A 133,818-nucleotide genomic window follows, 5' to 3' on the forward strand; every position below is an offset into this window, starting at 1 on the left:
GAACCAAGGTGCCAGCACGGCAGGACTGAACGCCTGGGACCTGGGGCAGGGTTGGCACATGCTCAGCAGTGCCACCAAATACATCCACAGAGAATCACATGCTCAGTGCCAATGATTTGCTGGAGGAAGCATGCCTGAATCTTTACAAGTGTCACGGATTCTTTGACTGTGAAGGTTTAACAACTGCTGGAACAACCCTCGTGAAAAGGTTTGGCCTAAGCATCTCCACATTTGTTTTAAAGGAGACCTTCCAAATGTCATGCTGCATGGATTTCACCTTAAATTGGTGTGGATATTACCTACACAAAATCCTCTTCATACCATATCAAAAGCAAGATGTGGTTGGGGTTTTTTTAACAGAACACTATCCAGGTAGGTAGAAGACAAAAAAGTGACATTCTAATTATATACTTCATGGAATTATGACATTTTGAAAGCTAGAAAATTACTTTGTTTCATAAACAAAATTACAGCAAAATCACTCCGACTCGATTTTATAGTTATTATGAACTACCCGATTACTGACTGTGAGAGAAAGAACCATAGTTTAAAGAAACAATGTTTTTAAGCTGTGACATTTTTGCTGAAACATCCTTAAGTTTTTAGATGCAGTGAGAATTCACAGTGTTTCTCTTCTTAACAGCATCCTGTTTCATTGGAAAAGTTTTAGTCTACTCTCAAGTGATCCCATGAAGCAGGGCAGAATTAATGGCTTTGTTAAGTATATTTACTTCAGGCTAAATGGAAGGAGCAATTACATCCCACTTATGCAGGAAAACAGCTGGAACCAGCTGAAGGTACCTCAGGGTGCAACAGAAAATATAAAAAGGCCTGATCAGAAGCTTGACAGGTTTGCTGACTCAAAACACCATGTCTGTCCAGCTGTGTGAGAAAGGGGCACAGGGACCTGGGAGGGAGGTGGTAAAAAGCAGCACGCAGGCAAAATATCTGACAGGTCTGCTTCAAGATATTTAACCTCACAGCTGAATTTTCTTCCAGAGACCTCAAGGAAACAGGATGCTCTACAGCCTTCCTACAGCAAGAGAAGGGCACAGGAGATAACCTGGAGCCAGTCAGCCTCTCTAACACAACAGATGTGCAAGGCTTTGAGTATTGCTTACTGCTTGGCCTGGCAAAAGAGGCAACAACAGAAACAAGGTAAGTTGTGACAACCAAAAGGCACCTTATTTCTGCCTCAAACATTTTTTTTTCAGGCCTGCAATATACCTTCTACCATCTATATACCAGTATATACCATCTATATACCAGTATATACCATCTATATACTGCTTTCTCCTACACGGTAACAGTAACTTTTTAAATTCAAATAAATAGCCTTTCAAACACAATTTCTGCAGCGCACTCTTCCTTATGGGACCTTTCCAATGTGCACCCCACCCAACCATCACCAAAAAAAAAAAAAAAAAAAGAAAAAGAAGAAAAAGAAAGCAGGGCACTTTTTAAAAGTATTATTGTTGGAGGCAGGGAAAGCATCTGTGAAGGAAAAGTCCAGTACTGGGACTCCCAGAGTTTCACACTTCTAAGCCTTGGTGACAAGTTTGGACTTTGTGTAAGCAGGAGAATTGCTAAAGAATTGAAGATGATGGCAAACAGAAGCCCCAGCACATGAGGAGGAATGTGCTTAAGGGTGCCTGGAAACTGTGAATTGAGAACTATTTAATCAGCAAAAAGAAACTAATGTGCATCTGTTAACTACTTAAGCAACAGCTGACTTATCTTTCCTACTTACTACTTTTCCTCTTTTTTTTTTTTTTTTTTTTTTTTGCCTTTCTACTCTGATCATGTCCAGACCAAGGACAGCAGTTTTCCTTGTCCACCATGAGCCCATGTATCTTCCTTGCTGTTACCGGATCTGTAGGTCAGCCAGAGCTTGGCAGTGGAACTGCTCAGAGCCATTTTCCTACCACAAGTATCACAAAAAACACTTATAAAATTCTAAACTCTAAAGCTGTGTTTCATCACAGCCCCAAATGAAACAAGGTGGCTTTAGACACGGAGGAAGTGAGAGTGAGACAGATTATAACTAGAGTATGCTCAGATGTTTCCTCTCCTAACACATATTTACAGAACAAGCTGTAGGTCCTCATTCTTCATGATGAAATTTTTAGTGGCCTTCTGAGAGACAATAAAACCTACACAGTCTCTCCTAAGTCCCAAAACCCAGACTTTCTTTCTGTCCATTTTGACAACATGGCCATTCCTAACCCCGTGCAAGACACTCACTGTCCCTACATTTAATGCTATGAATTCCCAGCTTGCTGTCCCTCAGTTCTCTCCTCTCCCCACTTCACACTGTGGCAGTCTTTTCCCTGGGCTTGCCCATTTGCTCTTGGAACAGATGCTACTGCTCACTCTATCCCACAGGCTCCATCTGGCCTGGAGTGAGAAGAAGGGAAGAAAACACTATAGCAGATCTCATCCTCTCTGTCCAGCTACTGTCCTTTTAAAAATGTTGTGTCAGGAATATCGCAAACAATTAAGACAGCATCCGCTACCACCACCTTGGTTCTTCCAGGGTACCCTGCTCTCTGGAATTAAATATATCACCCTACTGCTTCCATATAGGGAAGGTGGCAACTGCCTCCAGAACTGCTACATCAGTCTGAGGTGATGAGGTAAATAAAATTTGCTCTTGCAGGGGTTCAGGCAAGAGGGTTAAGCAAATCTTTTCAATGTAAGTATGTACTGAGCTTATCTGCATGCCACATAAAGCTCACGTATCTGCTGTAAACTGTTGGTACCAAAAGATTAATAATAAATATGTATGTCTGACGGGAAAATGTGGCAACTGAATCCTTGGTCTTGTCCATCTGTTGCTTGCTGTTTGTATAACTCCATATTATAGTATGCCTGTTTAGGTTTCAGCTGCTTGCCGCACGTATGAGTATATATATAAATACGTGTGCGTGTGTATATATATCCACACGAGGGGCGTGTGCTGGTTTAGTTTGCAGTGTTGCTCCCCTCGGCTCGCTGCGGGGCTGTGTGAGTGTGTGCCCGCAAACACGGACTGCGTGTGCTCAGCGATCCCACCCCGCTCCCGGCCCGGGGCCGGGCGTGCCCGGGGCTGGGGCCGGGCTGAGCGCCCGGGAAGCGCACACGAGCTCACGGGTACCGGCGCTTACAGACACACGGGCTGGGTGGGCTCGGTGGGGCTCTCCATGGGGACACCAGAGCGCCCACACGGAGCCACAGACGTGCTCGGGCTGGGTGGGCTCGGTCCTGCTCTCCGTGGGGACACCAGAGCGCCCACACGGAGCCACAGACGTGCTCGGGCTGGGTGGGCTCGGTCCTGCTCTCCGTGGGGACACCAGAGCGCCCACACGGAGCCACAGACGTGCTCGGGCTGGGTGGGACCTGTGGGGGTCATCCCAGAGGAGGATGACCTGGAGCAGGTGACACAGGCACGCGTCCAGGTGGGTTTGGGATGTCTCCAGAGTGACTCCATGACCACCCTGGGCAGCGTTCCAGGGCTCTGCCACCCTCAGTGTAAAGTTCTTCTGCGTGTTGAGGTGGAACTCCTCGTGTTTTAGTTTGCGTCCGCTGCTCCTCGTCCTGTCGCTGGGCACCACTCAAGGCTGGCACTTTCCTCTTGGCGCCTGCCTTGGAGATATTTACATGTATTGATGAGATCCCCCTTAGCCTTCTCTCTCCTGGACTAGACGGGTCCAGCCCCCGCATCTCCCCTGCTAAGGGATGAGTCCAGCCGGAGCAGGAGCGGGAGCACCGCAGCCCTCCCAGCAGGACAGGGAGCCACACGCCGAGCCGGAGCTGCAGCCACCAGCCTCAGCCCGGCACACGGCGTCGTGTGCGGGCCGGTGTGTGCCTGCATGCTGTGTCCAGCTGCGGGCTCCCCACTCCCAGTGCCCCCGCGTCCGTCCGTCCGTCCCTCCGTCCGTCCCTCCGTCCCCGGCCCGCCCCTCGCCACCGCCCGCAATCCCGCGCGGCCGGCGCTCGGCGCTCGATTGCGGCGGCTGCTCTCGGGCGGGAGCCGGCGCGGCGCGGCTCGGCGGTGGATTGGTCGCGGCTGCGCGGCGGGCGCAAGATGGCGGCGGCGCTGGGCCGGGGGCTGGACATCAGCCTGGCGGCGCTGCGGCAGCACGACCCCTACATCAGCGGCATCGTGGACGTGGCCAGCCAGGTGGCGCTCTACACCTTCGGGCACCGCGCCAGCCAGTGGGTACGTGCGCGCCCCGCCCCGCCCCGCCCCGCCCCGCCCCGCCCCGCCCCGCCCCGCCCCGCCCCGCCCCGCCCCGCCCCGCCCCGCCCCACCGCCGCCGGGGCGGGGCCTCCCTGGGCACGCCCCGCCCCCCGCCGGGGCCGAGGTGTGAGGGTGGGGAGCGGGAGGGGCTCGCCCGTGCTCGCCGGTGTTCCCCGGTGCTCCCCGGTACAGCCGCTCTGGGCCCGCGGCTCTGGGGGCCTGCAGCGTGGCGGAGCTCTGCCGCGTGCAGCAGCGGCTGTGGAGGCTGGGGTTTAACGTGGAGCTGTGGGAGAGAAGGGTTTGACCTCGGGTCACGGACGCCCGGGGTTTAATGTAGGATTATGGAGGCTGGAGTTTAGTGCAAGCCCATGGAGGGTTGTGGAGGCTGGAGTTTAGCCCAGGTCTCGTTTTTAAGCAAGGCCATGGGAGACTGGGGTGCAGCCCCGGGCTGTGGGCCTCAGGCGCTCCTCTGCCCTTCCAACAGCTGTAATGGAACCGAAACGTGCACAGGGCAGTGGTGGAGTCACCAGTGCTAACAGCGCTGTTGTAAGATGCACGAATGGAACTACCATGGGGAAACTTTGGGTAATAGAACGTTCAGGCTCGTTACAGGTGGTTCTTGGCTTGTTGTAATGGTGAGACTCAGGTCCTGTATTTGAAGAACCTGCCCAATCTGCCTTCTGTGTTGTTTTCCCTCATTTCTGTCCCAAACATTCTGTTCCAAAGCGGGTGCCCTTTGGAAAGTCCTCTCTCTCCCTCTTGCCTGTGTGTTGTGCTCATGTGTGGCCTAGAATTAACCCAGTGCAATGGTGATGTGCCTTTAGCCTTTTCATACCTTACCTCAAAACCTGGGTCAACTGCATGGTGACCCGTGCTAGCTCCAGCCTCTCCCCACCAGCCCATGAAGTTGGGTTTAGTTATTTTTTCCTGGCTTGAGTGAGACAGGTGTAACTGATGGTACTGGTAAAACAGAGGAAAGGGGGCTCACTGATGGTGAGCAAAACAATGCCCTGTCTTCAACTTCTTTACTGTTCCATTTCTGCAGGAGAAGACAGATGTGGAGGGAACGCTGTTTGTTTACACGAGGTGAGGAGGCTACATTTTAACATAACGGGTGAAACCTGTGGATATGGAAAAGCTGGCTGGAATGAAGTAAAATGCTCCCCCTTGCTCAAGGGTGAAAAGAAACTGAAACTGGCAGAAGCAAATGTGAGAAAGAAAACACTCTGAAGGAGACATTACCTTGTGTTTTGATAAGACTTCCAAATGTGGTTTAAATCTCGGTATGGGTAAACTGTAGGAATTTTTTTGTGTCAATTTAAATAAGATTTGCAGTTTAAAAGTGTCTGAACAAAAATGAGTGAAATAAATAAAGATATTGCTTAAAGGAAGGGAATGGCAGAGCTTTTGAAATACTGTGTTCCCTACTTGGGGAACTTTCATACTACCTGAGTCTATTCTCTTTTTTTTTTGCATAATACATCCAACATTTTGGGTGATTTTAATGCTTTCTTTTAGCAGCAACTCTGGTTGTGGCTTTCAGAGCATCATTTTTTACGGCATTTGTAAAAATGCACATAATGTTTGTTCTGTTGCGAAGCCTGCCCCGTGCTGGGGTTTCCATGCTGGTGCCCCAGCATTTCTCTGTGACTGTTGTTAAAATCAGAAAGTTACACAGTCAGCAGGTCTTGCAGTAGCTGCTGGGGTGTAAGGCCAAAGCAGAAAGTTACTTTTTCAACTTTTATGTCAAAGAGCATCCGGTAGGAGAGCTGAGAAAGCAAGAGGTGGTTTTGAGACGACGAGAGGGGTGCGTGTGAGGTGACAGAGAGGCCCAAGAGCCTGTCAGCTTTGTGGGAAGTGGGAATGCTGGTTCCAGTCTTTCCAGCTCTCTTGTACCAGCAATGGTACAAGAGCAATGTGGCAATGGTCATCAGTAATTTTTCTAAGCTGCTCTCAGGTGAGGGGAGATCAGATGCTGTTAAAATTACCACCACGAGAGGAAAGAAGCAGCCCTTTGTTGTGGTGGCAGTAGGTGGATGTGGCAACTTGTGTGCTGCAAAGCAGAAGCAGTGTTTCCTGGTGTGTTGGTTTCAAAGCTCCAGAACTGACAACATGAAACCTCCTACTTCTGGTATTTGTTACCTTTCACTGTTCTTTTTGTTGCCTGAGGAAGTTTCCATTTAGGGCAGAAGTTGCTGCCTGGCTGCCCTTTAGGCAGCAGTATGGAACAGGCTGTGAACGGAGAGTAACATCATCATCATCAGCTTTAACTTTAATTTTCTGTGACTTCTGCAGAAAAGACATTGCCAACAGACATTTTGGAGACCACTGGTGTTGCCTTTGTTGCTTCTCATTACCATAGTCATAATGTAAAATGACATTACTTGGGCTGGCTTATTTACTGCCCAGCTCATCTTTGTGAGTTTTGAGGAAGAGTTAAAAAGCCAGACTTCCAACTGGGTTAATACCAGTGGAAGTGGACTGTTTGTTTGTTTGAAGTGAAATATTGACCCTTGCAAACAAGGATTCTTGTCAAAGATTTCCCTTTTGTTCATTTTTTGGTTGACACCAATCCTGTAATACAGGTTCCTGTGTTTTGGTTTCATAGAGAAATCCACACACCAGCAATTAAGCAGAGATGGCTCTTTCCCCAAATATTTAGCCATCTTATTTTCCTGTGTTGCCAAACTTGGTTTGAAAGGAGTATTTCCTGTCAGGGTCATGATAGGTTTCACAGTTCCCTTTTATCTAAGAGACTTGACATGTAATCCCCATGAATGAGCATAATGATTTAGAGTCATTAGAGTGGTTTAGGTTCATCATTTATCAGGGATCATTCATGGCTGGGGGAGGATTCACAGCTGCTCTGGGGCAGCCTGTTTCAGTTCCTCACATGGTCACTTTTGTCCCTATGCTTTAGGTGGTACAGAACATTCTCTCTTTGATGACTGTTAGTATCTGCAGTTGTTAACCTGGGTGCTGAAAAGTTTGCTTGCTCTGACTTGTTTTATTTGCTGCCTTCTAGTCCAGTGAGGAACTATAGGGCAGATGGTGGCTTTGGATCATGTGATGCTGAGGGTCTGTTTATTCCTCATGTATAATGTAGGGCTTTGTCATAATTAAAAGGATTAACGAAACTGCAAGAGTCAATTGTTATTTCCTTGGCAACAAAATTAGATTTTTGTAGCATCTCCTAGAAATAAATAAATAATGAATTTGGAGCACTACACAACAAAGAAACTCTCATTATTTCCTTTTTCCTCGACTCGATGGGATTTCTACTTGTTCCTTTTCAGATCAGCTTCTCCAAGGCATGGTTTCACAATCATGAACAGACTGAGCATGGAAAATCGAACAGAACCTATTACTAAAGACCTCGATTTCCAGCTGCAGGACCCCTTCCTACTCTACAGAAATGCCAGGTGTAAGTATGTGACACGTTGGGTTAAATGCTGCAGTTGGGTTCTCTTCAGTCTGTTCTTGGTTAAGGTAGTCCAAGTGCTTAGACTGCAGCTTCCACGGGTTGAAATTGAAGGGATGCATTTTGCTTTTTTGGTGTGCTGAGAGAGAAGAATTGCTCAGTGCTCCCTAAAATGCCACTCTGCTAAAGAAAGTGTTAGAATGAGCTTAGGAGTAATCTCCTCATTCCACTGACAAATTTGGATCCTTATGGTTGCGTGAATGTGATGGGCTGCGAGAGACAGAGAAAGTCTCTGTGTGTGTGTTTTCTGAATATACCCCAGTCAGTGCTGGGAAGTCTCAGTGTAATATTTGTAGTCTCGATTTTCTGCATAAAAATAGACAAATGCAGCCAATCCAAACCCTGTGTTCTGCTCCAGCTCCAAAATACTGTTCTTGGAGCACGCTGGAAGGCAGGTTGCTTCTCAACTATTAGGCGTAACTCTTGACAACATAATGCTGAGTCTAATTTAAACCCCGCTGAAAGACAAAGTTATTACTTTGGGCTCTCTGTTTATACTGCATGATTATCTTTGCACAAGAATCAGCAAGTGTCAGGCAAGCTCAGAAATGAGTGGAAGATGTGAGGAAGCTCACTTGTGCATGCAGATCTGCACACAGGCTGTTACAATGTGCAGGGAGCAGTTGTAAATCCACAGTTCGTAGCTGTGCTTGAAGCAGAGCTGTAGCACATGATCTGGGCTTTGTCCTTTATGCATAAAATCAGATTGCACAAGTGGCTTATGTGAACTGTGATGCTCAAGTGTTCCCTCTGGGTGAAGGAAAGGCAAAAGCAATCTGTGGCTTGCAAAGCAGCCCAATTTGATAATCTGCTAGACCTTTTTATTTCATAAACTAATTTGGAGTTGGAAAATATTTCAAGAGGGAATCCTGTTGTTCACACACACTGTGTGGTAGAAACAATAGAGAAAGAACATTCTAAATAGCCCAAATGAAACTGCTGTTTTTGAGAGTATTTGCTAGGTTGACAAAGAATTGGAATTCAGAAAGAAACTGAAAAGATTCACAGACATATCCAGGCTAACTTAGACTGGACCAGACATTAGGATTTAAAGTACTATGACACCTCTTTATTCCCTCTGATTTGGAAGGGTTTTTCTTATGTAGGTGTAATCTTGTTTTATCTCATTTTGAAAATCCATAGGAGTTTATTTATGTATATACTAATATCTACCTTTTGAAACCTGATCTCTTAATTTTTTCATTTTTGTTGAGACAAGTGGTATAATGAGTAATTAGAAATTGTCATAATTCTGTAGGGACAGAAAATAAGTGTTTATGTGCAGTAATCAGACTAAACTATAGTATGTTTATTTTTTTTACTAGCAGAAAAATCAGGGGTTGAGGGATGTAAGCTGTCTTTTCACTAAGAGATGTCAAAATTTTAGATTTGTGGGGTCTCAAATATAAGAAGTAGCCTGTGCTTCTGAGCAGGATCCCTGGGTCTGTGGATCTGATTTTTACCAGGGTTAGCTGTTTGATCTAACCATAGATCAGACCTCTTAATTGAATCAAGAATTTGGTTGTTTGAGAGAAGATTCATGTTTGTTTTACTAAAAAACCCTATAAAATCTGTCAGTGTCAGGTGAGTTCTGGTATAAGGATATGTTACCCCTAGCTGTTTATCTTCCTAAAATAATCTTACAAAGGTTTAATTATTATTTCTTCAAGAAAACTGAAGGTTTGATACTTCAAAGGAAAAACTGTTGTTTTCTCAGATTTTCATGAGGACATCTGTTTCCAGAGCAAATTGGAAGACAAGTTATTTACCAACTCATTTGACTTTTCTGGGTTTTCTTTAGGTCCCTACAAATAGTTCATGTGGTGATTTCTTCACTGAGTTGCAGATACCTCTTGCCCTTTCTTCCTTACTTTGTATTTCAAAGCCTTTGCAACATAAAATAAAGGAATCTCCTCAGCCTTAAGGGTGTGTTTTCACAAGGGTCTCATCCAAACACAGTTCTGAATGTCCTCTTGAATTTTCTATAGGAATATTTTCCTGCTGTTGTGCTTTATTGTACATCTTGCCTTTATAGCTTTTTGCAAAACTAAGGCTTATTCCTTGTTAAATGAAGTTCTCATACAAAACTAGGGGGCTCAGGCCCTTGTGTTGTAATATTATTTTTATCTCCTGCTTTCACATACTAGCAAGGAGTACTCAGTAATAGCTGTTTACTTGGCAGAACAGTGGACAGTTTGGCAGTAATACTTAACAGTAACTGGAAACAAATTATCTTTTTCTAACATGTTGTTTGACTTGGTGACTTCTTATGCTGTTTTTCATACGTGTCTCCTCATTAGATCTAACAAAGCTAACCATTTCCTCTGTGTTTCTAATTGCTTTGTTTGTTCCAGTATTCAAAATCCATTTTGTACAGCTGAATTTCTGTGGCTGGTTGTATCACACAGTCTAAAATAAATCCTCTTGGCAGCAAAAGGTGGTACTTGTGTACTGGACAAGTCCAACAACATTTTGTCATGTAATAGCTATCCTTTTGTAAAGCTTGCTTTGTATCCAATATGTTATTCCAACAGACAAAATTTTCCAAAATGATACACAATAAATATACATTTTAGAAATGCTTAAAATAAAAAAGGTATATTTCATCTTTTTACTTGATTATTTTTTCATATTTCTTCTATTGTTTCATATGATCCTGGTCATCTTAAGCTGAAATATTGTCTAAACACCATGTTGGAGACACAGTCTAGTCCCAGGACTTTTCAGGCTGGATTTGGGATCCATGCCAGTTAATGTTTGCACTGATCCACTGTTTCACAGAAAAGTTTTGTTTGGGGAATCTGTTAGGGTAGAGCTGGGCTTATTCATTTCAAATCCAGGAGGGAAGCTCAAATTACAGTTTTCAATGCCAGCAGGAATCTTTGTCCACCAAGGAACAGAAGGTTTATGGATCAAACAGGCAATTTGCAACGAGACCTTTAAACTTACATTGTTAACTGCAATTTTAGATGTTTGCTTTCTGAGAGCAAGACAGTAGTTCTGGTTTTGTGTAGATGATCTAACAGTTCTAAAGATTTTTTAAAATTTCAGGAGTTGTGTATTTGACTAATCTTAACTACATAACTACTACTTTTTTCATTAGTTTTTGGTGATAGTTATTGGGAAAGCCAATATTTAGAGCCTGCTGCTTAAGCCTTGATGTTGATTGATATGAGATAGTTCAGAAGAAATACACAGCAGTAAATTATTGATTAAATTACCTTAGTTTTCTCCCTTTAGCAGCTATATAATAATTACAGCTATTCCCCAGTCTGTGCCAGGTGTTTATGTCTGTGTGCTGGGTCAGTGAATTATTTCTTGATTTCACTCATTTATCTTTTCATGGCTGAACATTGATTTTGATGCTTATAGGAACCAGAATTCGGGGAATATCAAGTTGCTTATCTCAGAGCTGGCTTCACCTTGAGCATTTCAGCTGCCAAGAACACAAGATCCTACCTTAAAATAGTATGCTAATTGTGACAATGATCTGATACAGGTTAATTGGGTGCTTTTCTGCTATATTGAGTGGAGAAAAATTGTGTGACACGTCAACCAATTCTGACAGTTTCTGTACCTATTTGGACACAGAAGTTACTTTTCACTTCTGTGCTACATTGTAGCAAGGGCTTTGCTCAGGTCATCTCCTAAGCTTGCCATGGAATAAAGCCTTCTAGTGAGATGTGTCTGCTGGATTTGGGCTTCTGCAGAGGCTCAGCAAGTGGTACAAAAGCAGAGCAGGCATGCCTGGTTTGGGCAAAGCTGTGCAGACACACGTGGTATGTACATAACCTCACACTTGTTTCAGTTTTTCAGTTTAAGCTGCCACCATATGTCTATCAGAACCCCGAAAATTTGGTATTATTTTCCCAGATTCCTACACTGCAGAGACATCTAGTAAATGGGACAGGAGGGAGAGGGAAGTTTGCCAGGTGTCTAAAGAAATTTTGTGTTTTATCTGTGGTTCATGGGTTGGTTTTTTTTTTCTTCCCCCGTCATTCATAATTATGTATGAAATTTTTTCCAAATATATGCTTGGGGGCAAGTGATTGTAAAATGTTTAGGAAAAGGTAACAGTGTATATTTTCCTCAAACTATTATTTTTCATTCTTAGATTGTGTTACAGCATCCATGAGCCCTCTCAAATAGAACAACTCATCTTCTTTTGAGGCTGATTGGGGCTCATTGTAGTTCACCCTTCTAAGGTGATACATCCTGGTAAAAATACAAATGGATAATAAGTGTCTCACCTCTGCAGTGACCCTGCAAGTAGCATTTCTCTTGTAAAGAGCATCTAAGATTGAAGACTTATAAAGTTTACTTCTGAAGGGAAAGTAGGAGGCAACAAGAAGAGAATCTGAGTGACATGTAAAAAAGAGTATATGATGACAAACAGTCTTCTTTTGGCTACCATGGTGTCTTTCTCCCCTTGAAATGTGTTCATAGTCTATACTACATTATTGTGTAGTACAATATTTTAAACCTATTCTTCCTTCTGATTTTTTTTTTTTCTAATTTGAGAATGAAACCAGTATTTGGTGGTTAAATTTACTTGTGTGTATATTTAGACTTGGCTTTCCGTATATTGACCAATAAACTACTACTTGGTCAATTGAGACAGGCAAAATAGATATTCCAGCCTTTGTCTTTATGATGTAGTAGTTTCTGTTCAATGTTTTTGGTTTGGGTAAAAATGTCAGTTTAGAAAGGAGAACCTTATTTATCAGCCTCCTCCCTGCCAACATACATTATCAGGTCCAGTATCAAAACCCCAACAGGACGAATGCAGAAAACTGAAATGTGTATTCAGTTGATTATTCCCCAAATGCTCATTCGTCTTTCAGAATTTTGAAACAAATACCTGTAAATGGTTTTAACTTTTTCCAATTTGTGTTATTTTTTTTCTCTAAACTCAGTGGCCTACTGATTCAGAAATGGCTTTCTGTTGCTGCATCATTAAGCAAAATGTGGTGTTTTTGTCACAATTGAATGTGACAAAACAGTTAAAACCAGTTTTTTTAAGGTTAAGTTTGTTTGAAGAATTATTATTCCATCCTGCTACAACCTGCATGTTTTGTTGAAGAAAATATTTCTGTAGTTTAAAAGTCTTTGAAAAGTGTTTGTCAGTTTGAAACAAAAGTGTCAACCCATACTGTAGAAATGCAAAGTAGTTTTGGCAGAAGGGCCTTGTCCCTTTTCGGGATGTATTCTTCTCAGCCTGGTTTTTTGCTAAACAGTTTTGGGTAAAGCTCTTTTTAAAAAAGTCAGCCTGGACTGACTACTGCCATTTGTGCAGAATACAAATGATTGTGGTTTACCTGAGGTTCTGTCCTTGGAGACATTTTTGTCTCAGAGATACAAACAAATCTCTCCTCCTTTCCATTCCAGTTTCTCTCCTTTGGTCAGCATTTTAAAAATTCATCGTGTATCCAGCAAGACAGAACAGCAGCAGAGGTCATGATTATCTTCCCTGGATGTTCCTGACCTTAAAGTGAAACCTCAGTTTTACTGAGTGTTGGAATGCTAACACTCTTAAGCATAGGCATTATTTCCCTTTTTTAAATTTCCAAAGAAAACATGCACGCTGAAAATAATTAATGTTTTCGTACGAGTTAATTCTAAACCCAGAAGAGGAAGGATGCAGCATGAGCTTTGTCATGTTGCATGCATTTTTTTGGAAACCTTTTTAAGTTTCTGTCCAATTTAACTGTTTTATAGTTTGTCATCTGCAGATTTTCTTGAGAGAAGCAAGCCAGTTTCTTCCTGCCTCTATTTATTGGATTCATAGTGCTGATAATTGTTTCTTTCATGCGAGGTGGCCTCTAGCACTCAGTTTATTGACTTCCTTGTACCTACACTCAGAAATTATCTGTTCATAAACCAGTTTGTAAAAGCATAGATAAAAGCATTACTAATTTTCTACTACATTTCCCATGTAGTTCCTGCCTTTATGGTCTATACTTCAACTAACCAATGATTTTAATGTGCTTAGAAAATGGTAAAAATTACTTCAGAATGTCAAGAAAAATAATAAACTGCCCCTTGGAAATCGTATAGATACCAATTTACATTTTTATCACTAGAACCATAAAATATGTGCATTTATATATTAGATTTTTGTGCTTTCCTGTCTCATTTTATTTTTCAAGGATACCTGGAAATCTTTAATGCCTGCCTGCTGAGATATAAAAATATTATTATAACTTGATGGTATAACTTAATACTGCACTTGGGGATAGATGGACATGCAGCAGTGCTGGCTCAGGGGAAGTGGGTTTTAACATCAGGAATTAGGATTTTGCAGTCTGGTGGCTATTTGGCTTGCCTGTTCTAGAGTGCACAAACTACAGGTTTTGAAACCTGTAACTAAACTCTGCTAAATCTATGGAAGGGGGAGTAGATTTCTAACACAGGGAAGTGAACAAGAATATTAATTAAAAATAAACTAACTGAAAAAGTGCCATAGGATATAGTTTTTTATGGAACCTTGTAGCTGATCGTGATTTCTTCTTTCCCTAAGTGTCTCTCACGCTGCAGCTGCCACTATTCTGAGCAGAAGGTTGGACTAAGTGAACTGCAGAGGCCCCAGCCAAACTAAATTATTACTGTGATTCTAGGATTAGCAGGTATTAGTTAATTCAGCTTTAGGGTGTTTGGGGGTTTTTTTCTGTGTATTGTGGACAGTAAATGTTCTATGATTTAGGTTTTTACGGTTCATATAAAAAAAAAAAAGGAGGAGGAACTGCAAAACTATTTTTTGTTTGTTGTTTTTAAAGCAAAATAGTTTGTACTAATAAGTGTTTCTAAATTTAGTTTTTCCAGGGCTGCCTTATTATTCATATTTTCCTTTAAACTAAATACAGTTTATGTTTTTCAGTGGCAGCTGTAGACACCACTTCTGAAGGCCTTAAGTTTTAATTTTTGATGCGTAACACCACGTCCCTTGTCACACCACCCATCTCAGCACAGATGTTTCTATTCAGACTTTCTAAAAAGGATGTTTTAGGTGTTTCTTCCTCACCATTCCTACCCTGAGGATTTGGTGCCAATTGTGGAAGCCTTTGACCAAACAAAGCAAGCAGTTAAGAATGGTTTTCATTTGTTGAGTGGCTTTTTGCAGCTGTAAATACGATGGCCGCAGCCATCTTTTTGCTCTAATGATGTGTTCTGTTGCATGTTGGAGGTGCTTTAAAAAAAGTGTAAGGGAAAGAAGTGCAGAAATCCTAGTGTAGGTTTTCAGTTTCAGCCCAATCTGGAAGTCAGAGCAGCTTTATGCCATGCGAGAAGAAACAGGCTACAGAGCTGAGATAAAAATCTCTGTAGTTTTTTGATGGCTGGTAATTATTTTGTGCATGGGGGAGCTGTAGCTCTGCCTGGGCAAACAAACCAGTAGGAACAGGATATGGAATAGAGTTAGAAGCATGTATCAAGCATCCCACCTTTGTGATGAGTTTCTGTATGGAATGGCAGGAGAGTAATACTGCATCTATCTGCTAGACACAGTCTTTGTTTCCCATTTATGGATGTCAGCATATAAGCAACAAATTAGCTTGTCTGGAGGTTTACTGTGGAGAGTGTAGTGCCAGTGCTGGGCATTCCTGACGTCTTTTCAAGATAAGATAGGCATATGATGCAGTAATGCTCAAGAGTTCGGCTTGCAACAGATAATGATTTTTTTCAGAGGGGTTATTTTCATGTGGCTACCTGTACAGCCTCTACTTCACACATCCCTCCTGGTAGAGCATAAAATGGAAAGTGTTTCAGGATCAGGGGGAGTATGTACATGAGTGCCTATGTATTTCCTGCAAACAAGGATATCCCAGAGCTGGCTGCTTTTCACAAATCCCTTGTGTAACCGCCTTTGCAGCTTAATCCCTTCACATACGCACGCATGTATTTAGTACTTCCAGCTTCTGTATGTTTTAAACTTCTTAGCCTCTTTGTCTACAAAAAAACCCCTTTTGTTTCTTTTTCTTATACTTGCATTCCTTTTTTTTAATCATGTCACAGTGGAAGTGGGGAAGCAATGTTCATTAGATGCTCAAAATACAATATATAACCAAGATATAACCATCCATCTATCATGTATAACCATCCATCTACTTCACTCCCCAGATTTGAGAATTACCAGAATTATCTAGATCCTGTGGTGGTGTGATCACACATCCAGGGCTTCACAGTACATTATCACCAAATATTGCTGTGAGGTATTAGTGTAGTCTCCTACATGACACAGATTGCTCTATTTAAACAGGAAGGCAACGCTCACGGCAGCTAGCAGTACAGGTTCTGTGCACACAAGTGGGTGATGTTGTCTTACCTCCAGGTTTGATGTAGAAGCAGTTCAGCTGAGTTTCATGCACCACCTTCCCCTTGTACTTCGTGTCGGGTCCCCCTGGCTGGTGGCTGGGCAGGGGGTGATACGCTTGCCGAACCAAGGCTTGAAACATTTTAAAATTCCAAGGAGCGTTGAAGCAGCTGAACCTAAGTGTATTTTCTAGAGATAGTGAAGGCACATTCCTTTTGCTTAATCTTCTTGCTTCAGAGTTTTTTTATGTAATAGCCTTGTACAGAAGTTAAAGCCTGAATATTGTTTTAAATTGCTGACAACTGGATCTTCTCATCTAGGAGCTATTTTCTAGCTCTTTGAAATGTTTTCAGTATCTTTTGCATTCTCCTTCCTTTTCTTGCTGTTCACTCCTAATCCTTTGCTTGTCCTCTGTGCCTTACACTCAGTTGGAGCCTTCTCCTCCCCCTGTCCGTTTTTCAGGAAAACTTGGATTGAGGAGTGAAGATAATGGGCGCCATCCACCCGTCAGCTCATCACCTCAGCGAGCCATGGCGATCTCTGGTTTCTGTATGTCCACACGGGCTCCTCTGATAATATCCTCTTGTGCTTGAAAAAAATAGGTTTGCTTAGCAGAGGGTGGACTACGCTCCTGACATAGCCAGAAAACTTCTCTTGGAATGTGAGCTTGCTTACTCACACTCTTTTATATGTGTGTGTATGTGTATAAAAATATTTGTAACCTTCTCTCAAAACATGGAAGATAAATATGTGAGCAAGTGTATCCCACAGCACATATACAAGCTGCTCACTTCTGTCTAACTTTGATTTAATACAAGCTCTTGAGTGCCTCATCAGTGCTCTCTTTGTCAAAACAAGCCTTAAATCGGCAGTAAAGAATACTTTTCAATTACAGGGGGGAAAAGGAAAGAAACCCTTCCCAAGTGTAAGATAGCATACCCTTTAAAGGACAAGGAATGTGTTACATACAGAACCACGGTGCAAGTGCTACAGTGGAATTCCACTCGGGCTGCAAATGCAGCGTTGCTTTTTTGTCTTAACTGGCATACAAACCAGTAACAGCACTGGGCTGAATGCCTGCTGCCTGCTCTGCTTTAATCATTGTGGCTGCAACCCAGTTGTTGGGTTTGCAGAGGAGCTTCCTTTAATAAAATACAAAGTCTTCATATTGTAATGCATTGCTTAAAATCAGTCTGAAAAAATACCCTGGTGGATTTTTCCTTCTGGCTTCATTATTTTGGACATACATATGCCTAGGACTTTTGGAGCCTGTTTTAGTAATCCCTTTGCATAACAGAGGTATTATTTACGTGCATTAAAGCAACCAGAGAGATTGTGTAGCCAGGGGGAAAAGAAAAAGTAAGTGATGTAAGACACATGCTTCAGGTCAGAAGTCAACAATAAAGGGACTCAGAAGATTCTTTCTGTGAATCATCTGCTGCTGGCCATTGTCTTAGACAGGGTATGGACTTTCTGTTTGATGAGCTGTACCAATTCTTTTGTCTCTGCCAAACAAACTGCCTTTCTGTAAAATTTCATTATCTTTTCCTAAACAACATACAGTGTTAAATCCTTTATACAGGAACATGTAGCATCTCTCAATTAACAAGTTCATGAAATTTCAGAATAATTAGAAAAAGGAGAGAAATTATATTGGAATTTTTTTTTTGTGAGGTATGGTATGACTTCCTGCAGGGCTTTGCTACTTTTTGTTTATTGTTACCCGTTGTTCTTATTCTGGTTTCTCTCATGTGAATATTTTTCTCTCTCTAACACTCTTTAACAGAAAGAAAAGTAGATGTTCACATTTGCACTGAGACTTAAAAGCTGAAGGAGGGGAGAGACTGAGGAAGGAGATGATGATAACTCTTTAAGTTTTACTCCTAAAGGATTATGCATAAGCTAGTAAAACACTGCTGACTTCTGAAGCAAAATGAAATATGCATTTGTACTTTGTGTGAAAATAATACAGTTGCTGCAGTGAAAATAGTCCAAGGCAAAAATCCCAAATTTTTATTTAAATCTGACTATCTCTATAATCAGGGATTCAAAGTTGCAGGCTACCTCCCAGTGCTGCTATTGTGAAATGTCTAGCTGCTAATATAAAATGAATTTGCTAAATGTGAGGGGTTTCTCTTCTGTTGAATTACAGGTTAACTAAGAAACTGTTTACTATTTAAATTACATTTGCTTGGTGACAAATTTGATCTCAGGGGTGCGTTGTTTCTCTCTTTGTACATACACACAACATTCTGTATTCTTGCACACAGAATGTCTTGGGTGCAAGAATACAGAAGAGTCAGTAAACTTCTGAGTAATCTGAACACTAACTTCAGTAGTTAATATAAAATTTTGAAATATATACAAATTTAAATTAGAATTACAGTAATTAAAAGAAAAAAGCAGCAAGGCACTTCAAAGGGATGGTATTTGTATCTTCATGAAAGAAATTGCTAAATTGCAATTTCACAACGAAAATGCAGGTGTAACATTTATATTAGTACTTTAATGGTCCTTCACATTTCAAGCACGTAAAAATGCAGTGACCATATGTGAATGATAAAGGCTTCAGGGTGAAATTTAGCTTGTGAACACAGTGTGAACCTACCCACAACTGGAGTAAACCCATCACTGTTTGTCTGTCACTCTCTGAGAGCAGTGGAAGTCCTTTCTGTGCCTGGAAGTTGTATTATATTGCTAAAAATTGTACTGAAAAGTTTCTGTCTGCAGCTCTACAGCCAGGCAGATGTTGCTGAAGGCAGTGTAACAGCTGACTGCAAGAGAAGGAATGGCTACAGAACAGCAGAGAACTCTTTAATGTGTTGAGTATAACATGTTAACAGGCTGTGGCAAAGCAATAAAAGGGAATGCATGAGATATGCTGTAAATATGAACTGTGTGAGATCTCAGGAGGAGCAGTTGACTTTTGCCTATTTCTGTGTGAATTTTTTAATTCTTCTTCTAACCATTTTAGAACTAGAGATGGTATAGGAAAAATCAAACAATTGCTTACCTCCAAAATGATAGTGTGTCCAGAGTATCCAAATGGAAAAATACAAAAATGAGGGGGTTGAAATTCTCTTGATCTTAGAGTATTTCTTAATGTTTCTTGTTACAAGTATATACAAGTAACTTAGACTTTTATTGTTGCAGGCTAAGAACTTAGTCCAGATCTGCAAATGTATTTCCATTACTTAGGATCTGAAGGTATGCAGTGAAGAAATATGAGATGAGATCACAACAGTCAGAATTAGAAACATCATCTATAGTTAAGGTTGCTTATTTTCCTCATGAAGGCCTTTTTGAAGTTGTTCATTATTTTGTGGGAGTTAAACCATTTGGAGTGACAGCTCATCATACTGATTATAGTAAAAATTCAGGTTTCAGGAAAAAATGACATGCTATTGAACATCTATTTGAGGTTAAAATCATCTTCTCTTTTTTCCCCTCTCTTCTAATGTACTGGAAAATGGCACTGTCAGAGTTTGGAAAACAATTTGACCTTGAATTTACCTATGTAAATTAGAGGTGGAATTAGAGGTGTACCTTTGGCAGGTACCTCAGAGATGCACTTTAAAAACAATTGGGAACATATTCTTAGATTGCACTAAATTATAAATGAAAACCTTGCTGTGAGAATCCTGGTGAGCCCTCTACCAGCTGTGTGTGTCACACACAGCAGAGCACCTTTTCCCCATGGAACTGGATGCCCAGATACTCCACAAGGAACATACAGAAGCTGCTGCTGTTCTTAACATAGTGGAAGGCAGGTGGACAGAAAAGGGATGGAGATTGAGACACTGAAGGTAGCTCTCCTTTCTGTTCTTTCCAATAAAAGTAGTTCTTCTGTTGTCCCCAGGCTGGAAAAGCTGTGTTGTCCCCTTCTTGATTGAGGAGAGTTCTCTTTGCTCTTTGTCACTATGTAGCAGTGAAGTGCACAGAATGAAGAAAAGGTTTCTAGTTTAACCTCTTCCACTTGTGACAGTGCTCTGTTAGTGTAAGCCTTTCTGCTGATGGAAGGTATGGATTTATATTTAGCCTAGATTTGTGTAAGGCATTTTTGTGCTGTGTTCAGATGAGTTCTGTAGGGCCTGGCTTCGTTTCGGTGTGTTGAAGACACGTTTTATTGTTTGCTTTAGAAAGTTAGCAGAGAATATAGAGCACAGGTAAGCTAAAAAAGAGAATAGTTTCAGATGTTGAGGAGTTGCATTTGTCTTCCAGTAAGCCTTTCTCTGATAGATTTTCATTTCACACAAACCATGCTTGTGTTGGCTGAGGATATGTGGATGTAGTTTTTAGCTTTGCTGCAGACTTTTTCACTTACCTTTCTAAAGTCAGCGTCTATCATTTTTCTCTATCAAAACTAGAACAGGACTTTCACCCACCATTCGTTTCTCTTAGTACCTCTTCACTTACCTTTTACACTCCTTGAGTGAGACTCTTCAGTCATTTCCATTACAAAAGGCAATGGAGCTCTAGTCTGATGGGGACATTTTGGAAGTCTACTGTGAAATAGTAACGAGAACCACTTGTTATTTAAGAGAGCCTATTTATAAGAAAAAAATATTTATTAAGAACAACTTGTTATTTAAGAAATTGATAGCCTGGCATCTACAGCCTTCCTGCCTTAATTTCAGTGTCATGCACCATCATGATTTAAAAATTATTTGGAACTGATGATGCAATGGCAGGAGGTGACTGGAAAACCAGTGGTGTGGGGGGAAAAAAATAAATTCTCTAAGCCAGATGGATCATAACATAGATGCTATTCCTGTGTCATGACTAAAAATTTCTTGTAGCATCAACAGAAGGCATATTTAAGGGAAATCTTGCAAATACAGTTTGCATTTGGGCTCTTTTCCAAAAAAAGTAAAGAACCTGCCGATGGACCCTTAGATTTGCTGAGCTTTATGGAAATAAACGGATCAATGGGTGTTACATTTTCCTGCAGTGCTAACAGAACTTCAGCTTTGAGGCCATTTAGGGGGCTTTCCAGTGACCCCGTTTTGTTTGACTGCTACACAGTTGATTTTTCATCACACAAAAATTCTGATAAATTTGGATTTAAAATCTGCCTGAAGTCAGTCTCTCACAGTAGAGCCACGGATATGATTTATTAAATAATCCACTGTGTCTGTGCTGTCCCTTGTTTTTTTGCCTCATGAAACCAGAAATATTCGCTGGCTCTATCTGGAAGTCTGCAAATTGGTCCCCCAACTTTCATGGACTGATAGATGATGGCAGGAATATTTCAGGGTCCATTCTATTAACAAAAATTTTGTCTTGATTTTTAAGGCATAGTTCCAAGCACAAACAGATGGTAGTGAGGAACTTATTCTTGACTTGAGTAGTGTTGCCAATCATTGCCCACTCTCAAACCGTTTGCTTTTGGGGGAAGGGGTCTGGAGGGGCCTTTTCATTTTGTTGGGGGTTTTGTTGCTTCATATTTTGTGTTTGGTCTTTTTCAATAAAATTGCTTAAACACTTCCTTCTTCACTTGATTTTCACTGGTTAAGCTGAAAAATGGCCATGTGTAATCAATGCTTGGCATTAACATGTCTCTGAGTAGGATTATTTTTCCTTTAATAACTGGTTTGGTTGGGTTTTGAGTTTTCTTCTTGCTTGCTTGTTCATATATAATATTTTAAACATTTGAGATAGTGGAAATAGCAAGTCTTCCTTTTTTCTGTCTTTGTTAACAGTTCTCCAATTAAGTGGGTTAGGAGCTTTATCAACCTTTAAATGAAAGAGCAAGTGTCTGATAATTTAACAGGTAGGGCCTTTTCAGAGCTTTTCAGGAATTTAGTTGAAGCTCATATCAAAATACACATTTTCATTGTTTGAAAAACTCTACCTTGCTTCAATTTATCGAAATTTTTGTGCCTGAGAAACCATAAAAAATTTGACTTCTCTTTAAAAGCTTCCAGAAATAACAGGATATAGCCAGAGAGGAACTTTCACTATTTAGAAACAAATACATTTACCTAATACATATTATGTACTGTGCAGCTTTGCACAATCTCAAGAAGCAAGAAGCCTAAAAATCCCAGTCCTATTGATGAGCCACATTTCTATCAATCTGGTATAATAGGATACAACTGAAGGTTTTTTTTCTAGTGTTGTGGTTTTAAGTATCTAAAGAGAAAAATTTTGCATTTGAAAGAACTTAAAGCCTGTTTAGAGCTAGAAGAACTTTAGGGCTCTTAAACCAGGAAATTCCAGCATTAAGGTTGGTTGTGCAATCTCTCTGTTTATGGAATTTTATATTGTGTGATTGTCTTCTGTTGCAATAAGGACTTTGTTTCAGTTATCAAATCGTTGGGGTGGTGTTCACATCCAGAAGCTACTCAGTATTCTGGTTTTTTCTCCTTACTGATGCATGGGTCACTTTCTTTGTTATGTGCCACTGAAGTTCTGCACTAGAGACAGAATTATTGGGTTTTCTTGTTGTTTTCTCCAATGATCATCACTATAATAAGTGATAACTCGTGAACAAACCAAACTGTTTTACCTTGCTCAGATTAGGAATGTTATTTTTCCCATTTCACAAATTGGGATCCTAGGGCAGAATGGTTACAATTAGAGACCAATTAAATACGGAATGTCTGATTTTAATTACTCAAGCCAATTTTTTCCAGTGTCTTTATTATTCACTGGTTCAAAAACACTTCTTACAGACTTGGATTGGGATGATTGGTGTTTTTGCAGGTCATGCACTCAAGTCTTGCACCCAGGTCTAGGATCTCAACTCAGCCCCTGGGAAATGCAGCACACCCAGCCAGTGCAGCCACTTCAGATGACATTTCACAGCTTGTGTATCATTGCATAACATCTCTGGGATGGAATTCAGCTTTCCAGGATAGTGTGCAGCTGTCTTAGCTGCAGGTTTTTTTATATTTTCTTTCCCTTGTTGCAGTCCTCTTATGCACTATGCTGCAGAGCAGGTTGCAGAGCTTCCACAGGCAGGTCTCCTGTACCACGTGAGCCTGAGCAAAGGAGAAGGAACCTCATTTGCTTGTATTGTGATTGTAAAACATCATGGATGAGAGGAACACACTCATATTGGAGCAGAAGAGCACAAAATTAGCATGGCATGCTTTAGTTCCTTTTTTAAACTACAAACTCATAGATTGAAAACCATTGTTGTGGATATAACCCACTTCGGTTCTTTTTTCAATAGGTCCTGCAATTGGAGGCTGCAGTAGTTTAAAAAATACTGGAGAAAGAAATGCAAGCACTGACAGTTTGCTGAAGGGTCAGATATTGCATGGATGGATGGCAGACAGCAGAGAGAAAAGATGAGCAACATAAAGGTGTCTGCCTGCCTTGCAAGACATGGATACAGGAACTTCTTTTTAACATAGCCAAGCGTGGATTTACATATTCAGGAGCAAGAGCCTAGACTATACATGAAGTAAAATACCTTAAGCATGAAATCAAGAATAAACACAAACATTTAAGAATTTGTTTACTTCTTTTTAATACCAGCAAGTATAAAACAGTTCCTAGGTACAGGGGAATCTCTAGTCAGTAGTTATTTCTGTATTCATCTTTACCAAGCTTAAAGACTTTGTGCAGTCTGTGGAGGAAAAGCTTAAAAATCACATGTTGCAGGTACACTGAAACAAAAGCTTTGATAATAGAAATGTCTATCCAGAAGACAAAAATCTAATCTCTGGCATAATGAAGAGGAAAAAATAATCCTAGAGAATGCCTTTCTTTTTAACAGAATACTTAACACAAATGATTGAAGGTGGTAAGAAATCCCGTATTACCATAATAACCCAACGAATGTTTCAAATATCGAGAGGTTAGAAATTGTTATCTATAATTCTGGGAGATAGCAGCTGTCAGCTTCTGCTTATAAATAGTATCAAGTGTTCTAGTGTCTGTGAGGACAGGAGAAATCCGTAGCCAAAAAATGAAAATTGTAAGGCGGAAGCTTTCGAATTGGCTCTGAAGTCGTGATTTAAAACTTAAATAGTGTCCTTCCTGAAATTCAGTCACTGAGCTATTAAAGGAGCTTCACAGATTTTGTTATAATTTTTCAGTTTCGATTTATGAGTAGCCTGTCTTTTTCAAATTCTAAAAATTCTAAAGACTGATATCCCTTACTAATTAATAATTTCAGTCAGTTTATTTAAGCAATTTATTTAGCTTCCCATTCAATATTAATTGGATCTTCTTGATTTTATAGCTGCATTATGTCACAGTTTTGTGTAATCTTGTTAACAACATTGTAATTTTGGCACTTTTTTTCCTTTAATGTCATCAATTCATTACTCAGGTTTGATTTTATCTTTTTCTGTTTTTTACAATAATCTCTTCTTACATAACTTTATGCTTGAAGCTGGGCCTAAAAGTGACTTAATATTTCCTCTTCTGTGTGGCAGTAGAAAAATTTGCTTTGTGCCTCTGATGTTTCGTGATTCATTTTTAACATGAACATGAAATTACCACTCTACAAATGATACTTAGATCTGGAATTCTATTTTGTCAAACAGTCTGATGGAGTGGGAAGGCAGATAAAAGTAATCTGTTTATGTTTAATCCTGATAAGACCCGCAGTGTTTTCATGCTGGTAGAAAGCTTGCAGTGAAATTGCATTGTGTGTACGAGTGTGCCGGGTTCCATGGCAATTACAGTTTGTTATCATCTTAGGTTTCTGGTTGTGGGGTTTCATGTGTTGTCACACACAGAAGAATTGTCTTTTGCCATTTTGTCTTCATCATTAATCAAGATGGAGGCCATTAATACTTACTCTTACTACTGCTATTTACGCTTTTTTCTCTTAGATAGGGATTACAGCAGAATATACTACTGCAGTGTGAATTTATGCCACGGTTACTCCAGCTATCTCAGATTTCCACAAGTTACTGCGTTCTCACTGGTCCCTCATTCTCACATGCAGGAAAGAGCTGGGGGTACATTGTGCTGCCACAAGCTGAGTGATTGTTTCTCGGTGTGTTTCTGAAGTGTTCATCTGTTCTGGACAGATGGGAGCACTGTGGAAGGAAGAGCAGTAGGACTGTCCACTTCTGAAAGATTTCGCCACTGACTGGGTGACCTCTAAGCTCAGAGGATGTTTGGGCTTTGGTCTTAGCTTGCTTTCAGCTGTGCTTCCTAATCTGGCTTGAAAATACATTTAACCAAGGTGAGAAAGTAAATGTGGGTTGTTTGAAGCTCAGCTGGCATCTAGGCTAAAGGTCTCTGGATCTGCAATACCCTGACTTAAAACTGGAGTCAAGATGGGATATGTTGTTGGGTGGTGGTGTGGATTGGTTTAGTGGCACAGACCCAGTGTCCTTGTTCTGTGACCCAAAATCGGGTTGTATTTGTTGCAATTCCATTTCAAAATATTAGTTGTAGTTGTGGAAAATCCAGAATGGTCTTTTATTCTGGTTATCACTTTATTTGTGTTGGTCTCAGAGTTGAGGTAGACTGGCTTGCTTCTGCTGTTGGTTTGAGTCTTTCAGCTTCTAATGGCCAGAAGCAGTGCAGCATTTCCAAGGGACCGCCAGCTTTCAGATTTATGAGATATTCATAAATAGTCTTATGACAAGTCTGTTCTGTTGGCCAAAGGTGAAGCTGTCCAGCCTGTGTTGCATATTGATGATGCCACCAGCTGTGGTAGACAGAAGAAAACTCGAGAAGATGGAGCAGATGGCCAAAATTGCATCAATTCTCTTCTCCACTGGATATTGTTTTATAAAAAAGAAGAATCTTGATTAAAACAAATTTGATTTGTCTGGGGTTCTCAGTTTTCTTGCTGTGCTGCTGCACTGAAGAATATGGAGTTACTTGTGCTTTGGACAACAAGTTTTCAAATGTGTTTCATCAGAAGGATGGGAAGTTTTGCAAAACAGCTCAGTGTTCTGGAACCTCATGAGTTGTTCACACACTTTTTTACAGGTTCACAGCTTATTATTGGATGCCCATTGGAATATGCTGGAATATTATGTGTATTTGAAATGCATATGTTAATATTTATGTTCAAAAAGCTGAGGTTACTTGTGCAGTTCAGCTCTTACATTGCACATTTGTAGAACCACTGGTGCATGTTATGTTACCTTTTTTAGGTGAATAATAGAAATCATCACACTTTTCAATCATCATAAAAAGGACAGTGCATATTTTAAAAGTTAATTTTTGTATGGCTACAGGATGTCTGGTTTGTGGGATATTTTAGACTTTTTGCCAATGTGCTGTATTAAAGAATTGGAACCATTTTTAGTTCTATAGAAGATAACACACAGCTAAAAATTTGGGGGGGAATGGAGAAAATATTATACTTGTGTCTTGCAAGCAGCTGTACATTCGTTTTCTTTCCAAGCATTAACAAAGCCAAGGTACACTTCACATGCCACGGGTTTGTCTCTGTGGAATTGAAGGAGTTACTGCTTTTGGACTCTCCTAATATTAGGAAATATTACATCATCAGGGTCAGTGTTGCAATTGTTTTTTAACAGGTGCTCAACCCATTTCAAATGAAATCCATTTTCAAATGAAATGTAGCCTCTACTATGTTTGAAGACATGTTAGGAACTGCCAATTCTTAGTTAGGTTAAGACACAACTCTTGCCTGCCGTAGGGTAGGGAGGGAAGGAGGAGGAAAGCCAGCATCTCCCTGTTTGTTACTGGGAACATGGACGTTGCCCCAGGCTGTGGTGATGGAGAGGGAAAGATCTGGATTAAGCCTTTAAGTGCTTCTGTCTCCCCTTCTCACCGCAGACACCTGAGGTTAAAAGTAGGACAGTTGCCCTGCCCAACACGGACAGGTTGTTTGGAGACAGTGTTGAGGGTCAATTCCCAGCTGTCCTCCCCAGGCTATATAGCATGGGTGCAAGTGGAAAAAGCTCCCAGTTCGGAATGACTGTGGAACCTGCACTAACTCCAGTCCCCTTATGGTTCTTACCATCGTGATGTTTTCATCTGGGGGGTGTGTGTGTCTGAGAAACTTGAGCTACCAGGAAATTCAAAGCTCTCATTGCTGCAGGCACTTCGGTGGAGATCTGAACTTAAATACTGATTTCTAATACTGGGGTTGGCTACAGATAATTACTCATTTGCTGTTGAAAATAATGGGCAGAATTATAGCAAATCTACAGGGAGGCAGAGGTATGTTCATACGACTCCACCAACTTCGCTGCTATATAAGATAGACCTGAACATTGTTTAAAACTAAACAGATTCTCCTACTTCCATAGGCATGCAGTGCTCCCTGCTGTGTGCTGGTAGTGGAGTCTAATGGACATGGTATGACAACTGAAATAAAGGACAAAGATTTTAAAGAGGAAAACCCCACTGCTTGAGTGTTCTGAAGAAAAGGATCAAATACCTTTGCCTTAATTGAATATTTAAGAGCTTGTAATTTACATGCTTGGAGATGTGCCTTTGACCTTTTTTGATTTTACAGGATCTGAGGTGTCATTTTGTGTTTCTAGATGGGGAAAATATAATGGGTCTAGATGGGTCACATTTAAATATCTACCAGGTAGAATTGCTGTTTGAGAAGATGCTCATGGTTTGTGTTTGATGTGCATTTACAGTGTCCATATATGGGATTTGGTTTTATGATAAGGAAGAATGCCAAAGAATTGCAGAGCTCATGAAAAAGTAAGTGATGGGTAAACAAGAATTCTGTGCTATTTATGTATGTATTTCTGTACATACATGCATATTTTATGTTTTTGGGATAATCGTACCTTTCTACTTTAAGATTATATGTATTAACTTTGTTGCAAGTGCCAAGCCTGCATTCCATAAAATCAGAAATAAGTCACTGTATTGCAGCAATTTTTTCTAATTTGTAGTGCAGCTCTCCAGCTACATCAGAGTGTAACAGTTGATATGATTTATTTCCTGATGACTCAGAGATCTATTTTAAAGAATTGTATTCTTTGGGGGTTTAATATATTTTTCAATTTGGGGAGATTTTATTTTTTAATATTGTTATCTTTTCTTTTCCTGATATCAAGGTAAGTGCAGGATATCATGAGGACATACTGTACTAATAGAATTTCTATGGGTTTTGTCCTGCTTGTACATCATGGCTGAATTCCTGCTTCCTCATTTATTAGCAATATATACAAAACCCACTTTGTTTTTGGCATTTAAAGCAAGGCTTCAGTTAGCTTTAAAGTCATTGCTTTCATACACATAAAAATGTGGTTTTATACACATGACACAAACTTTAATTTTGCAGTCCAGCCAGAGGTGAAGATTTCACACAGAACTGTGTTCTCAGCTGTATTTTAACCTTAGAATGCCATATGGGTGGTTGTTTTCAGTATCACTCTTTTCTTCACGTGTCCAGGATGGACAGGGCTCATTCTGCACTGTTTGCAGGGAGCCTTTTCTTAGGACTGTGTTCTGCAGGTTTCCATGTGTGCTTGGAGGAGGAAGGAGCTGAGGTCGTACAGATTTTATCAGCATATGCAATGTACATTTTTTTAGAGCTATAATGTGGAGGATGTAGTAAAGGGGCTGGGTAGGAGCAGGCAGTGATTGGATATTCCAGTTGTCTGTGGTGTATAGGGGTAGACACAGCACTGTGTCACAAATCCTGTCATGGACAGGAGGGATGATGTTGATCCGGGTCTTTGGCATCCCAAGGAAACCCACGGGATGCAGTCGAGCATTAGGTACTGACAGAGCACAGTGCAAAGGCCCTGTCAGACCTGTGAATCTCCTTTGCTGCTCATCTGTCTCAGTCTTTAACAGCTTCTGTAGCAAGAAGTTGCTGAGGAGTGACATCAAGTTTGACTGCCAAAGTTGCCAAGGGCCCCAAAGCCCATTTCTGTGCCCTGCAGTAAAAATCCCCACAAGGCTCATCCTCACACATCCCAATTCACAGCAAACTGCTTTCACTCTCCTACCACTATGTTCCAGATAGGATGTGTGATAAAATCCTGGATGGGAAGGTAGTCATCTTTCCTCTATAGATCCTTTTTTTAAAGTAATACCTGCTGCTTTTCATTTTGCAGTGACAAAACAGTGTGAAATGCAGACTGTGACAGCGGTGGGGTTTTGTTCTGTGGGGTTTGTTGGTTTTGCTGTATATCCTACAGCTCTAAAATGAGTCAGTTGTGACCCAAGAAATAATTGATGGGGATGAATTTACAGAAATAAACAATGAACCCTAGGAAACCCAGGTTTTTGACAGCTCATTTTAGTTAACTAGCTCAAGTTTCAGTTGGTGGTGATTAGGTGCTCTCAAACTGGTAATTTACTACAATAAAACCTAGTTTTCAGAGGATTCATGCAAATGTAAACCACGTGTAGTGGTTTATAATAGCAGTATTTCATATAGATAAAAAATACCCTGTTGCTCAGCCAATTGGCTGTGTGTTTTAATTCTCAGCATTCTACAATAATAATAAAACAGCTGGGGCAGGAAATTGGTCATTTGCTAGTAGTTAATGCCCGATTTGTGTGTGTTTGCCATCCTCCACCACAAGCAGAACTGAATAACACTATAAATTCCCTGCTCCTTCTGGGTATAGAAATTGTGACTCAGTTATGGAAATTTTATTCTATGGTCTAGTGTATTCAAGATTGGAGAAAATTAATCTCATGTCAAATTGTGATTTTATAGAGATCTTTCAATAGCGATTTTTTTAATGCGTGTTTTCATGTAGATGGGGGAAGACAAATATTTGAGTTTCCATTAAGTATTGTATAGTAATTGTGGTTAAATGTTTCTATTTTATCCGTACTTTTTGTCTGATATTTGCCCCACCTTTCAGCCTAACTCAGCAGGAGCAGTTCAAAGCACAGCAGGGCACAGGAGCAGGGGCGTCCCCCATGATCATGAATTCTGCTAATAACAAAGAAGTGGATATCTTACGGATGCTTACCAAGGCCAAAGATGAGTATACCAAGGTGAGACATGCTCCCACTTTACATTATGAAACAGAAAAGGTTTGATTCTGGTTTTTGTGGGTTTTGAATAGTTCTGCTCAAAGCGAAAGTGATTTTGGGCAGTGTGCTCTCTCATTTTGTGTGGAAGTGGCTGGTAAAAAAGTTTTGACAGAATTTGCTAAAGATTCAAAAGAAACTAATGCTGTCAATAAAAAGTTCTGGAAGGAGAATGTGTATATGATTGTTTGTTGAATGGTAGAGGGTAAGAGCAAGTATAAATTGCCTTTCATTCTGACCTTTAGAGCTCCTGTGCCTATTGAGTAGCACCTGGAAGCTGTGCCTTCTTTCTGGGTGAGGTTATTTACCTGGTAATAGTTTCTATGGTTTGTACAAAGGACTTGGTTCAAGAGACTTTTGACAGTGAAGTTAGTGCTTTTAATTGTGGTTGTTAGCTACTTTCAGACACTAATGGAAGGAAATGAAAAGGTTGAAATGTAGTATGATTTCAGCCCGTGTGCTGCTTTGGTCTTCTGAGGCTTCTAAATAAAGAAGTAACTAATGGACTAATAATGTTCTCTATTATTGAGCAATCAAAAACGTTTTACTTTGGGGAATAAAAATCTAATAATTTTAACTATCCATATATAAGCTGCAAATTGTTACAGAGCCTGCAGGTTCCTGCTGCTGTTTCCTGTATTGCTTATGTGCTGTCATGCGATAATAGAGCTCCTAAGTGTTCCATAAGAGTCTGGAAATATACATATATCTTAACTTTTTCTCTCCTTACATTTCTTGTGGGGTTTTTTTTCTGAAATGTAGCTACTAATAAAATCCTCAGGAAGATGATAGCACACTATTTGAGCTAGGGTGAAATGCAGCCCTTTTTATTGTGTATAGTTTCTGTTGAAGCTTGGGGCATTTGTATTTTCTGTAGTAGAGATTTAATGCATTATAGTGGACAAACACTTCCAAAACCTGGTATCTTTCCCATATTTTAATACTGAATCTGTATCTAATCTTGGCATCAGAGAATGTGATTTGAGATGCTCTGAAATGTTTAAGAGGTTTTCATTAGATAACCTTAAAAATACTGCAAATGGAAAACTGGAAAAAATATCAGCCTATCTGCAGATTCTGTGAAAAGAGGGTGATAAATCTAAAAGATGTTACCTTCCATTTCTACGTGAGCACACAGAAACCAAGACAAAGGAGAGGAAATTCTGTTGTTTAAATAATAGCTTTTAGGACACTTTTCCCTTTAGAATCTTTTGCAAATTTGCTTCTTAATTTATCTTCAATCTTTCTGCATTTAAGGCATTGCCAAGGAAATAAAAAAATAACATGAAAGCTTCCTCCTCATCTGGGACATGAGTGCTAGGAGTGCCTGACCTCTTAAGAACAGGATATGTGTGATTTCTTGTATTGCTAGTAATATAAATTTCAAAAGAGTGTGATAAATAAAGGCAGTGACAACCATTTTTCTATTTAATGTCAATATGTTTCAGAGCAATCGTGCTTTTTGACTGGTTTATGACATCTGCTTTCTTGTCAGTGTATGTTTTATTACTTACAATCTGATGTGCTGAAATTAGTTATGAAATATGTTGTTCTCTTCTTTGAATTCTGTGTTTATTCAGTGAAGAGTGTTTTAAAGTGTTGGAAGCTGTAGAATAAGGACATCAATTTTCCAAATTTCTAAGGAATTTTGCTCAATTTTTAAGAGTGTAACTAATTTTGAAGAGTATATCTTGTTCCCAGATTATCTTACACATTTAGAGGTCACATGCAAAATAAAATACACAGCTTTCCCCTTCTTTTTTTAATTAATGGAGCTCTAAGATGCTAAACCACTGAGGTTTTTTTTAAAAATGTATTTCTTATACAGTTGCCTTCTCTTGATCTCTGGTAAGAAAAAGCTGGCCTCAGTGATAGCCAGGGAGAAAAACAGCTGAAGAGCTGCAAGGGTACAGAACAAAGCATGACAAAATGGGTTTATTCTTAACCATTGTGCCTTGTCTTGTACTGCAGGACAAGCTCTGGGTTTAGCTCTGTGCTGCACAGTTCTCCCAGCATTCAGCATTTTCAGCTTCATATTGTACAGGTAGACTGTGAATCTCACAACACAGAGAGTTGTTAGCCTCAAATATCTCTGACTATACCAAACTTGCCAAAACCCCCTCAGTGATTTTCATGCTTTTCTTGATCCACATTCACCATGTGTCTCTGTCTGTGGCTCAGTGTCACTGAGCCTTTCTTTGACTTGATCTTCGAACCTTTTGATTACTTAGGCATCTTTTGTAGCAGCAGAACTTTGAATAGGACACCTGAGTTAAGGACAGACCTGTGAAGCAAGATGTAGTAATTGCCAAATGTTGTAGCTGGTGAGGACTCTGGTTCTATCACTAAAGAGCACGGTGACATTTCTTTCATGCTGTTTGTTGGTAATAGCATCTGATATCTTCTTTACCTGTCTACCTGACAGCTGCTTAAAATGTCACACTAGTGCTCCCAACTTACTCATCAGCAAGGCCATGCTCCCCATCTGCCAAGATGGCTTTATATTCTGTGCTCCAATAGTTACAGAGACTTCTGAAATCCTCACAGGCTTCTTTTCTCTTCCATGTGTTTCTGTGTTTGATAGCCGCCTACTAGCCTTGTTATCAAAACACAGCAATGATACCAAGTCAGGTCAATGTCATTCTCTGTAGGCCCTTGTGTGTACTGATGCTCATTTTGCTGAGGAATTTGGTCTAAAAAATGCTCATATAGTGATAACTCTGTTAAACACTACTGCTTCTCACCTCATTTTTATGTTCTTAGTTCTGTGATCATGCAGGGAATGACAGTGGAATCTGAGGTACTTAATGTTTCTGAAGAATTCAGCCTATTAAAATATCCTGAGGAAATAAGGGTATTATTTAAATTTCTGCAGAACTCACTGTGAAATATTCAAGAGGATGTTATCCATCGTGTTAAAGAAAAAGGTTATATGCTTTTTGCCCAAAAAGTTATGCTGAAAAATAGCAATGAGAAGAATAGATGTTGAAGAAAAGGCAGCATCATTAGAAAGAGAACTGTTTGGGAGGAAAAAGAAAGCTATTTAATCTTACTGAAGTGCAGTTTTGGTCCATGTAGAATCTGTCCAATCTGAAAAACAACTGAAAGTATCCAGGTCATATTAGAGCCCCTGAAGTCCCCAGGAGAACTCAAATTCTGCTTTACTGGGCAGCCCTGGAACCAGCATGTCTCTGTTTCTTGTTGCAGCAGGAGTCAGGAATGGGTGAAGTGATCAGTTTTGTATATTTGAGGGTGGGGGTTATTTTCTCACCTGGCACATTTGCATTCTGAGGAGTTTGTCTCAGAAAGTTCTGGAAAGGCCACTGATATTTCACAGTCACACAGCAGTGGCTCTGCCGTGTGTCCACAGAGCAGTCTGCCCACTCTGGAATTCTGGCCCCAGGAAAGCACAAGACTGGACTTTTGGAGTGAAGGAGAAACCAAAATTGGTCGTCCTTCCCCAACCACTTGTCCTGTGGCATAAAATTTTGAGCCCATCAAATTCAGATAATGAACTATAAATAACACTGTTGGATAGAATTAACGTCTTGTTAGATAATTCTTTTAAAAATCCTTCCAGTTTCTTGGTTTCAATTGTATCAAGTGACAATGACTTCAAATATACTGTCTTCTTTTCTGCTGGCAGTAGTATTCCATGTATACCCTATGCTTTTTTAGTTTCATTGACTAAATCCTTATATATAGCATCTTATTCACATTTTCCTTTTCCATTTACTATTTCTCTTTCATGGAGCATTTTATGTGGGTTTTTTTCTGAATTAAATCATGCCCTTTTCTCTCCATATGACATTTTTTGTCCCTGATCACTTTTAGTTTTCTGTCTCTGACCATCTTTTTTATAAATATTGTTAATGATGTCATTTATTTATTTATTATTTCATAAGAAAGTCTACTGATTCTACAAATTGATTAAATCTTTAATTAGTTTTCTGTGCATGTATATGCATCCTGCAAGTTCCCACCATATGAAGATTAATCCAAAGAGTTTGAGTTATAATTCTACTTTTTGACCAAGGCATTTTAAATTATTTTTATGGGCACATTAATCCTTCATGGACCTAAACTACTTCTAGCTGCCTGTTGATGCAGGAAACGCCTGTCTGTTGCTTGGTTTCTAAGGTGCTTTTAAAAAGTATTTTATGTTTTTTAAGTGCAGGAAAAGCAGAAGGCCAAAAGGAGCACTGAGATTTAAATTAGAGGGAAGCCTCATACTAGGGAAATCTTGGAATCAAGTGTTCAGTTTTACATATGTCTTATGGTTTTAGAAAATTAGGTTGCAGTTGCTACAGTTCTTCTAATAGCATAACACTTCACCGTCAGTGCTGCAATTGGTGTTTTTGGTTATTGAATACCCGGTTATGTCTGCATTTCACTGTGGTTGGGAACTGGGGGAGAAGATACTGTCACACATACTAAGAAATCCTTTTTTCCTGTTGCAGTGTAAGACCTGCTCAGAGCCAAAACAAATAACCAGTTCCTCTGCAATCTATAGCAACCCCAACCTGATCAAACCGATTCCAGTGAAGCCGAGTGAGAATCAGCATCAGCGAATCTCCCAGCAGAGCAAGGTAAAGCGTGTGTGTGGTGTTTCCTACTGCTGCTGCTGTCCCCGAGTAACAGGAGCATTGATTTGAGTTGGAAGGTCACTGCAGGGATTTGAGATGGAACCACTGTACGGCATGATTTTAAAGCACAACTAATCTGTGTTGTAAAAGCTCCCCAACCCCCACTGTATGATGTGGAAACACGTAAACTGCAGACATACTATCCTCATGCAACAAAGAAATACTGCTCTTTCAAATTTCAGATGCTGTTTTGATCACAAGCTGAGCTGTTCCATTGCTGGACCACACCTTTTGTGGGTTTTTGTTTGGGTTTTTTTTTCAGGGGAAATCATTTGATCTAAATAAAGAAAAGTCTCTTGGTATATCTTCAAGCCACATCACACTGCAAAATCCTAAAAGCTGAATTCAGCTGTGACCAGCAGATGCACAAGAAGTGGCTCTACTTCATACACAGGCAGATTTCTGTCTCTTACTAATATTGTACTGATGGCTGTATGAGAAGATGCTCTTTCATGTTATTTAAAGCAAAGCCACTGCTATAGCTCAGATTCGCTGATTTTCTCCCACATTAGCAGCTTGACAGCAGTCTCCTTGCCCTTCCTATGTGACAAAACTATTAAAAATCCTCTTGGGGAAAAAAAGAGCATAACAGTTTTCTCAGCTTTTCATTGAATACTGCTGGCTAAATATTGTCGCCACTTCATGTAACTTATGCATGAGGGAACTATGTTTACTCTTTTCCTTTGTCCCCCCACAGAATGCAGATCCTGAACCCCAGCACTTGTCTTTGACAGCGCTGTTTGGCAAGCAGGACAAGCCGGATGTCTCAGAACCCCTTAATAAGCAGCATCAGGAGAACGTCCCCGTCAGGCAGGGTGTGGTTCGCTCGCTGTCCTACGAGGAGCCCAGCCGGCACTCGCCCTGTGCAGAGAAGCAGCTCTGCCCTGCCATCCAGAAGCTCATGGTGCGTGGCACAGACCTTCATCCCCTCGCCGAGTTCCCTGAGAACCGCCTCTGTGAAAATGGCAATATCCCCTCTGTGGGGGAGACTTTCACAGGGCTCTTCCAACCTGTGACTTCCCACGGGATTGCAGCGTCTCACGGGGTTCAGGACACGGCTGGCACTCAGAGCTTACTGCAGAAACTGCAGAGTCAGCCAGGGTCGGTGACCAACATGGACCCCGGTGCCACAGGACCTGTGAACTCGACAGCTCCCGTGTTCAGCAGGACTCCTGCTCCTGTTGGAGCACCAGCAGCACCAGTAAATAACATGAGCCAGCCCCCTCTGGTGTATTTCAATGGGTCCCTACCAGGCCAGACTTTAGAGGCTCAGACACTTGGTAAAGAACAGTCCAAACTTCCCAGGCAGCCGCTTCCTCTCTCTGGCAATCAAGCAGCCAACTCTGGGGTGATTTCACCTCAAGAATTATTGAAAAAGCTGCAGATAGTGCAACAAGAACAGCAGCTCCATGTATCCAGCAGACCAACGTTGGCAGCTAAGTTCCCTGTTGTTGCCCAGAACACCAATGCCCTGAAACCACTGGATTCCTGGATAGAAAAGGCTCCGGGCACGGAAAAACAGAGCGCGCTCTTGCAGGTAAATGGGGAACTTCTTCAGCATAAATAGATACAAATCTAGCAAGCTTTTAAACTTGATGTTTTGTTAGGTTAGTCTTGGCTTCACTGTCCTGCTGCATGTTGCACATCATTCATTTTGCAGGTGATACTTTCCCAACATCGAGTAAGTTCTGATTTACCAAGGTGTGATATTGTAAATCCTGAAGGCCACATCTCTTGCCCATCAATGATGACCAGGTATACTGCAGTGTTGGGTTTTTCCAGAGGCCTTTTGAAAAATCACCTAGTTTTCACTTGCCTTACTTGGGCTGTTATGTGTAATTGCTGGCTACTGAGTGTAATATTTTGAGTTTAATAATTTTTTTTCTGCAAAATTAGTCATAGCTTTCTCTGTGTAGATATGCATTCTTTTGTATGCCAGTTGCTAAAGATACTTAAAAGGTCCCTTGTCTTCTAACAGCAGCTTTTTGAAGTATTTGTATATTGGTCAGTTAGTTATCTTGTACCTCACCTGCTACTTCTAGATATTCATTAGCTGGTTTTCTTTAATGTGCTGTGCATTATTCTGAAAAAAGGTCTTGTGCCTGAATGACATAAAAAATTCTGTTTATTTTGATGCTAGAAGTCAGATTGGTGTCTTAAAAAATTCAGGAGGTGCTAAGAGCCTGTATCTCTCTCCTGAATACATTTTAATGTTCTTTGGAAAAGCAACATGTGCAAGTACAAAATATCCCATCCAAAACAGCTACTGTCTAACAACTTCATTTTCTGTAGGATTTTCTACACTAGACTGTCTGTACGTGTCCTGTTTGGGGATGCACCTAAGCTCCTTTCAGCTTCCTTTATTGTGGATAGGCTGTGCTGTACTGGAGTCTGGAAGTTACTGATCCCAAGCATTCCCCTTTCCAGTGTAAAGTTCAGAAGCTGCTTTCTGTTGCAACTATTCCGTTTTTCTATTTCTGTTTTATTCTGTTTCTCTATTTCTATCAAAACCTGAATGAAAGACTACAAAATATTTCAATGTGCTAGAAAGTTATCCTATACATGAAGAGGCTGAATCAGTCATTTAATAATATAAGAGCCACATCTGTCACCAGGTCTGTGACAGGTCAAGTTTTCTAATTCCATGAGAGAGGTAGGAGGAATATCAATCTGATACAGCAAATAGCCATCATAATTTTTGTTCTTTGAATTAATGCAGTAGGATATGAATCTGTGTGAAAGAGTTTTTTTGGGGATTAGTCATTGAAATTATTCAGGATCAGTTGCTTACAGATGGTAACTTTCACTTTCCAGTGGAGAGCTAAAGAATAAAAGGAGGATCCAGAGTCAAAAAATGTATTTGTTTTCACTGGGAATGGAACTTGCCTGCGATAAATGTAAGAAATTGTGTGATTCACTGGTACTTGTACTGATAGCATGAGGACACAATGAAGGCATTCCTACTTTGGAGGTAAAAGTGAAATGAGGCAAGTCCAGGCTATACATTGTAAGTCAGCGTGCATGAATAAAAAATAAGGAAATATGCTGATACATTTTTCAGATAAAAAATCCCTATAGATGCTGCTATGGCCAATTACTTTTATGTTGTATATATGAAAAAGACAGTTGTGCCAGCTTTAGTTGCAGTATGGAAAGGCAGTTCCTGAGGTGTGGCCTAATGCATTTGCAACAGTTTGACTGCTTGAGTACAGAGAGAACACCAGCTTGTGAGAAAAGTCTTCTCTGGAACAAGGCTCATTCACTGTGATTATTGCTGCAAGTTTGCCTTAAAAAAAAAGAAGCAACTGAGGTTCTCAGTCTCTGTTTGCACGGCTGTGAGCCGACCGAGGGGACTGAGGCTGTCTAGGAGTGGCTTCCCAGGCTGCCACGGCTGCTGTGGCACGGTATTGAGGCACACATTTAGTGCTGCTTTGGAGATGTAATGCATAGACCAAAAATGGTAAGGAAAGTGTCACTAATTGTTGTTTAGGACACCTAAAGCTCCACAGTCTGGGAGGAACAGCCTCTTGCACTTGCAGCAGATTGCCACAAAATAAAAGCAGGGAGGCTAAAAATGAGGGAAGGACTCTGTTCCTCTGGAAGCCATGAATTAGCTGCACAAAACTTCTCTACTTTCAAAAAAAAAACTGGCAGATAAAAACCAACTTTTAAAACCAGCATTCATCTTTTTGTAATATTATCCTTGCAGTAGACTAGAGGCTTCAAGTGCTTCCATGCCTGCAGAGTAGATATTTGAGTGAAATTGAACTGGCACAAATATATCTGCACATGCTCATGCAAAATCGATCAAAGCAGATTCTGACAACAAGTGCAGCAAAAGGTTTGTTCTCTGTAATTATTTGTCTTTTGGTATTGCCTCTTCTACTGTGCTTCAGCATACAGAAAAAGCAAAAGTCTGACAGGAATAGAGAAATATCTGAACAGTGTCTGTCGTTGGAAAAATCATATTAAAGGAACACCCTAAATCCATCAGCAGCACTAAGAAAATGTAAGCAATAGTCCTTTCCACAACTGACACATTACAAGTCCAAGTTTAAATTGGCTTCTGCTGCATCTCCATATGGTATAAGAACTGTGATCTCCCACATGGAAAGGAAGAGACCAGTTACCAAAAAAATGGGGGGAAAAAAAAAAAAGAGAGAAGAAGGAAAAAAGCAAAAGCTGAAGAATAATGCTTGGAAGCATTCAGTCTGGTCTGGTGCCAGCCCTATTTTGTGAAATATTCCTTATGCAGACAGTGAGTAACGTGTGCTTAAGATACAATAAAAAAGCATTAATCTACAGTGGGCTTTTAGGGATATGTTTAGTGTTAGGCATGTGTTATCCTGATTGTAGTTACATGCATGCTTAAGTGTTTATGTTAATCAGAATTATGGTTTTAAGAGTGCTTACAATAACCCAGACACAAATTCATCTTTTCTTCAGAAGGCCACATATCTTGCATCTCATTTTTCACATTTCTTGGAGCATTTTTCCATCAAGAATGTATTTTGTGCATAATGTTACATCTTCTGAGTATGTACATGAAACCCACTGTCTGTGGTGTGAGCATCACAGTACTGCTTTTCTCTTGTCCTGACGGCAGTTTCAGCATGCAACTGTATAATGCAAATAGCTGCATTAAACTTGTTTCCAAAAGTAATTTCAGCTTCTGGAGCTAAACATCAATTAAAATATTCTAAATTAAACTTGAAAGACAAAGCAATGTTAGCATTGTAGCCTTTATTTAACTGTAGGCTTTAATTAACTGCCTTTAAAGTTCCTCAACCATTCTTCGATTAAATGTTCTCAGTTTCAAGTAATGCCACTGAAGACTGTTCAAGGCCCACGGCACCCACTGGGTCCTGATGTTCCAGAGGAGCACTCGACCCACCTGGGATTCTGCTCACACAGGAGGCAACAGAAGGTGCCAGTCTGCATTGCAGTGCACTCCTTGGTTCATGGTGTTAGGTGAAGTTGCCAGCTGTGGTGTCATCCAGCTGCCAACAGCCCCACAGAGCACCAAGGTGCTATCTTAGTGAGCATTAGGGCTTCAGGGAAGGAATGCTATGTACAGCACCAGTTGTTGTGCACATTTTTCATTGCTCTTCCTTCACTGCCGCACAGCTGACAGCAGACTCCTACTCTGTTATTAGTGACTCAGAGGTTGAGTGTTGACCTGACAGAGCCAGAGGTAATGGATGAACAACAGCTCAGGTTCTGTGGGTAAGGAGTCGATCACCAGGATTTTGGAAGGGCTGTTATGACCTGTGAGAAGTTACTCAAAGCTAGAAGATTGGTCCAAAGGCTGTTAGTGTCCCTACAGAGCATTTACAGTGCCTTCTGCAAAAGCATGGTCTTACAGGAACTGCACTGGTAACGCCAAGATCAGCATCCTGTTTTCTGGTGGGTGTTAGTTGTCCCAATGACTCAAGGTGATCTGAGCTGAATGTCAAATGGAAAGTCTCCTTTCTGTTTAAAACAAACCCCAAACAATCCATGGTTTTTTATGTAAAGGTTTGTTAAATGGAAGAAGCTTTGAGCTTGAGCTGCTAGCAAAAGATACATTTTAATGTTGAGTACAGACACAAACGCTATGCCCTGAAAAAAGGTACTTACACTCTCTATTCTTCTTCTGAGAGAGTATCTGAAGTTGTGCAGTCCCCTGTAGCTGTTGGCTGTGTCACCAGTAGATGGCAACATTGCTCATTCCATATAGTTTCCATATGCTAGGCGTGTCCTACCAAACAGACCTTTCTGTCCAGAGAAGACAAATCATTCTTCATATGTCTTTTAAACCACAACATGTGCTTGTCAGGAGGAGCTGTGTGTTATTAAGAACACAGTTTGTCTCGGCTTTAATTTATTTGCCTTGGGCAAATGAGAAAAATGTCTGCTGGTTTCGAGGGCTGTGTTATCTGGGTCTGATAGAGTCTGCAGTAGATTCAGCTGCGTTAGTGGGACACTTTATCTCTTCCAGCTGCTCCCAACCTTCCCTTTGCAGGAGGTTTCTGCCCCTGCAGAGCAGTTTGTATATGCATTCTTGAAATCACATTAGGAAGAATCATCTTGTTTAAGCAAACCCTGCCAATTTCACTGGAGGTAAATTAAAGAGAAGTCACTCCAGCAGCGTGGATGAGTAGAGCAGAAGCGCTGGGGTAAGTGTCTGGGGGTAGCTGGTGTTCCACAGGCAGGAGCAGATCTGTGCAGAGTCTGAAGGTCTCACTCCACAGAGGCATGTCACTTAGGACTCACACTGGTTTTCTTCTAAAATGAATGTTGTTTCCTAGGCATAGGTGTGCAAACCTGCAGTGAGTTAGTAATACCTCTGCGTAGTCAGAGGCTTGGAGCACAGACCTGGTGATTGCTGGTTTGATTACATGCTGTGGGGTTGGAAGAAAGCTGTAGTGAAGAGTTTTGTAGTACTCTGTGTTTGAGAAACAGACACAGTATTTACCTAACGGGGTAAATATTGGGGGGGGGAGGGGAAAGGAGATTTTTGCATTAGGGGTATATTTGGTGCTTTCTTTCCTGAGCCCTAGTCTTTCTGCTTCCTTAAATTTTCCATAAAACAGCATGACATCTCAGTCCTCTTTGTTTCTTTCTATTTCTCTTTGTATCGTGGTCTCACGAACATTGTTCAGAAATGGGTAGGAGAAAGACAAGCTACAAAAATGTGACTCTTCTTTAATGCTAATCTGTGTGATTTTGCATACCTAGGAGATCAACCTCAGTTCTATTTTCTTAAGCTTAATTTTTCTTCAAAATTGAAATGTAATCCAGGACAGAGCGAAGTGATTCAGTAGCCTTTCACCTTAATATGGTAGCAATAAATCATGCTCCAGTCTAAAAGGGAGGAACTTTGGTGAGCTTGTATCAATTCCTTTATACGTTCTTTAAAAAGATTGGATACTTGAATAGCAAGAAGATGGCTGATTAGGATTAAGATTTATTACTGGAATTACCTGGAGAGATCTGATGTCTGCAAGCTGAGTGAATTAACTTTCTGTTATGTTGCATATTACATCTGACAGTATTTGCTAATATTACATCTGATAGTATTTGCTAATATTATATCTGATAGTATTTGCTAATCCTGCATGTTTTACAGTTCCAAGATGCACTGCAAGATTTGGCAGTGAAAGTTATTTGGCAGATATGCAGGTTGGTGTGGCTAGGATGCTGAGGGAACTTGCAGAACTGCTCCAGCATCAAGGTTCTCTTTGAGGGCCATTTTGATTTTGTCAACAGTGTGTTGGTTGTGAGTCTGTTCTGTTTCTGACAGTGCCATGAGCTCACTATGGACCTTTAGCTAAATCACTGAACCTCTGTTTTTGTCTTCTCTCCCCTTAAGTAAAATGAGAAGGTAAAATGCACACATATATGGATGTTTATAAAGTAATTTGCAAAGTACAATTGGAAAATACTTTCTAGTTTTAGGTACAGGGGTTAGTCTACAGTGATATTTGCATGTCTCATGTTCTCAGAGATTGAACTGTCTGACTTACTGTCCCTGTGTAGAAGACTTTACAGCTGCATTCTCTAAGTGCTGATATTTAATAGTAGTCTGATTTCTGTAATAAAATCCTCTTGTCCTAAGATCATTTGCCTATGGCTGCAATCTCAAATTGGATGGAAGAAAGAAATAGATCATAGAGGTGGTGTTGAGCTGGACTTTCAGATCACAGTATTGACCTCCAGCAGTGTCTGTGTGTGCTGCCAATCTCTGTGCCAATCTCTGCCTTCGCTCCCGCAGAACGAAGCGACAGCTTCCACTGATGCCGTCCTTTTATCCCGACAGGTCCTCTCACCTCAGCGCATTCCTGCCACTGGGGCTCCCACCCTGCTGATGTCCCCAATGGTCTTCACCCAGCCCACGCCTGCTCCTCCAAAAGCCGCCGAGAGCGGGCGTTTGGCAGCAGCAAACCCCGAGCCCGCTGCCAGCTCGGCCAGTCTGCTCCTGCCCCTGCCAACCCCAGAGCCAGCCGTGGGCAGCAGCACCTCCATGACCAAGATGCAGCTGCAGGAAACACTGCTACACCTCATCCAGGTAAAGTGCCAAGAATTGTCCCACTTTGCTTAACATCCTGCTGCCCATTTTGATACGAGCACCCTGTAATTGGCTGTATCTGTCTAAAGGCACAATGAATAATTAAATACGTGTTGGAATTGTGCTGCTTGTGGCTGCACGTTAACAGGGCACCATGGCATAGGCTGGGGATGCAATAGGCTCTCCTTGCACACTGCTGGCTTAACTACATTTTGATTAATGCATCTGATTTGGGGGTCAGGAAAGATAATAAATTTCATGGAAAAGAACAAAGACAACTGAAAGCTTTGTAAGGTCAGCCTATGAGCCAGAGCGACATCTCTTATATTTTTAGCTAAGGATAAATAATGGGTGATTATCCTAGCTGCCAAAAATTTCAGAGATGTGTGTAAGCAGTAAGAGGAATTCAGATGGGAAATTAAAATTGCAGGATGAGTGTGAGCAACTTTAAAAATATGGGTTAGATAACATGAATAAATATATTAATTCAGTTTAGCATTTGAACTAGAGAATGACATTGAATAAAATTCCTTTTGCTGCAGTAGTTCAGGTTTCATTGTGACAAAGCATTAACAGTGTTATGTAGGAGATGATTGTTTACCGCTCTGGCATGATGCATAATTATGAATATTTTTTCCTTAACTTGCCATGTGAGTAACAGCTGAAGAGTAGAAGTTGAGGAGAGATTACATAAAGACCTGGCTACAGAACACAAGGAGCAGAGAAACACATCCAGTTTGTAGGTCCAAACTATGTGCCTGTATGGTTTTGGAATAAAATTAAAAGTCATTATTGTAAGTTACTTAAAACATTATTTAAGTTATAAATTCAGAAAAGAAATAGTGTCTCTGACAAGCTAGAGGGTTTTCTCATTTTTCCCTGTATTTTTATTTTGGGATTAAAAAAAAAAATATCCCGTTGTCTTTACATACTTTGAGTGTGTGGATACCATTAAAACCATACATGAAGAGGAAACTAGTCAAGGAAGATTGGGGTTTACCCTTGGTAACTTTGTACTTGTAAAATATATATTTAACCCTGCTATTCTTGGTGGTAGTTAGGATTGACTGAGTTACCTGGAAATTATTCACTGCCAATTTTTTAACTGTTATTTTCCATTATATAAAACTACAATCTCAGATGTGCCTAATTTTCCTTAAATATTATCTTGATTGTAATTATCCTCATATGTCTATGTGAGCTACTTATAACATTCTTTCTTAATGTGGGCTGACTCATTCTTGCAAAACATTCTTCAGAAGGAAAAAGTTAAGCATCAGAGCAAAAGGAGCAGCATCCCTTAGGAGCATTAGGCCTGCACGAGCTAAACAAGATGCAAGGATTTGCCCAGGTAGGATTTTAGTTTAGGATCAAAATCCAGAGTGTTTCATTATTCCATCAGACATGCTTGGAATTATCACTGACCTGATGGAGGACACAACCTAAGGAAGTCCCTAGATAAAGGGGGCAAAGAAGAGAAATTACAGGGTTGTAACTTCAGTATTGTCACTGAGTTATTATGGAACAATACTGGACTCAATTTAAATGCACTGTGAGTTTAGAAAATCTTCTTTCTGTGTACTCGTTGCTCCTTACTGAGGTACAGTCATGGGAAATAAAACAGATCTTGGGTGAAGGAAAGGGCTTTGCTATTGCTCTCCTCTAAAAAAAGAGTAAGGCTGAAAAGTATCTGGTCCATAAAATGGAATTACCTTCTAATCTCTTTACTCCAGCTGCCTGTCCTGCTAACAACTGCCTGGTTTTGTTTTTCAGAATGATGACAACTTCTTAAACATCATTTATGAAGCATATCTCTTCAGTGTGAGGAAGGCAGCAATGAAGAAGTCCATGTGAAAGATGATCTTTTAATCCAATTTCCATGGCTTCCTGAACTCCAGGAAGAAGATCTTGAAGTTTTCAAGTATGATTATGTTTGAAGAAATGAATGGTCTTAGGCATTTTGCATACACTTAGATTTTCCTTGTTGGCAAGTACGTGCTGTACTGAGAAGAAGGTGAGCAGAAATGGATTGTGCCTTTAGCGAGGGGAGCGTCACGATGCTGAAGAATTGCTCACAAAATATCTTAAATTATTTTTCTTACCCCGGTCCATACTTAGAGTCGGTTTCCCGGCATAAGGACTCAGTTCTCAGGATCCAGTTTCCTTTTTCACTTGCAGTGTGGTTGCTCCTTGCCGAGGTATTTGTCCGCTGGTGTTCGCTGAGCCGTCCTGCGCAGCTGTCCCGGAGCGCGCCCGTCCCTGACCACATGGTGGCAATGTTGGACTATTTTTAGGAACACGAAAATCCGCGAGAGCCCTTGGAACGGGAAGTTTCGGGAAGACTGGTCATCCTACTTAGTTGTCTGCAAAGCAATTTAGAAGAAGTGTCATGACTTCCCCCAAAATTTTTGTAGGAAAATCTTTTTCTATTTTGACAAGAATATTTTTAGCTAGCTGTAGAAATGGGACTCTGCAGGTGTTTGAGGAGTTGGGGGGGTGGGTTTGTGAATGTACTTGCTGTCACATAGCTCTGGGGTGACACTGGATTCATGTTTCTGTTATTCCAGCTCCAATCTGCATTATCATAAGCAATGTGAAAATTTTTTAGGGGAAGGCTACCTGGTGTATTAATTTTTTTTTAAGCGTGTTCCTGGAGCACAGTGATTTCATTGATCCATTTCTAAAGGAAATAAAATGGATAATCCCTACTATGTGCTGGTTTCGTTTTATTGTGCCATGGGCTATATATTTAGTTTGTATGACTCTAAAGTGTTTTTATGCTTGGCAGAAGATACATGAGGTTTTAAATCAATTAGAATAAATGATTGAAGGAATTTTTCTGTATATTTTTATCAGCATCTGCTGCTGAAGTGCCAGTTTACTACAGTTTAGGAATACACAGTTGTTGCTGAGGAGGCATTTCTTCTGTGGGTGCAGAGAGCCCAAACTGCAATCCATAAATGATTATTCAGCCTTCTTTACTGTGGGCACTGATGTAGGCACAACTCAGTAGCCTCATCTCTGAAAGTTCTTCAGTGGAAATTTGGCTGCAGGTTTCCATTGGTAGAGTTGTAATGAGTCAAACAGTTGCTCCTACCCCCTGCAAGGGCAGGGGGAAGTTGTTCACATTTCTTGGGAAAGGCTACAAATCAATAGGAAAAAATCCAAACTCAAGAGCTACTTTCTTTATTCACATAAGCAAATAACCCCAGGAAACTGCTGGAGTTTCCCTCCACTAGACAGCAAGTCATACCCTAGTTCCATTTGGTTACTGTGTGATTCTTGCAGATTCAGGGAAATGAATGTGTTGAGCAGAGACCAGGAGAAGCAGACTTTAAAGACAGCAAATTCTAATCCTGTAGCTTCATAATTTATGTAGCCCTTATAATTTATGGGATTCTACTGAGTTAATTGGTATTATTTCTGAATGAACTGGTGTGGAAGAAATTGCAATCTACACAAAGGAGTTTGAAACTAAATGCATGCATAATTGGTGTCTGTGATGTTGGATTATCTGAGAGTGCAATTTAAAGATGATGGGGACACATAGTTAAGACCTCATTTGACATGCAGAACTTCTGTAATTGGTGGGTAAAAATAATCCTTAGGCATCTCAAGCTGCCTTGGTAATAGATTTTCTAGTTACAGGGGAAATATTTCATTTACAAAAAGGCAAGTAGAAGTTTTAAAAACATTCTTATTTATTGCTTGCCAGAGCAATTTACAAAAATTAAATGCATGTTTTTTACAACATCTGTTAACTCCTGATGCTTATGAAAACTGTAGTATTGGCATTATGCTTGACAAGCTGAGGCTTTCTCTGAAAGCAGACAAGGATTGAGCTAATTCAGGGTTTCTTTTCACTGCCCTCTCCTCTGGTTACATCTATGCCAAGTAACGCTGGCAGAATTGGATTTCTCACACTGTATTGCACTGTGAGGGATTTTGTGGATTATTCAGAAGGCATAAACTTGCCTTTTGTGGAGTGAAGAAAAGTTGTTGCTAAAGAAGGGAGGTGCTGTTTTAGCCCCTATCCTGTTTACCAACAACAGCAGTGGTAAGAAGATAGAACAAGCTCAGGAAGAAACCCTGAGTTTTATGACAATGAGCAGGAAGGTAGTGAGAGAAATCTGCTGAGAAATGAAGCCAAACTTCTTGTCTAGGTTTCCATCTTAGAGGGCAGGATCTGCTTTACCCAGGTGCATTTGGGAACTGGAGACTGAGCTTGGAGTCATACTGTAGTGTCAAACTGAGCTGTGTCCCTTTCTACTGCAAACTGGAGCACCTGTCTCAGGAAAAGGCTTCATCCAGAAATATAGTTGGAGGCTTCCAGCATCTGGGACACCTGCAGGATTCCCATGTGATACTGAAAACTTAATCTGTGCCTTTTGGCACTGTGGGTTTTTAGCAGCTCTGTGTCAGCTGGGAGTGTCTCTACACAGCCAGGTCTGTGCCTGACACCAGAGAGGCTGTTCTGGGGTTGGTAGATCACCTCTGAATATGGTGGTTGTGAACATTTGGGTTCTTTTATTTGATTGGATTTTTTTAAAGACACTGTTAGAGCGATGAGCTCTTAGGCTAACGAGGCCTTTTAAGAAGAAAAGACTGCAGCAGTTAGAATTGCCTTTCTTTGGGCCTGTTTTGGGTTTTTTTAATCTGAAGATGGAAAAAAGAGCAAGCAGAAAATTAGAAAGTATGTAAGGCTCACATTAACTCTGCTTTAGATGATTTCACAGTATGCATGTGTAATATTTTTTTATTGTCTGTATATTTCTGAAGATACTGCTCACTTTGAATTGTGTGGTGGGTTTTCTTTTTCTTCCAGTACAATTAAAATCTTACACATTTGGGACTAGCAAGAATTCCAGAAGCAGTTGCAGCAGTGCTTTATGCATTAATCCCCACTCTCAGCCTTGAGTTGATATTAGTTTTCAGTGTAGTTCCACTTAATCACTGCCCACTTCCTTAGAAAATCCCACGCCTATTAAACTAGAGTGAGAAGACAAGGAGTAGAAAGTCACTGAAATACTGAAGCATCATTTCTGTCAGTGTTTATCATGGAAATCTATGATATTCAGTGATCATTCAGAATATCCAAATATTTCCTCGCAGAAAACTCCACTCCTTAATTTGATTTTTATTCATTAGCTCTCTGTTGCTCCTCTATTACTGCTTGTTGTAGCTGCAATGGGGATAATTAAAATGGCACAGCAAAATAAAATTTTCCAGGAGCAGGATGCAGCTGAGCAGACAGGATGCTTCGCCTCCTCTGACAGCCTATTTAGAACATGTTGAGCTTTGAACTTCAGTCGTAAAAGCAGTGGGTATTGGAGATACCAGTGTCCCTTTAGGACATTAAAACCATAGTTCCATATTTTAGCAAACTTGGAAGTCTTTGCTTCCAAGGAAAAGGCAAAATTAAAAGACATTTTTCCGTAAGCCTTTGAGGCTCTAATGTAAAAAATGTTATCAGAAGGCGGCTTTAGCCAGAGGGGTCCCTGAAACCACAGAAAGGCAAAATTCCACTCCTGGAGATGAATAATGCACTAAAAACCCAATCCTCAGTCAACCTACAGTAAACGTCACTGCTAATTCGAAGGACTTTTAAGAGACTCTTACAAGTCCTTGCCTTTTCCAAACCCCTGTGAATATCTCTAACAAGCTTGTTCTGGCCTGTAGATGTAAATCTGTGCACAGCTCACTTGGGAACACTGGGGCAGGGAGCTTGGCATATACAGGCTGCCAGTGGCAAATGGGGTTCTGCAAGACACTGAGGAAACAGAGGTTGTGGCTTTATAAATACTCTGAGCTGGCCCTGCTGCTGGAGAGGAAGCCACTTCTGGCTGCTCATCCCTGCTCCCACACCAGTCTTTTCTGCCTTTCCCTTCATCTTTCTCCTTTTTTTTTTCTTTTAAGATGGCTACATGGGAAGATGTCTTGCAGCAGAATTAGTGCAGCATGCCAAGGTTGGGTTTGATGTGGTGGGGCTCAGAGGTGGCAGCCCAGGCACTGTTTCAGGGCATGGATGGGGTGTGCAGCCGTGGGCTGGGGTGGGTGGGACGTGGGGAGAGCAGAGGGAGGCAGGAGAGCGGAGCTGCAGCTCTGCACTAAATTGATCTGAGGCGTGGGGGAGACTGGGATCCAAAGGCCTCTGCCTCTCTGCTGCCATTAAGACTTGGAAAACACCACAAATACCAGAAGTGGCTTTGTTCTTTCCCCTACCTTGGCTGACTCTGGGAATCCGTGAGTGTTTGCAGGTGCCCTCCCAAGGGGGAACTGCTGATCCCCAGCCTAATCTGAGCGCAGACCCAGCGGAAGGACGGGATCTCTGTGAGGGCAAGCCTCGGTGCAAACCTAATTTCGTGTGGGGATTAGAGTGTCTGGGCTAAAGTTAGCCTGGGCAGACACCTTCCCCACCAGCACCACCCTGGGCTGAACCAGCACTGGCACCAGTGCCAGCCCCTGCCTCTCCTCAGAGTACAGCAGAGGGCGGGTGAATCTTCCCTTCATATTTCTGGGGGTTTAATTTAATGGAGATTGTACCCTCGAACCAGAACAGAGTGTTCAGATATAAATCTGCCCAGCATGGAAGTGAATGTGAAATGCAGGAACCACATTGCTTTATGTATAACTGAAAAAACTACTGAAACAAGCAGGAAATAAGCACTGGAAAGGTAAAGGGAAGAGAAAAAAAGAGATTTTTAGGTCATTTTAAAGAATAGATTTTGGAGGAAATGTGTTTAATGTAGGATTGGCTTTCCTTTATAGCTGTTGTGGAAAGAAATCGAGTTGCAAGTAATCTCCATGCTTCTTCCTTTCAATAGGTGAACAACAACATAAAAAACCCAATAAATTAATTTAGAATAAACATCTGGTATACACAATAGGAAGTCACTGCACATTTTTTGAGAGCAGCAGCTTCAGTCATACACGTACTCAAAAAACCCACAACATTTTTTTAAACCTTTTGGAGCACATATAAATTAAAATCCGTTTTTTCTCTGTTTGGACACAAATTCCACAGAAAGCCAGGTAAGCCCTGAGTTCAGCACAAGGTGTCTGCACAAACACCACCAGTCACTAAGGGCAGAAGGAAAAACGCTCTGGCGAGTGGTGACTAAACAAGAGCCAAGAAATAGGAGGGATGCCATCTTACTATCAGCATGAGGGAGAGCCATGGGGGAACTCTGGAAAATGATGGCATTCCTACAGCTGCTACTGTGTGCATACAGGGGTGCCAATCCCACAGTTAGATCTTACACAAATATTAACATTTTCCTTGCCCAAGTGCTGCTGCCACACATCTCTTGTGTCTGCAGGTACAGCCACTCATCCTGGATTTCTTCACCCAGACCTGAAATCTGCTTCTCAAACATTCTAGAAGGCAGAGAAAGATTATTAAAATGTCACCTCAGAACCCTGCCCACCTGTGGGTTTTTCATCAGCACCTGCCTGTAAATACGAGGTTGAGAGGGAGAGAGGAGAGGAGGCTCTTGGCAGCCCTCCCAGAGCAGGGCTACTCAGGCTGGGAACAAAAGCTCTGTTTTCCTTCATTTTTACTGCTGCTTTGCAGTCTGGCTCACTAACAGCCTCCTGCCTTCTGCTTGGAGCAGTAGCTCCAGACCTACCACTTAGTGCCAGTGCCTGCATTTCCCATTCAGTTGTGCAGCGTTTCTGTGTGCCTGAGGCTCCCTTCCTGGATTCTTATCAGGGAAGTCCTGCCTCTCCTGCCTTCTGCCGTGGATGCAGTGAGCTGTGGCCAAGGGTTTGAATAAGGGGAGCTGGAGAGTTGCAGTATGGTAACACAGTTCAGGAATGCCCTGCTTAATGCTTGAAGTTTGGCAGCAGAGGCGCAGTATCTCTGCCGGAGGTGTTTGCAAGCAGGATCAGCCGCTTGTCTCTGCTGTCTCACCCTCCTTCCCTCCTCCTGTTTTTCCCCCTGAAGGCCAAAACCCAGTGCTTCCAAGCAATCCGTGCCCTCCTCCTCACCCCTGCCCCAATTCCTATCATCACCACCTCCAGTTCCTCCAAAGCAGCTGCGGGGAGATGTTGTAACCCTTGTCTGCCCCATGGGCAAGCACAGGCCATCACCACGGGCTCCCCCCAGGCCCATCACGTCCCACCAAAAGTGTGCCACAACTCAGGAATGTCTCAGCAGTGTCAGCAGGACCACAGATGAAGATGATGAAACAAATAAAAGCATTGTTGTCTTTGAGAAAAGTCCCTCTGGGGATCATAAAACAGGAGCTCCATCAAGGGAAGGGTAGAGGGAATGAGTAGAAACATAAAATTGAGGAGTCTCCAGTTAACTCCTTTGTCTGAGAGACGTGAAGAAAGGATGACTGTGTACTCCAGAAAATCCAGTAAGGAGTTTGAAATTAGTGAATAATTCTAAATAGAAGTGAAAACTGGAAATTTTCAGCTCACATTTAAGGGCAGAAGCAAAGGTGTGGAAATGAGAAGAGAGCAGGGAGATAGAAGAGCACAAATGAAACATGATTTTGTTTAGGAAAACTTTCACTTCCTTGGATAAAAGCAGAAATTTAGAGAGCATTAAATTTCAGGACACCAAGCTAATCCCTCACTGCAGGGGGCTGCTAAATCCAGCAGACAAAGGCTCGCCAGTGTCCAGTGCAGGGAGCAGTTGCATGGCCAGAGATGAAGACAACGAGCCCTCGTGCCTCTGCCAGGGCTGTGGGGCACACCTTGAAGAAACCAGGTTAGGAAGTGGGAAGATCTCAGAGATAAAATGTCAGCTTAGGAGGTGACAGAAGGGTAGAAGTGGGGCTCTTCTCATCACACCGTAACAACCTGCTTAATTACAATGTGCTGAGAGGGCAGGCCTGGACAGACAGAAGGTGGGGAGGGGAACACCACTTCTGTTCAGATACAGAGCAGAGGGACACTAACACTCTTTGGGTATTTAACCTAAAGTGCTCTCCTCCTTTTTTTGGAAGTGATGATTTCTTAATCCCCTGAAACATCTTTGGATGAGAACTCTTACAGGATTTTAAAGGATTTCTATTTCTTACATATATTTTTTAAGTCTTCAACATTGCTCTCCAAGTGCATTTACATAAACAGCTAGATAGAAGTCTCTAGAAGTGCTTTTTCTACACATTGCCCTTCTGAAGGAGAGAGAAGAATATTATCCCCCTTGAAATGGACATGAAGAGCGGTTCCATAATGGATGTATGGAGGTCACAGAAGAAGCCAAGAGGGAAAGGCAGAGACTGATGCTCAGTCACACCTCACTGGGGCTTTGCTCCTCTCCCAACACTTCAATTTTGTTTGCAGCCAACTGAGAAATCCCTCAGTCCAGCCCAAACTGCTCTGTTTCCCAGATTCAACGCTTCATAAGAGATCAGCAGCGAAAGTCGTGTAGGCAGCGAAAACTGGGAAAAGCAAGGAGCAGATAGAGGCAACAGCAGCAGCCTAGCAACCAAAAATTAGTCCTGACAAATGCAGGATTTCTGATATTATATTCCCTTCCCTTTGCAGGTACTTTATCACCCAGCAGGAATCCCTTCCCCTCTCCCTTCCTCTGCAGCATCCCAGTGGCTGGCATGTGGCAGCCTGGCATGCCCTGAGCCTGTTGTAGGCCAGGCAAATGAACAAAGCCAGCAGGAGTGACCAGAACAGCGGGAGTATTTTCACATGCAGCTCCTGTATTGATCAAAAAACAAATTACAGTTGCTCCAAGAAGTGCTCTCTCCAGCTGTGTGGTAAAGAGCACCCTAAGGAGGCCAGTTGGTGCAAGTTTCCCGTTATCCTTCCTGTCCCATCAGCGTCTGCTCTTCCCTTGCTCTTTGCTCAGTCTCTGACGTGATTTGCGACGTGCTGCTGTCAAAGCTGCTGTTGTGCTTCTTCCTTGAAAGTGTTTTTCCCTTGCCTGATGACTGCAGCAGCTTAATGGGAGTCTTAAAGGGGTTTTGATTGTCTGTCCAAAGGTGAACAATTGCTACTGTTGAGAATTACAAAAAGTCCATTTGCACTGGGAGAGGAAAAGGCAAAACCTCCTGTGTTAGCTACTTCCCCACAAACATGGCTTTGCCAGAATAGGGTGGGCTGTTGAGCTGCTGAGATCTGTTTCTGCCCTTGTCCTTTGCCACCCCAGTCTTCATGCACCAGGGAAGCTCATGGCCCAGCACAGCACTGCTCAGCAATGCTGAAAACAACCCACTGTGGACAACAAAACATTCCTGGCTCCTGGACACAGGATCTTCTCCACAAAACCCCTGTCCAGAGACTGAGCTCCCTCTGTGCTCTCTGCATTTCTTTCTACACCTTCATGGCCCTGAGCTGCCACAGGCACAAGTGGCAATTTTCTGGAGCTAATAACAATTTTCTCCTTGGTTAACACGTTCAGCAGCGTACTGAATCCAGCTAATCCGTGTCTTCCCTTCCAAAAAGCAGGAAAAGGGCTCCATGGCTCTTTTAACCTGTTGGATTTCCCAGCCCTCCTAAACAACCAGTTCTAAGGAGTTCTAGTCACATCAACCTTCTCTGCTTCCATCTCGTTCCATACTGGATGGGTTAGGTTATTCCTTTTTAATCTCTTAGCCTGAGCATGACCAGCATGGTGCAGAATTTGGAAGTGTGCTGGACTCCCTGCAGCATTTTGGGAGGGCTGTGAAAGCAATGAGTTCCTTTCTTTCCTGATCACCCTCAACAGATGTTTGTGTCAGTGGGATGAGGAAGAACACCAGCCTGCCCTTTGCTGCTGCAGACCATCCTTGGAGGGAAGGCTTTGGAAGTGAATGACCTTTCTGGTTGCTGTTTCTGCCTGGGTAGATGAGAAAAAAAACGGCTGGTGGTGGGTGTAAAAATAGGTATTAGCAAAAAAAAAAAAACCAGCAGAACTCTGGAAAAGCCTCTAGAAGGCAAGTAGAAAGTTATGGCACTCCAAGGATGGGACAAAGCTGAGGACTTTGAGGACTGTGACAACAGCACAGCACAGCACAGTTTGAAGGTGGCCCAGGAAAGGACTTGTGGAATCCCGGGCACAGTTGGAAAGGGAAAAACATCTCCAGGTGGGATGAGGAGGATGAGGAGAGCTGTGTCTCTGGCCCTGTGTACTTCCCCACCAACCATAGAGAGCCACTGCCAGACTCAGGAATCCACCTCCCACACGAGCCAGAGCTGGCAAGGGGGAGGTGTGGGGTGAGTAAGGGGAATTTGCTGGAGCAGGTGGAGTGTGCCGGGAGGGGTGGCTGTCCCTGTGCCTGCTGACAGAGCGTGGAGAGCCTCAAGGCTGCACAACAACATCTGCTGTAAAACGCAGCTGCTGTGCTTGGCCGTGGCTTCCCTGCAGCCCTGGGCTCCACACGGGAGGCTGACACTCGGGGGCTGCCATGAAGTAGCTCAGTGGCTGTCAGAGTGTGACACCGTCCATCAGAGCACAGGAACTGCCAGGTAATGCTTTTCCTGTCCAGGGGACTTACAGGCCTGTGAGCAGAGTAGATCTAGGTGTAAACTGCCCTTGGAAAAGGGACTCACTCCAGACTGAGAACGCCAATTAACTCCAGCATCACTTGAAGGAATTAAGCCAAGGTCAGAGCTGCAGCAAGCAACCAGCACTAACGAGATTTCAGCGCTGCTCTGCCTACTTTATGCACATCAGATTTCCTGTGAAGGAATCCCTCAGGGCACAGCTGTTTGGCTTCTGTCTGAAACTTCTGTCTGAACCTCTGGCTCAGAAAGATGTAAACTTCAGCTCAACGCTGCACTAACGAGAGGGCAGGAGTTGGAATGCGGCTTTGGCAAATGAAAGATTATTTTAGACAGACGTCACGAGTTGGAATAGAAATTTTCTTTCTTGCAACATAAAATTTAGAAATGTTTATTAAACTTTTACATTTAAATTTTCTGTATATTAAATACTATTTATCTATACCTCTTGTAATCCTACATTCCACCTTTGGTCAGACAGTGAGCACAGTTCTTGGTTTTATCTCCAGCGTGCTGCAGACTGCTCTGTCCCTGACCCAGTGGTTTGCTGAGCTGTCCCTGTCTCCCTCCTGCCTGTCCCATGTGCTGCCCAGATGCTGACAACAGCAGGGGGAAGTAGAAGGAGCCAGGCTGCTAGAAACTGATCTTTTCAGACACAAACTTTGCCCACTGCTACACGTTCCAGCAGTAAGAGAGAGATTCTTTTCCATCGTAACATATGTGCCCAGAGCAGGCTAAATCCTTGGGAAGCACTCTTTCCTGGGGGGCTGACAGTGTCCTTAGCCAGCACCCATGTCGGGAGGGGATGGCTGTGAGCCGGAGAGACCTCACCCACCACAGAGGGTGGCTGGCTCCATCATCCCACACCGAGGGGGGTTGAAAAACATCGACAAAAAATGCTGGCAAGGAACGCGCTGGTTCGCTTCCTCAGCTCGTTTGTGCTCCTTGAAGGGAATCAAAGCAGGCATTTAATGATCCTTCTGCGCACAACGTGATTTGTGTCTTCGTCCTTCCAGGGCAGGCTCGCAGCACAAAAGCCCCTGGGGTGGAGGGGAACTCTGTCTGAAAGGCACTCGCCGGGCGAGATGCTGTCAGATGTCGAAGGGAGGAAGAATGAGTGTGTGCTATGGAAGCTGGCAGGTGACTGAGCTAATTACGAACTCGGAGGCAATTTAGGGTGACGGGAAGTGACTTGAATTGTAACCAGAGGTTAAAAGAGTTTAAAAGGAGCGGTGCCGGCGCTGCCACGCTTGGATGGGTGAACACCATTCCCTGCCAGCCCGCTGAGCAGCTGGAGGTCAGGGAAGCACCTTTCACACTCAGTACAGGGTAATTCCACAGCAAAACACGAAATGGTGTTAATTGGATGTGGAAAGCCTTTTGCAGAGCCTTCCCCCACCTCTTTCTCTTCTTCAAAACTGTCAGGGTATTTTTAATAACAATTGATGGTTGCCTGAAATCACAAAACATGTTTTCATTAATATTCATGAAAGAATGGACTGTTTTTATCTACACCTACATCAATGTGTGGTAAAATGTATCCAAAGCCCAGCTTTTATCTTTAATCACACTGAAACTGATCGCCTCTGATTTTTGTGGGGAAAAAAAAAAACAGTCTTGTTTTCAAAGGAGAAAAGCATGAAATGTTATAATTTGTGACCTAGAATTTTGGCAAAGCTGCTGCCTTCTGTGAAATCGAAAGGAAGGAAAATAATAATAATACTAGTAAGAATTTTAAGATTTTTTTATTGAGTTCTGAATATTCCAGAAATTCTGATACACATTTCTGCAATAGGTCTTGCCTGAGCACCCAGTACCAGCAACAGAACAAAATTAGCAGGAAAGGTTCAAAGATTCTCAACCTTTGAAAGACTTTTTTTTTAAAAAAAAAAAGGTCTTTCTGCCCAGACACTGCCCTTTATTTGTGCTGTGGTAGCGTGCAGCAGCTTCCCCAAGGATGAGGCAGGAGCGCCGTACGTGCCGTGCGAGCCCACAGATGCAGAGCCTGTGGCCCACGGCCACCGCGCTGGGGAGAGCCAGCTCAGCTGCTCTGATGCCATTTCTCCTGACAGGCAGATGCTCGACGCCTGGATCACTAGAGAGAGGCCTGCAGAGTGCTGCAGCCCAGCTGCACTGCCTCCTGATCCAGCCCTACTGCCTGGCAACAGAGGAAAGCTCCCGTGGGCTCAGTCCAAGCCTGCTAAACTGACGGTGTGATCCAAATACATCGGGGCAGGGCAGGGAAGCAGAGGGCTTTGCTGCTTTGTCCCTGTGGATCACTTGGCGAGCCAGAAGAGGGTCCTCAGCACTGGAGGCTCTGCTGTCTCCCCCTGCAACAGCTCAGAGAATTACTGTATTTCCAAAATACCCTATGGCCATAACCTAATAGATCCTTCTCAGGATTTCAGCGAATAGGTGAACCAGTAACATCAGATCATAAAGGCAAGTAACTCATCTCTGTGCTTTCCACACCTGCTGACCCTGACAGTGGAACAGATGGACGAGGGACCCTCCTTTTCTGTAGCCCTGCCAGGCTGGAACAACTTTAATTTGGCCCAAATACCTCTGTCCTGATAACCTTGCAAAATCCTGAATCCGGACTAACACATGGAGCAGAGAGAAGGAGGGACCTGCAGCGTGTTCCCCGAACAGGGTCATTGCATCATGCATTTAATACAAAGGATTTGGCAGCAGAGATGATGTTGCTAGATGTGCACTGAGTCAGGTGTCTCTGCAGCACAGATTACCACAACGACTGGCATCATTTATTCAGTCACTTGATGCACCACAATTCCTGGGGCTCCCCACAAAGCAAAGCCTCCCCCCTTGAGAAAGCTGTTCTAGTGCAGCCAGTTCATCACAAAAGGCTTTAATCTCTTTTAAAATGGGATTTCTCTTTCTCTTAATCAAGCTCCTTCAGGTGGACCTGAAATGTAAAAGATTAAGTTTAACCCTTGATAGTGGAGAGGGAAGGATAAAGTTGACTTTCACTCTGGGTGCTTTTGTGGCAGCACACAGGAAAGCTGCATTCTGCTCACAGTTCTCCCCAAACAGAGCATCTGCTTTCACTTACTTTTCCTTTTCTTGTTCTTTTTTTTTTTAATTCGTTCTTCTTTTTCTTGCCATGGCTTCAGAGGTGGTGGGAAGATGCTCCAGCGCTCTTTGTTTCCTGCACATTCTACGCTCCCTTGGTGTCTCCCTCTGTGCCCCGGATTTCCTGCTGCTCAGAACACTGTCAGATGAGGGTTTAAAATGCTGCTAGCAAAAACAAATTTTTAAAAAATGCTCATTTCATCTTAGAGTATTTAAACAAGTCTAAATTTAGAGCGGAGCTGTGGAAAAAAAACTAAAAAGGAGAAAAGGCAAAGTAACCAGCCGAAGGCATTAATTAATGTGACACCTATGCAGCTGCTTCTATAAACTGCAGGGAGAGCATGTGGCTGGCAGATGATGGGGTCTGCAGGCAGAAATGTACCGAGCACCGGGTGTGATGTGGGCTCTGGGAGGACACGTGTGCTCCATGTCATCCTGCCGATGTCTGATGGTGCTCTGCAGGCCAGGCATTCACCACCCTTCACAGCCTCTGAGGCCACCTGAAGGGAAGGCAGGGGTGTAATGCCTGCCTCCATGCCAGTCAGGGTACCCATAACCTCTGTGTCACACCAGGGGTGACTCTACTGCTCTGCAGACTCCAGTGAGGTGCCAGGCGAGCAGGTATCCGTGCCTTCCCGGGGTGAACAGACTTTGTGTGCCCCCTCTGGGGATCATATCAGGGTCTCCTTATGACCACTGGCATGTACCAGCCTGGGCAGGAGAACCTCTCCATGCACAGCTGCAGGCTGTATGAAGCATTTCCCCTGCATGCAGGTGGTGTTCAAACTCGCTCGTTTAACCCAAAACACACCTGGAAGTGAGGGAGCTGTTTTTGCAGCAGGGCTGTGGTGAGGAGGGGGCACTCACAGAGGCTCTGCTCACCCAGCACCAGCCAGTGCTGAAGATCTTCCAGGTCTCACCATCCCAAACTTGCCAAGTCCCAGGCGCTGCCAGTCTTGCAGCCAGCAAAGTCCCAGACCAGACAGCATCTGTTTCACTGCAGCTTCCCAGAGCTCAGCTGGGATTGCACAGGTCCTGATGGGACCAAATGGGTTGGGAGGGCAGTGCTCAGCTGAGGGACACCTCCCCTGGTCCAGTGTCCAGCACCACCACTCATGCAGGAGCAGCTCCTTCCACTGCCATCAAATCCCCACCTCTGCAAAGTCCGCTTGCAGAGAGTGCTAACTCTCCACAGCACTGCAGCTCCAGCAGAAGAGACCTGCATGACCAGTCAGTAAAACCATGGCTAAAAGTAGTTTTCCATCACTGCCTCTGGCAAGGATCCCCTCCCCTGGCAGCTGCTGGGATAGGGAGATTGGATTCTGTAGTATTGGCCAAACACTGCCTGCCTGCCTTCCAAAGCACCCCGAGGAATGGTCACAGCTACTCACACGAGGCAGAGCTGCCATCCTCGTGTCTCCTCAACAGGACACAAGCTCAAACACTGCTGAGAGAGCAGTGTCAAAAGCAGAGTATTTGACCAGGTAGAAAGGCGATTTTGTGCCAGATACTCATCTAAGGAGCCCTGTCAAGAGGTAAGGAGAGGCTGAAGGCTGTGATCTCAGATGAAGGCATCTGCTGGGAACAAGACTGCATCATTTATTCCCATCATGACTGATTTTACAGTATTTGAAATCAAAGGAAATGACTCGTATTTTAAGTGGTTGTGTCCCTGATGCCTTTTCCTGGTCTTAAAATCAAGAGTCACACACGGTTAGAAGGGGAAAAGGGATTTTACCTTGGTATTTATTTTAAGGATCCTTAGGTGCACACGTCCAGGTCATATGCATCGAGATGCACCCCGCCGAGTCTCTGTGTCCCCCCCTCTCCCCCAACATTGGCTGTAACATTATAGGTGTTACTAATTAGCAGATCTATCAAAGATTCCCCAATGAGAGGCTCGAGTGAGCCCCCGTCCCCAAGGAACCTTCCCCTGGATGATTCTATCTTGGTTTACAGAATGTGTTCTGGAGAGGACCTTGGGCTCTGGGGCACACTGATCTCTGGCTACGAAGCTTCTAAAATGTTTAGTCTGCTAGCTTGACAAACAAGTCCAAGAATGTAGGCAAAAAGCACTAGGAATACAGAAGTTGTAAAAGGGTATAACAGGGGTATAAAAGAAAGCACAAAAATCTTCATGGCATCATCCCAGATGTTTTAAGCTCAGGATCATGATGGAGCAAAGACTTGACTTGAGGTGTGCGGTGGTGGTAGGCTCACAGCAAGATCCCAGAGTCTCCAAGAATGAAAAGCAAGTCAGGCTGATGTCTTGCAACCTCTTCTCTGGTTCTGATATCTGCGGTGCAAAAAGGACCCTGTTGTGAGCCCTGGAGCAGCCCTGCCTCACTGCATGGGCCAGCTGGGAGAGCTGTACCACGGGTGCCACAGGGGGAAGTGTCTCTGGTCACCAGCTTCACTCAACAAACCTCCAGGCAACACAAACAGCATCACAATGAGTTTGATGCCTGAGGAAGCTGAGACACTGCCCCATCTACTCTTCACGTCCATGAAGCTGTACCCCCTCCTCTTGGCTGTGTTCAAGGTTGCTGCCATATGCCCTGCTCCAACAGAGAGACACTTGGCTGCTACTGATGCCTTAGGTTTTAACTTTGATATTTTTCAAATCCTGCACTGCCTGGTGTGTAACTCTGGAGTTCCTTGGAGCCTGTTCACTTCTGCTCTCTGTGCTGGGCAGACACAACAAAGCCTCTCTGGGCCTGCTCTCCAAGGACACGCAGACCGTCCTAGGCCCAAAGTGTGTAAACCAACAGCTTCTGAAAGGGGGGCAAGCTTGGGGAAATTACATCATTAACTGAAGCTTTAACTGGAGAATTAACCCTGATATGCAAATGAACCAAACCTATAAAAGGGTGAAGAACTTGTGACTTGGGGTCCACCTTGGGGCCCATCTCGGCAGCAGCCTCTGGCTGCCCAGGGGTACCTTTGAAGGCCTTTCAAATAAATACCCACCTTTATTCCCTTACTCCTGTCCAGTCTCTGTTCTCAGGTGGCCTCTCAAGGCATCACTACAAAACCTTGCTGAGCAGCACTGCATGGAGGGAGGTGGCCTCAAGAGGTTGTGCCTTGCCTGGCACCTTCGAATCAGCTCTCTCGGAGGTTCTTCAAAGATGTGTACACGTGGGGTTTAGGGACATGCTTTGTGCTTGACCTGGCAGTGTAGGTTAATGGTTGGACTATGTGACCCTAAAGGTCTTTTCCCACCTCAGTGCTTCCACAGCTCTGTTCTGTGATCCCATGATGCTGGGTGTGCAGTTCCTGTTGCTTCATTTTGCCCCACTCTCCCCGTATGTACCCACGGTGACTCTGCACTTTTTAACCAGTGTTCTGATGGTATTTGTTCTTTTGCTGGTCGTAACGTTTGCCAGGAGCTTCTCATAACGTGATAATCCCAACTGAACTCTGGTTTTAGTCAAACCAGAAATAAACAGAGCAGCTGAATCTCCCCCCTGCCTGTGTCTACAGCACAAAACCACACTGGTGGTTTTTTAATCGCCTCATGGTTTTGCAAATGTAGCTCTAAATTGCTGCACTTGCTCACCTCATATCTCTTGCAGCCTTAAATTGTCACTCTTTGTTATGTGTTTGCTTTCATTCTTTCTCCCAGGTTTCATTTTCCTTTTCCCCAGTCAGACCCTGCTGTTATCTCCTTCCCTTGCTCCAACTGCGCTCACACACTGTGGAGGCTGAGCTCTGCAGAAGCGACTGGATGCACACTAATCCCATTAAGGGCCCTCAGGCACCTGGGGTTTTCAGTTTTCAGTGCTATTTTCATTTAATCTTCCAATCTTGCTTCCTTGCAATTTTAGATCATTAAGGGGTTAAGTGAGATATATCCAGCAAATGAGATAAATCCAAATAAAGGGATTTGGATCTCCCAGTTCAGCGTGTTGCTGCCTCACCGCCTTCTCTATCAGAGTTTCAGGGGTTACCAAACACACCCAGACAAGGGCTCTTGCCAGAACCCATCTGGGTTAAACTGGGTCCCAGCTGCAAACAGCACACAGGGTTAGTGAAGAGATCCTGCAAAAATCACTGACAATAACAATTGTGAGTGATGGAGGGGAAATGCCATCTAAAATGTTGATGCTCCTGCCTTCAGATCTCATTTCAGATTTTTTTTCAGAATGTGAACTTTTATCCTCTCTTTCTGAAGGATGCGGATGGGGAAGCCTGTCACCCTGGATGCCACCCCTCAGCTTTAATCCTGGTGAGCACAGGCAAATGAAGCCTTCATTGTCAGTCTTCCTAGCTCCTCTAAGAGCGATTTTCTCCTCTTTTCCAGCTGCAGGGGCAGGAGGGGGCAGCACATTTTGGCCATTTGAGAGAGGTGAATCACACAGGCCCAGATCTGCTCTGCCTGTTGCCTTCCAAAGCTGGCTCAGGCAGCTGCTGTACAGCTATGTGATGTGCTGAAGGCACTGTCTCTTGAGTGTTTGTTGTGTAGAAATTGATTTTTTTGTAGATTTTAAGGTCAGAAAGAACCATTTTGACTTTCCCGTGTAACACTTTACACAGACTTAAAAACATAAAGAGAAATGTATGCCCTCCAGGCCCACAGCTTCTGCTTGAAGAAGACTGTAACTTTCAATAAGACATTCAGTCTGGAGTAAATATTGTAATAAATGACAAAACCATCCTATCCTGAGGTGAGTTATTCCTGGAATTACTTAATTCCTTACCACAGGCTTTCAGCCTCTTCATCATGCAATTTAACCTCTATTCAATGTTTCCTGGTTTTATTCCCTTTTCAGTATTTCCTCTGTCACTTCTACTATCCCATTTAAAGTGCATCCATGCTGCTTTTGGCTGGGATACAGTTAATTTTCTTTACAGTAGCTTGTATGGGGCTGTGTTTTTGGATTTGTGCTGAAAACTGATGGTACTACAGGGATGTTTTGGTTATTGCTGAGCAGTGTTTACACAGAGCCAAGGCTTTTTCTGCCTCTCAGCCCACCTGACCAGCGAGGGGGCTGGGGGGTGCACGAGGAGCTGTGAGGGGACACAGCCAGGACCACTGACTGCAGCTGCCCCAAGGGATATTCCACACCCTATGGCACCTTGCCCAGCATGTCGAGCTGGGGGGAGGAAGGAGAAAGGGGAAGGCATTCAGAGTGATGGTGTTTGTCTTCCCAAGGAGATGAGCCCTGCTGTCCTGGTTCTGGCTGAACACCTGCCTGCCCAGGGGAAGTGGTGGATGAATTCCCATTTTTCCTGCTTGGCTTGCGTGTGCGGCTCTTGCTTTCCTTATTAAACTGTCTTTAGCTCAACCCATGAGTTTTCTCTCCTACTCTTCTGATTCTCTCCCCCATCCCTCCAGGGGGGAGTGTGGGGCCCAGCTGCCAGCAGGAGTCAAACCATGACAGGCACCAGAGCTGCACTCAGAGCACATCTATGACAGGTGCCTTAATTTTATTTCAGTGCTGTGACAGCCAGTGTCCCCCTCCACGTCCTTAAGAGCAACCTGACAATCTCATGTGGCCTTGCATTTTATATTAAACAAGCCATTTGTAAACGTGCAAAAGACGATTGGAAGATACTCCAATTGTGGGTTAATTCACAGCCATAGAGTCAAGCTGTTCAACAGGTCGCTGTAGTAATTTATGCTCTTTCTGCTGCCATATCTGCAGTTATTTATAATTCATACTTCTCATGATGATAATGAGCCTCCATAGCGTGTCCCTCATCGAAGTGTGCAGTTTGCTGCTCCCTGCTATTCATCAAGCTCAGCAATTGGGCTCCTTTGATTCATTGGTCTCCAGACACAGACGAGGGGATGGCAATCTCAATTGAATGTTGGCCAAACGGAAAGGTCTGGCTATTAATAAATAATCATTCCCATTAGGAGGCGATCAGTTGAAACTGGCAGAGTCCTTTCTTTCACGCCGCTTTTGCTTTCCACTGCTCCTTTTCCCTCCTCTCCCCTCGCCAGCGTGAGACCCACAGACATGGCTTGGAAGGAGATTGCCTTGGCAATTGCCTCGGAGCTGCCCTGGCTGCTGCCAAGGCTCTGCCCAGCCTCATCATTCCTGTGCAAACCTCAGCACCGAGCAGGGGTGAACCAGCACGAACCCGCTGCTGGTACCTTCAGGGCTCCACCACTGCCCCCACGCTCCTGGTGCCAGCCCCAGATCCCCTTCGGGCAGGAGATAATGCTGGGACTACCTGCCGGAGGCACCCGCCAGCATCCTGCGGGTCGGGGAGGCCCTGCTAGGCAGAGATCAAAGGTCAGGGAGGGGTTTGGGGGATGTGGATGCGACCCCTTTAAAGCAGGCACGGCCTGACCTCCGGCTGGAGAAGCCAAGACCCGTCTTCAGAAATCAGAGTAATCCCGGGTGATTTTATCCCACTCCACTTCCCTAAATCTGTGGCTGCTGCTGCTTGGCGAGGGGATTAAGGGCTGGCAGGGGATTACGCAGCCACTGCAGCTCCCAGCGCGGAGCTCCCTCCTGGCGCGGCCGCTCCGGGGCACGGAGCCGCTCCGCACCTCTGGGTGCGCACCCCGCCCGCAGCTGCCGCGGCTCCGGCTGCCCTGGCCGGACACCCCCTGGCCGGACACCCCCGGGCCGGACACCCCCTGGCCGGACACCCCCGGGCCGGACATCCCCTGGCCGGACACCCCCTGGCCGGACACCCCCGGGCCGGACACCCCCTGGCCGGACACCCCCGACGGCGCCCGGCAGCGGCAGCGGCGCTCCCGGGGCAGAGGCGGCTGCGGTGCCCGCGGTGCCCGCGGTGCCCCCGGGGCCCGGCCCCGCACGAACAGGGCTCCCAGCCCGGCACCATGGCGGGGGCCTCGGGGGAGCCCCCCCAGCGCAGCAGGAACGGCGGGGAGCCCCCGCATGCCGCCGGCCGGAGCCGCTGCTGATGGCTGGTGCCCGGAGGATGGGGCCCTGCGCCGTCCCGTGGATGATGCTCTGTCTGCTCTGCCTCCCGCCCTCTGCCAGGGCCCAGACGAAGATCCCGCTGGAGACGTAAGTGTTTCTCTCCGTGGCTGGCGTGGAGCGAACAGTGCCGAGGGCATGGGCAGGCGGGTGGGAATGCCGCCCTGGCAGTGGCAGCATCGGCGGGGACAGGCTCCTCCAGAGGGGCACATCGCTGCAGGGGAGTGGCATTTCCGTACCTTGGCTCCTGGCAGAGGACACAGACATGGGAGCCACAGATTCGGTGCCCAGATCTAGGCTAGAATGCCATATCTCTTCTTCCCCATTCGTCAAGAGTAGCAACGATACTCATCTGCTTTAGTTAAGTACTTTGACATTTATTAATGCTCTGCTTAATGTACTGGGCAACAGAAGGCAAAACCAGTTTAAAGACACACTCGTAAAACCCCGCTGCTGCTGCTGCAACTTGCGGAGATCCCACCACGGAGGCGGACACGAGTGGCCCCAGTTTGGCAGCTCCCAGCTGAGCAGAGTGGTTTCAGTGACACTGCTGGGTTTCAGTGTGCTGGGAACGCCCAGGGGATGCACAGCACTGGCCAGGTTCTGGCTGTGGGGGATGCACACGGGGCGTTTGAGCGAGGAGACATCTCTTTGCCACGCACAAGACCCAGATTGTGCAGGGCGAGGTTTGCAGCCCCGAAGCTCTGGTCCCTTGCGTTGGTCTGGATCACTACTGGCTGGAAAGAGCCTGGGTAATACACACAGACGTGGTTATTCACGTGTGTGGCCGTCAGAGGATGTTAATGGGAGGAGGCTAAATAGAGGAAGAGGCCGCAGCACTTCTTGCTTGTTCTTGCTCCACCTCTCTGCAAAGGCGTAATGGTCCTTCCCAGAGCTCTGGAGCAAAGGAATGAGACGCTGAGCTGCACTACAGAGCACACCCAGCCATGGTTTGTGCATGCACTGCACATGCAGGGAGTCTCGATGCAGCTTTTGGGATGTGGGTTTGCAGTGCACCCACGCCCACGTGTGTTGGTGTGACGAGAGGCTCCTCCAGCACGGTCCCCGCCAGCAACACAGCCCTGGCAGCCCCCCAGGAGCCCAACAGCTCTCAGCAACCCCAGTTTATAAAAACTTCACCTTGGTAAGCTGATTGAGACAAGTTAAATCCTTTAAGGATTAAAAACGTCGGCACCACAATTGGTAAAAGTTGTTGTGGGGCAGCTTCTGGGGTGCTGTATCCCAGGGTTGTGGGTGCAGGACTTGGTCTGGAGAGGAGACAACACTGCCAGCAGGTTTCAGAAGGAGATACATCTGAAAAATCAACTCAAGTCAGCTTAAGCCCTTTCCTGCGTTTGGGGAAATGTTTTTTATTCAAAAATTGCCAATCACACCCTTATAGATGTGCCACCAGTACAGCCCATCTGACCAGGAGTTGCACTGACGTTATCCAGGGGGATCTCAGGAAACTGCTACTGATTTTACTCTTGCACTGCCAAGCCCTTCCCCAGCAAGGTGCTTCTGATTTGGGTTTCACAGAAAGGGCACAGAGGTTACACAAGATAAAATCCAACTTCTGCTAACTTCAAACCATGCAAATCAACTTTCCATGTCCAGGATAAATACTGCATATTTAAGGATACCTTTCAGCATTGAAGCCTGTGGCATTTAGAAGCCAGCCTGTCCTTCCTGCTGTTCTTGCCACTGAATACAAGAGCAGGGATTAGAGGCAGGCAATCTCTGACCAAATCCTTTTCTGATGTGTTTCATTATAATGTGATAGCCCTTTACTACTGGAAAAAAAATATTTACGTCACTTTGTACAATTTGGAACTTATTCCTGTACAAGAACAAAGAATAAACAATAGAAAAAGAGCTTTTCTCCTCTGGTACTAAAACCAGACCAATGGCTGAATTAATCCCTGTTGTTTCAAATCCACTCGTGAATTTAACCAAAACACAAAAGTCGCCCTTTTGAAATGAAATTTCAGTAGAGAAGCACATTGGCCAGAGGCCCAAAGGGAGTAAATGAGCAGAAAATGGACCTGCTTCCTGGGTTACACGGGGACATTTTGGGGACACAAAACCAGAGTCCTTCAAGCAGCAGCTGGGTTCGATCAGGGTGAAGTGACACAAGGCTCACTCGGCCTGTGCCGTGTCTGGCTTTGCTGCATCGTGCTTGGATCACCGCCAGCTTATCCCAAAGCTCACTCAGCTTTAGCTCCAGGAGTGCAAAAATCTGCTCTGTCAGTTCCTAGTGATGCTTCTGGGGTGCAAGTTCAGCACACAAACCACCTCTTCTTTCCAAACCACCTCTTCTTTCCCACTGGACACAGCTCTGGCCATGTGCCAGCCATGGCATGGGCAGGAGTGCTGGCAGCTGTGAGGATGGTGAGGAGTTGGGGCTGGCTTCTTCTTGGGGTAATGGAACCACTGGGAAATGCTGGTAGGAGAGGCAAAGTTCAATCTGGTATGGCCTCTGTAGGCTGTTCCTATTGCCTTTATACATCTGCTCATGAGTTGGACAGAGCCAGAGACCTTAGAAGAAATTCCTCTGCGACCTGATGAGTCTTAGACTGACCTTTTCTCCCACTTATTTATTAAAAAATTAAGGAAACCTATTTAAGTTCAGCAGGCTGCTCTTAATCTCCCAGTACTCTAAGATTGTTCATTTCCCTGGCAAATAATTGTCTTTTAAAGATGCAAATGCTGGTGTATTTCTGCCTCTTCACTTTCCTACTTTTCAGCTTCTGTGAAATGCCACCAGATATTTTTAATGACACAATCTTTAGCCCTGTGACACAGGGATTTGGCACCTTTGTGCCCTCTCGTTCCTCTGTGCCCCCTAACTTTCCAACCAGTCCTCCAAAGCTGCTGCTCTCTGGCCCTCTCTTTGGTCCCCCTGTCTTTGTGCCTCGTTCCTCCTCTGCTTCGAGACCAGAAGAAATACCAGTCCCTGAGCCAGAGCAGACATCCCAAAATGACACAAACCCCTTTTTAATTCAAGTTCTGCTGTGGCTGGAAGTTTCAAGAACTTTCAAGAAGATGCTCAACTGCACCCACTAATCAGAAATGACACCACAGACTCTTCCACCCTGCTGGGCTGAAAAATGATGAGGGCTGGAAGGAGCAGGGGCACACACATGGCCACACACATGACACAAAACAGAGGTGGGGGAGGGAAACGGGGTAAAAATAAACATGCCTGCTAAAATTACTGTCCCTTCATGTTTAGGTTCTCTCATCCTACAGTAAAAGGCGAGGAGACTGGAGAATATTAGTTAATAATACCAGCACAAAACAGCTCATACATGAAACTTAAAAAGCCAGCAGCAGCAGATGGGCATCAAGCTAAACGTTGATGCAGAGATCCTCATATCTAAGGGAATGCATTAGTCACTACTACAACAAACAGGAAAGCATCCCATGGGATCCCTGTCTCTCATTCCTTCTTTTATTCTAGGCTTGCTAGACTAACTCTGATATAGCCCAATAAATCCTGGTCTCCTAGAAAATACCTGTATGCTTTTTTCTCTAAGGATGAAATGATGAGATAAAAGCTCTGGCTCTCAAAACAAGATGCAGAGCACAGTGCAAAAAAAAAAAAAAAAAAAAAATTGACTTCAGCTGGTGCTAGTTCACACTCAGTGGTTAAATATGAATGCCTCATTGCCAATTAAGGATTGATTTAAAAAGGCACCCACTCTCTCCTGCTTTTTTTGTAGCAGTGGGGAGAGGTGTGGTGTAGAGCTGCAGCTCTGTGTGTGCTTTGTGTGTGCTCCTGTAGCTGCCTGTGTGTCCCTGTGTGCAAGAGGGGAGGCTGAGCAGGCTTTCCTGGGTCGAAGGGAGCTGTTGTGATTATTCCACCATTGCTGTGCTGGCTTTGCTCCCGAGCTCATCTCTGTGTTGGTGTATTATTTGTGGTGCAGTGCACTGGGAAATCAGGCCCTGGGGTTAAAGCCTGCTTGGGACTTGAAGAAATCCGCTGGGAGCTGTAGGTGAGGCTCTACACACCAGAAGTAAGTGGTGTACTCTGGTAAGTGGAGAAGGCCATTTATTGCATTAAATAAATCTCTCTTAGGTGAATCCATGTAGGTGGAGCTGCCTAATGTGGATCATGTAGCAGCTCTCTGAAGTGCTCTGTCAGTTTTGGGAGCCATCTCCTTCGGTTTGGATCGCTCAGTGTTCAGGCTGCTCCTGGACATCCACATGTTCTCCACGTGGGATTGCTGCCATCCGTTATTTCCAGGATGGCACGAGTGTGAGGGGCACTTACAATGACAGTGCACAGTCTGCTGTGGCATCCTCGAGCAGCAGCAGCACCAGTGAGTGCAGAGGATTCATCTGGCTCATCAGTCTCTGGCCTGCTCTGCTGGAGGAGCTGAATCCAAGGGGAGAATCTTGACACCTTCCTTAAGTTCTGACACTTGCATCTCTTCAGCAGGTTTGGCACTAGGTGCCTAGCCCTTCACCCCAGGGCCTGTCAGGGAGGACAAATAGGTGTCTGCAGGAAGCGATTTATTTCACTTTGCCAGCAACAGAAGGAACTTGGATGCTCTCTAAGACCAAATTTGTACATCTGAAGTTAGGTGGGTCATACTCAACTCGAAGCACAGTGACTGAGACCAGCAGAACTCAGTGTTTCTCCCTGCTGACCAGTGTCCTGGGCAGAATGTCCAAGAGCAGCACTGTTTCCTGCCTTGCTGCTTGTCTGGCTTGAGTCTGGGGACAGAACAGTGCCACTATTGGAAGAGTGGTGTAGAGAAATATAGGGGGACTCGTGCTCAGAAAGATGGAGCTTTGCCTGTCTGAAGAAGTAACCAGTTCTGCAGACTTTGCACTACTAACATTGATTTTTCTTTTCTTGGCCTTTCTTTAGGGTGAAGTCCTGGGCAGATGCCTTTGGTGGGGAGCTGTACTCCATTGTGACTAAGTATTCGGGCTCCCCCCTGTTGCAGAAGGTAGGCAAAATGTGTGAGGCTTCTCTTTGCTTCATCTCACCTCCCCACATGGCCTTCCAAGGTTCCCCCCAGGGTGGAGGAAAGAATGAGGCACTGGTGTCCAGCTGCCTTTTAAAATCATGGAGCTCAGTATCCATAAGCACTGAGAGATGCCCTGTGGCAGCTCTCCATGAGCTGGAGAGGGAGATCCATTCAATGCCTTCCCTGCTTTCATCAGCCATTGCTGCACACCACCTTAATTGTACCACTTTTTGTTAAAAATGCTCTTTAACAGCACTCCTCGTGTTTCCCCTCTGGTGATCACTTTGTGCTCCCCTGTACTGACCCATCTCCCCTCCTTTCCTAAGTCCCTCTGCTGCTCATCCCTCAGCTGCTCGTTGCCACCCCATCATCCCCTGCTGCAGCTCTCCAGCTGACACTAATTTCTTTTTGCTTTCTCATCTGTATTCAGCCAGTTGTTTATCGATTCTTTGAATTTTGCCCTTAAGACTCTGCTTCAGGCAGGGGCCCTGGAAGCCAGAGGTGCAGAGCTCTGCTTGGCTTGATCACCAAACAGGCACTACTGCAGTAAACTCTCTACCAGCATTCAAGGCTGTAGCTCCAGGGGCTTTAAACAAATGGTCCCCTTTGCAGCTGTAGAGAAACTTCCCTAAGTCAGTGGTGAATGGCTGCTCTCTTTCAGCCTTGAGGATCTCTGCCCTGCACCTCCCGAGTGCTGCTCTGGGGACTGGTGGCTGCTGAGTGCATCCAAAGGAGTGCAGACTCCACTCTGTGGCCACCCAGTTCTTTTTTCTTTGCTCTTTCTCTGATCCTTCAACACAAGCCATGAGTTGTCCCTTACACCTTCTGGGTCTGACTTCTGTCCTCATATTAGCAATTACACCCACATCCTAGTGCAGCACAAAGGAGTTGGATAGCATTTTCCTTGCCTTGCTGCTAAGCCCTGTTTCCCTATCCCCAGAGTGCTGCTTTTTGCCTGGAGTAAGGGATCACATCCTGCAGCACTAACTTTGCTGGGTTTGGCCAAGACAGGCTTTCAGCACCCATCACCAAGGTCTGTGCTGATCATCAGCTGCTCTTGGGAGGAAAGAGTCACCATGCAATAAAAGGTTGCCAGCACTGATAAAGGCACTAACCATGAGGCAGCTGCAGCAGGATGCAGCTGCAGGCAAAAGTTTGCCTCGTAGCAGTTTTGATGATGCTTCTGCATTGCCTGTTGTCCCCTGGGCTCCCCATGCCATTGCTGCCAGAGGCGAGGTGACATGTGAGCATCTCTGGTGAGAGCTGGAGCTCTGGGTGGGGGGACAATGCAGATTTGGGTTGTTTGATAGTAGGCGTCTTTCTGATGCTGTGTAGGTGTGGGCTGACAGACAGCTTGTGCTGCTTCTGCTGAGAGATTCAGGGAGTTCATGTTCCTTGGGGCCCAGGAGTCAGTGACACTGACTGGGGAAGGGGAACTGGGGTTAGCCTGAAAGTACCAGTGCTGTGAAAGTTGTCAATGCAGGCCAGGAATGGCACGTGTGGTACTGAGGTGAGTGCCAAGACAGCTGTGCTGTGCTGCTCCTCTGGATGTGTTGCACCATGTGTTCTGTCTCTTAGGATCTTGATTCCTTTGGGATTGGGGTTAAATGAGACCTGCAGGTGCTCATAGTGCCACTAAGAATTAGAGTTACAGCAACTAGTTCTTGAACAAAACCTCACAACTCTTTATCAGCCATTGGTATGATTCATTGGAAGCAAAGAAAGCTCAGTTTCAGATGAAAAAGAAGCCTGAATGTAACCAAATCCAATCTAGTGTTCATGTCAAGAAGAATTAAAGCAGAGATGTGTTTTCCTGATGAGCCTTATGAAATAATACCACTTGCCTGCCCAGTCCTCACACACAGTTTTGTTCTTGAAGCAGGGAAGGTGTCTGATTTGCGTGTTTTGACGCCTGGGCACAGTCTCTGGAGATCCCTGAGCTGGACACAATGTCATCTGTGACTCAGGAGGAAAATGTCACTTTGAGCAGGGGTACAGATGAGCTTCATCCAGCCTTGCTCTGTAAACACTCCAGCAAAGAGCCATCTCCTGAATTCGTGTTGTGTTGTGTCATGCCCTGCCCTAACTTAACTTGAGCAGTTTAAGCAGCTCAAGTTTACCTTTCAACCTCACTTCTTGAACCTTTTCATCTCCTCTTATTTCCCTGGGAAATAAGGAAAGAGTCCTTCTCTCAGCCTCCTTTTCTTTAGGTAGGTTGGGCACCTTCTCCCAGTTCATCATCTCGAAGCAGGGACAATCCCAGGGGGCTGCCACTGCATCCCTGGCACCTCCAGCACTCCAAGTGGATGCCAGCAGATTTTTGATTATTAGGCAATGTTTTCATGCACCCTGGCAGACCCTAAATATCTCTATCTAGATCATTGGCACAGACTGTGGGTGCATTAGGCCCGGGCAGCCAAAGTGTGGAACTCAAGCACGAGGATTTGCCTGTGCCCCAGGCACGTTTCTCTTTTTTAGGCTGTTACCTGTTTTTCACATCAAGTATTTCTCTGCATGCATGGGTGTGCCCAGACCAGCAGAAGGGTGGGGAACACAGCACGGAGGTCCAGGTGATTCTTTTCTCAGTGCTCCTCTAAGTCAAGGGGCATTTTGTCTTTGAGGAAATACAGAAGGTGCTGTTATCTCAGTTTGGATCTTATCTCGTGTCTCCCTTGTGCCTAATAGTCTTGAAGTACTTACATAAGCTTTCTTTTGTGGTTTTGAGTTTGCTTGCTTTTCTTTGGACTTTTTGTTTCCTCCAGAAGAACCCTAATATGTTGCAAACCCAGGTGGTTGAGTTTCCAGCAGGCTTTATCATTCCCAGAGACCTGGTGAACTGACAGACATCCCTTGAATCCCCAAGGGCAGGCTTTTACCCTGCGTCAGAGAGCTTTGCTCTGCAGTTATTAGAAAGCCCAAAAAATGTGGCAAAGACCAGACAAACTTGAGAAGTTCCGTCAAGACGTTTTCCTGGGTGAAGATGAAAGGAATGTCTTTCACACTCTTAATTTAGTTCCACTAGCAGTGAGTAATGCAGCACCGTGTACTTCAATAGGCTGAATTTTATGGAGGTGGGAGCAAGAATATATATTTGGTGACATATCTCTGTTCACAGATAAAACTTGGGATACTGAATTCTGGATATTCTACTTTTAAATCACCACCCCCGTCACTGCAGAAGGGGAATCTTAATGTATTGCTCCTGCTGTTTTAAGGGAATGCTAAGTGTTAGATGCATTAAGAAAAGATTTTCTGTTAGAGCTGAGCTAACTTTTTGGCCTCTTTTCAACATCAGATCCTTTCAGCCAGTTCTCCCAAACCTGATTCCTGCTCTGTACCTTACAATGATCTGATAGCCTGAACTCTAAGCACAGGTTGTACAGGATAATCTTGGCCAACTACAAGCACCTGAGCTGACTTTCAGCCATGGTGTCTGGTGTCAGTGTTGGAATCACAACTCCATTGCCCACCATTGGGAAATCTTGGATCAATAGTCATCAACAGCCAGAGGTTTCAGTGGCAGGAATACAGGCATGTAGTGGTTTGCTGGTTCATGTGTAGGAAAAAAGCTCAAATAGGATTTCAACTCAAACCTGGTGTATTCCTTAGTGGAATGAAACTTTGCAGAAAGCTGTTGGGGGTTTTTTATGGTGTTTTGTGTTGGGGTTTGGTTTTGGGTTTTTTTTCCATCTCTGGCTAGAGCTCAGGGCTGAGATGTGTCAGACTGCTTGTGATTTCTCATGATTACTTTTACCCCAGTAACATCTGCTTGTGAGTATGTCAAAAGCACATTTAAAAAAAAAATTAATGGAGGGGGGGAAAGCCCTGTTGCTTTTAATTGCAGCTGTGACCCAAGGCCAGCGGGGGCAGGTCACTCTGTGAGGTGCATGCTTGCCCCCCTTTGCTGGTGTTCCCAGGAGAGATTCCCCTCCTGCCCCGAGCAGGGCCTGATTCAAGCCCAGCCTGGCACAGACCGTGTCCCTGCCGGCGGACCCGTGCATGGAGCTAAATGGGACAGACACCAGCTGGGCTGTGCTGCGGCCTCGCCACCAGCCAGGGATCTCTTTGGGCAGCGTGGTTACCCCAACCTTCCTGCTCAAGCCCTCCTCTCCTCCTGCTGCTTCCCCGCCTGCCTGTCCCGGCTGCCCAGCCCCAGCGGAGGGGATGCGAGCCTGGCGTTTTTAATCCAGCAAAGCCCTCGCTGCTAATCGTGCCAGGCAGAGCGAGCAGCCTCCCTGCCATGCCTGCTGCAGGCTGGATGCTGCTGCTATTTCTGTCTGACCTCCTCAGCATTTCTTCCTCTGCCCGTGCTCAGCCACGCTCCCAGATGGTCAGGGAGCTCCTTGAACGAAAGGGGCTCCACTCACTCACCCTAAGGACATTCAAAGTCCTTTCCCCGCTGCTCCCCTCTAATTCAAAAGTGCCACCAGAGCCCCTGGTGTCTCCTTGCCCTTTTCACCACTTTGGTTTTTTCCCAGCACAAGAAGCCCAGCCCTGGCTGAGATTGCTGCTGTGATGCTAACACAACGTGAAGATGGAGGGGGGCTGTACACACTGCAGACAAAACTGATGATGAGGGACCAGGGAATTGCAGTTGGTTGCCTTTGTGTTTCCACACAGCTCAGGAGATAAGGCTCTGTCTTTTCTGAAATAAGTTAATCATCCTGTGTCCTTTTGTAGGTTTTGTTACTCTTTCTTTCTGGCTATCTCTGTTAGCTGGGGGATGTTTTTTTTTAGAAAGGAGAAATAAAGGCTATTGTATCCAGTCTTAAAAGGGCAGATTTAAGGAGACAGATTATGGTTGCACAGTTTAGATGTACTCTTAGGCTTTTTTTTAATTCCTAGGTTATATGAAGCATGGTGAGAATAAACTGGTTATCTCTAAAGCTGTGAGATCTAGATCTGCCTTGTTACAGCAAATAAGTGGCGTACTCTGGGAAGTGGAGAAGGCCATTTATTGCATTAAATAAATCTCTCTTAGGTGAATCCACGTAGGTGGAGCTGCCTAACGTGGGTCATGTAGCAGCTCTGATGAAGTGCAGCACCAAGTAGCCATGCTCATAGCTCCTAGTTTCTGGGAATTGCTTGGCCTAGCTTTTGCTCCTGGGTGCCCGATAAAAATAGCACCATAACTGTCTGTCTCAGCTTTCCTTGGCAGGCTCCCACATAAGCAGGCCCTCCTTGCTGGAGACCTGGCAAGTTCCCTCACAGAGGTGGTGGCACTGGGGCAGGACAGCAGGGGCACTGCCAGGACATCTCCCCACCAGTGCCCCAGAGCACATGTGACACAGGAAGAGGTGCAATGACAGCACATGGCTCTGCTCCCTTGCTCCTCCCTCTGCCTTAAGCAAACTGGAGGTGCATGATGTGTACGATGCTGTTACAGATGTCATCACAGTGCATGGTTTGGGTTTTTAAAACCTGGCCTCCTGCTTCTCTCTAATTTGTAGTCACTAATCGCTGCAGGTGCATGGCTGCTTTCAACAGCCACAAGCTCTCGAGTGGGCCAGTTGTTTTTACTTGGTCAAAGTGCTTTGAGTTACAGTCACTGATCTGCACACCCTGAATTACAGGGTGGAAAAGGGGGAAAGGCAAAGATGGAAGAAGGTAATAAAATCAAAGCAGTTGTTTCAACACACCCTCCCTCACCAAAGACAATACCCAACTAGCAATAATAGATTCGTCCCTCTCCTTAAGAGCCTCCTGCTCAGCAGGATTCTCTTCTTTCCCTTGGGTAGAAGTACAAAGATGTGGAGCCAACTCTGAAAATCAAGGAGGTGGATGGCTTGGAGCTGGTGAAGAAGTTCTCAGATCAGATGGAGAGCATGCTCCGCAGGAAGGTCGAAGCTGTTGAGGTATGACCACTGGGGTTTGGGGCTTTGGGAGGGAATTCATGTCCTGTCAGCCCCAGAGCAGCAGGCACAGGCCTCCTGCCTGCACCAGGAGTGTGTGGGCGTAGGGGTTGCGTGAGGACTTCCCTGCCCAAGCAAGAGCCTGCTGGTGCAGCTGGCTGCTCGCTCTGAGCTTTAAGCAGACACTGGTGGGAGGGTGTGGGCGTTCAGACAAGGGGATGCTGGCTTCTCCCTGTGCTCAAATTAGAAAACAAGATAAAAACAAAGTCTAGGAATAAATATGAGGGAATGAACACTCTTTGAGGAGACAAGCTGTTTAAAGGAGGGGGGGGAAGAAAAACCTCTCAGAAGCAAAAAATTGAGTTCATCCTTCTGTAATGCACTCTGGCCACTGAAGACTAGGTGCTTGTTTCAGCTGTGTGTGTGGCTCAAGGGGAATTTCTGCACCTCCTGAACACAAGCTGTAGGGAAGGTGCTTGGATTTCCAGCTGTGTACATGGGGAAGTGTGGAGGAGGTGGCAAGAGGTCTGTAGCTGTTGCTGTGCAGGAGATCAGAGCAGGCAATCGTCCTGGCCCCTCTTACTTCCTGCATCTAAGGATTTATCATATTCCCATGTGTTTACCTACTATGAAAAGCATATTTCTGTAGTCACAGAGCCTTGACTGTTTAAGGTTTCTAATGTGGAAAAGTCATCCAGAAACACATCATTTGAATCTCCAAGTGAAATGTGGGCATATTTAGTCCCAGAGCTTTGGCCCATAGCATGAAATTCTTAGGCAGGCTTTTCCAGGGTTTGGATTGCCTTATCCTTTGTGAAGGAGCAAAACGTAGTTTTGCTGAGACTGTTGCTGATTGTGCAACCCTGAAAACATGTACGTGTTCAGTTGGATCCCTTCCCAGTCTGTACCAATTGAGAATTAGTGCCCTGAAGCATCATACTGGAGAAAACTGGCTGATTTTATTGCCTTCCATAAATGGTAAGAGCTTATAAATGGCCACAGCATGGCTGAGCCCTTTACGAAATCCAGTCATGGTCTTTGTCTCAGTAACAATACCAGACTGAGACTCCCACAAGGCCTTTTCCTTTGATGAGATATTGACATCAAGCTGGGGCTGAAATGCCTTTCCCATGGCTTTTTGGAAGGGTTTGTGGAAAATGAAATTAAATCTGTCTGTTGTTTCTGTAAATGGACCTGTTTCTGTTTGTATATGTCCTGTGATACCTAAAATTGCTCAGGGGTTTAGTAGGGACTCCGGAGTAAGTAGGTGTGAATATACGTGGCAATAAATAGCTGCAAATAGTATACCTTCCAAGCTGTAAAAGTGCAGCACAGAATGACAGGTCAGCAGGAAAGGAGGGAAGTTTATAACCCAAGACATGGTTGTGGGGAAGGAGGCAGTCACTGATGCAGCTGGAAGAACTTCTGGAGGGCTCTGCCCCAGCACCCACTCACCTTCCTTTCTGTGTGCTTGCTTTAGAGGTTGGTGGAAGCAGCAGAAGATGCAGATCTGAACCATGAGTACAACTCCTCGCTGGAGGTGAGTTTGTCCTGGTCAGTGACAAAATGTGGCTCACAGAGAATGGGCAGAGCCAGGAGCCCACCCCCTCAGGCTCCTGGGCAGGTCAGGAATCGCCTTCTCAGGACACTCAGCTTGTCTAGAGACTACTGTGAGTAAGAGACATCCTTGGCAGATCCCAAACACAGAAACACCGAGAAGATTAGTCCCTTTGGCCCTGGGAGGGGAAGGATTCGGGAAGACATTGGGCTGCATGATATTATTGGCATTACTTTCACTGCACAGCCAACACTGTCGCTTTAGAGCAAATTAGCTGGCACTTTGTGGGTTACTTGACTGGAAAATGAGCTAAAAATTGAGTGTGAATGAACAATGAGGAGGATGCTGTTACAAATACCCACAGCAATCCGTTAATCCAAATGAACTGAGTTTCTCACCATCTTTCTTAACAGCTCCCATCATCTTTGCTGTACCAGACAGACACCCACTCATCAGGACTTCCCTTAAGGTGAAAGTTTGGTGCTGCCCAAGCAATTTGGATAATTGGCTTTCTGTTAATAACTGTTTGTTGTGGCCAAGCTATGGGATTATGGCTGGTGAGGGGAGCTGGAGTGAAAAGGCTGTGGAAGGAAGCCCTCTGTCCACAGCACAAGCACAGACAGTTTAGCAGATGGATGGGCTACCCCTGCAAGTACATGTCTCAGTGCTGGGAATGAAAACACTCCCTGAAATCAAGCTAGTTACTAATTTCATCTTGCCTTTTTTTTTTTCCTTTTTGTAAAAGAATCCCATTAGTCATGCTAGTTGGGTCAGCTGCATTCACAGTGAGGGTCATGGGTGAGTTGAGGTACATGACTCTGTATTTGCACACTCCATTTGCACCCTCTGAGTGCTGTAAGTGCTTGAATGTAAATCCTTACATAACCTCTGGCTCAGATAAAGTCAGCAAAAACATCTTAAAAACGCAGGTTACCCAAGGACAAAGAATGCCCTGAATGTACTAAAGTGGCTGTAGGTGGTAAATCTCCAGTGACCTTCACAGGGGGCACACTGCATTGTCTTTGAGCACCTTCTGCTTGATCCTTTGCTCTTGATGAGTGCCTGCTCCTTGCAGTGACAGGATGAGGGGATAATCCTGGCTGGATGTACACCAGGAGTTAACTCGGTGACAGCTGCAGGGACAGGGCAGGTGAGGTCGGCATTGCCGTGTCCTGTGGTAAACCTGGGAGCCAGACCCAGTGAGACACTCCACCTTTCCAGCTAATCCCTGAAATACCTCTGAGGGGCCACAGCAGTCTGCCACCCTGCCCCTCTGCTCCTAAGTGGCTCTTCTGCTCCTGCCATTGACAGTGCTTTCGGTCATACGGGCACAGGACAACAAGAAACTGGCCAGGAGCCATCGTTTGGGCAGCTTGACACTTCCAGTTGGTAACAGCTTGTTTGCTGCTCATTTTGATCCTCTTTGAAGCCCTGATTCTCCGTATGTCCCCTCTTTGTTTTAAAGAGTGCTTTTCCCAGCAGTGCTGGTAATAGTCTGTCCTGTTCCCTCTTTGTCTTTCTCTCTTCCATTGCCTTCATCAACAGTTTGATTACTACAACTCTCTCCTGATTAACAATAAGGATGAAAATGACAATTACGTGGAGCTTGGGGATGAATTCATTCTGGAGCCAAATGAGCATTTCAATAACCTGCTGGTGAACACAACCTACAGCGATATCCAGCTCCCCACCAATGTCTACAACAAAGGTAATGGCCTCTACTTTCTCACTGCTGGGAGGTCGGTGTGCAAATTATCAGCATTAATACTGGAAGCAAGGATGGGGATAGAAAAACAACAACTGACAGAGGGGAAAAAAAAAAAAAAAGCAGGGTTGGAAAGGTGCTGACCAAGGGACAGTCATGTCTGTGCTGTACTGTCACTGTGACAGGGCTTAGGTACAATCTGCTCTTGGAAAACCTCTTATGGTGGGCAGAGTATTCTCCTGCAGGTCCTCTACCCAACCAAAGTTGCTGTGAGACAAACTGTGGTGAGACTTTATTGGCAATTGTCACTCTGGATGAAGGGCTGGCTCTGTGAAGGCTTTTAGTTGTCAAGAATCTCATTGGTGACTGTGCTCACAACTGCTGTTATTTAGAGACACAATAGAGGGAGTTCTCTTTCCCCATGATTTTAAATCAGTTCCATGTGGTCTGGCAGCCCCAGACCCTACAATTTTGCTCACAACAGAGCCACCAGCAGAGCTGGCTGTGGGTAGGAGCAGCAGAACGGTACCAAGCAGGCTGCTGCCCTCAGCAGAGCATGGAGAGAGGTGGTCAAATGCCAGCCAGCAGAGAGGCACTGGCCCAGCCAGCTGATTTCTTGCCTCTACACCTCACCATGAACCAACCAGCTCCTCTGGCTGTGGCTGCAGGATGAGCAGGAGGTGTGGAGGAGGAGGGCTGCCCAGGGATCCTCCAGGGAGCCGTGTCCCCCAGTGCTCACTCCCCCTCTTGCAAACAGCAGCAACCCTGGCTCTCCACAGCATTTCTGCTCTTCGTTCCTGCAGGACTTACTTTGGCTTCATCCCTGGGGAGTCACAATCCAGTTTTTTCCTCCTTTTGACCAAAACTGCCTTTAGTAAAGTGACTAAAGAGGAAGTGCTAGGTCAAAGCTCCACTCTGTTCAACACAAACACAGTTAATCTGACAATGACCAGTTTCTCATGATTCCCTGTTCCTACTGCTGCTGCTGCTCTTTGGTCTCCTGAGGCAGTGAGTCAACACAGACACCAAATATAGGCTGCCTCCTCGGAGTTCTTGGAATCTGCAACTTCCTATTGATTCTGAGGAGATGGGGGCATGGTAGGACAGCCCAGGCTTTGTCAAAGAAATGGCAGGCAAAGAAGAAAAGACAGATTTGAGGAGGAAAAGAGGAGAGAGAGTGCAACTGTGTAAATCCTAGGGCTCCTCTGTCCTAGGTGATTACACCTAGTGTAAATGTAGACAGTCTCTGTAGAAAGGCTGTCAGTGATGCATCAGGCAGCTGCTTCTCAAGAGCCACATGTCCCCTGTCCAGCAGCAGCTGATCACTGCCTGTAGGGTGTGCCAGCTGTGCTCAGCACCGTGATGGCCTCCCTGAGTCTCTGAGGGCATTATTCCAACCAGATGCAGTGCTCAAGGGCAGCCAAGACTGGAAGGAGAAATGGGGTTAATGGTGTCTGACCAAGCTGACATCACCTGCCGTGGCCAGTGGTGGTCTGGCCTGGCCTCCAGGATTCCCTTGAGTGGGCAGGGAATGGGATGTATCAGTGTAAAAGCTTTGGATAAGGTTGCATTCCTCCTGGAGCTGTCTTTGTTCCCATCCCTCTCCTCCATCGGGGTGGTGGACGTCCTCCCTTCTTTTACACCCTTTCTTCCCCACAGACCCTGCCATCCTTAATGGAGTTTACATGTCAGAAGCCCTGAATCCTATTTTTGTGGACAACTTTGAAAGGGATCCCACACTGACCTGGCAGTACTTTGGCAGCTCCACTGGATTCTTCAGGCTCTACCCAGGTAAAAGAGTAGAGATTGGCTTTGCTCTTTCAGTGCAACACAACAGCTTTGCAGGACAGGGTCTGTGCCACAGAAGAGTGCAATTTGGGAAGTCTGGGGCAGCACAGCCCCAAGAAGGGCAGGATGCAGTGAGCAAAATACTCCTGCATGGGCTGATAAGGCTGAAGGAGTAGGATCCAGCAGGCATAAACCACTTTCTCCCATTAGAACCAGCCCCTCAGGCACGTTGCCCATGCAACCCCAAAGGAGTCTGCTGGCAGGGGTCCCCCAAAAAGCTCCCAAAACACCACAGCAGGGCTATGCTGCAGGCTCCCTGGTGGGTTTGAGTGGTGGCCAAAGCCTCTCTGAGGACACAGGTGGCAGATGCAGTGGCCAGCCTGCCTGGTTATCCACTCACCAGCTGTGAGTGGCACATTAGGTCATGGCACAGGAGGGAGGTCCAGTGCTTGGAGGAACCCATGAGATTCTGCAGCTGCAGCTTGGCCTGGTGGCCACTTGGTCAGGTGGCTGCATGCCCGTGACCTGGCATGTGCTGGGGAAGGGGGAAGCAGAGAGGGCTGTGAACAGAGCCTGTAGCAGGGAATCTGGGATGCATCCCTGCCCCTGCTGCTTTTTTTTATGCTCTCAACCACCCTCTGGGAGAAAAAATATCTGTTGTTGAGAACTACATCAAAATGACAAAGTCCAAAGTACACACAATTGCTTCCCAAATTCGAACAGACTATGCCTAGGTACATTTTTTAAATGGGAATTTAATTAACAGTTTACTCAGAACTGCCAGAGCCCGAGCAGCTCTGCTTGCATTTCTGCAGAGTGGCCACTGCTGTGGCTGGCCAGACTCATGTGCTCCCTGGGGTAGCCAGGGCTCAGCAGGGAACAGCAGCAGAGCAGGAGCAGAGGCCTGCCTGCCTGCCTGTGTGTGTTGACTGCTCCTCTTGCTGCTCTCTTCAGGAATAAAGTGGTTACCAGATGAGAACGGAGTCATCTCCTTTGACTGCAGGAACCGTGGCTGGTAAGTTTTGGAGAGCCTTGGCCAAAGCATCTGTCATCCTTCCTCTCTCCCCCTTCTCCAAGGTGATGCCTTGGTGAGTTGCTGATCAATAATTGGTGTCCTGTGGCGCTCCTGCCAGAGGTGGGGGGTACATAAACAAAGGTAACAGCAGGTTAGGAAGCTTTGCCAGCTGCCAGCAACAGCTTCCCCTGTGGCATCTCGTGTGCCACATGGAAATTACCCTTCTGTGACTGGGAGAAGGGGATATTCAGCCTTCAGAACTGTGGTGTGTTTACTCAGTCTGTGGGAAGTGAGGTGCTGGGGCAGCCTGATGCTGCTGGGTAGCTGTGGTCACGGTGCATGTTGTGCTGTGGCTGGCACAGTGTGACAGTGGCATGTCCACCATTCCTCCTCCCTGGCTGCTCACCCTGCTTCTCTGTGTTCTTTTTTGTGCAGGTACATCCAAGCAGCCACCTCTCCCAAGGACATTGTCATCATTGTGGATGTCAGTGGCAGCATGAAGGGCCTGAGGATGACCATTGCCAAGCACACCATCGTCACCATTTTGGATACTCTGGGAGAAAACGACTTTGTCAACATCATTGCAGTATGTCTGTCTCCACTGTGGTGCTGAGCTGTCTCCCTTGTGCCTCATCCCCTCAGCAAATCACAGTGACCTACCTACAGCAGCACCTGTGCTGGGTGGGGGATTAACCCAAATTACCCTTGGCAAGCCAGCTTTGTGTGGTCAGCAGGGTGGCTGCCAGGTCACTTCATCCCTCCTCCACAGAGGATGTTGGCTGCATCTTTTTGCTTGCTTAGGGATGTGACTGCAACAGATAACAAAGGGCTGTAGAGAGACACCCGAGCTAGCAAGGACCTGAGCTAATAAATTCACCCAGCTTGCCATAACACTGTGTTTGGGTCCAGCAGCAGCAGTATGATCCTCAGGATAACACTTCCAGGCTAGGAAAGTACCACTCTATGCCTTCTTGTGCTCCAGCATCCTGCCAGGCTGCCCATATGGTTCTGAGTCCATCAGCTGGGCCTGCATTGAGCTTGGTCATGAAAGCTCAGGGTTACTCTCTTCCTTTTTAAGCCCTGGCAGGGTGAGGATGGGCTGGTTACCTGCAGAGAAACAGCTCCACTGACCACAGAAAGCAAAAGTTCTTTCCATTATTCATGCCAAGACTGGTGCCATGTTAAAGGCTCCTCACCTTCTAGTTTTCAAAGCTAATTGAAACACCATCTCTTTCCCCAGGCTTCTTTCTATGCTAGCTTGCCAGGGCACAGCCACTGAGATATAAATTCTACTTTCTGTTGATAGCTTCTTATGCTAGCTAATTAGAAACTCCAGTGGCAACAATTCTGTCTTTATATGACTGGACAGATGGAAGAGTGAACAGTGTTGGCAGAAAAATGGAGGGGGGAGTCATTAAGGAGTTTGAAATATCATCTGTTCTTCAAAAACAACCCCAGAAATACCCTGGTTTATATATATATATATATTCCTTTACTGCACTCACACCAAGAACCCACTGGCTCAGAGACATTATAGCCTGACCTAAGCTCCCATTGATCAGCTGAGCATCAGTGGCCTCTTAGGAACTGCACTCTGCTGAACCTTGCAGGAAAAGGTTCACAGGGGCACTGCCAAGCTTCACCTCCCATGTAAAAGCCTAGAATCATCCACTCCCCTAATTATCCCAGTTCAGTGGGTGTGTGCTAACCTGGTTTGTTATTGTTCAGCCGTGCACCAGAGGCTTCAGACTTCAGGTTGCAAGGTTCAGCTGGTGGCTGGGGACTCACAAAATCTCCGGAAGTCAAAACTAAGTGCAAAAAGTGCTAGAAGCAAGGCCAGGGATACAAGTCCATAGAGTGTGGATAAAAACTTTATGGTGTGAGTGGAGGAAAAAAAGGAACTTGTACATGTAGATATGCTAGAACTCAGCAAAACACCAGAATTAATGCATTAATTTAAACAAACAGAAGATTCTTCAAAATCCTAATTTGCTGTGATCACTATAAACAATTTTAAGGGAAATAGGTATCAAATGGTATAATTCTCCATGCTGTTTTGTGAACATCCACCTAGGACACGAGCCCATTTTGCGAATTTTCTCCCATGACAACCTGTTTCTTTTTGCTTTCTCTTTGCAGTACAATGATTATGTTCATTTTATTGAACCCTGTTTTAAGGGTATCCTGGTCCAAGCAGACAGAGATAACAGAGAGGTGAGTACCGGGCCCCTCTCAATGGAACTCAGGTAGCTCTCTTCATGTAAGCAGAGCACAGGGTTAAGATGCTGTGAGGTGGAGCTCCAGGGACAAGGAACAACCCTCTCCCAGCAGGGTTTGTGCTTCAGAAGCCAGCACCAGTTCAGAGGTGTGTGCTGGCTCCGTGGCTCACCTTGGCTTACACCAAGCTGCTGCAACACGGGGTCAGCTGGTGGGGTGAGCAGCAGCAAAGGCTTCCCTGTGTCCCCACTGAGGAGGGCTTTTGGTGCTCTGATCCAGCAGGGTTCAGCAGCCCTGAGGTGGCCAGCCTGTGTCCAGGTGCTCAACCACCCTCTGGGCTGACTGGTAGTTTTAGCTTCTCTCTCTGGGTTTTTGGTTTTTTTTTCCTTCCTCTTTCAATTTTTTTAGTTTGTATCAATACATCCTTCCATGCCTTCAACAACCAGATTTCTTTCCCAGCTTAGCCCTGGGTCACAGAGTATGACTCCGGAGGGTGAAGTCTTCTGCAGTGTTTCCCAAAGGATTCCTAAACCTTCTAGACCCTATCTTGCAGAGAGGGCTTCCTTTAAGCAGATCACTGCCTCTTAAGTCATAGACAAGCATTCAGATTTTTGCTTTTTCCCTATCCTGTTGCTTTTGGGTGCACAGGATGTTTTTTTCCTGAAGGGGCAGATAAGGGAAGGTCAGATTTCCAGTAGTTCTGCGCCTTCCATGATCTTACATGGATTGCTGGTCCAGAGACTGAGAAACTCAGTCCTGCTGTAGCTGCATGGGCACAACCTTTTCCAGGCTACCCTTTCCTCCCCTGGTCACAGGGAACACCCTGCCTGCAACTCATTCCTGGGTTTTTCCCTCTTCTTGCCAGCACTTCAAGCAGCTGGTGGAGGAACTGCAGGCGAAAGGAGTGGGGACTGTGAGCAAGGCTTTGACAGAATCCTTCAAAATCCTGAGAGAGGTAAGAGTTGGTGCTGATGCCTGTGTGGGGCACGAGTGTCCCTGCCCACCCCTGCAGCCAGTGACAGCACATCCCTCAGGGCGTGGCAGCGGGGAGCGGGCATGAGCTAATCCCACACATCCCAAATTTGTGACAAGCAGCGTGCAGGGCTCACCCATCTTAGGGGAAGCGTTGGTTTGTGCATGATGTCCACAGCCACCAGTCCCTGCCCAGGGAGGATCAGGAGCCAGCAAGGCTGGGGCCTCCTGAGTTTTTGTAATGAGCCCCACAACTGGGCATTGCCCAGGCACTGTTACAGATGGTGGCAATAAAATATAACTGATCAGCTGAGGGCCACAGTTCTGGCTGTAAGTAATGTTATTAGTGAGCAGTAGATGATGACGAAGACATGAAAGATTATTCTTCAGATTTATTTCAATGTCACTTTGCTGAGTACCAGTGCTTGGGGAAGAAATCACAGGTACAGGAGAATTAATCACTCTGATCATGCCCTCTGATAAGAACCATAAATGATTCATTGCCTCATGTGAATGGGAAATTCAGTAGCCTGGAGGTAAACATACAATTTAATTCTGTTTCTTAAGGAATGGTAACAAGAAAAGGAGCAAGAACCAGCTGAACACCCCCATCCCCTCACGGCACTGTCCATAGTGGGGCTGGCCTAAAGATGCTAGTGGATCATAGAATCACAGAAAGGCTTGGGTTGGAAGGGGCCTTAAAAGCTGAGACAAAATGTCCTCTGAATCAAAAATACCTCCAGGGAGAGAGTGTTGCCCATGCACCCCAGTGGACTAATGTGACTCCACTGCAGTAATAGAGAAGAAACTCCTTGGTGGGTAAAGAATTTATTTTTTCTCTCTATTTAGCATTAAAAAAAATGCAGTCAACAGTTCTAGTAGTCACCGCTTATCTTGATTCTTGTTGATCCTCTCTTGCTTAATGAGCTCAAAACAGCTCTGAGATTGCTCTTGGACAGTGCAGCACCCAGTGGCAATAAAACCTTCTGCTGTTATTCACTCACAAGGTGAAGTACTGCTTCCCTCGTGCCTTTTGCCATCACCTTGGATCTGTCTGGCTCAGGCGTTTGAGCACCTGCAGATGAGGAAAGGTGTCGTGCTTTCCTGTGCCTTGGAAATGGCTTACACCAAAGAGCAGTGGTTCACAAACAGTACCTTTATCAAAGAAATGTGTGAAGCAGGGCTCCATATCTCTTCCAGAGAGCTTTCCTTCCCAGGCTCCAGCTGTCCTGCCGTGTGCCATTCGCTGCAGCACGGGCTGTGGTTTTGTGCCCTTCAGTGCAGCAGGACCTCAGCCCAAGGCCACTGAAGCCCTCAGGTAGGAGCCGTGTTGCCAACCAGTTGTGGGACAGCTGCACGTGCAGCAGGAGACCTGCAGGACCTCTTTGCAAGTCACTTTGCATCTTCATGCCAGGATTTCTGGTGGCGTTCAGAAGGGACAGACATTGTCTCTGTGCACATGTGGCAGCTCCAGAGGCTGCACATATGTAAGCATGGAAGTGTGGACACATTCCTGTTGTTCTGTGGCAGCCTTCCCCAGACTGTGGATTCCCTGATAAGGCTTATCTACAGAGTGCCTTGATAGCAGCAGCTGGAGCACCTCAGGCTCTGCAAGTACCACAGCTGAAGGTGAAAGGGTGCCACCTGCCAAGTGCTCATGTGGTTTAAGGGCTCTCTGAAATCTTCTCCTCAAGGTTCTTAGACCACCTCTGTTGGTAATAGCAAAGGAAAAGGGTTGTCCTCAGTGTGCCCTGAAACAAATCTGTGCTGCTGCAGTCATGCAGGCAGGAGAAAGGGGAACTTTGGTGGAATTGACCACCCCCTTCTCATCAGACAGAATTCCCATTCTCTCCTGCTCCTCGCAGGCTCTCCCATTATTGTCCACAGGAGCACACGCGAGAGAATGAAAATTGTGACACCACACTGATGAAACAGGCTTTGCTGATTACAACAGACAACCAGTCATAATATCTGTAATGAAAGTGGCTGCAAAATTTCCCTGGTAATTTTCCTCAGTCCAATTGCTCACAGAATCAATAGCCCAGCAGAGAACTACTCTAGCAAAGAGGGGTTGCAGAAGAGCACAAATCCCTCACTGTCTTTGTTTTCCTCCATTATCCTCTGGGGGAGACAGGGCATGTTTTAATCCATGACACAATTTGCAGACCAGTTTCAGGAGAACAGTTAGCCAGAGCCCCCTGTCCCTCTCTGCCATGCTCAATAAACCACTTGAACTCTATTTCAATTTAGCCGCAAACAAAGTGGTTTCAATAAAATATGCATTCCAGGGAAACCATGTTCTTAAGCATACATTTATGAAGTGCTTCAACATCCTCAGGTGTCAAGTGCTATCTTTTGAGGTCTTTTCTTATTTATTAAGTTTTAATCTCTCTTGCTGCTATCTTCTCTTCCTTGTTTCAACAAGCTTGGCCCGTCTTGTTCTCTCCCTTTTTCCCTGCAGGATTTTTACCCCTTTGTTCTGGCCCTGCTCTGCTTCCAGGCTGCCTCCCCTGAAACACCATGCTCCCAACAGCGTGTGAGTGCTGCAGCTGAGAGCTATCAAGAGCTAAGCAGAGCAGAATAATTGCCTTCCCTGTTTTACACACCCTCGTCCTCTTAACACAACGTAAGACAACAGCTACGTTTGTTTCAGGCACTGTCACATTGTTAATTCCTATCCAGCTGATGTGTCTCTGCAGCATCCCTCCCCAGGCAGTATCCACCCTCCTCTTCTGCGTTTGAGCCGCTGCCTCTCCTTTCCCATGTGCGTGTGTCCTCCTTTCTCAGGATACGCTCAGAACAAGTATTTTGAAAGCTGTTGCTTTTCCCATGCTGTGGAGGAAAAGAAAAGCCAAGTTCTGCTTTCCAAGGCCACCTTGGAATGATGTTTCCTCCTATCACCAAGGTTTAATCATGCCTGGACTCTCTGCCGATCTCCGAAATCACATAAGCGTTGAGGTTAACTGAGTGGGTCATTCCAAATAACTATAGGTGAAAAAAGGATGATGAAACTGGTAACAGACTGGATTTCAGTGAGACATACAATTCTGCCTTACTCGAGCAAACTGGGGCTGTAAAAAGGATGAACCTGTGTGCTGATTTAAGTAAACAAAGGTTTGTGGCCTCTTAGGTCCCACTTGTGTGGGGAAGCACTTCATTTACACACTCACAAGATGCATGTGTTACTAATTTTTCTAGTAGCATGCTAGATGGTTAAGGACAATTTATCCATCTATTTTCTGTGTTTTCTATTGATTCCTTCTTCATCCTTTGGGATCTTGTATAGGTCCCAGTCAGGTCTCAGCCCATGAGGCAAGTAGTTCAGCTACACCTTCTGTAATTCTTTCCCTTCACGCTGAGCACAGATTATTCAAATACTTTCAATTAGTTTTTTCTTTAACCCTACCATTTTGTGACCCTGCCTGTAATTTATTCATTCTTTTCTTTGTTTCTTACTACTTCAGTGCATACTCAGGCACTACAATATTATCCTTTTGATGATAAAGTATGGAGGCTCTAAAGCATCTCTGCCTGACCATTTCCCTCTGGTTTTTATCATCTGGCATCATATTATTTTTACTCCCTTTCTTGCTTCTTCTCTGAACACTTATAAATTGTTTCTTGATTCCAGTCACATTTTTATGGACCTGGATTCTACAGCATATTTTTCAGGATATGCAAAGCTCAGAATTTCCTGTTTACCAGTTCCTACTATTTTGCTTAATGCCCTTTCTTGTTTCTTCTTCACTGGCTTTATTTTCTTGTCTACTGCTGATTTTTCTCCCCATGAGACGCTTTCCACCAAGTTTGAATTTTCAGTAGTTCTGGAGGCCATTCCAGAGGCAGGTCTGCATAATAATGGGCCATGAGGAGATGGAGAGGGGCTGCTCAGTGCCCTGGTCAGATGTGCACATAATCAGCACGCGTGCCTGCACATCTCTGAGCGATGCTGATGGTTCCTATTGCTTCACTAGGAGCTCTGTGCCAGCCTGTAACTGCAGAGTAAGAGGCAATGAGCAAACAAGGGAGTACAAGAGACTGTGACCCTGAATTAATGAGATCATGCCTGTTAGTCCTGGCAACGTGACTGAAGTTATACAGGAGAGCACACAGCCCTGTGCCTCCTTCACAGACCCAGCTCTAGCCTGCATTCCTTCAGACATCTCTTCTGTGGACATGCTATTCCTCACCTCCCCTTCGTTCATGCTCCTGAGATTGCAGTCAGAGCAGGGAAATATGCTCAGAGCTTGATGTGAGTGCTGTCAGATCGTTTGCTACAGCTGCAGCCAGTCACAAAGGACCTAAAAACCAGGGATTACCTCTTGTTCGTTTGTTTTCTAAATCTGTCTTTTTAATCTCCATTTCTATGACACTGATGATCTCATTTTCCCTGTTGAAAATATCATCTACTCCTGTAATTAGGAGATTGCTGGTTCTGATACAACGTCTAATTTCTCAGTATCTCAGTATTATGAGTTCTGAAGTAAGCTTCATGAAGAGATCTTAAGTAGTTTGATGAAATGGTGGGTGACCTTAATTAAGTGTTAATTTAATAATAATCTGAACAAACATGTTGTAGATTGCAACAGTTTGGAATAAGCTGCTTTCGTAACAAGGTTCATGTATCTGTGATCTGAGCCTCATTCTGACAGGATCTCCTGCCCCCTGTGCCTCCCTGGTGGACGCTCACACTGTCTGTGCTCTCTGCTAATCTGCACCCAGTTGATCTCTGTCCTAGAAACAGCTCACTTGAGGCTCTGTTTTTTTCCTACCTGCTGGTCTTTAGCAGAATCCCATGTGGCTCTCACCTGCTTTTCTCCTTTGCCTTGCTCCTAAGAGCATCCTGTGCTTGTTCCTGTTGTACACCCTCAGCCTTTACTGTCTGTCTCCCCTCTGAATGTGGGGACAGGAGGGAGGAGGAGCACGTCCAAACGCCTCACCCTGACTCAGTATTTCCCACAGATGTTTCACCTGAGAACAACCCGTTAGGAATGACCCTATTCCAGCACCCTTCTCACTCATGGTCATCTGTCCTGGTCCTGGACACTGCTACAAGCAGTGGCACAGCCAGAGAGGGGTTCATCCCTGTGGTCGTTCAGCAGATGTTGAATCCGTGCTTCCTGCAGTATAGTTACAGGTGCAGTGTAAAGCTGAAGGAGGCAGGACTGGTAACACAGAGGCTGGCAGAAGGTGACATTATGGTGATATTAGCACTGGTAATTTCGTAATAAGGGACAATCACAGATGTAATTGTAGGAGTGGTGAAATTACTGGGGGGATCTGGGCTTAGAGCTGGCTTCGAGGTATTCATGGTTGTGATGTTCATCTGCAGTGCAACCACAGGACCAGCCACGTTGGTAAAGGCATTTGTCTGTCGTAACACAGTGTTAGCAAACCCAAAAGGAATTGTGAATTGAGCCCTAAAGCATCTAAAAACTCCCAGTTCATGGTGTGTGCTCTTGCTCCCCCGTGCAGGGATTTCATTTTATGCAATTAATCTTGCCACTTGGATACCTTTTTTCTCATTTATAAGATATGACTATTCTCTCCAGTTTAAAACTGCTGCTGTTTGATGTAACCTTAGTGACCCTTCAGTTGGGCTCCTGTATACTCTTCATCTTGTGCTATTGCCTCTCATTAATCTTCGTTATCAGGGGACCTGCCATGTCTCCTTCTTCCCATAATGTTTTAGCTCTGCATCAGTTTCTGTACCCTCCTCTGTTGATCAGGCTTTTCCTTGCTCAGGGCATAGAAGCAGTGAGAGGCAGGACAAGGAGAAGCTCAGAGTGCCACCGAGCTGGGAGCTGCAGCGAAGTGGCTGCTCGGTTTTGTCCCTGGGATGTGCTCAGCTGCCCCTGCTGCTGGCTTTAACACTCTGTTGGTGCTGCATAAGGCCCTCAGTTCTCCAGAGCGGGTACCTGAGGGCATGGGAGGCACACGGCTCTGCAGGAGCAGGACACAGGCAGCATTCCAAAGCTGCTTCTGCCTGGCTGGACAGGCAGGGTCTGGCTTGCTTGTAGGAGCATGTCTGCCCAACACCTCTGCAGGTGCCCTTGGGAGCACGTCAGCATTTGTACCAGAGGCCTGGTGCACTTCTGCTCTGCCTTAAATATCACCTTTGCATAGGTTACAGGTCATCTGTCATGTCAGTGTAGGGCCTCTCTATCTGGCACATCAATAACCTTTCCCAGCTCCAATGGCAGTAGCCTTCTTTTTTCATATGCTCCTGCCTTTCTTTGCTATTCTTTGGCAGATTGATGGATTCACCCTGAAATAACGAGTCTGATTTCCCACTCCTCTCACATTTTCTGCCATAAAGAGTGACAGTTATTGCTGTCAAATCAGAATTGCCATGTTTATGGTCGATCTATAGTTGTTTTGCATAAACTAATGCGACTGTGCAAGATGTGAAGCAGCAGGGAATCGCACCCTTCCTCCACAACACTTATCTTCTCCTCATTATTTTACTTCTGCAAAGCCTCCTGTGTCTGCATGTGCCAGGCAGGGCTGTATAAATAAAAAATTTATATACAGCGTGCAAACACAATCCTGTTTCTGAGCAGTGTGAGGTTTGCGAGTGGAAGTCGATCTGGCCCACCGTGAATAAATAGGGTGCAGTTACTCAGAAGCAGCCTATGCTGGGATAAGCAGTGCTCTCCCTCTCTGTCTGCAGTTCAGAGATGCTGGCCAAGGAGGTCTGTGTAACCAAGCCATCATGCTGATCACCGATGGAGCCGTGGAGGATTATGAAGCTGTGTTTGAAAAATACAACTGGCCCGATCGGAAGGTGTGTCTGGGAAGTGATAAATAGAAAGGGAGGGGAAAGGGGCCAGGGTACCAGGCACAGCTGAGCGTTCACATATTCCAGTACCTGCCTACCCATGTGCTCCTGACTGTAAATGCAAGCCAAGCAGCCAGGCAGGAGCATGCTGCGGTGATTTCTGAGGTGAGAGGATTACAAACACACATCTCTAGGTCAGGGAAGCTTTTCTTTTTCATACACTTTCTTTTCTAAAGGTGTGGGTAATCAAAACATTCTCCTGATGAGATTATAAAGACTGACTGGAGTATTTCAAAATTAAAAACCAACTTTTGCAGAGAGTTTTAATCCCATGCAAGACTGTTTATAAGTGGTCCTGTTCAGGAAAGGTTTGGCTATTACCAGTTCTTACGGTGGCCAGGGGAATGATCCAAACACCCTCTCTAGGTGCCTTCCAGCCCTCTTTACTCTGAAATCTGTGATTACAGGCTTGCATTAGCAGAGCTGACTGTGCAAGTGGAATAGACCACTGCTCATCCTAAACCCTTCTGATTTATTTGTTTACCTCATCCCAGCAATGCACAAAGGGAGAGAAGCAGCCTACTGAGAGACCAGAGCAGGGGGCTGTTGAAACAGTTTATTTCAGGATTGGCTCTTTTCTTGGTGGTCAAACTCAAGAGAAATGGTAAAGCTCTCTCTAAATGATTCATGTGGGCAGCTGTTCCCCTGGGTAAAGGATTCCTGGGAGCTGTAAATCTCTCTGCATGTGGTTGCTGAGTGCCTGGCAGAGCTGCTATCATAAAATCAAGCAGAATTTGCACTTTTGCTTTGTTATTCAGATGATCCCAGGTGCTACTTGGCTTTCTGGCCTTATTGTAATGGGAAATTAAGTTCCAGGCCACAAAACAGGAAACAAATGGCACAAGAGGCTCCTGTCTCTGTGAAGGCAGAGCTACTGCTCTCGCCACATTCACACCAGTGGAAAAGGGGATGCCAAACTTCAGCCACTTGGGTTTGGTAGCACGTTACAGCCTAATTCTCCTGTCCTTGCATCCTTGTTCCCAGGTCCGGGTGTTCACGTACCTCATCGGACGGGAGGTCACTTTTGCCCCGAATGTGAAATGGATCGCCTGCAACAACAAAGGTGCCGTGGGCGAGCGGTTCCCCGTCTCCATCTCGCACGTCACACGTGGGCTGCAGCCAGTCCTGCACCCCTCTAAGGCTTACCCACTACTGCTGGGGCCCACGAGCCCTTGCTTGGAAGATACCTAAGGAAAAAGCAGACCCTGCTGGCCCACGTGAAGGGTGCCTGTGTCCAACTAACACAAGTCCTCCGTGCTGAGCCACCGCATTTTCCTGTCACCGTGCCAAGGGACGCTATGACCGAGATTCATGCTGGCTGTAGTCCACCTAAGTCCCTGTGCTTATTGTGTCCCAGTTGCTGGCTTTTGACAATCTGTCTAAAGCTCTGTCAGAGAGCCTGACATCTTTTGGCTGAGATATAAAACAAGCATTGCTGCTTTAAAGATTTTACAGCAATTTTCACAAGGTCTGTAGGTTAACCCCTGTATCCTGGCCAAATTCTTTGTGTGTAAGTGGTTTTCACTGAGGTACCAAAATAGCTTGTTAATCCCACCCCAAACCCACTGTTCTCTCTAACTAGCGTGGAATTACGTGAATGAGAAAATCCATCCACTGTAGGTGAGTCACCTCTATGCATTGGGGCCAGTTAAAAAGTCAAGTTAGCACTGTCAGAGTCTGCAAGAGTAAAGGAAGAAAGGGAGGGGGGAAAAGGCCATCCATGTTTGGGCATGACCTGGCCTCTGGAGACAGGGGTGCTTGTTACATCAGTGTCCTGTTTAAACAGGGAAAGGAAGGGAAAACTGAAGCTGGGTGTCGGGTACAAACTGTTTTCCATCCTGAGCAGTGGTTCCAGCAGACCATGAAAGGCATGGGAGCATTTGCTGCTGAAAACTGTTGACAGGAGAGTTGCTGGCCCGCAGGATGTCTGTGAGCTGGGGATGCTCAAGGCTCAAGTATTCATCTAATTAGCACTATGAATTACACTTAATGTTTTCAGGTTTTGTTAAATGAAACAAACCCCTGGGTTTCAGATTGCATATTCAGCCAGGAGATCAGTGACAGAGAAATCATGGTACTGTTGGTTCACTGTGAAACGTCCAGAGAACAAAAATGTGCTCTTTGCACTTGGGTTCTCACTTACCAGATCTGAGCTGTGCAGAAGGCTCCCCAGTTTTGGTTCTTCTGTTTCGGTGCATTGTATAACTCTTGTGGTCCTTGTTTTCGAGCACACTAGCTCTGTTTCCACATCACAAAGCTTATCAGAACACAAGCCCTTTCACATGACAGTGTTTTTCTAGTGGTAGGAAAGTTTTCCATCTATCTGATGTGTTCTACACCAAGTACAACCAATGCCTGTGGTGAGAAGCAGGACACAAGAATCCTCATGCCATTACTCTGTGTTAGCATTTCTAACCAGCAGCTGGTTCTAAGGACCTTTTGGTAACTTGAAAACATTCTTCCCCTGTATTCCATGTTGTAGTTTTAGACTGTTACAGGTGCAACTGCAGGGACAAAGCTTTGGAAATAGGTAACTTGCACTTTTTATTCTGCTTCCAATGTGCAGATGGAAGTAGTTGCCATCCTTGGATGTAAAGCTAGGCAGACTGAAGAGTGCTGGAAAAAATCTGGAAGAGGAGGTGGGAATTTGGTCTTAATATAAAATAGGGCAGGACAAGTGGGTAGCCTGGTGAAACACTTTGCTTGTGTATGTTTGGCCTTCCAGACTAAAGGCAGCCTGATTAGTGGAAAGTTTTCCTGAGACCCAAAGCAACATTTTGCATTTGCTTTGCACAAATCTGGTTATATCAAGACTCTCATCTTGCACATTTCTTCAGCATTTTTAGAAGAGCAGAGCCATTGCTATGAAACTCTGGATTTCAACAGAAGCTTGTGGATACAAGGCATGTCAAGGCCCATTTTACAAAGAGCAGATTACCCACCTGGGTAGATACAGCCTTTGACATCCAGTTTTCTAGCTTTGCACTCCTTTAGAAATAGGGGAGATGTGTCAGCAGAGTGACTCACACCTCTGTTTCTCCACAAAGGCTACTACACTCAGATCTCCACGCTGGCAGATGTCCAGGAGAATGTCATGGAGTACCTGCACGTGCTCAGCCGGCCCATGGTCATCAACCACGACCACGACATCATCTGGACCGAAGCCTACATGGACAGCGCGGTAAGGGCCTCATGCACAAGTCAAAACCTAAATAAACTCCTGGAATTTAGCTAAAACAAGGCAGGAGTTGGTTGATTGATAGAAATTAGTGGTCTCTGGCTCTACTGACAATATTTTTTTTCTGCTCGCTTCTGGAGCTAAGATGTGTATGCAGACTCAGATCTGAATCTGCAGTGACCCACGTGCCCAGGACTAATCACACAGGCACAACATCACTTAAATAGTGCTTCTGTGCAAGCAGGTTGCCTTCTAAAGGATTATTCACAGAATAGATTATTCGTGGCTCAGGGTAGGGTCACAGAGATTGATTTCCTCTAGCCCAGTCTCTGACTGCAAATTGTTTGCTACTCAAAGATACAGATTTTAGCTGGGGCAGCAGGCTCACTCTTTCCTTCCTTAAACTAGCATGACCCAACTCACCACAGTGGTCCTGAGCCCAGCCCTGTGGGCAAAGGACCAGACAGTCAGCACTCCCAGTGCCCCCTGCTTTGTCTCAGGCCTGCCCTGTGGGAAGACATCTGGCTCTGTGAGGGTGACATGGGGTTATCTTCTGCTGCCTGAACTGTGCCAAGTGAGGGCTGGGACATGGTACTTGAGGGTACTAATCAAAACCTCCAGAAATGGTACTAATTACCCAGGAAGTTTATTTTATCAGCAGACTTGCCTCCCCTGGCACTGGTGTACAGGGTCGCACTTCCCAAGGCAGCCACAGGGATTTGTTTGCCGCAGATTTTTTTCTGCATCTCTTTACTTGCCTCTTGTCTTGGCTTGCCATTCTCTTCCTCTGTCCCTTCCTCTGCTGTCTTTGGTTCATTCCTCCGTTCATGTATTCATTTATGTGTTCGTCCATGTCTCTCACCAGCTGCCACAGTCTGAGGAGGTAACTGCACCCTGTGTTGTGTGAGCGTGCTGCTTCCCTAGTGCCCGTCGGTGTGTGAGTGCCGGCCTCCACAGCCACAGCTGGCCTGTACATCTGGAGGGGGTGGGGGCTGCAGCGCTCAGAGTCCTCTCACGCTGGCAAGAAGAGGAGAGGAAGTGCTGGATGTACTGGAGAGCTGTGCTGTGCTGTTGGTTCAGAGTAGGTAGGGCTGTGCTGTGCAGTAGTTGAATTCACCTGATCTCGTGTTCCCTATGTCCAAGAAGTGCAGGAGAAGTTCGCTTGCTGTGTGTTAGTGTGAGTCTTGCTGTGAACGGGAAGTTTCCACAAAAAATCATCCAGCCTAGTAACTCAAGATACCAAGTTCAAATCTCCATCAAGTGACCCTATAGATTATTGGCTGGCTCCTTTATGGCTCCCAGCTTGCTCTGTAATAGGGACAGGAGGTCCTTCCTTGCCTTCCTTACTTGAGAGATGGATGAGAGATGGAATGATGGATGCTACTGGCAGCAAAGGATTAGAGTCTTTTGATAGCTAGGCATGTTTGGGAGACTCCTTTGCATATGGCTTGCCTGTTTTACCTCCTCTCATGTGTGCTTTTGGAGCATCTGTCTTCTGTTGAATTGGGAGCATCTGTCATGCCATTATACATGCATGTCCCGTGTCCCTCATAGAGATAGCTCACTGTGATGTTATCTGTTGGATCATGATTTTGTCTCTTTTTCCTAAGCTTAGATGGTTGAGTGACAAGTATATATAAGTAGGCTTTGTGTGTATTTGTGTCATTTAAATATTTGTCTGTGGTGTTTTTCATTTGTGGTGTTCATATGTTTGCAGTGTAGATGATACCTTGTTTGTGATTTTGCTCGTATTTGTGTTGCTTTTCTCTGTGCTGTGCTCCTTGTGTTGGTGTTTTTTCCACTCATTGTGGAAGTGCTCATGTGTACACTCTTAAAGAGTGGTGGGTATGAATTGTGCCACCGCTTCTACACGTTCCTGTCTCTTCATTAAAACAACTCTTCAACGCGTTTCACTGGCTTTCATCCCATCCTCATCACCCCACACGAGCAAGCGTCCATCCCACAGCCCAGTATTTAAAGGTGCTGCCATCTGTTCTTCGAGAAGTGTGGGAGGCAAGGAGGTGGCCAATTGCAGTCAACATCTGGGGTCCTTGGGAACTGCAGCGCCTTTCCCTGGGGCTCTCTGGGGTCCTGCACTCGCTAACACCCATCCTGTTGTCCCGTGGCAGCTCTTTGCATCGCAGGCTCAGAGCCTGTTGCTCATGACGACAGTGGCCATGCCGGTCTTCAGCAAGAAGAATGAGACGGTGAGTGAGTCGGCGTGGGCTCGCTCTTCTCTGCCGGCAGAGGGCACGGGATGCAGCGGAACCTGTGGGGGTTTAAAGGGCCTCTGAATGAACATCCAGCCATCAGGGAAGGCAGCAGACCTCTGGCAGGGTGCATGGCTGATAATTTATCTGTCAGAATGATAGTCCATCATTTCCTCTGGATGCTATTTCTTCAAAATACCCCTTAAATACAACACTTCTCCTTGTTTTATCCCTTCCATTTTCAGAGCCTAGTTCACAGACCCTAAAATTTCAGGCTAGAAGAGGTGATTACCTTGTCTAGTCTGCATTTTATTGCAGATCTTTACATCTCACATAGATGAGCTAAATACCCTGGTTTTGGCAAAAGCATCACTGAAGAAAGGCATCCAGCCCCAAGCTCTCTCCACTGTGGTTTCTAACTCTTCATGAAAAACTGGTGTCTAAATTCTGCTTTTAATTTGTCTGACCTCACCTTCCTGTCATAATGGCTTCCTCTGTTAGATTAAGAAGCCTGTACCCTTTAGTAAGTTCTCGTGGGAAGCATCTTCTACACTGCCATAAAGTCAAACCTGTCTATGTTGATAAGATTAAAAGGTTGAATCATTTAGATTATTTGATAAGGGCGTTTCCTCTGGGGTTTGAAACCCTTTAGACACTCTTTTCTGCACCATTTCTGACTTCTCAGCATCCTTTTAAATTGGAAAATGGTACCTTACCATTGCTGTATGAGGGACAAACTCTTCATCCAGGTCCTACAAACAACTGTCTGCCTTCTCCACCTGGGGCTGGCCTTAGCCTGCATTAGCACAGCACTGCAGTGGGAGCCTGTGTGTAATTCTCCATTGTGCTCTCCAGATGCTCATTAAACAACCAGATCCCCATGTCATGGAGGGGGGACATCCTTTTTTCTAGGTTAACAGTTTTGTATTTGGCATTTGATTTAGTTGGCCCAATTTATCAACCCATTCATGTTGGTTTGCATTATTGTCTTGACCTTATTGGTATTTACACATACTGAATGCAAGGGTTTGCCCTCAAACCTTGTTTTCAGTGATTTTATGTTACTTCTGAATCGCAGTAACCAATACTGAGTAGTGTTGTGTAGAAATACTCCTCTGCATAAACACTGGAATAACCTCTTTGGACTTTTTGAAGTATATTAATTTGGTTTTGAATAAACACATTCTCATGAGCCTAGAGGGGACAGGTGAGAGACTACTAGGGAGACAATAATGTGTTTTCAGGTAGAAAGCTACCCAGGTCTTGCTTCTGAAAATGGATTCTCCTTTGTTTTAAAGCGATCCCATGGCATTCTTCTGGGTGTGGTGGGCTCTGATGTACCACTGAGGGAGTTGTTAAAACTTGCTCCACGGTATAAGGTAAGACTGAGCTAATGCAATTTGCTCCTTTGCACAGCAGAGTCACTACTCATACTGCCACGGGCACGACTGAAAAGCCATTTCTCTGCTCTGTAGAAAAAAACTACGAGCATAAAGGAAGAGTTGTTCAGTGTAGTGGTGTGTGGTTTCTGTACAGCACATATGAAATCATTCACTATTACAAGCTTTTAGGCTGCTTCAGGAAAACAAGGACTGGGTGATCCAGCAGGTTGGCAAAAGGTCACAGAACCTTTGCATGCTGATGGTCACCAACCTAGATCCCTCAGAGATGACAGCCTTAGAAGAATTAAAGTTTTATATCCAGTTCCCAGTGGGCAAGAGTTGCCGTGCCAGCTGGCAAAAAATGTTCTCGTTTCACTGTCAATATTCTTAGCAGAAAAACTGAGGGCTGAATGGATTGTGGAGAGCCAACTCTCTCCTGTCATGCCTAGAGGTTCCTTTCTCCAGATCAGCATGATGGTTTCTTGGCAGGACAGCATACAGAAAGTTGGCTCTCACTCACTTTGTGCTGTACCTGGATACAGTATTTGCTCTCCAGAATTGTTAGTCAAAAAACTTTCCATTAGCTCTACGTTCAGTGTATCTTAAAAAAAATGTTCATCCCTAGGAAATTCCCCCAGAGGTGCACTGTTTGGTTTGGTTTCTGTTGTAAATTCCATGCAGTGGCCCTTTGCTCAGTCAAGCTGCACACCAGGAGACAACGAGCACATCCAAGGACCACCATGAAATCTGGCAATTTGAGCCAACATTTCAAGTTCTCGGTTTCTCTTAAATAACTATCAGACAACTACTACCAGTGAGGCAGTTGTCCAGAATGTGATTGCTGAAGACTCACAGGACTGAAAGTGCTGTCAGAAGCTGTGAATTTCTGTGGTGCTTCCAGACGTGGATGCAGGGCAGACCATGAACAGGCAGCTGCAGGAAATGATCCTTTGGACAGCCCTGGGACTGTGCGTGTCAGGGTGCCTGCCCTCAGCATGCAAAGCTGGCTGGTTTGGGCCCATTTTTATATGATTATGGTTTGTAGAAGAATAATGCCTTTTCATCTTCCTTTCTCCATGTTACTCAAAGGACAGATAGACAAAAATTTTTCTTCTGAGATAAGGAGGGTCACTGTCCTTTCCTCCAAGCAGTGCCAGGAAAGGAGGGGAAAAGAATTTGGATTTCCTCATATCAGAGGCAGGACAGATCTTCTCAGAAACTCTTCCAACTCCAGACCAGTTTGGAAACATAGAATCTTCAACTTGAATTCCCTGGCATATGGGTTCCAAAAGGACCAGTTCCAGAGTTCCAGCCCTCTGGAGCTTGTACATTAATGATCGTGCTTTTACTGGGCTGGGAAATTTCAGCTTTTACAGGCCAAAAAAGAAATTTGCTGATCCAGTGTCTTGGTTTCATTCTTGCCACACTGAATTAAGCCAAGTGTGCTTTTCAAAAAACTGCTTCACATAGAGACAGTCCAAAGTTTTGGTCTGGCATGTGTGAAATACAGAATTGATTCCCTGAATGCACAGACAGATTGTAAATGACTTACCTCCTCACTTCCCTACTGTAATCCCTCCAGGATTGTCTCTATAGGAAAATAAAGGTGCAACTTTTTTTATTGAAGACAGAAACCTTATCCATTGTTGTTTTCCTTGAGACACCTCTTGTTTTGGCAAGCACAGGCTCTCTGCAGGTTTTTAGCAACTCAGGGTGTAGCTGGAACTTGCATTATATATGGGCTTGAGCTGAGTAATTGCTCTCTCGGAAATCGCTCGCAGCTCGGGTCAGCCAGTGTCTGCTCTTCTTAGATTCTGCTATTCCTTAAACAGCATTTTAAGACTACAGGCTTGTACAATTGGCCTGGGTTAGGTCTGGTCTTGCCAACACTGAAACATAACGCAGAGCTCCTCTGAAGGCTGACCAGGTTTCCAGGGAAGCCATCTGTGAGATTCATCCTCACTTGTGCATTCGGTGCTCTGCGGTGCAGTGATGGGCACACAGACCTGTCCCCACTGTTTCTGTGCTGTTTGCAACATTCCCCGTCATTGCCCATTCCCTGTGCAGCTCTGCTGTGCCTGCTCTGGAGAGCTCAGTCTGCCTCTGCATGGTAATTGTCCCTGATGACAGTCAGGCTCTAGCAGGGCATATTTTTCTGAATGTGTACAGAAACCTACTGCCTGCACATCCTTGTGTGCATCCAAGCACAGACAGATACCTGCTTAGGGATGGATTCTATTTTCTGCTGATCAATACCTTTAAAAGGGAAATATTTCTCAATATTGGTGGTGCCAGGGTATCAGCAGCACCCATTCCACAGCAGTGTTTGTAGCCAAAGCTCTGATTATTCTATTGCCTCTTTCTCCAGCTGGGTGTCCATGGATACGCCTTCCTGAACACCAACAACGGCTACATCCTTTCACACCCAGACCTCCGTCCCTTGGTACGTAGAGCTGTGGATCTGAGAACCTTTGCTGGCTTGAAAACAGTGACTTTCAGTGCTGCTTCTGATTTCTTTGGGCTTTTTGAGCTGTGAAGGCCACCAGCCTCTGCCATACAGGCACCCAGGAGCCCGAGGACCAGCTGGCCTCGTTGCTGAGGTGCCCGGGCACGCGATGATTTTCTCTTTCAGACACGTGCTGGTCAGCACAAACCCACCTGCACACAGCTGTAAGCATTAGTGTGGTCACCACAAGAGAGAGAGAGGGCCACCACGGGGCTTCACAGCAGCTGTCTTCAAAAAGGCAGCTTCGCACAGCGAGACCACAGGCACCGGGAGCTACTCCAGGGTGTGAAGAGAAGGCACACGCCGTGTTTCCAGGGCGGGGAAAGGCAAAGCTAGGCGAGGGCTCTGCTTCATCCTTCCACCGTAAATTGGCCTCTCCTAGTCCCATTCACGCCTTTTCCCTCACCCCGGAGATTAGTGGGATCTTGCGTCAATTAGCTCCAGGTGAAAAGTCTCCCATCAGTGGAGTCAAAGCCTGACTCCCATCGGAAGAGATCTCCTGCTGGTATTATAATGTTAATGGGATTATACTCTTAGCTGCAGGGAAAAACCTGATTTCCTGCAGGCAAATGTGTTGTACTGATCTGTTTAGAAGAAAGCCACAGCCTTCACCTGCAGGTTTAGCTGTGTTCCTGTCTGTCCCTTGCTCCTGGAGCAGCCTGTCCCACTCGAACTCCCCCAGCCCCTAGCAGCCTGCATACAGAAATACGTGACATGGGACCAAGGAGACACTTGCACAAACGCTGCCTTCCTAGTCAGAGAATAAATGAGACACCCCTATTTTTCAAATTACACACCAATTCTTAAAGGCTTAGTTTAGGAAGTTATCTAGCTGCTTACTTGAGTGTTTTTCTTTCTTTTTTTTTGATTTTTTTTTTCTTTTTAAATGCCAGTATAAAGAAGGAAAGAAATTGAAGCCTAAGCCGAACTACAACAGCGTAGATCTCTCAGAAGTGGAGTGGGAAGACCGGGATGAAATAGTGAGTATCAGAAAGTGAATTCAGCCTCTTTTGTAGCACCTTCTTTCTACTACTTTGTGTGCCCGTACAGAAGGTGTGGGGGAGCAGTGGGCACTCCTGGTGGTTTTCTGTGCCTGACTGGCTCTGGCTAAGAGACAGGTGGTCTACAAGAGCACAAAGCATGAAGCTCCCCTGCCAAGTGCTTGTCTTCCTTCCCAGTATGAGTCTTCCTTCTCGTGGAACAGAGAAGGAGAAGTGCTGGGAGGAGGAAGGAAGCACTTTGGAGGATGCTCCAAGGAGCCAGTCTGTGTGTACAAGGCTCTGATGCTGCCTTAATACAGAGCCAGAGTAGTTGAGGATTGTGGCAGTGTCCTGTGATGTCACCCATCCATGCAGAATGTGAGATGCAGCTGAAGCCACTCAACTAACGAGATCTGCAACAAGGAAGAAAGTACATTCATCAAGAGACTAAATCTTGCAGTCCCTATTAATAATAGACACAGAGGATAAAGGACTTAGACACTTGGGGGGAAAAAAATCCAGAAACCACCTTATTGCACTGGTGTGGAGGCACTGAAAACAATAACTGACCAGAGGAAAAAGATTAAAAAAGAACCTTCTCTACTGTCTTTTGAGCAAAATTATTAAAAAGTGAAAGAGGAAACAGCATGCACCTGTAACAGCTACACATTGCTGCTTTGCACATCTAGGAACCCAGACAAAATGAGAATAAAGAGAGGTACTTCTGTGGTTGGTTTCATTTTACTTAGAACTAGGAGGAAATAGATACTTAAATTACTAAGATAAGAACTGAATTTGGAGTAAGATAGAATTAGCTGAGAGACACATGCTTCTGGATTACAGGGGAGACTGCTGAGATAAACGGATCTGATGCTATAGATATCCACTTAAACAGGTAGGACAAACAGAGCAGCAAGAGGATCAGAGTAGCTACTGCCACTAGTGCAGGCCAAGTACAAAGGCAACATCAAAGGAACTTGGGAAGTGGAGGAGTGGCAAATTGAGAAAGGGAACACAGCAGAACTGGCTGTGTAAAGTGGAAAGCAAGACAAAAATAAAGAGGTCTTACATACAGTGGAACCATCAGGATGCAAGTTGCCAGCAGCTTTGTGTAGGTTCACTGATCTCTTATAGGACTTTGCTCCCACTGTAGTTTTCTCTCTCACTGGAGCCACTTTTAGAGCTGTTCCTCTTTGCCTAGTTTGCTATTAAAAAAAAAAAAGGAAGTCCAGGAAATGAAAGGAATTTGCTTTGCTCTCATATTTATTTGGCTAGTGGGTTCCTATCTGACCAGCTAACACTGATACCTGAATGCAAATATGATACCAAGTGTAAGGTTCTATAGGCAACCAGAGTAAAACTATCCAGGGTTAAAAAATGTCATGAAACTAGCATGAAAAACAAAAGCCACTTTGTGTTCTTGTAGTGCATCTTCCAGAAGAAAGGAAGGTTGCAGTCGCTGAGGGTGCAGAGACATTCAGTGACGTGAGTGATATCTGCAGTGTGACTTCAGCAAGTCTAGAGGCTCTCAAGATACACCCACTGCAGCAGAAAGCTGCCAACATTTCAACACTCAGATTTGTAGCTATGGTATTAGATCAATGACAGACTCAACATCAGTTGCAGTATAATCTCAGCAACACTGATAAACAGCACATTCAGACTGGAAAAACATGCCCAAGTGCTAATGATGTGTAATACAGGCAGCTGCTAAAAAGAAATCCAGGGGAGGGAAGATGGCATTGCCTGGAAAATGCCAACTGATGCCGCCTGCAGCCAGGCAGCAGCAAGGGTTTGGGCTTGCCTGTAAAGCAACACAGGGATATTCACAGTGTGAGAGGAAAAAGGGCCACAGTCTGATGGGGAAGCCATACAAGGAGTGGCTGAGGTCTCTTGGTCTGTTCAGCCTGGAGGAGGCTGAGGAGAGACCTCACTGCTGTTAGAGCTTCCCTGAGAGGGGAAGAGGAGGGGCAGGCTCTGGTCTCCTCTCTGCAGTGACCAGTGACAGGACCCGAGGGAATGGCCAGAAGCTGTGCCAGGGGAGGTTTAGGTTGGGTATCAGGAAAAGGTTTTTCCCCCAGAGGGTGGCTGGGCACTGGACCAGGCTCCCCAGGGCAGTGGGCACAGCACCAGCCTGACGGAGCTCGGGAAGCGTTTGGACAGAGCTCTCGGGCACAGGGTGTGGCTCCTGGGGATGGTGCTGTGCAGGGCCAGGAGCTGGACTTGATGATCCTTGTTTCCAATTCAGGATATTCTATGATTCTAAACCCAGAACCCACAGCAAATCCTGCAGGCTGTCAGACCAGAACAGAGAGTATGCCGAGGCTCTGGAAGGAGGTCAAACACTCTTAGCCAAAAAGGAGTAATAGTACCAGTCAGTGTTTTCATTTCCAAGATGTGGGCTTTGGGAAATGTGAGCTTCATATTCTAGGTCTGTAAATAACCCACATCAAACAGCCATAATAAACAAAACCGTGGCCTTGTAAAGCCAGTGCAGTTGAGACTGGCTAGCACCTGAATGGGGGCCTGTCTCTGAAGTAAGGAAACAATTTGTGAATGAGTAAGTTACTTTCCACCTATTTTTTTCTATCCAGCCTGAAGCAATAGACTTGATATGCTCTGGCAGGCTGGACCTGAAGTTAAAGCCTCTGTATTTATGGAAAAATTTCCTGGATCTTTCTTGCAAGAGGCTGGGAGTCACTGTGAAGATTACATTTTACCTTTGGAACCTGGATTGAATAAAGTGGTCTCCTCACTGCCTACCCTGCTCTCACACAGTCTTGCTTTGCTGTGCTAAACAGCTGCTTTGCTGCACCTCAGAAGTGGTGCTGAATACAGCCTATAATTTATAAATCAGTTTTTAAAATGTCAAAGAGCTTTGGATTCAGTCTGAGGGAGTTAGTGGGTTTCTCAGTTTTCTCCTCTTCCAGGCTCTCAAAGCATTGTGCTAATGAATTTCTGGCTGCCAAACAGTGAAGTCTGTAACTGGGACTGGCAATTTCATAGATTCCAGATCCTTTCTTTTTGCTAAAAAGACATATCAACAAGCTTTCAGGATAAACTATTACTATTCTTTATCACTTATCAGCTTGACTGTACAAGGATTTTGATCACTGCAAACAGGTTTTCTGTTCAAAAGAAGCAAGACATAGCTGGGGAGGAGAGGGAACCAACAGTGATTCTTTCTGCCAGCCCCTGTGTGTTAATGACAAGTGGCTCTGTTCATTCCTGCTCTGCCCTGCCTGGAGACACTAATACCAAGCTTGTTCACCTCTGCAGCTGAGAACTGCTATGATCAATGGGGAAACAGGCTACCTCTCTATGGATGTGAAGGTCCCCGTGGACAAAGGGGTAAGAAATTATCCTTCTGTTCAGGTCACACAAGGGAGTGGATGGGAAGTGGATGCTGAAAAACCACAAAGGATGTGGTTTTTAATGTTCAGCATTCCTGAGCGTGAGGATTTTATTGTTTCACCGCATATATAACGCATGTGCTAAAGACATACAAGAGAGCATCATTAGAAGTGCTCGTTACACCTACCAATATTCTGCTCCTGGAAAGGCATTGGAAATGTCTCTCAGCTCCCTACTTTGTCCAGGCAAAGCCAAAAAGCATGTTGTTCATTGTTTATAGGGCTGTGAAATGAATCAGAGATCTTCAAGAGTTAGAGTGCTGAACTGACTTAGAACGAGATTTTGCCACCCTCTTTCCCTACCCAAAACCACTCATGAAAACTTAGTCCCTCACTTCGTCAGAATGTGATTCCCTTTATCCAGGTCCAGGATTAAATTTCTATGCAAATATTTGCAGAGGTTTTATGAAAAGCCTTAGTGAAATGGAGACTTTTGAACACTCCCTACCAGCTCTAGGGCAGGGTTATACATCTTCCTTTGGAATCAGTGCGAAATTATCTTGTACGTTTATGTTCACTGGTACTTTTTCATTCACGTTTATTTAACTCTCTCAAAGATTTTGGCTTTCATCGTTTCCTGTTAGGAAGTATTCCAGAGTCCTGCAAGTTACACTGCCCAGAAGTCTTCCATATTTCAGGAAAATTTTCCATCCTTTATAGAGGGCATTTTTTTCAGCGGCTGGCTGAACTGCTCCCATGCTAAGCCACAGTCAGCACCAATTCCAACAAACCAAATGCTCACAGCCACTGCTGAAATGGTGCCATTTCCTAATGAAGACACCCCTCTGTTTCCTCTGAGTGGTTGTCCTGCTAGATCTCGTCACTAAATTTTTTCTCTCTTTTCTTGGTGTTTGCAATGCTCAGGTACCTGTCAATGGCTTTGCCTTTGTTCTCCTGGGCTTTGCCAACATCTGCATTTGAAATATTTGCACACTTCTCAGCTGTTATGATTGTTCTGTTGACTCTTCTATCGTTTCTGGTGCACAAGTACCAGGGCTTCACTGAATTATGTGCCTGTTTCCCTGTTGCTCTGTACAAAGCAGCTATTCTCTGCAATAGGGTATTTCTGAACAGGGAGCCCCCAATCTCCTTTCTGCTGTCCCTTCAATTTTTGTTCCCTCCCACGGCTGTGCTGGAACTGCCACCCTCACTTCTGTGTTTCTCAGCTATTTTTTCCAGTTGCCATTTTTCCACATGAAACCCACTTCTCCTTTTCATCCAGCCTTTCTAATTTTAAGGGCTGTTGAGACACTTTTTTCAGTATGCAGAGAAATGTTGTTCTATTTTGTCTTACAGATAGATCCCTGTGCAGAAGGGCTGCAAAGGCAGAGTCTGTTCCTCCCATTAGATTTTTTTCACTCAATGGCTTGTTGTTTACTGTTTCTTTTTGTTTACAGTGCTGCAGCTGGTTCTCCCTCCATATCTTATTTAAGCCCACTTTAACCGATTCTTTGGAATAAAAGTTCATGAGAAGCTGTTTCAAGTACTTTATATAAACCCAGATATATTGCATGTCCTTTATTTCCTTCATCCATTACCTTATTTATGCTGTCAGAAAAGTAATCAAGGTTTTAAAGCAAGATCTATTCTTTGTAGGTCTAGATGGCTTATTTTGCAAGTTTAACCTCTTTGTGCACCCTCAGTAACACTTCTTCTGAGTCATCCAATGATAATCTTTGTAGTTCAATATTTGAGACATCCTTCTGCTCCCCTAGCCAGGGGAAAAAGAAGATAACAAAAAGTAGCCTTGGTAAAGAGGTATTATTTGTTTCATTCTGCAGCTCTGGAAGCCTTATGAAGCACAGTAGGGGACTGAGGCTGAGTATGTGACAGTTTTACTGTTATCAGAATACACATGGTGTGGAAACCAGAAATGAAGCTCAGTAATTCCCACTTGTACTCTGCTAGCTGATGAAGCAGAGCAGCATCGAAACAAAGAAAGTGCTGACAGAGCCTTGAAACAAAGAGAATGAGGCAGCCAGACTGTGCAGAGAAGACCTGAGTGAAGGGGATAGAAATTATTCTGTCAGCCATGTAAATGTCAATACCCCACATTGATTTCAGGAAGGTATCGAGAACAGAGTGAGGTAGAGAGGGAAAAATAAGGAACAAATACAAGAGGCAGTCGTTAGGGAGATCTAGTGGCAGAACTGCCTTTGCTTGCAGCTTGAGTACAGAAGGGCTGTGACTGTGAAAGCAAAAGAGAGAGGACACGGGTAGAAGTTGTGGCAAACCTCTGGAAATGGCAATAGCCAGGCCTGGATGCCTAGCACAGCATCCAGTCTGGAAATCCACATGTTCCCAGACTGCAGGGGATGGTGGTCAGCCCTCCTGTCACTGTGCCAACATGCCCAGGCTCTTCGCCCTTGAGCCTCACTATATAGCAAAGTCCTGCCTGATCATCCTCAGCGCCCCTTGGCTCAAGGGTGCCTCTGCTTCTCTTCCATTCCCTGGATAAGTGAGGGTACCTTCAGCTGTCTTGGGGCTGGCTTGGCACACACCAGAAGAGGGGCAGGTTAGGGGGAAAAATGATGAGCAGAACAAGCCCTGCTAAAAGAAAGGGTCTCAGAGTAGTGGCCAGGTCTTTTCCATGCCTCCCTGCATCCATCATCAGATCAGACAGGCAAGAAAAGGGAGGATTTTGTACCACCCACAGCCACCAAAACACCACCAAGTGACATTCTTTGGGGGTATCACAGCCCTTTGGAAGATCTTGCACATTGAGAGAAATAGCTTCATGGAAAGGGTTATTTAAAAATTGGAATGGACTGGAATGGAAGGGAGGTGGTGGAGTCACCATCCCTGGAGATGTTCAAGAAACCACTGGACATGGCACTCAGTGCTATGGTCTACTTGACAAGGTGGTGAGAGGTCAAAGGATGGGCTTAGCGATCTCAGAGGTCTTTTCCAACCTTGGTGACTCTGTGTGGTCTTGGCACAGCAGAAGGTCCTGTTGCTCAGCAGTACAGTTGCCACACATGGAGGCAGAGAGAGGAGAAAGGGGCTAAGCTACCTGCCACCTCCTCACCTAACAACATCCTGAATCCCCATCACACCTAACGATATCCCCCACCCCAACAGCCCAGTGAGCACAAACCCGGTGCACACTGTGCAGCTGGAGCCCTCTGTGCCCCGCTCCACTTCCAGGGCTGCACAGCTCAAGCAGGTTAGAGCAGGCACAACTTTCCCTGGGGAACACTGAGTTTGCTGTGTTCACTCCCCTGTCTCCCACACACATCCTCTCACCTCGTTCTCAGACTGGGTCTAGGATTTTAAACATATTAGGGTTCATATATTGGCATAAGGCTTGGATAGAAACTTTCCAGAAACTTTTCTCCTTTGGAAAAGAGTTCCACTGAAATCAACACTTTCCTACAGGAAAAGGCCAGTCTGGCAAACAGATGAAGTTCTGAAGCAGCTTTCAATAATCTTAAATGTCTTCAGTTGAAATGTCAGTCTGAAAAAAATATTTGCATGGGAATCAGAATGGCTTGGATTTGAAACAGCACTTTTTTTCCAAATTGAAAATGTAAATTTTTTTTGTACTGATTTTTTTAAAAAAAAAATTGGAATATGCTAATGTTTTGTCCCACTCTGGCATGAAAGTAAATGTCAGGAACATCAGCGTTTCCCACAGGAGTGGGGAGACTTGGCCCTGGCTGCCCACCCACGCAGAGGGTAGATTTGCCATTCTGCCTCTCCTTCAACTCCACCCCTCCTTCCTATCTGCCCCCGAGCCCCGATCCTGCTTGAGATGATGATGATGATGATGATGATGATGATGATGATGATGATGATGATGATGATGTGCAAAGCTGTCAAGGTTGCTGTGTCTAGCAGAAGAGCAGCAGGGCCCCAGCACTTGTGCATGGAGGAGGCGAGAGGGAGGGCAGCTTCCCCCCACCCCTTCCTGCAGCCGGTGCAGGAGCCCTGGAACAAAGGAAGGTTTATCTGAAGCCCTTATTGGAAAGATAGAGTGGCTGCCTGGATCCTGAAAGTCCCAAGGTGCTGGGTGTGCTGAATACTGCACATTCATCCCTGCCTCCAGCCAGCCCTAGCAGGGTGTGAGGTGTTGGTTTTGCCTAGCCTTGGGGACATGTATCCCAGGTCCCCATCACCACTACGCCCTGGGTCTGTCAGATGGTCTCTCTTATTCATCCTCTTATTTCAGAAACGAGTTCTCTTCCTCACCAATGATTATTTCTTCACGGACATCAGTGGCACACCCTTCAGGTGAGCAAGGACTCATGTGGCACCAATACAGTGTATCAGAAGTCTGATCAGGGACAGCAGATCGGTCCCTTCTCTTCATAAATCTTGCTACAAGTCATAAGTAGAGCAGTAGGCATAACTGACTTCTTTGTTCCTCTAGCCATTAGAATATTATTTGGGGTCAGTTCAAAAGGTATATTATGATTTACCTGAAATCCAGAGTCCAAAATCTATACGTTAGGTAAAGCATGTTGTTTCATTTCAGAGAAATGAGACAGCTTAAATTTTCATTTCCACTGAATATGGTGTATGGCTTTAAAAAACCTCAACATTGTTACACACTGAAAATTATAAAACAACAAATAACAAATGAATGAAATTGGGGGAGGGGAGGGAGGGGATGTTGGTTTTTTCCCCCCAGCTGAGATGGTTTGAAGCTGGCACAGATTTGAGAAATGTTATCATTGACCTGAACCTACAATGTTGGCCAAAATAGTTGTCACCAGCAATGCCTCAGAGCTCTACATACACGTTCCTTAGCCCCCTGTGCTGAAATGGGATCTCACTTAATCCTCTCCCAGTGATGTTCTTGCATGTAATAGCTGTGGAGGGAGTTAATGTCTTTAAGGGTTGTGACTGCAGGGAATGCAGTGTCATGTTTGGGAATGCCACCTCTCCTTGCTGACAAGCCCTCTGTTTTCCTTCTTGCCCACAGCCTGGGTGTGGTGCTGTCCAGGGGACACGGGGAGTACATTCTGCTGGGAAACACGTCAGTGGAAGAAGGTAGGTTAATCTGAAAGGGACGAGGGAGCTACTCTGAATGTCACCACTTCACTTCTCCCTCAGAGCCTGTATGTGTCTGTCTGCTTCCTCACTGAATACTCCATGTACTCTCTGGTTTCAGGTTTGCACGACCTGCTCCAGCCAGACTTGTCTTTAGCAAATGAATGGTAAGTGGAGGAAATCCTGTCAGTGACACAGGACTTTGTCATGATATTTGGGCAAAGTTCCCAGCAATCTGGCTCAAGTTCACCACCCTCTGTGGCCCAGACAAAAAGCAGTGCTGTTCAGGTGCTGTGTCTGCAAAGACCTGGTTGTCTCCATGCAATTGAGTTTCACCTTTTCCTTTGGGACATCCCATCAAGACCTGGCACATTCCTCTCCTAAGAAACAGCTGAGATTTATCCTCAGTCTTCTGTGCTCAGACTTACTTTGTTCCTCCTCGTGTTGCTCAGAATTGTCTTACAAAACCTACAGTATGTCAGACCTGTTAGGGAATTTTGTTGCAAGCTTGGTGAGAGATTCAAGTGCTTCTTAAAATTCTAGTTTATTTTTGGTTGGCATCCTTCTGAACTGAGCCTAGACCTAACTTCTGGTGAACATGAAGGTGATTTATGACCCCTGTTTCAATAGCAAGCAGAACTTATGGTTTTGCTTGGTTTGGATATGAAACAGGGTGAAGCACGGCACTTTCCATTTATTGCTGTGAGGTTTGGGGTTTTCATGAACCCAACATTCAGTCCCACTCAGTCACATGAACCCAGGCTGTATCAAAGCCAAAATAACTATATTCAAGAATCCCTGCACCCCTTCTCACCTCTCATTACACTGTCAAGTTTCACAAGCAGCACATTTGAGACACAAACAGCGACTTCTCCTTCTTCTACTCCTGACTTCAGGTGTCAGCTTACCACACTTTACATATTCATTTCTCTTAGACTTTCTCATAAATCACTCCTTTCAGCCCCTTTATGAGTTTTGATTCTCTCTTATAACCCCTTCCTCTCCCTTGTCCTGACAATGGAGCAGTCAAAATTGGAAGCAGGATTAAAAGACCGGTTTCTTTTACAGCACAGAGCATTTCCAATGCATTCTTCCACTTCTCCCCAAACTGTGTCCTGAGGCTCCTGCAGTTGTCCCTGTGGGACAGCTTTTGCTGTCACCCTATCACACTGCAGGATCATTCCTCATATCACATTTTGTTCCTCTCTTTATTTTTTCTGCTTCTGGTCTGGTCTCACATTGCACATGACCCTCTGCTTTTCAGGTCTCTCCATCACAGTGTTATTGTCTGTACAGGCACACGTACACATCTTACACAGCATAACGCAGGAAGCTGCTGGCAGGATTTGGAGCAGCTCTGTTGCATGGTGAGCTTATTCTGGAGAACACAGCAGCCCCACTAAGCACAGCAGTCGAGTTAATTGGTGTTTGGTTTAGTGGTAGGGTTTGACTTACAGTCACATTGTTAGATTTAGAGTGGGCACAACATGCAGCAATGGTAAAGACTTTGCAGACCAAGGTTTCTTGCTGACTTTCTTTTTGCAGTTATTTTCTTCCAGGAGCATTTGTTTGACTGTTGTTTCTCTTTGCCCTTTCGGGCTTCTTCTCCACTTCCCACCAGGATTTACTGCATCACCGACATCGATCCCGACCACCGAAAGCTCAGCCAGCTGGAGGCTGTGATCCGTTTCCTCACTGGAGAGGAGCCTGACCTGGAATGTGAGTCCCAGGCACTGAAAGAGCCCTGCTGGGGTCTTCCTGTACCCATCACAAGGGAGAGGGGACTGTGACAAACTGATTGGTGTCAGACTGAACTCCTGTGCCGTTTGCTCACACAGGCAGGACTGAACTCAAGCCAGATTAATTCACAAGTGGAAATGAGCTGAGGATCCACCTCCTTGTCTCTGTCAGGGGATTTTTTTCCATTTCAAAGCTGACACAAAACTCAACCTTATTGGAGGTCTTAACATAGGAAATACTGGAAAATGGAAAGCTTGAATGGAGCTTGGCAGGGGCTGCACACCAGGTTTAAGACTGACTGACTGACTGGGCTAGAGGGGGCAATAGCAGAAGCCAGGAAAAGTGCTGAGATGACTCCGTTTCCCAGGGACCCCAGGCATCATCCTCCAAGGACTCACGGTGCCCTCTAGAGAGAGATGGATTCTTTCAGAACAAGGATTATTAATTTTGTTTTCCAAACACAACAGGTAACTGATCCAGGAGAAAAAAATGGTCACAGGATTATCATCTTTCCTGCTCCCCCTGCTGCTCATCCCTTGCACCATTTTCCTACAGCTGATACAGCACCACTAAAGAGTGGGATCTCTATCAGGGGGCAGAGATGGGCAGCTGTGCACAGGAATTCCTTACAGCAATTGGGTTTTAGGATGTCCTTCAGTCCCCTCAGTTGTTCCAAGTACAAGCTTTTGCCTGTAATGCTGCACCTGAGAGGCACAAAGCTTTGGCACAAGGATGGGAAACTCTTAAAATCAACTGTAATCTGGTAATTCCTCCTCTCTTGCACAATGTGAGCAGTCCCCTCCGGGCTGTCCTTGGGGTAGGCTGGAAAGAGGAGATGTATGAGTTGAAGAGGCCAGGGAGGAGGAAAGTTTCAGGAGAGCTGACTGTGAGAAATACACAGACTTGGAAGTGCTGGGGAGGAAAAATATGATTTGAACACATCCTAGACATGGGGGGCCTGAAGAGGGAAAGATCTCATGATGGGCTCTGATTTTGAGGCTTGAATAACAACAGCTATGGAGAGAAGGATCCCGAGATCTGTGACAAAGAAATTTGGGAGAACTTGAGATAAAACTTTAAGGGACACCTGGAACATCAACCCAGAAAGTTCAGTGCCAGAAACACTGAAGTGGTGGGTGGGGTGGCTCCACCTAGAACAGCACTGAAAGGGGCATTTCTGCACAATGGTCACCATGTTCTCACCAATTAGTGCAAGCAAGGCAATACAGAAACAAAGCAGGTCAAAGAAATGGGGTTCTGGGGCACGTCATTTAGAACATGATGATACCTTGAAGTTTCCTAATCGCTTCTTAGCTCCAGTGCAAAGTGGATTAGAGTCATAGCCTGGACTGGCTTGAGCATCTGGTGAAAACCAGGACAGGACAATGTTTTGTGACTCACAGTAAGGAAGGAGGGCTAACAGAGAAGCCAGTGAGCAAAGGGACAGAGTAGAGGCCACAAAAAAAGTCATTAGTGGTTTTGAAGGAAGCTACTTGAGTGGAAGGTGGTGGCTGGTATCCTCTCTACAGGATACCCAGAAGAAAGTTCAAGGCAGGGATTCGAGGCAATGGCTATGGACAGCCAGCTCAATGAAAGAGTCAAGTGAAGGTCTGATGAATAACTTCAGTTGAAAGCCTCTCACTTGCCCACACTTGTTTGGGCACCACCCTTCCACAGAGTTTGGAGGGGAACGGGTCTGATGATTTTGAATATTAGGAAGAAATTCTTCGCAGAAAGGGTGATTAGTTATTGGAACAGCTGCCCAGGGAGGTGGTGGGGTCACTGTCCCTGGAGGTGTTTAAGGAAAGACTGGACATGGCACTCAGTGTGGTCTGGTTGACATGGTGGTATTGGGTCATAGGTTGGACTCAATGATCTCAGAGGTCTTTCCCAACCTCATTGATTCTGTAATTCTGGGATCTTGCCTGTGACATCAGCTCCTGTGCTTTCCACCACCCAGGGTGCTAGGACCACTTCTCTGCCCTGTAATGGGAGGCCTCTTTTTTGTGCCACACTGATCCACTGTCCTGGACAGGCTCCTTACCAAGGGACTCTCTAAAACATCTAGGGAGAAAGATGTCTTTCTCTCCTGATTTTTGTTCTTCCTGTCTCTCCTTAGGTGATGAAGAGTTGGTCCAGGAAGTGCTGTTTGATGCAGTGGTCACTGCCCCCATGGAGGCCTACTGGACAACACTAGCCCTCAATATGTCCTTGTAAGTCTAGGAGAAATAAATATGGATAGAACACCACTGAAGATGCATCTCCAGATGCTATGTGTTTATGCAGTGCCCGAAACAGTCACAAACTTGCACAGCACACAAGACCCTGTAGAAATAGCTCAAAAGCTGATAGAAATAGCACAATAGCTTTAGAAATAACTTGAAAAATGTCTCTTGGGAGTGAACTCCAGTAGGCTGGGCCTCCTTGGGAGAGCCTTTAGTTTGGTGAGGGTTTTTCCAGGGGAGAAAAGGGAGTTTAGTCTTGTCTCTATTGGTGGTGCCTTCAGATTGAACCTTAGGCAGGTAGTGCACAGGCTGGCTTCAGTAAACAACTTTCTGTTTTATTACTTCCAGTGAGGCACCTGTTGCTTGTGGTATCTTGTATCATGTCACACAGATCTTCTTCCAGCTGACAACGTGTTACTTACAGATACACATGGCCACTGGTCTCCTGTCCCCATTTCAGTTCCTTGTATCCCTGCACCAACAGAAGCTGAGCCAGTGACAATCCTGCTAGGACACCCAATTATCAGCACAGCTTTAAACAGCTACACCAACACACCCTCTTCAATCACATTCTGCTACCCTGGCCATTCTCTGCATCCCTGATCCAGCCATTCTCCTTCTGCTGTTCCTCTCCTGCACTTCAGCCTCATGAGAGCAGCCTGGAGCAAAGCTAGCAGGGGCAGAGGAGCTTATGGTCTACTTAAAAAAGAACGAAACAAGCAGACTTCAAAGGTTTAAATCTGAGGACAAGTCTTAAACCTGCCAGTTGTCAGCCAGTAACAACCTGTTGCCATTAGCAGGGAGGAGCCAGTATCACTGGTGTAGGTGGGTTATATTGCAGATGAACTTGGGACCAGGTCTCCAGACGTAGCCTCAAGTTTGAAAGGCCCTCACCCTGGAGCAGGGGTCCCAGCTGTTCTTCTGAGAACTGTTTGCTTCTGCCTGTGTGTTTCTGTTCCACAGGGACACCGAGGCAGGTGTTGAGATGGCGTTTCTGGGCACTCGGGCTGGACTCATGAGGAGTGCCCTGTATGTGGGCTCGGAGAAAATTTCCAACAAGTAAGTCCCTAAACTGCATTAAGGGGTTTCTGTCAGTGTCTCTGAAGGAGCAGCATGAAATCACCACCAGCCTTAGTAATGTTTTGGGGGAGACAGAAACAGAATGGAAAGAAGAAACACCTAATGGCATTCAGACTGATTCACAGAGTCAGAGTAGGGGGCCTTTGTCTTCCTCTCTTTTTGAGTTCTGCTTAAAATACTATCCCCAAGTGCACTCATTTGAATGAAAACCTTCAACCATTCCCTGACTTCAGTCATCTGACACAGACAATGCCCACAGTTACTACATACCCCCAGGACCATTTTGCAGTGCAAAGGCTCTGCACTCCAGTGCCCCAGCGACATTCCAGCTTGGCTATGTTTGATCTTTCTGTCTCAATTCCTCTTCCAGATTTATTCTGTTCTGCCTCTTACATTGCCCACATCGCAGCAGCATCCCAGTGCCTTGCAGTGAGGCATTCAGCGATGTGACTGACATCTGTCACATCCCGTTCATTCTCTTGTCCTCTCCCTCAAGGCAGAAGTGTGTGTGCAGTGAAGGGTTTTGACGTGGAAAGGGTAGTTTGCATTCTGCTGCATTTTGAACACGCAGGCTGGTGCATGCTGCTGTAAGAAAGGACAGGTCACAGAGGCACACCAGCAGATGGAACAGAAAGGGACCATGTGGGTGGTGGTTATTAGCTTCTTGGCAGCTGTTTCACTGTCCCCAAGTTCCCCTAACATGAGTCCTACATTTAAGCTCTGCTGTGCCTGAAAGGTGACATTCCTCACGTGTTTGAAGCAGTCTGAACAATTCAGAGTAGCAGCCTCTGGCAACAAGGGAGAAATGCCGTGTGCTGCGGGAGGCTAACATGATTCCTGATTCCCCACTGCTCATCAGGAACAGCAGTCAATGCTTTAAACTGGCACAGTCACCACGCTGCAGAGACAAACCCCCACACATCCCACAGGAGCAGCTTCTGGAATCCCCTGAAAGGAAAGAATCATAAATGAGGAATTATCATTACGTCAAAATATACAGCAAAACAAGAGCCTGAAAACAAAGGGATTTGCCAGGCAAGCTGTATGAACCTCTAGGGAAGCAAATGACCTGATTTTCATGCGGTCTCTCCTGAGCACCCACTGCCTGTCTTGCCATGCCGCCAGGATACATCCTCTTACCTTTGGAAGGACCCCTTTTCTCAAACACTTCAGTCCCTGCATCTCTAGGAATCACAGAATCATAGAATTTGTTAAGGGCTTGGAATGGACTTTAAAGATCATCTGTTCCCGACCCACTCTGCCATGGGGAGGGACACCTCCCACTAGCCTGGGTTGCTCAAGGACTTATCCAGTCTTGAACACTGTCAGGGTTGGGGCATCCACAACTCCTTCAGCAACCTGTTGCAGCTCCCTCACCATCCTCACAGTAAAAAAATTCTTCCCAGTATCTTACCTAAATTTCCCCTCTTTCAATCTGTACCCACTCCTCCTTGTCCTGTCACTACAGTTCCTAACAGAGTCCCTCTCCACCTTCCCAGTAGGCCCCCTTCAGATACTAGAAGGCTGCTAGGAGGTCTCTGCTCAAAGAGAGAGTCTCCCGACGAGATGAGGATTTACCCACAGTTGCATAACCTTATGGTTGGGGTGGGTTGTTTGTTTTTGTAGGAGACTGCCTGATCCCCTTGCCTCACCCGCTCCCCAGCCCCTGCAGTGAGCAATGGCCACAAGCCAGCCGCACCTGCTCCTCCCTCGCCCACCTGCTCACACCTGCCCGCCTCATGCACGCTCCGGCGCTGCCCCTGCTCCTCGCGGGGTGTGCTGCCCGGTAACCCTTCCTTCCATCCTGCCCCGTAACCCTTCCATCCAGCCTGCCCGGTAACCCTTCCTGCCACCCTGCTCGGTAACCCTTCCTTCCATCCTGCCCGGTAACCCTTCCTGCCCGGTAACCCTTCCATCCTGCCCGGTAACCCTTCCTTCCATCCTGCCCGGTAACCCTTCCGCTCTGCCCGGTAACCCTTCCTTCCACCCTGCCTGGTAACCCTTCCACCCTGCCCCATAACCCTTCCTTCCATCCTGCCCGGTAACCCTTCCACCCTGCCCGGTAACCCTTCCTGCCCGGTAACCCTTCCATCCTGCCCCGTAATCCTTCCTGCCCGGTAACCCTTCCATCCTGCCCGGTAACCCTTCCATCCTGCCCGGTAACCCTTCCTTCCATCTTGCCCGGTAACACTTCCTGCCACCCTGCCCGGTAACCCTTCCTGCCCGGTAACCCTTCCATCCTGCCCGGTAACCCTTCCTTCCATCTTGCCCGGTAACACTTCCATCCTGCCCCGTAATCCTTCCTGCCCGGTAACCCTTCCATCCTGCCCCGTAATCCTTCCTGCCCCGGTTCCCTCCCGCCCGCCCCGGGGCCGCCGCCGCGGGCCTCGGCCGGGCCAACAGCGGCACCTGGCGGCGGCCGCGGGAGGCGCGGCGGGAGCGGCCGCCCCTCAGGAGCCGGGGAGGGCCCGGCGCTGCCCCGAGGGGACACCGGGAGACACCGGGAGACGCCGTGTGCCCTCGCCCTCGGGAAAGCCCCGGGTGATGAGATGCCGGCCGGGCACCCGGCCGCAGGTGTCCCACTGCGTTGTCCCGAGGAGGGCTGCCGCTCCTCCGCACCGTGAGCAACGTGTTTTCTCCCGGCAGGAAATTCCTGACACAGAAGGACAAGGAAAGTATCTTCACCATGGACCACTTCCCTCTGTGGTACCGCAGGGCGGCCGAGCATCCCCCCGGGAGTTTCATCTACAGCATTGTCTCAGAAGATGATTCAGGTAACGCCAGCCTGAACACAGAGCAGAGGGAAAGAGAAAAAAGCTTTTCACACCTTGCATCCCACAGCACGCCCATCCCGATCCCTTCATCGCTGCCTCCCGCCTGCTGGGAAGGGCTGAGACCTGTCCTCTTGGCGTTACCTTCGCACCAGCGTAGGGACAGAGAGGTCGTGGCCACGATACTGATCACAGCGGAAAGATGAAGCTACAAGGTGTGGGGAAGGCAGTCAGGAATGAGAAATGCAGGGCTACAGAGGAGGGGAAGGATGGAAATGGAAATGGAAATGGAAATGGAAATGGAAATGGAAATGGAAATGGAAATTGACATGCAGGGCTCGGGTAGATGGAAAGGTTTAGGGAGGCAGGAGCTGGGGGAACACAAGGTTTTTGTGGGGCTGGAAAACACACGAGACGTGACAAGGGAACAGGAAAGGTGTTGCAGAAGGGATGTGACACATAGGTGTGGCCAGCCCTGGGAGGGAACAACATCAGCCCTGCTGGATGACAGTAGCAGCTGGCACTGGTGAGGGACCAGCAAACAGTCAGGAAGTCTAAGTTTAGAGGGTATCATTTTTTCCATCACCACTTTCCATGACAGGAAAGGATGGGTTTGTTATGGAAGATGATGGAGGAAAAGGGTGGAGGGGAAAGCTTGTCCATAGCATTGGTGCCCTGCATCCTTCCAATCCTAGTACTAGAATATGGCATCTCTTGCTTGGCAAAGAAGTTCAAACGCTAGAAGAAAGCAAGGAGTGGCTTTTCAATATCTCTTGCTTAGGGTGTTGGTTCCTGTGAGTATGCAGGGCCAGCCAGGACCTTCTCAAAGGCTGGAAGAGAGCAGAAGAGCCTAAATAGAAACAAGCAAAACAAAATACTCATGTGAGACTCCTCCACAGAAGGCAGAAATCCCCTCTGTGCTCCTCCCTGGCCCCTAGCTCTCCTTCTCTGTCACAGAGCTCGGCACTGTAGCTGTTAAAGCTTTTTGTGGCACAGTGGTGGGAGTCTGGTGGGTGGGAAAGCAAGTAGCAAAGAGAAGAAAACCAGCCTGGGAGGCAAGAGATGAACCAGGATGGAAAGGGAAAGGAATGGAAAGAGAAAGTACTCGAAACCTACAAAAGCCTCTCTCTGCCCAACACTCTTACATCTCACTTTAAAGGCAGGTGTGGAGAGATGGCAGGAGGGACCTTTTACTCCCCTGCAAGCCATGGCATCTGCTCTTTGGAATAGAGCATTGCTTGGAAAACCAGGCAGTGACACCCTGTGGGACTTCCCAGGGCAGCCATTACCCAGGGCACAGTAGTCATTGCTGGCTAAACATTGAGGTTGTGGCTTGCTGTGGCCTTCTTAGAAGTCATAGCTAGTTTGGGATGAAGCCAGAAGACAAGTAGCTGGCACTGTTCTTTGTTTCAAACGGCCATGGGTCAGAAGCTTCAATCAAGTTCAGAATCCCATTCACCTGGGAACCCTGCAGGCACTTTGTAAGAAGTAGCACTTGGCCCTGAAGACCTCATGCCCTAAACTGTAAGGGAGATTATTAGCCTCTTTAGGGATGAGCAGTTGGGCTTAGAGAGACTGTGATCCATGGGATCACACAATATGCCTGGAAAGCATCAGGAAATACTACCCAGTGCTTCTGAGACAGTGGTTCACTGTAAAGAACAGTGTAGGGCCTTCCTCGACATCCGATGAAGCAGGGCTGCCCCACATTTTAGCCAAAATAGGCCACCCAGTTTCTTATTAAATTCTATCAGATGCTGAAGTCTCCTTTTCATGTTTTCCACAAGTCCCCTGCTGTTTCAGGAGGTTTTCATGGCAGATGGACTTCTAATCATCTAAGGAAAGCCCCCAAGAGCTCTCTGTTGAGGAGGAGACCAGCAGGAAATGACTGCAGGTCATCAGAATCATTTAGGCACAGCACCTCCTTCCAGTGTCCAGAAGTCTCAGAGATAAAAGGACAGCAGGGAAGCCTCTGCGTGTCAAGTAGTATTGTTCTTACAACCCAGATTTTTCATGTGTTGGGCAGATTTTTTTTTTTCCTAGAAAGCCTGTGTGTATTTTGCTTCTTTGTCCCATCCTAGAACAAGACATGTGGGGTTCACCATAAAAGCAGGATCATGCCCAAGGCATGTGAGCTGAGTGTTTTGCAAGGTTTTTACCACTTTTGACACACTTGAGCAGGTTAATCTGGCTTTGATCAAAAAACAAAGCCAAAATAGTCAGAGCTTGCAGGCTGAACTGTGGTAGGTGCTGAATTGTGCTCTGGACACACCTAGAATGATGAAGGCAGACATGAAAAGCAGAAACAAATGCTGGAGATGTGGGGAAGGGAAGAATCCCTGACCCATCTGTCTAAGCAAGAGATTTCCACAGAGCACGTGAGGAGGGAACCAGGTGCAGACTACACCCATCAGACTGGCCTTCAGACTATCCCCTGGCAGCTCCCAAAGAGGTGCCCCAGCTGAAGCTATCTAATCACTTTAAAAAAATACACAAAGGGAATCTGCCACATGGACAATTGCAGGCTGAAACAACTGCACCGACAAAGGGAGGTGGGGTTCAGTTACTTGAGCCTATCCAGCCATGTGGCTTTAAATGCCCCGTGGGAGCTCAGAGGTCTGCACAGGGCTGGCAGATGTGTCACAGGACCTACAGAATGCTTAAAGAAGTAGCTCAAGGAGAACTGGGAGACCCTGGAGCATAAGAGAGTTTAGGCAACAAAGTCCCAGAAGACTTTGTTCCTAAAATGGAGTGCACTCTGGAAGCACCTGGAAGTGCTGTGTCTGCAGTTTGAAGTGCTGGCCTGGCTTGGGTAAGAGTTAGACATAAGTCTGGCCTTTGCTGTGCAAGTGGTGTTGGAATTACCTGTCCTGCTTCTCCTCTGTCTCCAGAGTTCAGATGGCACATTGAGCAGAACAGCTAAGAGAAGGCCTAAGAGAAGCTCCACATGCCCAAAATCGAGGAGGCCAATCCTTTACATTTTAACCCAGAATCATGGAATGTTTGGGACTGCAAGGGACCTTAAAGGTCACTTCGTTCCATACCTCTTGCCATGGGCAGGGATGTCTTCCATGAGACCAGGTTGCTCGAAGCCCCATCCAGCCTTGGGTGCTTCCTTTATGCTGAGGATGCCACTTGTATCATGAGCCAGAGAGAAGAGAAAAAGAAAATCTACTCATAGCCCATTAGGCTGCTTATGTGTCTTGAAAGATGCAGCCGTCTAAATTCTGGGGTGTTTCAGAGTTGAGGCATAGGTACACACTGTCCTGGATGGGAAAATGTGTGGGCAAGCTTCTCCTGCTGTATTTTATTCCTTTTTGGGGGTAAGTTAACCAAGCCTGCTGTATTTGTGTCTTGACAGAGGGAGGTGGCCTGCCAAAAGTGGTGACAGTGAGCACAGCTGTGTCTGTGTCTGTGGATGGGAAGATGGGAATTGCTGCAGGTAGGACACTGGTTTCTCTTTTTATCTTGAATGAAATGGCTGCATCTTGCATTCAGAGTGGGAGCTGAGAGCTGTTCGCTTGTCATTCAGAGGAAGTGACAGGAGCCACAATAGCTTGTGGTATTGAAAACTAGGCTAAACAGAGAATAATGGAACAGGTACTGAGTGGCTGACAGGCTTCCAAAAGGGAAACGGGCTGTTTGAATGGAAGCTTCCCATCTCCAGTGCTGGTGAATTGGGGATTGAGACTCTTTCTCTGGAGCATGAGTAGGTTGGGAAGTCCGTGCAGGTTTAAAACTTTGCAGGAAAAGCTTTTGGCTTTGGAACAGCATCATGTTTATGTGTCTCCATTGTTAGCTCAAATGAAAAATAACTTCTGCTGGTGGAATGGGCATGTTGCTAGATCTCCAACTCAGACCTACAGATTGCCAAACTTACTGTTGTATCTGAGCTTTAAACTCCTTTTGGCAGACCTTCACTAGACTGCACCTTCTTTTGGAAAATTCATACAGCGCATTATTTCCAAGAGAACCCCAAAGCTTTTGAAGAGTTGCCATTTTCTGTATTAATTGCTTCAGCCTTTACAGAAGTACACTGAGCTCAGAAGCAAAACAGAGCAGCCATTCAACAAAACAAATCAACACTATCAGTAACCCTGGCACCATGCCCAACTTAACCACTCAGCATGGGAGTATTGGGGTAAGAGAAGATGCAGCTCCATGGAAATTGTTTTATTCCTGGAAGCAGTGACTAAAGGAAGAGGTTGATGGAACAGGTAATGGAGTAATTATCACCAGAAATGTGCTGTGATGCAAAGCTTCTTGTGAGAGAATGGTCAGTGTTAATGGAGCTTTGTGTGGTGGAAGGAATGACTGATAAGAGACACCAAACAACAACTTTGTTATAGGAGTATCCTGTAGATAGGCTAGGGAAGAGAGAAGGCCATACAGCACAGACCTTCAGATCACAGAGTCTGCCACTACATTTGCCTCGGTTGGGTAGGATGCAATGAATGCTCTTCAATACTACTAGCCAATAAAACTATAGCAATTTAACTTCATCTGATGAAGCATTCCTTAATTTCCAGGATTTCACTAAGTTCTAGCTGACAGTGATAGTCTTTAATTATCACATGGGCATTGAGAAAGTACTTATAAGCTGAAGGATAGGTGTTATGAAGTAGAACATTTCACTGTTATACCCAAAGGGAGAAAATTATTATGAGGTCTGTCCAGAGACATCTGTGAACAGAGATAGTTTCAGCAAAGTTCACATTAATAGGTGCTTGGATGAGAGAAACTGCTCCCAAAACTGGTACCAGCTGACACTGTTATACCCAGCAGAAAATGAAAGAGCATTGAAACTGCTCCCAAAACTGGTACCAGCTGACACTGTTATACCCAGCAGAAAATGAAAGAGCATTGAAACTGCACCAGGGGTCTCAGTACAGCACTGAAGCATTTTTCTAAGCATTAATTTGAGAGGAGAAAAGAACATTTTTTTTTAAAGGAGTTTGTTTTTCATGATCTTTTTCCTTCTCTGTCCTGACCTGTGGATTAGAGCAGAGGCACACAAGCAATTCATCTGTGTTGTGGTTTAAGCCCAGCTGGAAATTAAGCACCACACAGCCGCTCACCCAACCTCCCTCTCACCCCTCCACCGTGGTGGAACGGGGAGGAGAATCAAAGTAAAACTTGCAGTTTGAGACAAGAAGAGTTGAATAATTGAAAATAAAGTAAAATACAACAACAACAACGATAAACGATAATGAATGATAATAATGAAAAGGGAAAAACAAGCAATGCACCATACAATTGCTCACCACCCACTGCCCCATGCCAGACCCCTCTTCCCAAGCCCAGACTGGTCTCCCTTCTGGGTAACTCCCCCCAGTTTATATACTGGGCATGATGTTCTGTGGTGTAGAATGTCCCTTTGGTCAGTTCAGGTCACCTGTCCCAGCTATGCTCCCTCCCAGTTTCCTTTGTTCTCCTCCTCACTGGCAGAGCACGAGACAAGAAAAAAAGCCCTTGACTTAGGATAAACACAACTTAGCAAAAACCCGAAACATCAGTGTGTTATCAACACCATTCTCATTATGAATTCAAAACGCAGCACTCTAACAGCTACTGAGATGAAATTAACTCTAGCCTAGCTGAAACCAGGACAATCTGACACTCAGCATAAATACAAGGAAGGAAACTTCTCAGTGGAAGCACTGGAGCAAGAACAAGTGCCAGGAGGATCTGCCCCTGACAGAGCCATTTCTCTTCTGTCAGCAGTGCTTTTCACAACCCCTGTGGAGATTTCCACCCACTCAGTTATGCTGAATACTGTCTGTGGACATGCTGTGAAGGGACAAGATCCTCTGCAGAGGGTGGAGGAAACAGCAGAGGATAGGGAAACAAATCGTGTTAAAACAGTAACAATAAGGAAAAAAATCTGTCATTTGAAGAAATGATGCAGAACCAGTTTTCTCACTGGCAACCACGAAGTTGAGACAGAGAAATGAATTTTAAATTTATTTTGTTCCTTAAAGGTACCATGGTCCCTGTCACTAGCAGGTACTTCAGGTGGCCTGACCATAAGCATCTTCTGCTGCTCCCACACATGGTGGGTGTTCGTCATTCCTGGTTTCCTTTGCTTTGATGAAAACAACCCATCTTTGATCCATGGTATGGCTGGGCTAAATAACAGCATCAGGACAAATACCATCTCCCAAAGGGTCCAAAGTTCCTCATGGCCCCAGCTGTAGCTTCCAAGGACTTCAGCAGGAGTGCAAGTGTTTGCTGAGATATGTCCCATGTGCTGGCTAGGGTGTCAGTTCACACCATGCCGGGGGGGGTGTTCAGGGAGCAAAAAGGTACTGTATTACCATTTACTCTGTTTCCAGTAGTGAAAGGTTCATTAGCTGAATCTTTCATACCAGCAGTTATTTAAAAAAAGGGCAATAACTAGTGGTCACACTGCCAATTGAAGTACTGGTTTGTTTCTTGAGGATGTCAGCTTTGAGAGTAAGGATGTAGATCTCACTTCATCTCCCTTCACAGTAATATCACCCTCCTGAGTGGCTAGATCCTGATTCTAGGGAACTTCATTCCACAGCAGAGGCTGCAGCAGAAATTACGCTGGGCAGTGCTGCAACACCGTCCTGGGTATGGGAGAGAGGTGAAGGAAGGGGAGGGAGCGTGGAGGCACAGAAGAGGCAATCAGAGCAGAATGGGATGCAGATTGGTGTTATTGTTATTCTGATGGCATCAGCTCTCAGTGGGATGATACCATGGTAATTTAGAGTTATGTTACTACCAGAAGTTTGGTACCCAGCATTGGTTCCCAGAAAGCCAAATATCTGTGTAGACTTGTAGTTTCTGAACCAATGCAGCCACAGTTCGGTAAAAGGGGAACAACAGAGACTTTTTAAGTGCCCCTCTAAAAGAACAAGTGGTATGAACTGGCCTGTCATTCTGTCACTGATCATTACAAACACTGTCACTTGTCTGACTTGATGGTGCTTGAGGGGATTTGTAAGCACTTTGAAATGTTCACTATGCATGCAGTGAAAAATTAAGCTGCAGGATTTACAGCCGTGCTCATGGGGAGGGAGCACCCCCAGTGCCCCCGTGGGGAGAATGTCAGTGACAGGGAGTGTTGGGCCCCTTTTCTTCTGGCAGATGAATGGCAGTCCCCAGCCAGGGCAGAGTAAGGCAAACTGGTGAAATCAAATGTCCAGGAAGATGACACAGGCCTGGCTGCTGTCAGGGAGTGAGGGAGCAGGCAGATGGTATAGAGAGTTACAGTCTGGAGGGCTGAGAGAAGGGATGGAGGGGGAAACCCAAGGGCCTCCTTCCTCCCGGTTCAGTCTGTCTTAGCTCAGTGGGAAATCCCAGAATGGGTTTGAGGGGAGGTCCAAGCTGCACCTCTTGCCATTAGAGATGCTCCTCCATGCTGCAGGTGGAGAGGTGGCCAAATTCAGGAGGGAAAAGCATTGTCCTTTGCCCTGCCCTCGCCTCCCCCCTTTCATCCATCCCTCTCCTTTCCCCATGGGCCTGGAAGGGGTGCACAGGGGTTCAGTGTGCACACAGATTTCTTGGAGAACATGGTGGAGCCAAGGCAGGGTCCACTTGTATGAGCTGAGTTGGTGTGGTCTCTTTGGTGGGAAGCCACACAGGCAACCCTGGTTTGACAATACCCGTTTCTTGGAATGAATATTATCTACCTGCTTTATTGTGCTTTGGCACTTCAAAGCACTGTGCAAACATTAAGTAATGCCTGGATGATTAATTATAGTTAATTAGAAGGCAGCTATTCTCCTGGGATGTCAGTCCAGTACCTTTCACGCACACTAACTGCGTTGGAAATGAGAAATAAGGAATGTTGATGGCATTCTCCCCAAGCCATGTCCTGCCCCAGATAGCACTGTCATCTGCTCCCTCCCGTGAGTCAGTAGCCTGGGGCTTTCTGATCCTCAGGCTGCAAGGCAGAAATCACATGGAGTTGCTGACAGAAGCTTTAGTGATTTAAAGCCCCAGTGAAACCGCTGGAATCTGTGCAGGAGTTCAGCTGTCACTTTGGGCTGTGGATGACGTCTCTTTCATTGCCTGACCTTCTTGCTGTTCAACTTCCGTGGCTGTCAGCTGGCTGCCAGTCCCCACAGGGACAGGTAGGGTGAGGTTCCCTGCCATGGTTGTCATGTGTCAGGGGTGGGAAACAGACAATGGGGCATGCACATGGTGCCCGATAAAAATAATCCAAATGGACACTTGGGAGATGTGGGTTTATTTTATACACTTCTCTCCTCTGTTTGTATTGGAAGTTGCTGTTCTTACCAGCAGTTATTGGACCACAGTGAAATCATTATCCCATGACACCAGCAATTCATGCAGATGGATTTGGGGAGAGCCCTAGGCAAACTCAAACCAGGGGCAGAGAAGAGAAATGTTGTCTCTGTTTTGAAGACAGAGTTTTGGGGCACTGAGCTATCAAGACCAGTATTTTCAGAAGAGCTCTGTACTCACAGCAGGAGCAGATTTTAAAAATGTATTTTGATTTTTTTTTTTCAAAAGAATTTGAAATCAATCAGTCTGAAAAGCAGGTAATGAGGAGTAATTTTGCCATTTTACCTCTGGTTAGAATCCAGCCTCTATCAGTCTGATGGAAGCTCTTCATTTGAAAAGCAGTTCCTGGCCAGCTTGATGTCTCTCCTCTTCCTTGGTCTCCAATTTTGGCTACCTGCTGTCTGCTACCAGCAAGCAGGAACAGGAGGTGCAGGTGGCTTTTTCAGCAGGACTGTTGCTGTGGCATTTTTCAAGCTAATCTGCACACAATTCTGTATTCCTATAGTTTTGTTGCTTGGATGGATAAAACATTTCAACCTTCTCTCTGGAAAGTGCCAGTAGCATCAGCAGAAGCTGTTAAAATGCACAGAAATAAGCTCTAATAGCATAAGCCCCTTTTCCACAGAAATAGCTGCATATAAACTGGAGAATTAAAATTATTTCACTAGGCTGGTTCAGAAAGCAGCTTTAAGATACCCATACAAAATATGAGGGTAGCTGATCTCTTGAATGTGTGCTGCAGTATTCAGAAGGAATGCTGTCCCTCTTTTCATGCCGAAGGTTGTGCCAAAGTTGTCTCAGTGCAGAGACTTCTGTGAGTTCCTGAGGCAACACCAGGTACCTTTATGGAAATCCTGGTCCCCCCAGCGTGCAGTGGGAGGATGGATAAAAAGAAGGAAGACAACTCATTTTCAGCCCATCACCTGCTATGTCTGGTCTCTTCCTGGTGCCAGCCCTTCCTGGCAATCCCCCTAGCCTGAGCAGTGTCTCACGTATCCATTTGATCCAGCAAAATCAGACACATCTGAACAGGCTGTGCCCTGGAACTGAGTCACAGAAAGTGTTAGGGGCACTTGTAAGACAGAAATGCTGCTGGTTTTAGTGCTGACAGCAGCTGTGCTGTCTCCACCTCTCAGCACATCTGTCTGGGGGCTGTTAGCAGTGGGTACACATTTGGCTGCCCTGAGGGTTGAGCCAGTACTCCGATGTCACAGTATCCCCATGGCATGGGGCTGTTGGTGTGCCAAAAGCAGCATCTCTTGCACCCTTCATCCACCCATCTGCCTGCCTCCCATTGCATTCTGCTTACACATTGAGCCCTGGGGGACACCTGCAAGCACACAGGCTGCTTTTTGGGGTGTTTCTGGGGCCCACACAAGCTGTTCTATGAGCCAGACAAAACTGAGATGGTTGCATCATTTTGCACTGGCTCTGGTCTTACAAACTTTGCCTTTCATCAAGGTTTGGCATCCGTGCTGGGGCCACATGGTTCCCTTTTCAGAGCTGATTATCCTCCAGCCGGGTCACTGAACAGGCAGAGAGAGCAACATCTGCCTGTAGAACTCCATATAGATGTCTCCATGCATAGACAGTAACTGGGGACAAGAGGGACAAATAAGTCTATTTTGACCTCCAAAGAATGCTAAAAATAGTCACGTGGGGCATCTTTCATAGCATTCTGCTCACCCTGGCTGGACCTCAGCAATTTCCTTTTCTTCCATGGTGTGTGTGCTGCCTGCATAGGCTGTAAGATCTGCAGCACAGAGACCATGCCTCCTCCCTGTGTGTGCAGACATTGTCTATTGCCTTGGGATGAGTCCTTGTCTGGGGAAAAAATCGAAGACAATAGCCAATTTTGTAGAGTAAATATTCCTTTGTAGGCTCTGCTGAGTGCCTGACTATGTACACTGCACCACTTACCAGGGAAAAAGCATAAGGGGGTGAGCCCTACCTTCCTCAGCCCATGCAGGCAGTGCTTCACCCAGCCCAGATCCTGTGGGTAAGTTCCTGTGCCCAGGCCCTGCCCTCACCAGCCCTTTCAGGGAATTTTCTCAATGGGACCCAAACAAAAAATTGTGAGCAAAGAGTTTTCCCATTTGGGGTCTGGTGAGGCATCTCTCCAGGACATCCTCAACCCCGGAGCCTGTTCCAGGCTGGAGCTCCAGCCCAGGACCCCATTCTTGCCTGTGCATAGCAGAAATCTGCTCACCCAAGGTTATCCATCACCGCCGCCTCTACAGCTCCTCTGATTGCCATGGTTGTCACTCTTGAAGCAAAAAGAGCCCTTGACACTGACTCAGGGGAGACTTGCATATAGCTGGATTTTTTAGATTGGCACCCAGCGCCTTTGCCATGTTCCCTTTGCTTGCAAATTATTTGATACCATTTTAATTCTGAGCCGAATTAGAGCAGTGCACGGGTTGCCATAGCAACCATTTCCTTGTGCCTTTTGGTCTGACTCATTGCAGACAATTACTCTTGCGCTCCAGGATTCACAGATGTGATAGGAGAAGAATCATGTGCTGGGCTTTCAACTTTTTTTTTGCTTTTAATTTCCTTCCCAGCCTCTCTTCCATTAACTCCTGCCTACCCAGCATCAGCAGGGCCCTGTATCCCTGCACAGAGGTGCTCGTGGGAGTGCGTAGGATGTGTAGATAAGCGATGTGTGAGGTGATTTGTGCATATGTGTGTGCATCTGCATACGTAAACAGCTCCTGTGCAGTGTGCTGTGACATCCCTGGGATTCCTGTCTGCACATCTCGCTGGGGACGTGCACAGACACCCAGAACCACTGAGCAATTTGCACCTATTCCTGTCTGTGGTGTTTTCCAGGTAGGTCCAGGATTGATCCCTGTGGCCATGCAGTTTTACCCAGTGTGCAGGGGCTGTCAATAAGCACTGGGTATTCAGGGGGACTGACAAAGTGCAAGGGTCATGAATGGTGCAGGACCTTCCACTTGAAGCTGTGTGAAGATCCTCAGGCTGCCAGGCAAGTGGCACTGACACCCCTGACACCACCTAAATCTCTGTGTGAATGCAAGGCCAGTTCATTACCCTGCTCACACCTATCCCCACAGTGCCCCATGTCTTTTATCCAAAGTGCATGGAGTAAAGTGCTTTGTCTGTAGTCGTAGCCCAGGTATGGCTGATGTCCTGAGCTGTATCAGCACCTACAGCTCAGCAGAGGAGCAAAGCTACGTGAGAAGATGCTGAAAAGGATCACATGAACTGTCTGTAGATGTAAGGATGAAGGAGCTAAATGTCACAGCAGAGGAGGTTATAGGAAATGTCTTGTATGATGGTGTAGCTTAAATTCAGCCAAGGCAGAAGCAGACAAGTTTTGCAGGGTGAGAACCACAGAAACTTAGCAGATCTGAGTACAGCTCCAGCCTCCTCCTAAGACACATTCTTTTAACCACCAAAATCAGCCCAGATTCTTTTTCTCCTGCCCGACCTGTTACCTAAGGCACAAATCTCCCCATCGTAAGGCTTTGTAATGGGACTCTGACTGCCATCCCTTTCGCTTCAAAAGACCTTTTACTTCTCTTCCTTTCTCTCACTGGGTTACAGAAACCCCACTGATAGGATCACAGATAATTCTGGTTAGATGGCACCTCTACACTGCTGCCCTGAGTGTGTGGAGGGTGTTCTGCTGCTGGCTCCTGGCACTGCTTTCACAGGCAGCTGTGCGAAGTCTGGAGTGCGGGGAGGGAGCAGTTGAGCTTTTGGGGACAGTGTGGAGCCCCCATTTCTGTGAGGATCCTGATTCTCTTGCCCTCCATCTGTCTGCCATGACAAGCAACTGCTTAAGCTGGCTCTACAGAGAGAGACTATGTGGAATGGAAAAAAGACAGCAAAGAAGGCTGCCTAGCCTTGCCCTGCCCTGCCCTGCCCTCCCTTAGAGGTCAGAACTGTAGGGATAAAGTGAGGATTGCTTACATATCAAGCTGAGTTAGACCTTGCAAAGGAGGTTAAAACAAACAGCATAATATTATTCAGCTATTTGGAAAGAAAAAAGAAAGAAAGAAAGAAGAAGAAGAATTAGGGCCACTTGCAGTCAATATGAGTGAAGTTGGGATCAAGGAGTCTATAGTCTGAGCCAAAACCAAAGAAGACTCTGTGCCCAAGTTATTGATAAGGACAGAAATATCACCCTTGGGGAAAGAAACAAGCTGACTGCTGTGAATAAGCAGCTCAAGCTGATTAGTGCACTCCCAGTGCTGGGCCTGGGTGCTCTCTGGCCCTGGGAGAGCTGGCACATGGAAACACACACTTACAGCAAAGGGCTTTTTTCAGCTCTGCACACAGTGGTGACTCTGTGCAGTCTGGAAAAGTGAAAATTCAGCAGTTAGGATTAAAGAAGGACGAGAAATAAGTTTGTCAGTCTCAGACTTTTAAGTGTGACCTCTCCAATATTTGTAGAACTTTAGAGGAGATCTTCAAGGAAAGTATAATTACTACCAAGCAATTAGGGGAAAAGAAAGGCTATGTGAGTTTATTAGGGCTGGATAACACCAGGCCAAGCCAACAGCTTTCTTTCAGATGATTGTTTTCCTGGAAGGCAAAAGAAATTTCAAAGGTCTCATCTCTGTATTTCAGTAAAGCATTGATACATGCCACATAAGAAACAGTTAGACTGGAGTAGATCAAGGGAGGCAGAGGAGTTGTAAAAGGGAGGGAGGGAGAAGGCAGTCTGGGAAGAGAGCAGCAGCAAGATCACCTGTTAAAGTCTAGCAAAAGGTTCCTTGTTACACTCCCCGTGGTCGCCCATGGGATTAGCTAATATTAACCTGAGACCCTGACTCCGATGGCTGTGGAGAGTGAGGGAATATCCTAATAATTCAACACTAGAAGGCATTGCTAGTACAGGGAAGGACCAGGATGTTGTAGAGAAAGCCTTATTTGACCTTGGCAGGAGTACCAGAAACAGAATGAATTTCAGTAGTACGACAGACAAGGTCATATGCTTGACAACTAATAATAGAAATCTTCTGTAAGCTGGGAACTCTGAGAGATCTGGCAGAGAGCACAGCAAGCAGGACTAGAGGCAGTCTTTGTCTTCTGGGAACTGTTGAGCCAATTTTGCCAAGTCTCAGTGAGGATCTTCAGTGTGGATCATCAGCATAAGCTGTTTTGCTCCCTAATGCCCACATAAAATTCAGGGAACCATTGTCATCTGCCAAGATCTGTCCTGAGAACCTTGCTGAAAGGCAGATGGATAGACTTAATGGTAGACATACCCTGAGAAAGCTCAGGAAAAAAATGCTGGGATCTTCTGTATTAGGTGGTGGTGGGATGATGGTGAGTCACAGTGTGATGCAGTTATGGACAAAGCAAATGCCGTGCTAGTACTTAGGGAGGTGTTCCCAGTGGGAAAATACAGTGATGCTCCTACCCAAAGCCCTGTGAGACCTCTCCTCTAGTCTGTGTTACAGTTTTGGTCAAAGGAATACAGGCTGAGACAGGAGCAGACAGGACAGACAGATGATGAGAGGAAAAGGATGTCTGACTCTGTGAGAGGAACGTGGGAGCACCCAGCTTCTTTAACCACATGCAGCCGAGGCCAGAGCAGATAGGATTGCTGCAATAAATGCGTCTTGGGGGACACGGTTAAGCTGAGGCACACAGTTGTATGGAGAGAGTGTAGTATAGACAGGCCAGCAAAATACTTAGGGTGCAAAACTAGAAGTGGGATTCTATCTGTTAGAGTAATGCAGCTTTACCCAGAATCTGAGGTCTAAAGACAACGGCTTTAAGCTGGAGCTTGAACAGTGTGTAAGAAAGTGGTGGTGCCTTGAATAGAAAGAGTTGAGACTCTGTTAGCCTGTCATCCCTTCACCAGGGAACAGCTGAAGTCCCTGGTGCCACCATGTCACAGTACAAAAACCAGCAGCAATCAAGGTGAACACTCAGGGAACTTCCCACTCACTGCAGCGTTCCCCTTGGGTACAAGGCTGGGCATTCTTACCCTGTAGTTCACACACTCCAGGATTTTAGTCATGGCTGAATAAAAAGGTGTTTGTTAATGCAGGTGAGAGTCCCAGCACAGCACCTGGGAGGCAGGAAGAAGCTAGGGCTGACCTAAACCCCTCTCTCAGCCTTTGATGTTGTGGTGGTTTCTCTTGAGTGCATTGGGTTTTGCAAAGTAAAGAATAGTGAGTAGAAAAACCCCTGCTCATGGTAACAAGCCCTTGAAAAGCAGATGGGGATGTGGGGGCTGGTGTGTTTTGTGGCAGCTGAGCAGTTGAGCAGACCAGAGAAGGGAGAATCTGAGAAGCAGCTGGTCAGAGGCACTCACTGAAAAGGGGATGATCAGTCACAAGAAGATGAAAATAAGGGGAGAGAGAAGGAATAACTGGGGAATCCAAGACATTTATGTCCAGTGAAAAATATGTGAAAAATAACCATATGAGGCCATGAGTGGATGAAAAAGTGGAAAATGCTGGAAGGGGATCATCCTTTTAAATAAAGGGCTAGATTTTCTCTTGCCAAGAATTGCATAAATCTGGAGTTCATGTTTAAAATGCACTGATTTTGTACTACTGTAAAGGTGGTTATGAGTAGGATCAGAACCACTTACCCATAATCTGCCTTCCTCAAAATTATTTGTTAGGGTTTTGTCCTAGCATTTCCATTTGCCTCCATCTTTAAAGCAGGAGCAATATTCACACAGCCTAGTGAGTGTGCTGTGAGACATTCTTTGGTGGGAAGGAGTAGAGAAAAGTGGCAAAAGTCATGGAGTGTCTACAATATAGAGCACAGACAGTGGTGAATGTGGAAAATACTTCTAAAAGGAGGAGAAAAAACTGGAAGCAGTGTGACAATAGGCTACAGTGTTGTTCCAGAGGTGAGGGAATGCTTTCAGTGAAAGGCTTAATGAACTCAATCTGCCTATTGTACCTAAAGGAAGACAGGGATTATTTGATTTAGAGTATAAAGTGCCTCCACAGAGAGAGCTGCTGGTTACTGAAGGTTCATTTTTTTAATCTAGGGGAGAGAATAACAGAAACTGTGACAGAAAAACCAAACAGATTGAAATGAGTTAGTAAGCGTGAATGCTAACAATGAGCATGAATAGGTATTGTCGTAAGATACCAAGGGAAACAATATTTTTCCCTTTCTTGAGTGTTTTTCTAATCAAAGGTAGATGCCCTTCTGGAAGATTCGACTTCGCTGCATGTAAGTACTGTTGGTATTTCTACAGCATAGCTTCTCTAATTTCTGTTTCATAAGCTAAACAGATTGAGCTCTTTAAGCCTTTCACAGGAAGGCATTTTCTGCCACTCTCAAATAATGTTTGTGGTTCTTTTCCACACAATTTCCAAGTAGCGTGCAATACACAGAAGGTCAGACTGGATGATCTAAAGTCCCTTCTGGCCTTTATATTCTCTGAATCTCTGCCTCTGTGAATTCATTAATGTTTGCAAGCTCCCAGAGAGCTGCCAAAGGCAAGCACTATAGAAATGCAAAGCACTGTTGTTACTCTGCATATTTCCCTTGAGCTTTACGCGGGGCTGGTTGAATATCGCGCGGTATCGTCTGTGCGTACTCCCTCAAATGAAATACCTGCATTCCTCACTCCTGCAGTTGATTTCCTGTGGCTGTGCTAACAAACAAGTTTATTCCCAAGTTAGGACTCAGAAAAAGCAAATGTGAAGGGGCAAATCTCTGCCTGGAGCCCCAAGCAGAGAGCGGCACGTTGTTGTCCTGGCCCAGAAGCTCCACACGAGGCAGAGTTATTATTAGCATCACGCTTTGCTTTCTCCTTGGATCCAGGTGCCCTGCACATGGCCTCTGCCTGGCTGCAGCACAGCATAACTGTGGGAAAGACAGATCTGGCCCTTGTTGGGTGCTTTTCCCCCATTCCCTGAAGGGAGCAAAGCTGGGAGGATGCTGCCTTGTCCCCAGGTTTCCAGGGCTATGACAGACGTGGAGAGCACCCCAAAATGAGGCAGGAAATCTTTATTTACTCACATGTCATTGTGTAACTGTATTCATTGGTGAATGCTTGTTGTATTTCCCATTATTCTTGGAGGGAAGTATTTTTGGTCCTCAGAA

At 45.3% G+C, this 133,818-nt stretch overlaps 3 protein-coding genes and 1 long non-coding RNA gene across 11 annotated transcripts in view; 3 read left to right on the forward strand and 1 right to left on the reverse strand.

The window, feature by feature from the left end:
* The window catches only part of LOC138104410 (uncharacterized), a 3,678-nt gene extending 877 nt beyond the window's left edge, over positions 1-2,801 (forward strand). The window contains exons 1-3 of the long non-coding RNA XR_011148058.1: positions 1-372; positions 1,000-1,158; positions 2,386-2,801. The exon at positions 1-372 is cut by the window's left edge and continues 877 nt beyond it. This is a non-coding gene — a long non-coding RNA (uncharacterized lncRNA). The remainder of the gene's footprint in view (positions 373-999; positions 1,159-2,385) is intronic.
* The window catches only part of CACNA1C (calcium voltage-gated channel subunit alpha1 C), a 467,253-nt gene extending 450,806 nt beyond the window's left edge, over positions 1-16,447 (reverse strand). Inside the window, exon 1 of the mRNA XM_069003652.1 lies at positions 16,024-16,447. Coding sequence (XP_068859753.1) covers positions 16,024-16,153 — 130 coding nt within the window. The 5' untranslated portion in view covers positions 16,154-16,447. The remainder of the gene's footprint in view (positions 1-16,023) is intronic.
* Positions 4,067-45,330, forward strand: DCP1B (decapping mRNA 1B). 8 transcript variants are annotated; one of them, XR_011148055.1, is made up of 11 exons: positions 4,419-4,807; positions 5,268-5,308; positions 7,519-7,646; positions 27,561-27,627; positions 29,760-29,895; positions 34,392-34,520; positions 35,275-36,114; positions 42,379-42,627; positions 43,289-43,421; positions 43,887-43,978; positions 44,401-44,472. XR_011148055.1 is itself a non-coding variant. In XM_069003656.1 (10 exons), exons 2-10 carry the CDS (start codon positions 4,774-4,776, stop codon positions 44,479-44,481), a joined length of 1,755 nt encoding a protein of 584 aa, XP_068859757.1. In that variant the 5' UTR covers positions 4,363-4,408; positions 4,707-4,773; the 3' UTR covers positions 44,482-45,330. The 8 variants fall into 8 exon arrangements, 6 of the variants coding, with proteins under 6 accessions (XP_068859754.1, XP_068859757.1, XP_068859758.1 ...); XR_011148054.1 differs by having other exon boundaries at positions 43,289-43,366; XM_069003656.1 differs by lacking the exons at positions 43,289-43,421; positions 43,887-43,978 and adding an exon at positions 4,363-4,408 and having other exon boundaries at positions 4,707-4,857; positions 44,401-45,330.
* An 18,701-nt stretch (positions 45,331-64,031) lies between these two features.
* On the forward strand, positions 64,032-121,407 carry LOC138104490 (voltage-dependent calcium channel subunit alpha-2/delta-4-like). The gene is made up of 28 exons (XM_069003786.1): positions 64,032-64,163; positions 68,072-68,109; positions 68,953-69,034; positions 74,794-74,910; positions 76,388-76,447; positions 78,011-78,173; positions 79,830-79,961; positions 80,913-80,973; positions 81,409-81,559; positions 83,113-83,187; positions 84,056-84,145; positions 90,836-90,949; positions 91,988-92,066; positions 94,051-94,184; positions 96,311-96,388; positions 97,690-97,770; positions 100,142-100,216; positions 101,173-101,259; positions 104,539-104,610; positions 108,844-108,905; positions 109,600-109,667; positions 109,789-109,834; positions 111,289-111,386; positions 113,527-113,620; positions 114,596-114,691; positions 117,359-117,486; positions 120,845-120,925; positions 121,283-121,407. Exons 1-28 carry the CDS (start codon positions 64,032-64,034, stop codon positions 121,405-121,407), a joined length of 2,619 nt encoding a protein of 872 aa, XP_068859887.1.
* Positions 121,408-133,818: the final 12,411 nt, after the last annotated feature.

Source organism: Aphelocoma coerulescens, chromosome 1A (assembly GCF_041296385.1).
Source record: "Aphelocoma coerulescens isolate FSJ_1873_10779 chromosome 1A, UR_Acoe_1.0, whole genome shotgun sequence".
In the NCBI taxonomy this organism is placed as follows: Eukaryota; Metazoa; Chordata; class Aves; order Passeriformes; family Corvidae; genus Aphelocoma; species Aphelocoma coerulescens.

Bases quoted from the DNA above. Each gene is read 5' to 3' on its own strand.
- DCP1B (XM_069003653.1), top strand. From the start codon at position 4,067: ATGGCGGCGGCGCTGGGCCGGGGGCTGGACATCAGCCTGGCGGCGCTG. The intron at 5,309-7,518 runs GTGAGGAGGCTA...GTTCCTTTTCAG, and splicing joins ACGCTGTTTGTTTACACGAG to ATCAGCTTCTCCAAGGCATG. The intron at 36,115-42,378 runs GTAAATGGGGAA...TTATCCCGACAG, and splicing joins AACAGAGCGCGCTCTTGCAG to GTCCTCTCACCTCAGCGCAT.
- LOC138104490 (XM_069003786.1), top strand. From the start codon at position 64,032: ATGCCGCCGGCCGGAGCCGCTGCTGATGGCTGGTGCCCGGAGGATGGG. The intron at 92,067-94,050 runs GTGCCGTGGGCG...TTCTCCACAAAG, and splicing joins GATCGCCTGCAACAACAAAG to GCTACTACACTCAGATCTCC. The intron at 97,771-100,141 runs GTAAGACTGAGC...CTCTTTCTCCAG, and splicing joins AACTTGCTCCACGGTATAAG to CTGGGTGTCCATGGATACGC.